This window comes from Triticum urartu, chromosome 7A (genome assembly GCF_056163025.1).
Source record: "Triticum urartu cultivar PI428250 chromosome 7A, HENAU_Tu73, whole genome shotgun sequence".
Classification (NCBI taxonomy): Eukaryota; Viridiplantae; Streptophyta; class Magnoliopsida; order Poales; family Poaceae; genus Triticum; species Triticum urartu.
The window spans coordinates 391,952,799-392,096,977 of NC_141879.1; the positions used below are offsets into that span (position 1 = coordinate 391,952,799).

Sequence of the window (144,179 nt, forward strand, 5' to 3'; positions counted from 1 at the left end):
TTCACCCCTTCACTTGTGCACGGGCAGTCAGAGCCACGCGCCGTGGCCACACTTAACAGGGCAGAGGAGGGAAGCCGGAGAGAAGCCAAGGCACAAGATGACCAAGGCGACGCCAAGACCGGAAGCACAGGAGGGCAAGAGGGCGAGGTGGACTCCCTCGGCAAGATCCTTGCCGGGGCGGGCCCCCGCAGCCCTGGCAAGAGCCTCGCCGGGGAAACTTGCCCGATGCCAGCGGAGTGAACCACCCTGGAGCCCACCGGCTCCAACCTAACCAGCTGCGTTGGAAACAGGGCTCGGGAGGTGCCTCTGTGGTGGCATGCAAATCTTCGTCAAACTCATAAATATATGAGTTCAGATAAGGACTAGAGGACGGCGACCCTCGGCAGGATCATAGCCAAGGAAATCCACAAGACCCACGGTAAGACCCTTGCAGGGGATGACAGCAACGCCATGGCAAGACCCTTGCCGAGGGCGTCAGCAGGGCCACTACCAGGCCCGCACCAGCCAAGACTCCGCCGCCATTCGCATGCAGCTGCCAGCCGACCAGCTGGGCAGGAACCTGCGTGGCAACATGCAGCTTCCAGGCCAACTCGGCAAGCACCTGCGTGGCGGCATGCAGATCTTCCTAAAGGCCCTACCTCCGTGCCACCTCAGCTGCCTGCCTGCCTACATGGCGCTGCATGCATCGCTAGCCTGGGCGCGTGTCGAAGCGAGGCGAAGCGGCGATGGACGGGACGGGCCTCGCTCCCGTCCCTGATAAAGCGAATGGACACCTACGTAGCGCATTTAATGCGCTTTGTCCTGTAATGCCGTGTGATAAGCTCGCGCACTGTAGGCCTTTCCACCTCCTGTGTGCCACTGTGGCAGCCCCTTTTTCCTATAAAAGGAGGCCCAAGGCGACCAGGAGAAGGATTGACGCTTTTTGGAATGGGGCGGCCACCGTAGCTAGTTCAGAAAGCTCAAGAACACTCAATACATCCACCAAAGCAGGACTAGGTTTATACGCATCCTCGCGGCCCGAACCTGGGTCAAAGATCTGTGTGCTTGCTCTTAGACCTCCTCTTCTCACGACCCCGCGCCCGCCGACCGTAGAAGGGATCCCAGGGATCCCATAGGTGTCGTTCCCACTGACAAGTGACATATCCCATATTGCATCATTTCAATGTCAACATAGTGACTATGCATGCCCCATTACAATAAATCCCATTTGCACTTATGGCATAGATGACGAGATGATGGTCATTGGCTTTTGTTTCTCTTGCGATGATATTTCTATGCTTCCTTTGCAAAATTTGCACAATTCGTCTCATATGTCATGCCATGAAAATTATTGTCTATCGCTTGATTACATCCCTTGTGTGCACCATATGCATACCATTCCTCACAAAGCTCTAGATATTGCGAGTGATGCATTACATCCTTTGAGTCTCCATTATGCCATACATAACAACAAACCTATCGTGATGGACGACATGTTTCTATATCACGCATCTCATTTATCTGAGCATTGGATATTCCGTACTAACCAACACAAGCACGTGCGCATCATGATGGATGATGTGTACATATACCATGCACACACAATTTTTCATTTGTCTTTGTTTTGTGTAGGTACTCACGTATACTCGTCAACCTCTCAATCCCTAGAGTTGACGAAACGAGCTCTTGAGAGCAAAGATGACTTGGGATCCCGTGGATTGTCCTTCCCACCATTCCCTTCACGCCACGACTTCGCGCATTCCTTTTACTTGGCTCTCACACGGCTTTGGGCTATATATAACTTGTTACGTTATGCCCATTCTCTCGTGTTCACTTTGCATGCTATGCCTCTTTTTATGTCTTTGCCATGCAATTGTGACCCTTGCTTGCATATACCCATGATTCACCATTTTACTACTCATATGTGTATTTGCATGCTTGGTGGAGATCCTTGTTGCTATTACCATGTTTATCATGTGCCTCATCCTATTGTTGCTTGTTGTGTTGGGAGAGTCATGATGTCCCATTGCTATTTACATATGGCCTCTCTCCAATACATTGATGATACTTTTCCCATATCCTCCTTTCATGCTTGTGCTATGTCATGTGAATTATTCATGCACACTATTTGCACCCATGACATGCTTGCGATGATTCCTCCTAGTATGTTGCATCTTCGCACTACTAGCTTTCTTGACTTGATCGCTATGATTGCTTGCTTTGTCGCATCACCCATGTTCCATTCTTACTTGCTTTCTTGGGTTGATGACGTATATGTTCATGCCTCTCACTTGATTTGTCTTGATCATTATCTCTTGTCTCCATTAGTGCCATATCTCATATACCCTTGTATTGAGTGCCAACTTGCTATGCTTATTGATCGTGGAGACTTGGACATATTACTTGTGATGCATGCTTGTTTGATTGAGTCTATTGTATATGGTTGTTCTCGCATCATATGCCTCCATACTATGAAATCGTCCCTTGTCCTTTCTTATGATGAGCATGATGCACACTCATTGGGTATCTTACCACACGAATGATAGGATTTGCACTTACGCTAACTTCATTTCTTTTTCCGAGTGTTTGTCATGTTCTTTCATTTTGAAGGATTCACAAGGTGGTACCATCACGAGACAACTTGGTCATGTGAAGGCGTACATGATGTGCAACACCAACATTCTCGACATCCTCATAAAGGTGAACTCCTTCCCTTAGCGCCATCTTCACATATGCATATCGGATGGGCCATAATTTCATTGTTGTTTCCTTCTTCTTGTCTACATGATACATATATTGGATGGAGGACCAACATTGGAGATGGACCCTATGCACCTTCAAGTTGAGGAGTGCGACGACATCAAGTTATGCACATCATACTCCGTGAGCGACATCTTCAACATCAAAGATCTCTTGGCCTACCATGGTGATGAAGATTTCGATCCGAGGTCCGATCTTTCCCAAGGGAGGGGAGATGATGCGGATCATCCTATGGTCATCCCTATGGACCTACCACCGTCTCATCAAGTGCCAAGAGGACCCATGACACGAGCCCAAGCTAGAGCTCTCGAGAACGAGGTGACTTCTTTCCTTAGTGATATCCCATTTGATCCTCTCGAGACATGGCTACTACCTAAGTCCAGAATGTTATGCATGATTAGGTATAAGGAGGACCCTCCCGAAGATGCACATGAAGTAGGACAAACCACCAAGTCCATGGATGAAGAGAAACACTGAAAGGAGAAGAAGGCAGCTCCAGGACCCGGACATCCGGCCCCAGGCCCAGACATCCGGCCGCTGGAGACGACCACTACAGTAACAGCCGCCCAGCTGCCAAGTGCTACAGGCCCCGAATATCCAGCGTCAACCCCGGACATCCGGCACCTCGCCAAGTCCCGGACATCCAGCCTCGCCCTTGGAAATTCGGACACCACCAAACAGAGAGCAACAAAGTTAGCTCCTCCAGCCCGGACACCCGGCCTGCCAGCCCGGACATCCGGCTCTCCGTGAAGCCGCCTACGTGCAGTGCTTCTGGGCCGAGGCCCATGTACCCCTTCGCCCCTTAGACTATATATGCTTCCCCACCACCTATGTTTTAGGGTTAGCAAAGGATTAGCTCATATTTTGTGTGAGAGCTTTGCTCATCCACTGGGATACCTTCTCCTCGGAGATTCAAGCCTCCACCGAAGAAGATCCCCCAAGGGTATTCAAGACCCCTTTTAGGGAAGAACTCAAGACCTCCTCATGGAAAAGACAGGCTACCCTTGTATCGTCCTTAGTTGTCCATGGATCGTGTATCTTTCCTTATGTACTCGAGGATCTAGCACATGTGTGACTCATTCATGTTGGTTTAGTGTATCCTCTTGTGTTTCCCCTTGTGTTTTCCCTTGTTTTCCCCCTTGTGTTCCTTGTGTTCTTCGCGGGATCCGCTCCTTTCGTGAAAGATCGGGCGATTAGGGTTCTACCCTACATCATCTTGGTATCTAGAGCCACGTTGATCACGATTTCAGAGCCTCCCCTCTTTGTTTTCTACCCTAAATTTGTTGATTTCGTCCTAAAATTCGAAAATCCCCACCAAAAATAGCCCCCAAATTTTTTGTGTGATTTGTTCGTTTGATGAAGTTTTGTTGGATTTGACCCATGGATTTGCTTGGTTTCAAGTGGATCTAGCATATCCTCACTTTTCCCCACTTTCCATCCATGAAATCTCTTCAATTTTGCCTTTGGAATCATCCATTTCCGCCCCTAATTCGAAAATTTCCACCCCAAACGAGATCTGGATTCGTCAGGCCGGACATCCGGCTCCTGGAGCACCAAATCTTCTCGGTTCTGGATAGTCAGCCCCGCAAATCCGGGCTCCACCCCGGACATCCGGCCCCTCGGATTTCAGCCTTCCCCGTTTCACCATTTTGTCCATAACTAATTCATTCAGAGTCCGATTTTCACGTTCTTTCGCTCATTGAAAAGCTCTTCACATCCCCCTTCCCACAAAAATACTACCATCAACATTTGACTCCATCAATTTTTTGTAACTTTGGCATCTTTTCCTTGGGCTTCCACCACAACCTCCGCATAACCACCACCGACTTCCGCAACCTAACCAATTTTGTTCCCCTTAGCATTAGTGGTTGTTTGAGTTGTGATTTGAGTCTCCTAAAGTGTTTAGGCTACTTAGGGAGAAGAAGGCAACTCCAGGACCTGGACATCCGGCCGCTGGAGACGACCACTACAACAACAGCTGCCCAGCCGCCAAGTGCTACACGCCCCGGACATCCGGCGTCAACCCCGGATATCCGACGCCTCGCCAAGTCCCGGACATCCGGCCTCGCCCACGGAAATCCGGACACCACCAAACAGAGAGCAACAAAGTCAGCTCCTCTAGCCTGGACATCCGGCCTACCAGCCTGGACATCCGGCTCTCCGTGAAGCCCCGGAAATCCGGCTTGTCGCCCGGACGTCCGGCCTCCCCTGCCTGCGTGCAGTGCTTCTGGGCCGAGGACCATGTACCCCTTCGCCCCTTAGACTATATATGCTTCCCCTCCACCTACGTTTTAGGGTTAGCAAAGGATTAGCTCATATTTTGTGTGAGAGCTTTGCTCATCCACTTGGATACCTTCACCTCGAAGATTCGAGCCTCCACCAGAGAAGATCCCCCAAGCGGACTCAAGACCCCTTTTAGGGAAGAACTCAAGACCTCCTCACGGAGAAGACCGGCTACCCTTGTATTGTCCTTAGTCGTCCGTGGATCGTGTAGCTTTCCTTATGTACTCGAGGATCTAGCAGATGTGTGACTTATTCATGTTGTTTTAGTGTTTCCTCTTGTGTTTCCCCTTGTGTTTTCCTTCGTTTTCCCCCTTGTGTTCCTCGTGTTCTTCGCGGGATCCGATCCTTTCATGAAAGATCAGGCGATTAGGGTTCTACCGTACATCACGAGGTGAAACTCCCCCGGCAAGGCCCTTGCCCGGGTGGCCTTCACAGCCCCGGCAAGAGCCTTCCGGGGCGACTTGCCCAACACCAACAAGGTCGCCACCCTTGAGTCTAAGAGTCCCGACGCCATCAACCACATCGGAACCAAGGCTCGGGAGGCGCCTCCATGGTAGCATACAGATCTTTGGGAAGACAAAAGGCCTGTGAGGCCTAGGTAGGAACCAAGAAACAAGAAAACAACAAGGCTCCTTGCCGAGGATGCCCACGAGGCCCCGACAAGCCTCCTACCGAGGATGTCCACGAGGCCCCAGCAAGCCTCCTGCCAAACATACCCATGATTTCCTGGCAAGACTCTTGCTGAGGGCGCCCATAAGGCCCCGGTAAGACCCTTGTCGGGATGATCAGCAAGACCGCGTCAAGGCCTTGCCGCCTCGTCGCCAGCCTAGCTCAACGGCCGACCCACCAACTAAGTAGGTACCCACGTGGCAGTACATGGCTCCTAGGCCAACCAGTCAAGCACCTATGTGGTGGCATGCAGATCTTCGTGAAGACCCTGCCACCGCGCCAGCTCAGCAGCTTGCCAGCCTACATGGTGTTGCATGCCTTGTTGGCTTGGAGCGTGTTGGAGCAAGGCAAAGCGGCGACGGATGGGATGGGCTTCGTTACCATCCCCGATAAAGCATGGGACACCTAAGTAGCGCATTTAATGCATTTTGTCCCGTGATGTTAGGCGATAAGCTCAACCACTGGATAACTTTCCACCTCCTGTGTGCCACTGTGGCAGCCCCTTTGGCTGTAAAAGGAGGCCCGCGGTGTACTGTGAGAGGATTCGGACTTTTTGGACCCTGCACGCTTTGTAGATAGTCCAAGAACACCAGATAAATGCAAACAAGCAGGAGTAGGGTATTACGCATCACTTGCGGCCCAAACCTGGATAAACTCCCCCATGTTGATCTTCTAAACCCGCTCTTTTTACAGCCCTGCGCCCCATCAACCATAGAAGGGTTTCCCCGTGATCCCATAGGTGTCGTTCTTGAACCCTGACATCTTTGGCGTGCCAGGTAGGGGGCGCAAGCTGTGAAAATTCGGTTTTGGGGTCAACTTAACGACTCCATCGTCGTGATGGCTCAAGAGGAGAAGGCGACGTCAATCAGTCGCGCTCTGGTCCTGTATACAGCCACAACGACCGTCCGCGTGGTCCTAAAAAGCTAAGTCACGCACAACCTTAAGCATTTCTTCTTAATATAAGGTTATTCTCCTCGAAAGATCTTGCTCTTTGTATGGAAAACCTGCACGCAATGGGACCCTTCCGCTATTGGCAACGCCCTTGTTCTGTTTTGAGTCTGCTCAATAGTTCGAGCAGCCGCGCTGAGAACAACAAGGTGACCTGCCCGCTATTTGCAACGTCCTTGTTCTGTTTCGAGTCCGCTCAACAGTTTACGCGGCCGCGCCGAGTGTGTCAAGGTGGTTTGTCCGGTAGCAAGCGCGCCCCGGCAGGCTGCTAAGGATCCATCCTCAAAGCGCCATAGCTTGGGTTTACGCGCCGGTGCACCTATCCTACTGAGCGTAGGGTGTATACATACAAAGAAAGATCGATACAGGAAGATAGCATGTTCCATCTTAAAGTACTACAGAGTTATATTACATAAATAATTGTTGCGGTTCTAACTTAAGATAAAAATTGTCTTGGTCATGAACTCGCAGCGGCAACGAGAAACGGGGTGGCTAGTCCTGGCGCTGGCCCTCCACTCTCTGGATTCCGTCGACGCAGCTGATGATGGGCTCGATACGCTCTTTGAGCGCAGTGAGGTCCGTCCCTTCCGGCAAGCTCTCCAACGCGTCAGCGAAGTCGACGCCGGGGTTCCAGACGCCACCTTGGTGAGTACCTTGGTCAGGGTGCCCCGGCAGAGCCTCCGGGGCTCGTTGGCCAGATAGGCTGCTCGATTGGAGCAGAGTCGCTCCAAGGCTTCGAGGATGCCCTCGAAGAATAGGGTCAGCCTAGCGTTGGGGCTCACGTTCAGCTCCTGGGAGTACCTGACATTTGGTATCCCCATGGCAGCCAGCTTCGTGGTGATCCTACTGGCGACGTCGACGAGGCGGCTGATCCAGAGGTTTACGCCCTTCGCGTGCTCCTTGTGCTCGGCGGTGTCATTCCTCCGGAGCTGCCTCTCGTCCTCCAGGGCCTTGTTCAGGATTTTTTCACGAGCCCCGGCCTCCGAAAGCTTTCCCTCCAAGCTGCCCAGCTTCAACTTGAGATCGTTGATGGAGTCGTTGGCCTCGGTGAGCAGCTTGTCCTTGTCAGAGATGGCGACCTCCGCATCCGCTAGAGTGCGGTTGGCCGTGTCCCTCTCCTTCGTCAGCTCCGAGGCCACCTTCTTCAGCTCCTCCTGATCCAGCTCCAGCTCCTTCACCCTGTCGGCATGGACCATGGCTTGAGCATTGAGTGCCTCCGTGTGCCTCTGATCCAGTTCCTGGGTCTGCTGCGCGACGATCTTCTCGACCTCCTTGTCCTTGCCGTGGAGCATGGCGGCGAGCGCCTCCTCACGAGAGGCAAGGTCCTCCTCCTGGGAGTTCAGTAGAGCCTGGTGCTGTTGCCGAGCAGCCTCGTCCTTGGCGGCATGTTCCTTTGCCGCCTCCTGGGCCTTCTCGACATCGGCCTACTTCAGGATGAGCTCCCGCTTGCGCTCCTCTAGCTCACCCTGTGCGGCCCTCAGTTCATCCCTGGCCTCACCGAACCAGACCTACGTCTCAGCGACACGCTCCTCAAAAGTCGCCTCCGCCTTGTCCATCGAAGCCATCCTGGATTTTACCTTGTCTTGGTGGGCCTGGTGGAGCGCCTGGAGCCTCTGGAAGTTGGCACTCATGGCTCGGAGGAGCTGCTCCTCCTGGGAACCGCCTCCGCCCGCGCTCGGTTCATCAACAACCTGGAGCCCGGCGGAGGCGAGCACTTCATCGTCACACACCTCCCCCTTGGTTGGCGCCCTAGTGCTCGCCATCCCTGGGAGGTGGACGAATAGGTCATGGCCCACCTTCAAGTACTTGCCCAGGCCAGGGGCGGCAAAGGAGGAAGGTTGGTCGTCAACCACCCCCTCCCCAGCAGGCCCCTTGCCGGCCTCCTCAGCGGTGGTCTTGGCGGCCTCCTCGGCAGCAATCTTGTTGGCCTCGGCCTCGGCGTCTAGCGACCTCCCCGATGACGGTGTCAATATCCTCCTGGTCCGCTGAGGAAGGGTCTGGATACCAAGAAAGGAAATAAGATGGAGCCAAGATCAAGATTCGAAAAGCAGAAGAAAGAATAGGGACGAGAAGCAAACAACTTACCCGCACTGGGCTGGGAAGAAGTGGCACCCTCCCCGCCAACATTTGTTGTCGAGGCAGAACCACCGGCACACAAGCTCGCCTCCTCCTCCTCCATGCGCGTGGGCTCGGTGGTGGATGCCCTTGCCGGGGACGCCCCTCTGGGCGGCGTAGTTGAGGGGGGGCGGCATGTTGGGAGTGGCCCTCGGCGGCTCCTCCTGCTGCCGTTCCTCTCATGCAAACCCGACAAGGTCAGCATCAAGAATTCGCACCCCAATGCGCATCAGTGATTTAGTGAGTGGTGAACTCACGCTGGGGGCTGAAGCGAGGGCTGCGTCGGGGGCTGCTCTCCACCAACACTAGCGTACATGATGTGCCCGTCGGGGGCTTGTCGCCCGTCGAGGCCTTGGCCCTCTTCGCCACCCTCTGGGCCATCGTCTCCGTGTCCCTGTGAAGATAACAATCAAATCAAAGGAGGATAACACGGGCATGAGGTCATGAGATGATGGGGGCGAAATACTTACTCGTCCTCCACCGCCTCCTCCACTAGCTTCCTCTTCCCCTTCGGGCTAAAAGATCCAAGGTCGAATTCGATCTCCAGGGTGCTATCCGAGATAGGGGGAAGGAGATGGGGTCCGGCGCCGCTTGGATGAGGAGGAGGCAGTCGTCGTCTTCTTCACCACCGCGGCCTTCACCGTCTTCTTTGTTGCCTCGACATTCATCTCCCTCGTCTGGCGCATGAGCAGCTCCTGAGCCGATTGCCACTGTGCGGCCCTGCTAGGCCGGACCGGCTCGCAGGAGCTGGCCCGCCGCAGGACGCGTTTTTTCCCCACGGACGGAGGGTCGCCCGCTTCGGCTTCCTCTTCGGGCGACTTGTCGCCCGCATCTTCAGTAAGGGGGGCCCCTGCACCGGCGCCGCTGGCCTCCCTAGCAGACTCCGCCCACTGGGCGAGCTCCTTCTCCTCCACAGCCGCGTCTGCCCCATCCTCCATGGCGCCGGCGCTGCCGGCCTCCTTGGCAAGCGCCGCTTCTGCCACCCTGGCGGCAACGTATTTCAACTCCTCCTTGGTGGTGTCGCGGATGAGCAGCGGCTCGTCGCAGACATAGCCCTCCGACAAGTTGTCGAAAAAAATCCTGCACTTGCTCTGCTGACGGCTCGGCCCAGACCGGGTCGAGGTCGTGCGTTGAAGTCCGGCATCATGGCGATGATGGCAGACTGGCGAGAGTTGTTGCTCAGCGGGACCACTCCCACTGGCAACCCAAACAGGGGCCCCTTGACGGCCTTGCCGGTCCTCTCAGCCCTGTCGTCGTCGTCCACATTGAGCTGGAAGAGCCTCTCACAAAAATGGGCATGCCCCAGCACCGTGAAGTTATGGTTTAGGCCAGGCCGGAGCCTCATGACATCGGCCGCATTCCTGAAGTCCCAGGCCGGCCTCCCCTTGTTGTGCAGTAGAGCGATTCGGCGACGAATGAAATCGGCCCCAATCATCTCAAGGGTGAGCCCGGCCATGGTGAGGCGATGGATCCTGGTGGTGGCGACCGTGAGCTTCTTGTCGTTGACGTCGAGGTCGCTCTAGTCCTTGCGGCGGGTCGGCGGGCTCTAACGAACTTGGAAGAACTCATGTGGATCCTCCTTGTTGATCCAGAGCCACCGGCCCCACCACTCGTCCCACCTCTCCTTCTGGGCACCCTCTGGGTACATGCCCTTCTCCTGGGTCCCCGAGATCCAGGTGATGCACCTAGAAATGGCGTCCCCTAGCTAGATGCGAGGATAGAAGTAGTGGCAGGAGAGCGCCGCGCTGGGGAGCACTCCGGAAAAGCCCTCGCAGAGATGGGCGAAGATGGACATGCACGCCATGGCATTCAGCTCAAAGTCGAGGAGGTGGAAGCCGTAGGCGTGCATGATGTCGTTGAAGAAATCAAAGAAAGGGGGGCAGAGCCCGCAAGAAAAGTAATCGACGAAGAAGGGGTACCGATTTGGGCCGGCCTTGGCGAAATCGGCAGGGATGATGTGTGTGGCAGGGTGCCCCATCATCTTCCTCCCCCACAAGGGCTTGAAGTAGTCCCTGAGGTGGACCGCATCGACCGCAGAGGGGAGATAGGCATGCTGCGTCCGCAGCACCGCCAACTCGCTCTCTGGCGCCTTTTTCTCTGCGACGTCTTTGGCCACCCCTTTTCCTTTGCCTGTCTTGGGCGCCATGGCGACTAAGAGGGGATGGAGGATTAAGGGCAGTGATGGCGCGGTAGCGGTGAGCAAAGGCAAAAGCTTGAGGAGGAAAAAGGGAGCGGCGGTTCCAAGATTGGAGAAGGCATAGGGGGCAAATGAGCAGCGCGCCTGCGGTTTCTCCTTTTTTATGGGGAAGGCGCGGGCCACCTCTTTACCATTTACCACAATGTGACGCAGACGTGCATCAACCACCCCACGCACAACCCCCACATCACGCATTCAACACGGGTCGTGGGGAATCATAACTAGCGAGGGAGTTACTACGGTAAAACTCTGCCGCTCGCACATCGTTCTGGGCCTGGCCCAATAACGCTCTGCACTTATATGTGGCCCAGGCCCGGGGGCTCCTGTCGGTGTACAAAAGTAGGGGTCCTTTTTTGTACCCCTTTACTTGTGTGTGGGCAGTCACAGCCACACGCCTGCGGCCATGCTTGGCGGAGCGGAGGACGCAAAGACCCAAGACTACCAGAGCCGTGCTCGAGGCCAAAGACATGAAGAGCACAGGGGCGAGGTAAAACTCCCCAGGCAAGGCCCTTGCTGAGGTGGCCTTCACAGCCCCGGCAAGAGCCTTGCTGGGGCGACTTGCCCAACACCAACAAGGCCGCCACCCTTGAGTCTAAGAGTCCTGACACCATCAACCACATCGGAACCAACGCTCAAGAGGCGCCTCCATGGTGGCATACAGATCTTTGTGAAGACAAAAGGCCTGCGAGGCCTAGATAGGAACCAAGAAACAAGACAACAGCAAGCCTCCTTGCCGAGGATGCCCATGAGGCCCCAGGAAGCCTCCTGCCAAGGATGCCCACGAGGCCCCGGCATGCCTCCTGCCAAAGATACCCATGAGGCCCCAGCAAGACTCTTGCCGAGGGCCCCGGCAAGACCCTTGCCGGGAAGATCAGCAAGACCGTGGCAAGGCCTTGCTGCCCCATCGCCAGCCCAGCTCAGCGGCCGACTCACCAACTAAGCAGGTACCCACGTGGCAGTATGTGGCTCCTAGGCCAACCAGTCAAGCACCTACGCGGTGGCATGCTTTCGTGAAGACCCTGCCACCGCGCCAGCTCAGCAACCTCGTTGGCCTGGACATGTGTCGGAGCAAGGCGACGGACGGGACGGGCTTCGTTACCATCCCCGATAAAGCAAGATGACACCTAAGTAGCGCATTTAATGCATTTTGTCTCGGGATGTCAGGCGATAAGCTCGACCACTGCATAATTTTCCACCTCTTGTGTGCCACTATGGCAGCCCCTTTGACTATAAAAGGAGGCCCGCGGCATACTATGAGAGGATTCGGACTTTTTGGACCCTGCATGCTTTGTAGCTAGTCCAAGAACACCAAATAAACACAAACCAGCAGGAGTAAGGTATTACACATCACTTACGGCCCGAACCAGGATAAACTCCCCCGTGTTGATCTTCTAAACCCGCTCTTTTTACAGCCCCGCGCCCCAGCAACCGTAGAAGGGATTCCCTGTGATCCCATAGGTGTCGTTCCTGAACCCCGACAATCATTTTCACAAAAGACATTATAAAGATGAATCATATGATGCAACCTCAATTCCATTTTTTTGTAGTTTTCTTTTACAAACCAAACTAGTGATAAAACAAGAAACTAAAAGATTCAATTGCAGGATCTAATGATATACCTTCAAGCACTCACCTCCCCGGCAACGGCGCCAGAAAAGAGCTTGATGTCTACTACGCAACTTTATTCTTGTAGACACGTGTTGGGCCTCCAAGCACAGAGTTCTGTAGGACAGTAGCAATTTTTCGTCAAGTGGATGACCTAAGGTTTATCAATCCGTGAGAGGTGTAGGATGAAGATGGTCTCTCTCAAACGATCCTGCAACCAAATACAAGAATTCTCTTGTGTCCCCAAAACACCCAATACAATGGCAAATTGTATAGGTGCACTAGTTCGGCGAAGAGATGGTGATAAAAGTGTAATATGAATGGTAGAAACATATTTTTATGATATGAATAAATGAAAACAACAAGGTAGAAAATAGTAAACATGCACAATAACGGTATTTCAATGCTTGAAAACAAGGCCTAGGGTCCGTACTTTCACTAGTGCAATCTCTCAACGATGCTAACATAGTTGGATCATATGATTATCCCTCAAAGCGTGATGAAGAATCACTCCTGAGTTCCTATTAGCGAAGAACAAAAGATAGGAATTGTTTGTAGGGTACTAAACCACCTCAAAGCTATTCTTTCCGTTCGATCTATTCGAGAGTTCGTACTAAAATAACGCAAAGCTATTTTTTCCGTTCGATCTATCCTAGAGTTCATACTGGAATAACACCAAAGCATATTCATATTCATAATACTCAATCCACACAACTCCAAGAGTGCCCCAAGATTTCTACCGGAGAAACAAGGACAAGAACGTGCATCAACCCCTATGCATAGATTACCCCAATGTCACCGCGGGAATCCGCAAGTTCAGTGCCAAAACATATATCAAGTGAATGAATACGATACCCCATTGTCACCACGAGTATTCAATTGCAAGACATATATCAAGTGTTCTCAAATCCATAAAAGTATTCAATCCGATAACCACGAAATCTCAAAGGGAAAAACTCAATTCAAAAAAACAAGATAGAGAGGGGAAAACACAATATGATCTGACTATATTAACAAAGCCCGCGATACATCAAGATCGGGACATCTCAAGATAACGAGAGAGAGAGAGATATTAAACACATAGCTACCGATACAAACCCTCAGCCCCAAGGGTGGACTACTCCCTCCTCATCGTGGTTGTCGCCGGGATGATGAAGATGGCCACCGGAGATGATCCCCCCTTTTTAGGGTGCCGGAACAGGTCTAGATTGGTTTTTGGTGGCTACGGAGCCCTGCGGCGACGGAACTTCTGATCTAGGTTAACCCGGAAGGGTTTCGGAATATTTGGGAATTTATAGTGCAAAGAAGGGATACGGGAGGCCACCGAGGTGGGCACAACCCACCTGGGCGCGCCAGGGGGCCCTGGCATGCCCTAGTGGGTTGTGCCCCCCCCCTCGGGGCACCCCCAGGTGCTAATCTGGCCCATGGGGTTCCTTCTGGTCCAAAAAAATCTCCAAAAAGTTTCGCGGTGTTTGGACTCCGTTTGATATTGATTTTCTGCGATGTAAAAAACAAGCAAAAACAGCAACTGGCACTAGGGACTTGTCAATAGGTTAGTCCCAAAAAATGATATAAAGTTGCTATAAAATGATTGTAAAACACCCAAGAATGATAAAATAACAGCATGAATACTTCATAAATTATAGATACGTTGGAGATGTATCAGCATCCCCAAGCTTAATTCCTACTCGTCCTCGAGTAGGTAAATGATAAAAGAAATAATTTATGAAGTGCAAATGCTAGCAAAGTGCATAAGTTTGATCAATGATAATTTCAATCACTTTTCCTAGCATCATAACAGCAATTCTTTCTTACGAAACTTCTCATGTTATAGTAGCAAGCAATTCACATGTTAAGACTCAAACAATGAATTCTCTTGAAACTCAACAACCTATGTTCTTAGTCACCAAGCAATTGCAATTCAACTTATTCAACGGAGTTTAAGTAAGAGCTCCACATACTCAACCATCATATAGTCTTCTATGCTTGCTAACACTCACCGCATACACATGAGCAAAATGTTTCAACCGGACACATAGAAAGATAGGGGCTTATTGTTTTGCCTCCGTATTCACCTCAATGGTGATGTCAACAATAATAACTCATGCTACCCATATTCAACTGGACATATGTGCCTAGATCTTTCGTCACCACATGGTGCTTACCAAAAGAGAAAATAAAAAGGAATAGAGAGGAATACTTTGACTCTTTGCATAAAAGTAAATACTGAAAAGTAAAAGATAGGCCCTTCGCAGAGAGAAGCAGAGGTTGCCATGCGCTTATTTGTTTGTATGCTCAATCCCTTAGTGCAAAAGAACGTCACATTATATTGCCCCTTATAATAGCAACCTTTATTATGCAGTCCATTGCTTTTAGAACGCTCAATTTTCTCTTACACTAAATGATCTCACACTTTTAGAAGCAATTTTTATTGCCTTATTTCACCGATGACAACTTACTTGAAGGATCTTGCTCAATCCTTAGGTAGGTATGGTGAACCCTTTAAAATAAGATTTGGGTTTAAGGGTTTTTTGATGCACAAGTAGTATCTCTACTTGGTGCGGAATTTTTGGCTAGCAAAGATGGAGGCCAAGCACCACATGTTGAAGGATCTATGACAATATAACTTCTATTAGAATATGAACAAACATAAACCATAACATTGTCTTCCTTGTCCAACGTCAACAATTTTGGCATATAATATTTTGATGAGGGCTCAGAGTCGCAAAAGATTTCCATGATAGTGTATTTATATGTGAAAGTTCTCTTCCTTATACTAATTATTTGTGAATTGCTTGTATGACCAATATTGTGATTGTCAAGCCTCAAAATATTTCACTTTCTAAACCCAATGTGAAGCTACCACTAGGCATGATATGATTTAAACTTCATGACATTCGATTTATTCAATAATTTATTCATAATATATAAGTGAAGCACAAGAGTAAATGACATATAAAAGAGCTTCGTTGACGGGATGTGAATGCCGCTTACTTGGCCTCGCTGGCAATTATTTGAGGACTCTATTTTATTTAAAAACTTTTACATCTAAGTATTTTATTAAAACAGCAAGCAAAACGAAAATAAAATGGCATTCTAAGAATAGCACAACTCATGTGAAGAAGCAAAAACTTAGGCTCAACCGATACTAACCGATAATTGTTGAAGAAGAAAGGTGGGATGCCTACCGGGGCATCCCCAAGCTTAGATGCTTGAGACTTCCTGAAATATTAACTTGGGATGCCTTGGGCATCCCCAAGCTTGAGCTTTTGTGTCTCCTTAATTCCTTTTATATCACGGTTTTCCTAAATCTCAAAAGCTTCATCCACACAAAACTCAACAAGAACTTGTGAGATAAGTTAGTATAAACCAATGCAAAAACCTTATCATTCTCTACTGTAGCAAACCACTAAAATTATTATTCAACATTGCATACTAAATGTGTAATGCCCACGATGCGGCTATAGATCCCACGTGTCGACGCACGACTTAGAGGCATAACCGCATTGTGGTTTTGTCGCAAGAAGGGTCATCTTCACAACATCCCATGTAATGAACAAGAATGGGATAAATAGAGTTGGATTATACTCGCCACATCACACAATATTCAATTAAGTCATACATCATCAAAGTACACCCATAGTCCAACCACGGACAACCAAATGAAAAACAAGATAACCCAACTGGTAGATCCCCGATCGTCCCAACATGGCTCCACTACTGATCATTAGGAAATGAAACGTAGTAACGAACAAGTTCCTCGTCGAACTCCCACTTGAGTTCGATAGCATCACCTACACTAGTATCATCGGCACCTGCAATTGTTTTGGAAGTATCCATGAGTCACGAGGACTCAACAATCTCACACCTGCGAGATTAAGACTATTTAAGCTTATGGGTAGGACATGGTAATGAGGTGGAGTTGCAGCAAGCGCTAAGCAAATATGGTGGCTAAGATACGCAAATAAGAGTAAGATGAGAAGCTACGCAATGGTCGTGAAGCTAGAAGTGATCAAGAAGTGATCCTGAAACTACTTAAGTTCATACATAACCCAAACCGTGTTCACTTCCTGGAGTCCACCAGAAAGAGACCATCACGGCTACACACGCGGTTAATTCATTTTAATTAAGTCAAGTGTCAAGTTCTCTACAACCGGATATTAACAAATTCCCATCTGCCACATAAACGCGGGTACAGATCTTGAAAGTTGATACCCTGCAGGGGTGTCCCAACTTATCCCATCACAAGCTCCCACGATCAATGAAGGATATTCCTTCTCCGGAAAGACCCGATCAGTCTCGGAATCCCGATTACAAGACATTTCGTCAATGGTAAAACAAGACCAACAAGACCGTCTGACTGTGCCGACAAATCCCAATAGGAGCTGCACATATATCATTCTCAGGGCACACCAGATAGGTCAAGCTACGAGTAAAATCAACCCTCAAGTTTCCCCGAGGTGGTCCCGCAAGTTGCCCGACTCAGACCAACACTTATAGGAGCACTGGCCCGGGGGGGTTAAAATAAAGATGACCCTCGGGTCTGGAGAACCCAAGGGAAAGTTATAGGTTGTTAGGCAAATGTAAAACCAAGGTTGGGCCTAGCTGGAGGAGTTTTATTCGAAGTGAACTGTCAAGGGGGTCCCATAACCCCAACCGCATAAGGAACGCAAAATCAAGGAACATAACACCGGTATGACGGAAACTAGGGCGGCAAGAGTGGAACAAAACACTGAGCAAAAGGCCAAGCCTTCCACCCTTTGCCAATATATAGATGCATTAACTAAATAAGAGATAAACTAGCAATACTATAAGAGGGGCTGAGCAAAAGTGGTAACTTAGCCAAACAACGGTTTGCTAGGAAGGTGGGTTAGAGGCTTGACATGGAAATATGGGAGGCATGATAAAAAACTAGTGGGTACCGCGATATAGCGATAGAATGAACAACTAGCAAGCAAAGATAGAAGTGATATCCAGGGTAATGGTCATCTTGCATGTAATGTTCTCAGAGTTGTCGAAAGCTTGCTCCTCGTTAGCGTACTCAATAGGTTCCTCGTTCACGTACTTTTCTCCTGGCTCTACCCAAAGCAAGAACGCAAGCAACAGAACAACCATCAATCACAGTGCAATGCACAAGCAACATGATGCAAGACATGGCATGGAATGCAAGGTATGATGTGCAATGCATATGGGTACACCGGAAGGGAAAGGATGGACAAGGCATCAACTTGTCAAAAAAAGTATGCCGCTGGAAAGATGAGGTGATTTCGGTCAAAATCGATATAAGGATCACCGGAAACGGATGCACTATTTACAAATGGCAAGCAAAACAAGAATGATGCAAATCTGTGATTAACAGCATCATAGCACTTAGAATGCAACAAGAAACTATGCTAGAGCACTCGAACATAGCAAAAAAACACATGACCATAAATTAGACATGAAGCTCTATAAAACATGAACACTAAGCTCTTGCTAGTTCTCAATTGAACAAGCTCAAAATGGCATGGCAAAAATGCAAATGATAACAGCTTCACAGACTTAGAGAAAATACTGAAGATGTCAAAACAGCAGCATATAGCAATGTTTATAGCTAGCAAACAACATGCTACAGGAACATATAATGGCAAACAAAGGCATGAAATGGTAGTACTAAAGATATAGAATACAACTCCCTTACTGAACTTTACCCAAATATGCATAGAAAATGATGTGGCACCCATGCAAACATGGCAAGTTATATGAACAGTTTTAGACTTGGAAGAAAAACAGAGCATGGCAGGAACTGATTCATGATAGCAACTTTACAAGCTCATGCCACTCATCACAAAGAATTTCATGGCATAACAAGATAACCAACATGAAGTAGACATATCCAAGAAGCTAAGAATGGCAAGAGCAAGTTCATAGGGTACATGCATCACTAGCAAAACACATGGCAAAACTGAATCTCATGTTAACAATCTGCCAGGAACAATATTTAGCAAAAGTAGAGCATCGTAATGACAAGCTAGAGTACTCCATAATGGAAACCATAGGGATGCATGGATAGAGAAATACCACATATACAAAACACTCTTACTAAACTATCTCAAAATGTGCATGGATATCATGATAGCAACAGGTTTACATGGCGTCAAAATGTCACAGGAAAAGGACTACTAAGTGTCTGAAATAAGCAACATTATGGATCCTACTTTGCATGGTTGTGCTAGTCACCACATAGATCAAAAAATACAAGACTTGCACCCATGTAAAGATGGCATGATGGTACTCATAAAACATGTAGACATCATGCTCACAGGATGCACACACAAAATGCAACGAAAATGACAAAACACCTTGTTCTGCTAAAATCCAGCAGACAACATCATATAGAACTTTTGCAACGATGATAATGGCATCAATATGGATAGTAACATGCATGAAAATGACACTAACATGAAGAGTATCATGACACAAACATCTTGATATATCATATGCATGAATCAGAGCACCGAGCATGGAGATATAGCATGTTGAACAGGGCATCATAATATTAGGGGAACCGGGGACTTAGACGAATTTTACCACCGGAATTGGATCTAGGATTTTTGCGCGCGCACCGAGGTTCGCTGGGATCTCGCTGGAGGCCAGCCGGAGGAGGACGGGGACGGTCGACCGGAGCTCGAGGAGGGGGTGGCCGGACCCGGATCGGCCGGATCTGGCCGGGAGAGGATGCCAGAGGAGGACGGCGCGGGCGGCATCGCGCGCAGGCATCATGGGCGGCGGCCGGCGACGAGGGGCTCCGGCAACGGCGCGTGCTGCGGTGGTGCCGGACGGCGGCGGCGGAGGTGCGCCACGCGGGGAGGCGCTCGGCGGCGGGGCGCTCGGGCCTGGTCGGCGCGCGGGGGGGGGGGGGGCGCTTGGGCCAGGCGGGCCACGAAGGTGGGGCGCGCAGGGGCGCCGCGTGTCACGCGGGTGAGTGGCTGCGGGGTGGCAGCACGAAGCGTCCGGTGGGATCGGACATGTCCGGCAGCGAGAGGGAGGTTTTCTAGGGTTTCGTCCGTGAATTTGGAGGGTGCGCATATTTATAGGTAGAGGGAGTTAGGAGAGTCCAAATGTGGTGCGGTTTTCGCCCACACAATCGTGATCCAACGACGAAGAGCATGGAGGGGGTTTAGATGGATTATTGGGCTGTTTTGGTGGGCTGTTGGGCTGCAACAAGAGACGGGCTTTTGCGATTACCCGGTTAACCATTGGGGCATCAAACGACCTCCAAATGGAACGAAATTTTATAGGCGGCCTACCGGTGATGTACCAAGGCCACTCGACAAATCTCGACCTATTCTGAGAACACTTTTCTCCCGCTCACGAAACGAGATTAGAGGGGTGTAACGGGGGCACGAGAGAGCGTCGGATTGCGAAACGGACAACGGGGAAAATGACCAGATGCATGAGACGAACACGACCACGGGGAAAACGAAGACAAAAACCCAACCACGAAGGAAATCTCATATCACATAGCCGGAAATGGCAAGAGTTGGAGTTACAAATATGGAAAGTTACATCCGAGGTGTTACAAAATGCCTCTACATATTTACTACTCCTATCCTCAAATAGAATCATTAAACAAGCAAACATATGCAAACAATGCGAACATAACAGCAATCTGCCAAAACAGTACAGTGTGTCAAGAATGCAAGAGTATCAATACTTCCCTAACTCAAAAATTTATGGAAATTTTACACACTGTAGAAAATTTATCATAGCTCATTTTGCAAAAAGTTTCAACATTTTATCACATTCTGACTTTTCTAGGGAATTTTTGCAACAGCGGTAAACTTTCTGTTTTCAAACAGCAACATGTATACTTGCAAAATAAACATTGCAAAGTCTATCATTGCCACTTATATTGAAATAAAAGATGGAAAACATTACTATAAATAACAGCAAGCAAATACTAACAAAATAAATTGACTCTCCAAGCAAAACACATATCATGTGACGAATGAAAACATAGCTCCAAGTGAGGTTACCGATAATGTTGGAGACGAAAGAGGGGATGCCTTCCGGGGCATCCCCAAGCTTAGTTGCTTGGATCTTCCTTGAATATTTCTTTGGGGTGCCTCAGGCATCCCCAATCTTAGGGTCTTGTCACTCCTTATTCTCCTCATATCGATATCTCACCCAAAACTTGAAAAAATCAATCACACAAACTTAACGGAACTTCGTGAGATAGGTTAGTATGATAAAGAGCAAACCATTCCACTTTTTGGTACTGCCAAAGAGAGCATCATGAAGCATATGACTAGCACATTTAGGTCTAACCCACTTCCTATGCATAGGGATTTTGTGAGCAAACAACTTATGGGAACAATAATCAACTAGGATAGGAAGGCAAAACAAGTGCAACTTCAAAACAATCAACACATAGAGAAGAAACTTGATATTATTGAGATATGTAAGAGCATAAGTTCATTCCTCATAATAATTTTCAGAAACATCATGAATGGATTCAACAATATAGCTATCACATATATCACTCTTTTCATGATATATAAGCAAAGAAGATTTATTACTCTTTATGGCATACATGTCATCATAATAATCATCATAGATAGCAACTTCATTGTCATAGTCAATTGAAACCTCTTCCAAAATAGTGGATGTATCACTAAATAAAGTCATGACCTCTCCAAATCCACTTTCATCATTATTTTAACAAGATTCAACACCCTCCAAAATAGTGGGATCACTACTACCTAGAGTTGACACTCTTCTAAACCCACTTTTATCAATGTAATCATCATAAATAGGAGGCATGCTATCATCATAATAACATTTCTTATCGAAAGTAGAAGGAATGAAAGGATCATATTCATTAAGCAAAGCATCCCCAAGCTTAGGACAAGCATTATTTCTAGCAAATAAATCTTCAAACATATCATACTCATTAAACATAGCATCCCCAAGCTTGTGGTTTTGCATATCGTCACAATCATTTTTATCAATAGCATGAATGGCACCAATAGTATAGCAAACATTATTATCATATTCTTCCAAGCAAGTGCTAAAAATATTTTGAAGATCATAAGGGATATCATTGTCTTCCCAATCATAATCATCACAACAAGCAATAGGCATAACAAAATCATACTCAATATCATCATCCTCCATCAACATATTTGATTCAGTTTCATGAGGCACATTGGTGATAGGAGCAACAGTATTTGGGAGAGATACCTTTTTACCTCTACTCTTTCTTATTTTCTCCTTCTTCACCACATCATGTGTGGGTTTAATTGATTCTTTCAAGCTTCTTGTTGAAGAGATTGATTGGATAGGAAGATCCTCCTCGTTACCTGATTCATCATAGTAAACATTAGGAGGGTTTTGGGAAATATTTTCCCTTTCATTAGTACTATCTTCATATTCTATTTGTTCTCTTGACTTTAGATAGTTGGCAATATAAGGATTCTCAGTGCAATTTACCACACAAAACATATAAATTTCTTCTAGACCAAAACCAAGAAATCTCTTGGGATTTGGAAAACCCTTAGTTATACGTTTCATTTCTTGATACCCCAAAAGAAGACCAAGCTCTTTATGATGCTCAAGGGTAATCAAGTTATCACAATTTTTGGACACGATTTGATCATGAAATAAATTGCATTGGAGATTTAAATGACCACGTTCATTGCAAAGTTCACAAGGGTGGCGAAAAAAATTATATCTTTCAGAACAATCATCTAGCCTCTCTTGCAACTTTTTCATTTCTAAATATTTATGCTTCTTACAAAATCTATCTTCCCTTTTTGGTGAGAAAATGCATTCCCAATTCACTTTGCAAAAATTGACATGTTTATAGGAAACATTTTTGTCATGACTTGTGCAATCATCATTAGCATTTTGGATATTCAAAGAATTTATACTAACAACATTGTAATCATGCTCATCATTCAAAGATTTTTTGTCAAACATTTTATAGAATTCTTCCTCTATCAATTGAACACAATTTTCCTTTCCACAATTTTCATGAAAGCCATTATAAAGATGAATGATATGATGCAACCTCAATTCCATTTTTTTGTAGTTTTCTTTTACAAACCAAACTAGTGATAAAACAATAAACTAAAAGATTCAATTGCAGGATCTAAAGATATACCTTCAAGCACTCACCTCCCCGGCAACGGTGCCAGAAAAGAGCTTGATGTCTACTGCGCAACTTTATTCTTGTAGAAACGTGTTGGGCCTCCAAGCGCAGAGTTTTGTAGGACAGTAGCAATTTTTCCTCAAGTGGATGACCTAAGGTTTATCAATCCGTGAGAGGTGTAGGATGAAGATGGTCTCTCTCAAACGATCCTGCAACCAAATACAAGAAATCTCTTGTGTCCCCAACACACCCAATACGATGGCAAATTGTATAGGTACACTAGTTCGGCGAAGAGATGGTGATAAAAGTGTAATACGGATGGTAGAAATATATTTTTATAATATGAATAAAATAAAAATAGCAAGGTAGAAAATAGTAAACGGGCACAAAAATGGTATTTCAATGCTTGAAAACAAGGCCTAGGGTCCGTACTTTCACTAGTGCAATCTCTCAACAATGCTAACATAGTTGGATGATATGATTATCACTCAAAGTGTAACGAAGAATCACTCCCGAGTTCCTATTAGCGAAGAACAAAAGATAGGAATTGTTTGTAGGGTACTAAACCACCTCAAAGCTATTCTTTCCGTTCGATCTATTCAAGAGTTTGTATTAAAATAACGCAGATCTATTTTTTCCGTTCGATCTATTCTAGAGTTCATACTAGAATAACACCAAAGCATACTCATATTCATAATACTCAATCCACACAAAGAACTACAAGAGTGCCCCAAGATTTCTACCGGAGAAATTAGGACAAGATAGGACAAGAACGTGCATCAACCCCTATGCATAGATTACCCCAATGTCACTGCGGGAATCCGCAAGTTGAGTGCCAAAACATATATCAAGTGAATCAATACGATACCCCATTGTCACCACAAGTATTCAATTGCAAGACATATATCAGTGTTCTCGTATCCATAAAAGTATGCAATCCGGTAACCATGAAATCTCAAAGGGAAAAACTAAATTCATCACAACAATATAGAGAGGGGAAAACACCATATCATCTGACTACATTAACAAAGCTCGCGATACATCAAGATCATGACATCTCAAGAACACGAGCAAGAGAGAGATTAAACACATAGCTACTGGTACAAACCCTCAGCCCCGAGGGTGGACTACTCCCTCCTCATCGTGGTTGTCGCCGGGATGATGAAGATGGCCACCGGAGATGATACCCCCCTCCGGCAGGGTGCCGGAACGGGTCTAGAATGGTTTTCGGTGGCTACGGAGCCCTGCGCTGACGGAACTTCTGATCTAGGTTAACACCGAAGGGTTTCAGAGTATTTCGGAATTTATAGTGTAATGAAGGGGTACGGGAGGCCACCAAGGTGGCACAACCCACCTGGGCGTGCCAGGGGACCCTTCTGCTCCAAAAAAATCTAGCCCATTGGGTTCCTTCAGCCCCCGGGTGCAGCTCTAGCCGATTGGGTTCCTTCTGCTCCAAAAAATCTCCAAAAAGTTTCGCGGTGTTTGGACTGCGTTTGATATTGATTTTCTTCGATGTAAAAAACAAGCAAAAAACAGCAACTGGCACTGGGCACTGGGTCAATAGGATAGTCCCAAAAATGATATAAAGTTGCTATAAAATGATTGTAAAACACCCAAGAATGATAAAATAACAGCATGAATACTTCATAAATTATAGGTACGTTGGGGACGTATCAGCGCACGTGCGAAACCCCGTACATGTCTCCTCTGGCAACGAATGACCCGCAGCACCGCGCCGGAGAACCCCCGGAAGCTCCCCGTTGCATCCCCTATTTTCGTCTGTCGTAGACGCGGGAAAATCAATTCAGGTAGCAAACCGTGTTAGTCCAACCTATAAACTACGTCAGTTCAAGTAGGGTAACAGAATAATATTCTGTTACGCGAAACAAAATAGCCCAGATGTATATAGGGTAACAAAATAATATTCTGTTACGCGAAACAGAATAGCCTAGATGTATATATACATCTGGGCTATCCTGTTACCCTACTTGAACTGACGTAGTTTATAGGTTGGACTGACACGGTTTGCTACCTGAACTGATGTATACGAGGAAGAAGTTAGGTTTGTGAATAACTCCTTTTGTATCTTCTCCTTCCACATTTACAAAATCTCGATGCACACGCTCCTTATATTATTACATGTCTCCATCTTTCTCACAAACCAAACTTCTTCCTCCGTATACATATACATGTAATAATATAAGGAGTGAGAAGCGTGTGCATCGAGATTTTGTCTCTTCTCCTTCCACATTTACAAAATCTCGATGCACACGCATCTCACTCCTTATATTATTACATGTCTCCATCTTTCTCACAAAACTAACTTCTTCCTCCGTATATACAGAGGAAGAAGTTAGGTTTGTGAGAAAGATGGGGACATGTATATACGGAGGAAGAAGTTAGGTTTGTGAGAAAGATGGAGACATGTAATAATATAAGGAGTGATATGCGTGTGCATCGAGATATATATGTATACGGAGGAAGAAGTTAGGATTGTGATATACGGAGGAAGAAGTTAGGTTTTTCAGAAACATGGAGACATGTAATAATATAAGGAGTGAGATGCGTGTGCATCGAGATTTTGTAAATGTGGAACGAGAAGAGACAAAAGGTTTGATGAGAGAGCTAAAAAGAACATGGACTACAGGGGAATCTTGTGGGATGAGGGATTGATAATTTTGTGCGGGGGGTGGGAGAGGGAGAGAGGGGAAAGGAGTTACTCAGCCGTTGTCACATCATCCTGCTTCCAAATGCCCCTGCAGTCTCTAGGGCGGTATGGCTGCCGTCTTCGTTCTTCCCGATGCCCTCCTTGAAGATCAAGGTAGTGTGCATGTGGGAGTGCAGGTAAGCACAAGCCACAATGGTCGCTATATAACCTTGGATGGGGATGGATAGTGTGCTCGGCGGGGGGGGGGGGGGGGGGGGCTGTGTGTGTCTCAAGTATTGAGAGAAATCAAACCTATGGGGAGAATGTGTGTGGATAGTGAGCATGCGAGAGAGGCCAATGGTGCAAGATCGATACATCCTGTGCGTCAACGTTTAAGCAATATAGAGAGTTCGTGTGCGGGATACAAAGAGAGGATTGTGGGGAGTGTGTCTGCGAGGCAAAGAGACATAGCGAGATATAAATGTGTGTGCTCGGTACATGGTATGTATGTGACGGAGAGGTACATGCATGCCAAAGGTTTTCATGAAGAGATTGTGTGTGCGAGATAGAGAGTGATGTGGGGGCCTTGAGGCGGGAAGGGGCTGGGTGAGGGTGTCAAAATGTGTGCGTTGATGCATGTGTTACATGCGATTGTGAGAGGGCCGATCGAATTGAGAGAGATGGTTGTTGTGTTATGGATGCTCCTCTCTCTCACACACACGCACACACAAAAACACAAATAGAAGACTGTTCTATTTGTATACACAACATCTCGGCATATCTCTATGTCTCACTCATACATGATCATTTGCACATTTACACCTCTCTATGACTATGACACGCACACCGTCTCCACATTGCCCTTCCGCCACAACACACATATAGACACATACATGCGTTCTCTCTCTATTACACACTTATAATCTCTATTAAAACAAGTTTGTAGGGGGCACCTAAAACGTCCAAATCCAAATAATCACGAACTGAAGCTAAATATGAATTTATGGAAATATTGTAGCTTGAAGAACTTTTCCAGCAAAAAAAGCAGAGTAATATTCAGGGATTGTTTTCACACACACAAAAAGGTTCGGTCGATGTGCTTCCAGCGCGACACCATGGCGCACCTTTCGATCGACCACGCGACTGCGGTGCACGCGCTTGCATAGGATTCCGTATCGATGTTGTGCTAACTAATGTGGTGTATAAGCGCGGCCGCGGTGCACACGCTTGCACATGATTACATGTACTAGTACAGTGTTCTTTTAAGTTTGACCAACCCTATAACAAAGCTCCCATAAGCGCACACATCAATATGCCATCATCGCCGTTGCGCATGCGTACAGTTGCTGATGTACTATACGGTGTGCTACCTCTTGAGCATGCGTTGGTTTTCCCTTGAAGAGGAAAGGGTGATGCAGCAAAGTAGCGTAAGTATTTCCCTTAGTTTTTGAGAACCACGATATCAATCCAGTAGGAGACAACACACAAGTCACCTAGTACCTGCACAAACAATCAAGAACCTTGCAACCAACGATAAAGGGGTTGTCCTTCACGGTCACTTGCGAAAGTGAGATCTGATAGAGATAATAAGATAAATATTTTTGGTATTTTGTTGTATAGATTGGAAAGTAAAGATTGCAAAATAGTAAACGAGATGTGATAATAAAAGAGATGCAATATAATAAGAAAGAGACCCGGGGGCCATAGGTTTCACTAGTGGCTTCTCTCATGATAGCATGTATTACGGTGGGTGAAGAAATTACTGCTGAGAAATTGTTAGAAAAGTGAATAGTTATGAAGATATCTAAGGCAATGATCATGAATATAGGAATCACGTCCATGCCAAGTAGATCAAAACGATTCTACATCTACTACTATTACTCCACACATCGACCGCTATACAACATGCATCTAGAGTATTAAGTTCATAAGAACAAAGTAACGCTTTATGCAAGATGACATGATGTAGAGGGATAAACTCAAGCAATATGAAACAAACCCCATCTTTTTATCCTTGATGGCAACAATACAATACGTGCCTTGCTGCCCCCACTATCACTGGGAAAGGCCACCGCAAGATTGAACCCAAAGCTAAGCACTTCTCCCATTGCAAGAAAGATCAATCTAGTAGGCCAAACTAAACCGATAATTCAAAGAGACTGGCAAAGATATCAAATCATGCATATAAGAATTCAGAGAAGAACCAAATAATATTCATAGATAATCAAGTTCATAACCCACAATTCATCGGATCTCGACAAAACACCGCAAAAGAGTATTACATCAAATAGATCTCCAAGAACATCGAGGAGAACTTTGTATTGAAGATCAAAAAGAGAGAAGAAGCCATCTAGCTAATAACTATGGACCCAAAGGTCTGTGGTAAACTACTCACGCTTCATCAGAGAGGCTATGGTGTTGATGTAGAAGCCCTCCGTGATCGATTCCCCCTCTGGCAGATCGCCGGAAAAGGCCCCCAGATGGGATCTCATGGGTACAGAAGGTTGCGGCAATGGAAAAGTGGTCTCGTGGATCCCCTTGATGTTTCTAGGGTATAGGAGTATATATAGGCAAAAGAAGTATGTCGATGGAGCTCCGTGGGGCCCACGATGGTGGGGGCGCTCCTACCCCCTGGGCACGCCCTCCTATCCCGAGGCCGCCTCACGGAGTTCCAGACTTCCACTCCAAGTCTCCTGGTTTGCTTTCGGTCCAAGAAAGATCATCACGAAGGTTTCATTCCGTTTGGTATTCCTTTTCTGCGAAACACTGAAATAGGCAAAAAACAGAAACTCGCACTAGGCCTCCGGTTCATAGGTTAGGCCCAAAAATAATATAAAAGAGCATATTAAAGCCCATTAAACATCATGTTGGGGATATAACTATTAGGTATGACCCGCCCAGGAGGGGTCGGGTCATCCCCATTAAGGTTTATCGTTATGAAGCCCAAGATCGCACGACGTTTCATAGATAGGCTTAGTAGCGGGCCCAGACCCGAAGGCGGCTTAAGGCCCATAAGCATAAACCACCATGTATGTAAAACTTGTAATGTAAGGCATGTAAGATATGTCACCGAGCCAAACACGTCATATGAGCCGGTCGGGACTCTGTAGGCCGCAGGGCATCAACCCGTGTATATAAGGGGACGACCCAGCGGCGGCTTAGGAGAAGAAAGAACAGATTCGAGAGCCGGTCAAGCGTATTCGCTCCCCGCTCATCGAAACCCTAGCGATTCCACATACAACTGGATTAGGCTTTTACCTTCACCGTAAGGGGCGGAACCAGTATAAACTCCTCGTGTCCTTTGTCCCAATTAACCCCTTTAAGAAAACCTCAACGCGATGGCTCCATGACTAAGTCCTCTCTCTAGGACATCTGACGTGATATTTCCACGACAGTTGGCGCCCATGGTGGGGCTATCGCAAGATGGTTTCGAGTTCTTGAAGGGCACTTCGAAGGGGTCAAGGGATACGCCGTGGGCCGGATGACCAAGAGTCACCGCGGCAGGCTCTACATCGATGATGCAGGCTGGGGCCCCGAGGCCGGCTCAATTGATTACGGGCACCAGGTCCCCTTCGGCAGAATTCACGTCTTCATCGGCAAGATCGGCGAACCGGGCTCTGAGCCGAACATCTGCACTGACATCGTCGAGACGGCTCAACGTGCGAGACCTGCTCGGATTCGGCCAGCCATGAAATGTGCCTTTGCGGGATTTATCCATGGAGAGGGATCTGAGGACAGATCAGCATCTGGTGACGAGACCGTCGTCTATTCTGATGGTGGGTCATCCACTAGTGAGACAGAGTCGTTGTACCAATTGCAAGACGACCGGCTTGGGGGCTGTTCCGATGGCGACAATATTCCGGACCCCTATGAGCCGCCGAACCGGGTTGCGATCTTCATGGCCGGTACACAGCCTATACAGCACTCATCGACGGCGGTGGAGCTGGTTTCCGGGTCAGGAGCGGTGGCGGCTGCCGGGGCAGGAGGCCCTGAGCGCCCGCTGGCTCAGGCTTTAACTGACTTATTGGACAAGCTGACTGCGCTGATTATGATAGCTATTAACCCAGCTGAGGGAGTCCTAGATTAGGGGGTCTCCGGACAGCCGAACTATCTCCATTGGCCGGACTGTTATACTATGAAGATACAAGATTGAAGACTTCATCTCGTGTCCGGATGGGACTCTACTTGGCATGGAAGGCAAGCTAGGTAATACGGATATGGATATCTCCTCCTTTGTAACCGACCTTGTGTAACCCTAACCCTCTCCGGTGTCTATATAAACCGAAGGGTTTTAGTTCGTAAAATAATAACCATAACATACAATCATACCATAGGCTAGCTTCTAGGGTTTAGCCTCTCTGATCTCGTGGTAGATCTACTCTTATACTACCCTTATCATCAATATCAATCAAGCAGGACGTAGGGTTTTACCTCCATCAAGAGGGCCCGAACCTGAGTAAAACATTGTGTCCCCTGCCTCCTGTTACCATCCGGCCTAGACGCATAGTTCGGGATCCCCTACCCGAGATCCGCCGGTTTTGACACCTACATTGGTGCTTTCATTGAGAGTTCCTCTGTGTCGTCGCCGTTAGGCTTGATGGCTCCTACTATCATCGATAGCGATGCGGTCCAGGGTGAGACTTTTCTCCCCGGACAGATCTTCGTATTCGGCGGCTTTGCACTACGGGCTAATTCGCTTGGCCATCTGGAGCAGATTGAAAGCTACGCCCCTGGCCATCAGGTTAGGTTTGGAAGTTTGAACTACACGGCCGACACCTGCGGAGACTTGATCTTCGACGGATTTGAGCCACAGCCAGGCACGCCGCACTATCACGATGGGTATGACCTAGCGCTGCCGCCGAAGAGTACCCCAGAGGCCGCGCCCGCATCAGCTCCAACCCTTAGCTCGGAGCCCACTGCGCCAATCGAGGACGGGTAGTTAGACACCACCTCAGGGGCTATAGTCTCAACGGCGATCGAGCCGAACACCAGCCTAACCCTCTGCGCAACCCGTGACTCCAAGGTGCCGGACCCTTTTCCGGACTCCGAACCATCCGCGCCCCTGCCAATCGAATCCGATTGGGCGCCGATCATGGAATTCACCGCCGCGGATATCTTTCAGCACTCGCCCTTCAGCGACATTCTGAATTCACTAAGGTCTCTCTCTCTTTGTCAGGAGAGCCCTGGCCGGACTATGGCCAACAGGATTGGGATGCGGACGACGAAAATATTCGACGCCCACCCACCACCCACTTCGTAGCCACTGTCGATGATTTAACCGACATGCTCGACTTCGACTCCGAAGACATCGACGGTATGGACGATGGTGTAGGAGACGAACATGAACCAGCGCCTATAGGGCACTGGAAAGCCACCTCGTCATATGACATATACATGGTGGATACACCCAACGAAGGCAATGGCGAAGAGATAGCGGAGGATGACCCCTCCAAGAAGCAACCCAAGCGCCGACATCAGCGGCGGCGCTCTAAGTCCAGCCAAAGCAAAAATGGTGATACCGGCACAGGAGATAATAACACTCCGGATAGTGCCAAAGACAACAACAATCCCCTCCAGCAAGATTTAGAGCAGGAGGATGAAGGAGCGAGCTCTCCTGAGAGAGCGGCAGACGGAGAGGAGGAGGATGACAATTACATCCCCCCTCCGAAGACGAGGCAAGCCTCGGCGACGATGAATTCACCGTACGAGAGGATCCCCTCGAACAAGAGCGCTTCAAGCGCCGGCTTATGGCCACAGCAAATAGCCTGAAGAAAAAGCAGCAGCAGCTTCAAGCTGATCAAGATCTGCTAGCTGACAGATGGACTGAAGTCCTCGCGGCCGAGGAATATAAACTCGAGCGCCCCTCCAAGAATTACCCAAAGTGCAGGTTACTACCCCGACTGGAGGAAGAAACGTATGATACGGCTGATTGGCCACCTCGTGGCCGCGATAGAGAGGCATTCCAGCCAAAAGCTCAGCCTCCACCCCGACGCCATTCAAATAAAAAGGCATGGGGGGATACGCCAGACCTGCGAGACATATCGGAGGACAAAGCAAAGCATGCAAGATCGATCTACGGATCACGACGACGCACCACTCTGCGAGACGATAAACGTCACGACGGATACAGTAAAAGCAAATCCGGCCGGGCCGAACACAGCGGGCAAGACCCATTCGAGCTGCGTCGCGATATAGCCCAATACAGAGGCGCCGCACACCCCTTATGCTTCACATACGAAGTAATGGAACATCAATTCCCAGAAGGTTTCAAACCTGTAAATATTGAATCATACGACGGCACAACAGATCCCGCAGTATGGATTGAGGATTTCCTCCTCCACATCCACATGGTCCGCGGTGATGACTTACACACCATCACATACCTCCCACTAAAGCTCAAAGGACCAGCGCGACATTGGCTTAACAGCTTGCCAGCAGACTCTATTAGCTGTTGGGAAGATCTGGAAGCCGCATTCCTCGACAACTTTCAGGGCACTTATGTGTGACCACCATACACCGACGACTTGAGCCACATAATTCAGCAGCCAGAAGAGTCGGCCAGGCAATTCTGGACTCGGTTTCTTACAAAGAAAAATCAAATCGTCGACTGCCCGGATGCGGAGGCCTTAGCGGCTTTTAGACACAACATCCGAGACGAGTGGCTATCCCGGCACCTTGGTCAGGAAAAGCCGAAATCTATGGCAGCTCTCACGACGCTCATGACCCGCTTTTGTGTGGGAGAAGACAGCTGGCTGGCTCGCAGTAATAACATATCAAAGAACCATGGTACCTCAGATACCAAGGACGGCAATAGCAGGTCACGTCGCAACAAACATAAGCGATTGACAACAAAAATTCTGAGGATACAACAGTCAATGCCAGATTCAAAGGCTCTAAACCCGGTCAGCGGAAAAAGCCATTCAAACAAAGTACGCCGGGTCTGTCCAGCTTGGACCGTATACTCGATCGCTCGTGTCAAATACACGGCACCCCAGACAAGCCAGCCAATCACACCAACAGGGATTGTTGGGTGTTCAAGCAGGCCGGCAAGTTAATTGCCGAAAACAAGGACAAGGGGCCGCATAGAGATGACGAGGAGGAGCCCCGGCAGCCGCACACTGGAGGACAGAAGAGGTTTCCCCCGCAAGTGCGGAAGGTGAACATGATATACGCAACCCACATCCCCAAGAGGGAGCGGAAGCGTGCACTCAAGGACGTATATGCATTGGAGCCAGTCACCCCAAAGTTCAACCCTTGGTCCTCCTGTCCGATCACCTTCGATCGCAGGGACCACCCCACTAGTATCCGTCATGGCGGATTCGCCGCACTAGTCCTAGACCCAATCATTGACGAATTTCACCTCACTCGAGTCCTTATGGATGGCGGCAGCAGCCTGAACCTGCTTTATCAGGACATAGTGCGCAAAATGGGTATAGACCCCTCAAGGTTTAAAACCACAAAAATGACCTTTAAAGGCGTCATTCCAGGTGTAGAGGCCCATTGCACAGGCTCAATTACACTGGAAGTGGTCTTCGGATCCCCGGATAACTTCCGAAGCGAAGAGTTAATCTTTGATATAGTCCCGTTCCGCAGTGGTTACCACGCGCTGGTCGGGCGAACCGCATTTGCTAGATTCAATGCGGTACCGCATTATGCATACCTCAAGCTCAAGATGCCAGGACCTCGCAGAGTTATTACAGGCAATGGAAACACAGAGCGCTCTCTCCGAACAAAGGAGCACACCGCAGCCCTCGCAGCAGAAGCGCAAAGCAGCCTCTCAAGGCAATCAACCAGTTCGGCGCTTCAAAGCCCGGACACCTTCAAGCGCGCTCGGAGCAATCGGCAAATAGACCACCTGGCGTGATCTGAGCTCGCGTAGCAATACGGCAGCCACCCCAACCCCAGCCCAACGGCGAAACTCGTGCCGGGCGTACATAATTACGCATTAAAAATACCATGGGCATAGATGGGGAGGGGGGCACAACTGCGGCACGCCCCAATACGTGGCTTAAACCGCACTAGGGGCTTCCCGTTTGGTTATCTTTTTTTTCAAGGCCTTAATCTCTGGAAACACTGTCCGGCAGCACTATCGCCGAACACATGATGCAGCAACCAAGGAGGCAGACAGCTACGTCATACCACGGAATTCACAGGTGGATTACAGTAACGAGCGAAATATTTGATTTAATATCATTCCTCAGCTTTCCCTTGGAAGGGACATAGTCCTACTCTTTACTTATCGCACTAACTGTATCATTCTCCTTTAACACAATTTTTTGAATAAACAATGCATGACATGACGACTATTATTGCATTCTTGTCATATATATATATCTATCTGTTCATTAATGACGCCTTGCAACCGTACACTCTGGTACGACCAATACACCAGGGGCTTACGTACCCCACAATACGGTGTGAAAAGTCCGAACACTTTCACAAGTGCGGCACCCCGAACTTATAGCATTATATGCATCAGCTCCGAATCATGTCTTTGGTCAAATGTTGGGTTTGCCCGGCTCCTATGTTTTGGTACCTTACGTTCCACTCTATCGGCTAAGGTAGCGCTAGGAGAACTACTGTGATTGTGCCCCGGTTCTGCTGGGTTCAGCACCTCAGTAGAGAAAGCTAAAACTGACTGTCATGATAAGGCGAGAGACTGGTTGCTGTTCGGCGAGGTTTTCGAGTCCCTAAAGACTTATGCCGCTTAGAGCGAGGGGCTGGCCCTGTCCGGCTTAAAGGCGTGTATTGCGCCCCAAATTCGGCCTTATGAATACAAGGGGCTTCGCCGAAATTTAAAATTATAGAATTCTATGGCTAAGTGAGAGTGTTAAAGCATTATTAGTCCGGTTGCCTTGTTCGCTGTGCTGAGCACCTCCCTCGAAGGACCCAAACATGGGAACAAGAGTGCTCAGATTTATCCCGAACACCCCAGCACTCGTGGCATGGGGCAGAAGCCGAGGACTAGCCATCTCTCAGATTGGATAAACAGCCAAACAGAAGGTAATATTTTAAATTCAAACAAGCGTTGCATAGCGCATATGAAACAAGTTTTCATAAATACAGGATAAAACGAGCAAGTCTCAATCAAATATTACATGTTTTGAACACTCATCCGCGATAAGACGAGCACCCCGCAGAACACCCTCGTAGTACATCTCGGGGTGGCGATGCTCCTTGCCCTCCGGCGGCCCTTCCTTGATCAGCTTCACGGCGTCTAGCTTGACCCACTACAATTTCACACAGGCGAAAGCCCGGCGTGCACCTTCAATGCAGACAGATCGCTTGACGACCTCCAGCCGTGGGCAGGCATCCACAAGCCGCCTCACCAGGCCGAAGAAGCTGTTCGGAAGGGCGTCGCCAGGCCACAGCCAGACTATAAAGCTCTTCATGGCCCGATCGGCCGCCTTATGTAGCTCGACCATCTGCTTCAGCTGGTCGCTCATTGGCACCGGGTGTTCGGCCTCAGCATACTGAGACCAGAACAACTTCTCCGTTGAGCTTCCATCCTCGGCCTGGTAAAATTGTGCGGCATCGCACACGCTGCGGGGCAAATCTGCGAATGCTCCTGGAGAGCTCCAGATTCGGGTAAGTAGTCGGTAATTTACTTTTACATGCTTGCTTTGCATATAGAAAGCCTTACCCGCCGCTATCTTCTTCATTGTGTCGATCTCCTGGAGGGCCTTTTGGGCTTCGGCCTTAGCACTTCTTGCGCTCTTGAGGGCCGCGGCAAGCTCAGACTCCCGCGTCTTTGAGTCAAGCTCCAACGCCTCGTGCTTCGCCACGAGAGCCTGGAGCTCTTCCTGCACCTCGCCCACCCGAGCCTCATGCTTCTCTCGCTCGGTGCCCTCCTCGGCCGCTATATCCTCGGCCTTGGTTAGCGCTTGCTTCAGGGTCGCCACCTCGGTCGTGGCCCCTGGCAAATATACGTTGATCCTGTCATTTTGCAATCGTGTCTTCTTTTATATATACATATCTATAGACAGGGTATTACTTACCCTTGTTCTCGTCGAGCTGCCTCTTGGCAAGGCCGAGCTCTTTCCTGGACCCCTCGAGGTCCTGCTTCAGTAGGCGACCTCCGCAGTCAGTGCGGCGGACGCCAACAGCGAAGCCTGCATATGCATATTGACATACTTATATTAGACTCCTGCGATATTATTTGATCCTCTGTTCGGCTTTTCTTTGTGAACACCGAACAAAGAATCAGGGGCTACTGTCTATGCGGTAATATTTCTACTACATTTTAAAACACTTACCTCAAAGCCTGTTAGAAGGCTGGCACAGGCTTCAGTCAATCCGCTCTTGGTGGACTGAACCTTCTGTATCACCGCACTCATGATAGTGCGGTGCTCCTCGTCGATGGAAGCGCTGTGAAGCACTTCCAGCAGATTGTCCGGCGCCTCTGGATGGACAGAGGTTACCGGCACAGGCGTCTTGCCCCTCTTAGAAGTAGGCCGCCTGCCTGAGCCCGGAACCGCTGGAGGGTCCGGCGCGGTGTTCAGCTGAGGGCCGAACTCGCGGCTCTCAGGGGCCTCGTCCCCTCGGCTCCCGGAGTCCGGAAGGTCGCCTTGACGCGCCTCCAGGACTGTCTCCCCTCGCCCCGGTGCCTCTTGTGACAGCACCTCGGCGTCGTCAGCAGGATGAGGGGAGGTGGCGGTCGGGACTGGATTGCTATCCATGTCCGACGAGCCTAGGGAGCCGTCCGATGATACATCGATGCTGGTTCGCGATGGCCTGCATAATCATGTTCGGCGTTAGGGAAAGCAGTGCGACAAAGGAATGCTACGAGTTACTCTGGTATCCGAATACTTACGATCTTCCCAGGGGCTTGGCCCTGGGAAACCACTCGTCTTCGTCTTTGTCGGCGGTGGTGGAGCTGTCCGGAAGGAGAGTCCTTCCCTTCTTGGACCCTTTGGCCCCCCCAATTGGGGCGGCCTTCCTTGTCTAACTCCCCCTACAGGAGGGGGAGCATCTTCTCCTTCTTCCTCGTCTTCGGGCGAGGAGTGCGCTGCAGAGTCATCGGACGGTGAGTCCGACAACGCCTGGTGTCGGGAACTCTTTCGGGTTCCCTTGGCCTTCTTAGTCTTCTCCGGCACCTTGTAAGGAGCCGGAGCCAGCATCTCCGTCAGGAGAGCGCCTGCAGTGTCTTCGGGCAAAGGGGCCGGACAATTAATCTGCCCCGACATCTCCACCCAGTCCTATCAAAGGCATGGAGATTAGACCCCGCGTGTAATTAAGCTAGGGAAAATAAATGTCCTACAGGACGTATTGAACTTACCGAACGCGCTAGGCGCTTTGCGCTTAGTCTGCGTTCCTCGGCGAGAGAAGGGGGGACCTCGGCGCCCTTGAACAGCACCTTCCAGACGTCCTTGTGCGTCGTATTGAAGAGCTCGCTCAGAGTCTGGTGCTGGGCCGGGTCGAACTCCCACAAGGTAAAATCCCGTTGTTGACACGGGAGGATCCGGCGGATGAGCATAACTTGGACTATGTTGACAAGCTTGAGCTTCTTGCTCGCCATGCTCCGGATACATTTCTGGAGTCCGTCCAGCTCCACCGATGAACCCCACGACAAGCCCTTCTCTTTCCAGGAAGTGAGTCGTGTTGGGAATCCGGATCGAAACTCAGGGGCTGCCACCCATTTGGCATCGCGCGGCTCAGTGATGTAGAACCACGCCGATTGCCATCCCTTTATTGTCTCCACAAAGGAGCTTTCGAGCCATATGACGTTGGGCATCTTGCCCACAATGGCTCCGCCGCATTCTGCTTGTTGGCCTCGTACTACCTTTGGCTTGATATTGAAGGTCTTTAACCATAGGCCAAAGTGGGGCCGGATGTGGACGAAAGCCTCACACACGACGATGAACGCCGAAATATTGAGGATGAAGTTCGGGGCCAGATCATGAAAGTCCAGACCGTAGTAGAACATGAGACCACGGACGAATGGATGGAGGGGAAACCTAAGTCCACGGAGGAAGTGGTGAAGGAAAACTACCCTCTCGTGAGGTCCCGGGGTAGGGACGATCTTCCCCGCAGCGGGCAGCCGATGCGCGATGTTCGCGGCTAAGTATCTGGCTCCGTGCAGCTTCTTGATGTCTCCCTCCGTGACGGAGGAGACCATCCACCTGCCTCCCGCTCCAGACATGGTTGGAGAAGGTTGAGGTGGGAAGTGTGGACTTGGGCGCTAGAGCTCGAGTGTGCAAAAACGGATGAGCAAAGGAGGAAGAAGGCATGGATAGGAAGGTGAATCCTTATCCCATTATATGGGCGGACGATACTGAGCGTTCCCACTTGCCTGGTAAAACTTGCTTATCCCCCAAGCGTCGTAATTGGTGGCACGGTTGGGTTATCCACGCCCGTATTGATGAGAATCCCGTAATAAGGGGACACGATATCTTCTTTGACAAGACGTGTCGAAAAACTACCTCACGTTATGTGCGGGGCTGGTTAACGGAAACGGTTCGAATAATCACCGGGCCATGACATAACGTCATGCTGCCAAAACAAGCCAGCAAATTAGATCTGTGAAAATATTATTCTCTCTATGGTGGAATGTGGAACTTATTTTGTAGGGTCGGACACTATCCTTGTGTTCAAATTCTTCTGTGATGTATTCGGAGAAGGAACCCGCCTTGCAATGCCGAAGACAATACTGCGCGCCGGACTCATCGTCATTGAAGCCTGGTTCAGGGGCTACTGAGGGAGTGCTGGATTAGGGGGTCTCCAGACAGCCGGACTATCTCCATTGGCCGGACTGTTAGACTATGAAGATACAAGATTGAAGACTTCGTCTCGTGTCCAGATGGGACTCTACTTGGCGTGGAAGGCAAGCTAGGCAATACGGATATGGATATCTCCTCCTTTGTAACCGACCTTGTGTAACCCTAACCCTCTCCGGTGTCTATATAAACCAAAGGGTTTTAGTCCGTAAAACAACAACCATAACATACAATCATACCATAGGCTAGCTTCTAGGGTTTAGCCTCTCTGATCTCGTGGTAGATCTACTCTTGTACTACCCATATCATCAATATCAATCAAGCAGGACGTAGGGTTTTACCTCCATCAAGAGGGGCCGAACCTGGGTAAAACATTGTGTCCCCTGCCTCCTGTTACCATCCGGCCTAGACGCACAGTTCGGGACCCCCTACCCGAGATCCGCCGGTTTTGACACCGACACCGGCGGATCAAGATCAGCATAATGCGGCGATTGCAAAGGTGTGTGATGATATAGCACAGGCCAGGGAGGCGCTGAACACTGAAAATACCAGGATGGCTGAGGAGCAGGCTGCTTTGGATGCACAGGCACAGTGAGTCCGAGCAGAATCTTACCGGCTCATGCTAGATCAGAATGCCTCAAATGAAGTGATGAGGAGGAGGCATCAGAGTCGTCTGCCGGTGACTTATGAAGCAAGGAATCTTTTTAACACATCCTGACTGGCGGCTATCCCTATGGAAGGTGACTCGCCAGCAGCGGTTGAGACACTGAGGGCTAGAGAGTTTCTTCAGACAACATTGGTGCAGCAGCAGGCATACTCTTACAGCCGTGATAGGATTCATTCCACACCTCGCCCGAGCCGGAGGTACAAAAGACATTTAGATGAGCCGGCAGTGTCAAGAAGTGGACGGAATCATAACCCGCCGCGTGGTAATGACCCGGCGGGCGGTGGTGGTAATGCTCAGAACATGGTGGATCAAGGAAGAGCCCGTCGAGAGGCTGAGCTGGCGGCTCAGTATGCGGCTCGTCAGCCAACTTTGATTCGTCCAACCACCTCGGTGGAGCCGGGTCTGACCTTTAGAAACTTGGGGGTGCCGTGTTTAGCGCCGGATCTGCAAAACGAGTGTCTGCCCAAGGATTTCAAAGGCCCTCGTAAGGTGCCCAATTACACCGCTGATTTAAGTCCTGAAGTGTGGGTTGAGAGTTATGAGATGGCCATGGAGTTGTTGGATGTCAATGAAGCAGCTTGTGCTAAATAATTTCCTTTCATGTTGGAAGGAATGGCCCGTACTTGGTTAGAGGGGCTCCCAGGTAATTCCATCGGGTCATTGGCCGAGTTAAAGGCCCGGTTCATCCAGAACTTTAAGGATACATGTAAACAACCCATGTCCATTGTGGATCTGGCCTCCTGTGTCCAAGAGGAAGGCGAGTCAACATCCCATTGGGTGCGCCGGGTCTCAACAATCTTACATTCATCAGATCGTATTAATGCCGACTCAGCGGTGTTGATGTTGGAGAACAATTGTCGTTTCCTGCCTCTGAAGTAGAAGTTAGGGCGGCTCAAGCGTCACTGCAATGACATGGGGACGCTCATGGCGGCTCTGGTTAAATAAGATGACTCTGATAGTACCAAATATCCCAAGTCTAATGACAATAAAGCAAGGAAGGGAAAGATGAGCGGCAACGTTAAAGGCCAGCAGTATAACCCGGGAGGCAACGGTAAGCGCAAAGCTGATAATAGTTTCGACTTTGTGGCTAACACCAATGCACAGGATAATGGACAGCATCATAAGGGCAGACCGCCGCCAAGAACCGGTAGATCCAGTGTCAATCTTGGGCGAATGTTGAATGAGCCCTACCCACGACATGGTACGAAGGAAAGACCATTTGGGCACCTGTGGAAGGATTGTAACATCATGAGGGAGTTTAAAAATTCAAACTTTTTTCATAACAGTCTCAGGCCTGGTGGCGGTTCTGGGTCTGGCTCTCACGGTCCGGGTCACGGCAGTGGCGGCTCTAATTCCGGGTTTCAGGGAAATCAGAATAATCATGGCAGCGAGGGTTGTTACAACCAGCAAGGTAATCAGGGGGTCAGCAGCAGTAGCAGTCTAGTTATCAGAGTAACCCAAAACAGTTGAATAGTGGGCAATATCATGTATTTACCACAAGCTTATGTAAACATGACAAGAAACTTCATAAGAGGGCAGTCAATGATGTTGAGCCGGAGGTTCCCCGTAACTTGCGTTGGTCTGAACAGCCCATTGTGTGGAGCTGGGAGGATCACCCACCCCGAGTTGATAATCCGGGTCACTTAGCGTTGGTAGTGGAACCTCAGGTTGGAGGGTATAAGTTCACCAAGGTACTCATGGACGGAGGAAGCATCATTAATATTATCTATTAAGAGACCTTCCGTCGCATGGGATTGACAAACAAAAATCTTAAGCCGTCAAACACCGTTTTTCATGGTGTGGTGCCTGGTAAATCGGCATATCCAGTGGGTAAGATAGCTCTGGAGGTTGCTTTTGGAGATGACCATGATTCCAGGTCAGATACATTGAGCTTTGAAGTGGTGAAAATCCAAAGCCCATATCATGCTTTGTTTGGACGTCCGGCTTATGCTAAGTTCATGGCCAGGCCCTACTATGTTTATCTACAGCTCAAGATGCCGGGTCACAAGGGGACCATCACAGTACATGTAAGCCGGAAGATAGCTTTGGAGTGTGAAGAGGGTGATGCAGCTTACGCTGAGTCAGTTTGTGCAACAGAAGAGTTAAAGTTCTACAAGGATAATGTTGACCCAGCAGATATGACGTCCCTGAAGAAGCCCACAACAGCATGACCCGCTTTTGAAGTTTAAATTAGCAGATGATAACAAGATGGTTGATTTTGTTCCTGGTGACTCATCCAGGTAGTTCACAATCAGTGCCAATCTGGATCAAAAATAGGAAAGCGCGCTCATCGAGTACATCCATGAGAAGCGGGACATTTTTGCATGGAAGCCTTCTGACATGCCAGGTGTACCGAGGGAACTCGTTGAGCACACTCTTAATATTGATCCGAAATTTAAACCGGTTAGGCAGTTTCTCCGCCGGTTTAATGAGGAGAGGCGGAAAGCTATTGGAGAGGAGGTAGCCCGGCTTCTGGCGGCTGGGTTTATTGTTGAGGTTTTTCATCCTCAGTGGTTGGCTAACCCGGTGCTGGTGCATAAGAAAAATGGCACTTGGCGTATGTGTGTGGATTACACGGATTTAAACAAAGCTTGTCCAGATGATCCTTTTGCTCTCCCTCGTATTGATCAGATTATTGATGCTACGGCGGGTTGTGAGCGTTTGAGTTTTTTGGATGCTTATTCTGGTTATCATCAGATCAAGATGGAAGTTAAGGACCAGGAGAAGACGGCATTTATAACTCCCTTTGGATCCTTCTACTATGTTTCAATGCCCTTCGGGCTCAAGAGTGCCCAGGCGACTTACCAAAGATGTGTGCAGAATTGTTTACATAGCCATATTGGGTGCAATGTTCATGCTTATGTAGATGACATTGTAGTAAAGTCAAGGAAGAAAGAGACCCTGATTGATGATTTAAACGAGACATTTGACAATCTCCGGGTCTACAAGATGATGCTTAACCCGGCCAAGTGTGTTTTTGGTGTGCCAGCAGGCCAGCTCTTGGTTTTTCTGGTTTTAGACAAAGGCATTGAAGCTAACCCAGAGAAGATCAAAGCCATTACCTCTCTGGCTAAACCGACGTGTATCAATGATGTTCAGCGGCTGGCGGGTCGTATCGCGGCTCTGAGCCGGTTCGTAAGACGGCTAGGTGAGAAGGCTCTGCCTCTTTATCAGATGATGAAGAAGACATATCATTTTGTTTGGAGTGACGCTGCTAACCAAGCCTTTGAGGTTCTGAAAAAACAACTGGCTAAGCCGCCCGTACTTGCTGCCCCTATTGATAAGGAGCCATTGCTCTTATATGTGGTTGCTAATGCTCAGGCCGTCAGCATGGCTATTGTAGTGGAGCGAAAGGAGGCAGGCAAGGAGCATCTGGTTCAAAGGCCGGTTTATTATATCAGTGAGGTTCTTATTGAGTACAAGCAGAGATATCCACACTGGCAGAAGCTCGTATATGGGGTGTTCTTGGCAAGACGGAAGCTTAAGCATTATTTTCTGGGTCATCCCATCAATGTGGTCAGTTTTGCTCCTTTGGGAGACATCATCCAAAACATAGAAGCGACTGGCCGGGTTGCCACGTGGGCTATTGAGCTTGGATCTCATGGGTTGAAGTATGTGCCTCGCACAACTATAAAATCTCAGGCGTTGGTGGATTTCATCAATGATTGGACAGAGATGCAGATGCCTGAGGAAAAGCCGAATAACACATATTGGACGATTCACTTCGATGGGTCCAGGCAATTAGAGGGCTCAGGGGCTAGAGTTATTCTTTCCTCCCCTCGAGGTGATAAACCTTGTTATGTTCTCCGTTTGATGTTTCCTTGTACTAACAATGCAGCTGAGTATGAAGCTTTGCTCCATGGCCTTCGGATGGCTAATGAGATGAATTTAAGCCGGGTTAAATGCTTCGGTGATTTAGACTTGGTGGCTCAGCAAGTCTCTGGTACTTGGGATTCTGAGGATCCACTCATGGCGGCTTATCGGCGAGAGGTGGATATCATCGCTAGTAACTTTAAGGGTTATCAAGTGGATCACATTGATCGAAGGAAAAATGAAGCGGCGGATGCCTTAAGACGGTTAGGTTCTCAACATAAACTGGTGCCGCCTAATGTATTTCTTGACGTCTTGCATAACCCGTTGGTCAAGTTACCTACGGAGGAGGATTTAGCTATTCCTGACCCAGAAGCTCAGTTGGTGATGGCTCTGCACGTGACCCGGATTGGACAGTTCCTTATTTGGCTTACTTGATCCGAGGCGAGTTACCTGAGGATGAAACTTTAGCCAGGCAGATAGCTCGGCGGTCTAAGTCAATGACACTTGTTAATGGAGAATTACATCACCGCAGTGTTACAGGTGCTTTCAACGTTGTGTTTCTCCAGAAGAGGGCTATGAGATCTTACGAGAGATCCATGAAGGGGATTGTGGTCTTCATGCTGGTTCAAAATCCCTTGTGGCTAAAGCTTTCCGTCATGGGTTCTATTGGTTAACAGCTCATGCTGATGCGGAGGACCTTGTCAGTAGGTGTGATGGATGTCAGAAATTTGCAAGACGAGCTCATGTGTTAGCTCAAGAATTAAGGATGATACCAATTACTTGGCCGTTTGCAGTCTGGGGGCTTGATATGGTTGGACGTTTCAAAAGATCCAAGGATAAGAAGACCCACCTATTGGTGGCGGTTGACAAGTTCACTAAATGGGTAGAGGCAGAGCCGGTTAGTAAGTGTGACGCGGCAACAGCGGTTCAATTCATGAAGAAGGTGATCTTCTGTTTTGGCTTTCCACACAACATTATAACAGATAATGGCACTATTCTAAAGGTGCTATGGAGGAATTTTGTCAGCAAGAGCATATCCAGCTCGATGTATCATTAGTGGCTCACCCTCAATCCAATGGTCAAGCTGAGAGAGCAAATCGGGAGATCTTGACGGGTATCAAGCCCTGGCTTATGGCCCCCTTGCAGAGGACGCCGGGTTGTTGGGTAGAGGAGTTACCTTCCGTGTTATGGAGCATCAACACCACCCCAAATAGATCTATGGGCTACACACCTTTTTTCATGGTTTATGGAGCAGAGGTAGTTCTTACTAGTGACATCTGTCATGACTCGCCTCGTGTGGCGGCTTATGTTGAAACTGACAATGAAAAAGCACGTCAAGATGCACTGGATCTGTTGTATGAGGAGCGTGATATAGCAGCAGCTCGTTCGGCGATTTATCAGCAAGACTTACGCCGTTATCACAACCGCCAGGTTAAAACCAGAGCTTTTCAAGAAGGTGACCTGGTGCTCCGGCTTATCCAAGACCAGACATATATGCATAAGTTATCCCCACCTTGGGAAGGACCCTTTGTGGTCAACAAGAATCTAAACAACGGGTCATACTATCTTGTCGATGTTCGAGACCACAAGGACTCAAGCACGTCGGAGGAGGAGACCCGCCGGCCCTGGAATATCGCTCAACTTAGGCCTTACTATACCTGAGCCACCGGCTCTTCCAATGTACATATTTTGACAATGTATATACTATGATCAATATAATAAAGCTGACATCCCTGCTAAATCAGGTCCTCTGTCGTTTTTTCATCTCTGATTAATAAGTCTTCCATGACTTGGGGGCTTTTGCTTTATACATCACAATTGTAATGACCCTCTGATCCGGCTTATAAGCCGTATACATACATGAAGAAAAATTTGGGACCAAAGAGGGTCTGTGGAAAAAGCACGGCTCAAACATGGGTACCCCTTGAGCACAGCTCACAATATCACCAGGGGGCTCTTTTGTTCTAAAGAATAATGCGTTCATAACCTTGCGATAGGCTATAAAAGCCAGGTGTCTTCACCTAAAAACCCGGGTTATCCTGCCTGTATGCCAGCTGCTTCTCCATCAGGTAATCCTGATTGACCCATCGAACTCTTAACAGTCATATTTGAACTTGTTAAGGTTAAAACGATGGATATAATGAGAGAGCATGGTTTTATGGATAGCAAGGAGAAGCTCGGGCTATAAAGTCGCCTTCCTTGAAACATGGATAAATCGGCATGTGATGTCTGATAGCGACTCTGACCCCGCGTACTCCTGACAAGTCTATCTTTCAATAAGAACTGAACTTGTCCGGGTCAATGTCGATTGGGTATTGTGAGTGCCGGCTCACGGAAAGTGCGTACCTTCCAGTGGCTAATGCTAGTTTCATTGAAGAAGATATTTTGGCTTGGCGTCCTATGAAAGCCTTGGATTTTTTCTGTTGTTGTTTGATTTGAATAACTTCTTGAAAATTTTCTCTTTTGAAAAAACCTGGCTGAGAGCCATTAAGGTTTATAAAGCCTTCTGAGTTGTATATGATGATATCCGGTGTTTATTGACCCGGTTTGGTTTTGAGTATAAGTCGCCATTATGAGTTAAAAATCCGGTGTTTATTGACCCGGCCTGCTTTTTTCGACTACAAGTCGCCAGCAAGAACTCAAAGTCAATATCCGGTGTTTATTAACCTGGCCCGGTGTTTGTTCGAAAACCGGCAAAGTATGATAACTACCAGTATCCAAAGTCTTGGGTTATGGCCCTTACTACACTGGTTTGATGAAATCAACCATGTGATCAAATATCACAGGTATGAAATATTTTTCAGATATATATGATTATTATTCTAACCAGCTTTGGTTAAAATTCATGATAAAGTTTATCTTTGGGCATTATGACCCATCCAGCGGTAAACCGCCAGGACACATTTTTTTATATTGTATGCAGGAGCAAATTCGAAATTACCCACAAGGGCCGAATCACATACATTCATATCATCGGATAAGTGAGTAGCACAACTATGCACGATGGCATAACAGAACAAGGAGTTTAAGTATTAGCCTATTACAAGGCATATCGAGCCCAGGGAAAGATAAGTTGTTAATATAAACCGGAGCCGGGTCATGCATCTTGGCTTGGCTGATTCGACGTTTTTGCATCATCCCTTGTCGGTTCATCCACAGCTTGGAAATTGGGTTTTATCTAATCAAAGCCTTGAAGGGCGACGAATTCAGCCTCATCATCAATTAAACCGGCCAGGTTAATCTCAGGGGCGAAGGTGTGCTCCTGAATTGGCGGAATTAAATCCATCACTTTACAACTAGGAGTCACCATCTTTTTATTACCAGAGTCAAAACCCGGTTGGTACTTAGTAACATTGGTTTCTTTGCCAAGGATGGTAGCATGGGGACGAATTTCCTTCACACAGGTAGCAAAACCTTCTTGGTCAAAAGGAGTCTCGTCTTCCTTAAAGCTGGGGCACCCTTTGGCTATGTCCACCGGGTCTAGCTCCCGTACCCAGGCTTTGGAGCGGCTTAGAGCAGTTAAGGCTCCGGCTCTCGCACACGACCGCTTAATCTCTTGAAACCTAGCGGGGAAGACAAACAACTTCTTTAAAACATCGCTCAATAAGCTTGCTCCTGGTTTACTGGGGAGATGGTGGCAACGGTTCACTGAGCTCCAATGTATAATTGTTCCACAAGTGTATAAACCGCCTTCAGCTTCACCAGAGTATCTTGGTTCAGATTACGGCTCTAGGGACCTGTGCAGTTTACACAATGGGTTAAGTGGCGGCTTATGGTATATCGACAAAAATTCACTTTCAAGTAATAAGAAGACTTACCAAAGATGGCAGAAACCATCTGAGACACACGCTTCTTTAAACCGGTGAGCTCAGTGGTAACTTTTTCCAAAGCTGCTTTAGCTTTCTCCGCCCGCCGGGTCAGAACAGTTTTTTCTTGAGCCCAAGCCTCCTTCTCCGCTACAAAGTTTGTCTTCAGTTTTTCTGTTTCAGAAACGCTGAACTGGAATTTAGATTCAGCTTTCCGAGTCTCAGTTTCTTGGGCCGCCAGCCAGGTCTTCACATCAGTCAGTTGCGAATCCAAGTCAATCATGGCGGTCTGCGGACAAGCACGGATGTGTCAAAGTATATTCCTATAAAGGTCATAATGATTAAAGTCCCAAGCACTTTGCAAAGCAACACCACTTGGCACTTGGGGGCTAATGTCTGCCAAAACAATTCTTAAATGCGGAAATGACTCTTCTAAAAAAGTCCCAATTGTTTTACAGGTAACAACGCTTGGCACTTGGGGACTAATGCATGGTATTCAGAAGGTTTTTCCATCTTGAGCCGGATAAAAGTATTAGCACCGTCGACTGGTTCATGAACGTTATGAAGTTAAGTACCGACTCATTCATGATGATTAAGCCGGCCCTTGGGGACTACAGGCATTAAATTATGCTATCGGTTAAATCCTTTAAACCAGACTCGGGGAAAATCTAGGTCAGAACATCAAGCTATATCTCAAGTCTACAGATCATTCAAGTTTCTCATAATCAGAAGACTTGGGGCTGGGAGAGCATACAAACTTACAAAAGCCGGAGAGCATACTCATATTTTAGTTGTAGCTATTTGACCATCTCAATTTCAGAGTCACGGTTGGAATGCACGTGACTAAGATAGCCAGATAGCACGTCACTAATACTCAGGTGAGCATAGTGCGAGATGTCAAACCTCACTTTTTGCCTCTCCAAGACCTCTTTCTTGGTGGAGTGTCTCGCTAACACAGTTGGATTTCCCGGTTCAGCAAATCCAGTCCCAGTGATTAAAATATCATCATTATGAACGTCTGGCGGGTTAGCTGAGCTTGACGGCTCAGTAGTGCATGGATTGAGGACAGTTTCGTCAACAGACAGCTCAGGAAGATCTGAGTGAACATTGGCAGCAGGATTTTCCGGTGCTTCAGGTTGTTTCGAGGCAAGAGTCGACTGCGCCGGTTCAGCGACTTTCGGGTCTTCAGCAGGTCTGGCCACCTTGGCCTTCTTGGGCTTTGCTTGACCGCTAAGGAGAATTTAAAAAGTCAATATAACGATACAAGCATAAAGGTGCGGAAGAAAAGATAATTGTCTTTACCCGGGGGCGGTCTTAAAAGCCGGCAACTGAGTTTGGGAGGAATCACCAGAGGAGGAACGAGCAATCTCCTGTAAATAAAAATGGAATTATGGTTGAGTGATTTATAAAAGAGAGTCGTTCATCAGAGTTAAAAGGTAAAAGAAACTCATTCTGGCGTTTCGGAGGAGTTTTCGGTAAGCCGGAGGGCAGCTCATTATCTCCACTGGTCCGGGTCTGACGGTGGCTCTCATGTTGCTGTTTTTTCAAAAGAAAATGAGGATCTAAATAAGCCAAGGGGTGTGAAAACCTTAATTTCCAGGTTACCCGCCGAGGTTTCTGCCTTGGCAAAGGTTCTGAGTCGGAGGAAATAATAGTTACCTCTTCTTCTACTGCCTGGCTGGCCCCCGTGCCATCCTGGTAATATTCAATGTCAATAAGGTTGTTAAAAAGTAGGCCAAGAGAGTCAAGGGCTACCTCTGACTCAGAGGTGTCATCCATCTTGAGTAACTCAGGGGCAGTTGGTTTCTTTTTAGATTTTCTGGCTATCTTCTTGGCTGCTATTGCGGCGGCTCTAGCTTTTTTGGCAGCCTCATGGTCATATTTGGCCTTCCAAAAGTCAGATTTAGCCTGTAGGAAAATAACAGGTTGAAACTGATGCAAATACTTAACTACTGAAGAAAAAGGAGTCAAGGGGATTTACCTCTGGTGCTGGGTTAAGTTTGCAGAAAGGATTCAATCCTACTTTCCTGCAATCTTCATACTTGCTGTTGACAAGGGTAGTTGACATTTCAACAATGGCTTCTTCGGTCAGACGAAGGGAGCTATGACGTAATGGATCGTCTGTTCCTTCAGTGTAGTTGCACATCAAATCAGATCGGCGGCTTAGAGGGATGATCCGCCATGCGATCAAACAACGGACCAAGTCAACTCCAGTTAAGTCGTTTCCCAGCAAGGCTTGAACCCTTCTGATGGTTGGTTGAAGTTTCTCATGTTCAGCGGCAGAAAGTTTATCGGGGAGCGAATATTTAGCATCAAGACGCTCAGCACAATAACCCGGCATTGGTTTTTCATTAGCCGGTGACGTATCTTTGCAATAGAACCAGGTTTGGTTCCAATCCTTGGGATGGCTTGGCAAGACTACTAGAGGAAAGACAGCATCCCGTCTGTGCTGAATCGAAATCCTGTCAAGTTCTAAACTGGGGTAGTTGGTATACTCATTCTGGCGGTTCAAGTAAAAGTACTCTCTGTAGAGTTCAACAGTAGGTGCTTCTTGATGATCAACCTCGCAGAAAACTTGGAAATTATAGATGTTTGATATGGAATTGGGTCCAAGATCTTGTGGATGAAGCTTGAAAAATGCAGAACATCTCTAAAGAATTTTGAGATGGGCGGTGAAAAACCCCGGTTCATATGATCAGTAAAGACGATGATTTCGCCATCTTTTGGCTGAGGCTTTTCTTTGGCCGGGTCAGGGGCGTGGTAGGACATAACGCTCTTCTCTGGTAAATACCCAATGGTGACAAAATCCTTCAGAGTGTCCTCAGTGACTGTGGAAGGGACCCAGTTGCAAACTGTCATTGTCTTTGGCGGCATGGCGAAAGGACAAGCTAAAAAGGAAGTAATTTGCCAGTTTAGGTTAATTCGTGGAATTATAGGTTAATGATTGCAATACAGATGCGTAATGGCGGCTTAAATAAGGGCTAATAGTATATGAAGGAAAAATAAGCCGGCATGGTAAGCCGCCATGACGAAGGAGATTCAAAAATTGCCAGCGACAAAAAATTGGTTAAGTACTGAGGTAAACAAGTGTCACAGACTGCAGATATTACTTTGGATCAATGGCTGTTCAGAAAAGAAAAATAAATCTAGACCTAAAAGGTAGTACATATGAGTTCATGAGCTTGCATAAGATTCTTCTTCCAAGAAAGGGGATCTACTGGTACTGAAAGCATTGTTGAGGAAATCGTTAACTGGTAACTGCTCGGTTGGCTGGCGAGTAGGGGATTAATAGGCTAATCGGCAAGTTAATCGGCCATTTAATCAATTAATTGGACGATTTATTAGTTTATCGGCTACTCGGTGACCCTATGAGTAGGGATTAATCGGCAAGTTAACTGGTTAATCGGATGAATTCTTGAACAGGGATTGAAAGTGGAAGTAAAACAACTACCGCATTGGTTTTACGCCATTTTCAGATCAAGAAGTTCATAGCACATCATGGAAGATGAACTATGATGAACTACGACAAAATATGAAGAACATAGAGGAGCTTGTGAACCCTAGTGTGGATCAAAGCTATGGAAAGGCCGAAACTTACAGATGCAGATCTACCGCGGAGGGTCGCCGCCGTTCTCCAGATTAACTCAGGTTGATGTAGCAGCCGAGGTTGAGGAAGATGAGGTGCTCTACAACGGCGGCGGAGTTCGAGTGGCAGAAGGGTTGCGAGAGGAAGAAGATGCTGGAAAGGGGGGAATGAGGAAGACCGGTCGTACCTATTTATAAGGAGACAGGCGAACAAGCAGGTGTGAAAACGAGGAGAGCAAATGAAGGTTATCCAGCTAGATGGACGCCTCAATTTTCGAAAATACGTTAAGGCAAAGATCCGTTGAAGAGGACGTCATTGCAATTTCCGGAAATATTGGGAGGTGATGTCATGGTGGGTTATGAGGTTTTCATAGATAAGAGGAGGAAGGGATTTTTCTAAGTCTTGAAGATTGACATGAACAAGTTCAAATCAACCTATGGCCTAATGTTGGGGATATAACTATTAGGTATGACCCGCCCAGGAGGGGCCAGGTCATCCCCATGAAGGTTTACCGTTATGAAGCCCAAGATCGCACGATGGTTCATAGATAGGCTTAGTAGCGGGCCCAGACCCGAAGGCGGCTTAAGGCCCATAAGCATAAACTGTCGTGTATGTAAAACTTGTAATGTAAGGCATGTAAGATACATCACCGAGCCAGACACGTCATATGAGCCGGTCAGGACTCTGTAGGCCGCAGGGCGTCAACCCGTGTATATAAGGGGACGACCCGACGGCGGCTTAGGAGAAGAAACAACAGATTTGAGAGCCGGTCAAGCGTATTCGCTCCCCGCTCATCAAAACCCTAGCAATTCCACATACAATTGGATTAGGCTTTTACCTTCACCATAAGGGGCCGAAACAGTATAAACTCCGCGTGTCCTTTGTCCCGATTAACCCCTTTAAGCTAACCTCAACGCGATGGCTCCACGACTAAGTCCTCTCTCTAGGACATCTGACGTGATATTTCCACGACACATCCAAAACAAATAATATAATAGCATGGAATAATCAAAAGTTATAGATACGTTGGAGACGAATCAAGCATCCCCAAGCTTAATTCCTGCTCGTCCTCGAGTAGGTATGTAACACCCACAATGCGGCTATACCTCCCACGTGTCGGGGCACGACTTAGAGGCATAGCCGCATGGTAGCTATGTCGCAAGAGGGGTAATCTTTACACATCCCATGTATTGAATAAGAAAGGGATAAGGAGTCGGCTTACAATCGCCACTTCAAATAATTCATAAATAGTCATACATCATCCAAAATACAATCAAGGTCCGACTACGAAACCAAAATAAAGAAAGACCACCCCAATTGCTAGATCCCCGATCGTCCCAACTGGGCTCCACTACTGATCAACCGGAAAAGAAAACAACACAACGAACAAGATCTTCATCGAGCTCCCACTTGAGCTGGGTTGCGTCACCTGCACTGGTATCATCGGCACCTGCAACTTTTTGGAAGTATCTATGAGTCACGAGGACTCAGCAATCTCACACCCGCGAGATCAAGACTATTTAAGCTTATGGGTAGGAAAGGGGTAATGAGGTGGAGCTGCAGCAAGCGCTAAGCATATATGGTGGCTAACATACGCAAATAAGAGCGAGAATAGAAGCAACGCACGGTCTTGAAACTAGAAATGATCAAGAAGTGATCCTGAAACTACTTATGTTCAAGCATAACACAAGAACCGTGTTCACTTCCCGGACTCCGCAAAAAAGAGACCATCATGGCTACACACGCAGTTGATGCATTTTAATTAAGTTAAGTTTCAAGTTCTCTACAACCGGATATTAACAAATTCCCATCTGCCCATAACCGCGGGCACGGCTTTCGACAGTTCAAACCCTGCAGGGGTGTCCCAACTTAGCCCATCACAAGCTCTCATGGTCAACGAAGGAAATTCCTTCTCCCGGAAAGACCCGATCAGTCTCGGAATCCTGGTTACAAGACATTTCGACAATGGTAAAACAAGACTAGCAAAGCCGCCCGATGTGCCGACAATCCCGATAGGAGCTGCACATATCTCGTTCTCTGGGCAACACCGGATAGGTCAAGCTACGAGTAAAACTAGCCCTCGAGTTGCCCCGAGGTGGCCTCGCAGGCTCCCCGAGTTCGGACCAACACTTAGACAAGCACTGGCCCGAGGGGGTTAAAATAAAGATGACCCTTGGGTTGGCCAACCCGAGGGAAGGGTAGCTGGTGGTGAGGCAAATGGTAAAACCAAGGTTGGGCCTTGCTGGGGGAGTTTATTCATAGCGAACTTTCAAGGGGTCCCCATAACACCCAACTGTGTAAGGAACGCAAAATCAAGGAACATAACACTGGTATGACGAAAACTTCGGCGGCAAGAGTGGAACAAAACACCAGGCATAAGGCCGAGCCTTCCACCCTTTACCAAGTATATAGATGCATTAATTAACATAATAGATATTGGGATATCCCAACAATAACCATGTTCCAACATGGAACAAACTTAAACTTCACCTGCAACTAGCAACGCTATAAGAGGGGCTGAGCAAAGTGGTGACATAGCCAAACAACGGTTTGCTGGTAAAGGAGGATTAGAGGCTTGACATGGCAATATGGGAGGCATGATATAGCAAGTGGTAGGTAGCGTAGCATGGGAAAAGAGCGAACAACTAGCAAGCAAAGATAGAAGTGATTTTGAGGGTATGGTCATCTTGCCTGAGATCCCGCAAGGAAGAAGAACGAGTCCATGAAGAAGACAAACGGACGTAGTCGAACGGATCCTCACAACTCCGGAACGAAACCGAAGCTAACGGGAGAAGCAACCCGGAAAGAAGCAAACAACATGGTAAACAACCATCACATAATCATGGCATGATGCACAACCAAGTATGATGCATGTACGGTTTAATGAGGCATGGCATGGCAAAGTGCACAAGCAAAGCTACAAGTTAAATGGAGTTCAATATGCAACGAGTTGCATATTGACGGAACACCAAGTTATTTAGTTCGTTCTTGTTTATGTACCCAACAATATTAAATGTTGATTAACATGGCAAGAGGTGAAGCATAATAAAACTACCTACCTAGGCAAGTTTAAATGAGGCTGAAACAACAAGCAAACAAGTCCGGAAAATCCTCATGTGCATATTTTAGATTTGGTACTGTTCTGTCCTAAAGCATAGTTTAGAATTGTTAAACATGCAAGATGAGTGCACCATGTTAAACTAGGCATTTTTCTACCCCATTTACATATAAAGTTTATTAAAATTGGAGCTACGATTATTTAGTTATGAAAGAAATCATTTTAGCATGGCAATATGGGCAAATTTAACCAAACAGCATTTTAGACATTTTAAACATGATTGAAAATGACATATTATGAAACTACACAAAATTCTAAGCAACTTTCATATAAGGTTTGTTTAATTTGGATGCATAGTTTGAGAGTTATTAAATGCATGAACATGAAGGGGTTTTGTGTAAAACTGTTTTCTCAGGATTAATAGGAAAAATCGCAGATCTGAAAAAAATACTACACTGGGCCGAAACTGATTGTCCCAACAGTGCTCAGGGTTAAAAAGTGGATGGGCTGAGGCTCACCAGAGGGCCTTGGGCGGAGGGAGGATGGCGCTCGGCCTTGGCGCGGCTTGGCTGGCGGGCCATGTGGAGGACGGCGGTCAACGGGCACGGAGAATCGAGCAGGAGGACGCGATCGTTCGTCTCGTTCTCGCACAAGAGGAAGCATGCGACAGCAGAACTTGCAGGGGCGCCCAAAGATGGGGACGGCGGGGACGGCGAGGGGCGGCGAGACTCCTGACCTGGCCGGCGCGAGCATGGATGGCTACGCGAAGAGAGGCGCCGCTGGAGCTATAGGTCACGGCAACGGCGGGGCACAGTTCAGACGAAGCAAGGGCAGCAGAGGCGGGGCTTGAGCTCGAGATGAACAGAGTGACGCCAGCCTTGGCGTGATGGCAGCGGTGCAGACGAACGGGACGGGGAGGATGCCGTGGAGGTCGAGGAAGACTGGGGCGACGGCCTGGAGCAGCTACTGGTTCGCTGTGCTCCGGCGAGCGAGCACTGGTCGCCGACACGGCCGGAGATGAGTCTGCAGGGGGGCGGAGGAGCTTGGGCACGGGACGACGGCTGCGGCTTGGGGAATCCATTCCCGGTGACGAGGTGGCCTGGCGCAGCGCGGGCGTGGAGATCCGGGCGGCGGAGATGAGGCCCAAGGCGGCAGGGGTTGGTTCCCTGAACGCAATAGAGAGAGGGAGTCGGGTGAGAGAGAGGAATTCCAAAAGAAGGGAAGGAAGAAGGATAGGGACGCGATGGGGAGTTTGGCCTGGTGGCTGCTGCTGCTGGCGGGGAAGCACCGGAGAGGAGGAGGTGCTCGGGCGGCGGCTTGGGGTCGAGCTCCTCTCGATCTGGATCGAGGAGAGAGCAGGAGGCAGGGAGCCGCGGGAGGCTCGCTCGGTCGTTGGATCTTCGATCCGATGGTTGGGATGGAAGGGTGGCGTTGATCAGATCTGGTTGGCTGGTGGCTGAAAACGAGGACGAGACCAGGTGGGTGGCGGGGTGGATCCCGAGAGAGTGGCGGCGGGGATGGGAGTGATGGTACAAGGCCCTTAGGTTTTAGGGTTAGACTAGATTAGGTATATAAATAGAGGAAGAGAGGGGAATTTTGATCACCCGATCGAGATGGGACGGTCGAGAAAGAATATACTAGGGGAGACCAAAAAATAAAACGGAGATGTTTTGCAGATGTTTGGGGATGATCCGAATCTAACGGTGACGAGTGCCCGGTCGGGTTCGGGTGAGTTTCAGACACGGGCGAGGGGCCGATGCACTGTGCAAAGAGGGGTTAGACGAACGAGGTCAAGTGTGTGGTTGGACTGAGAAGAGAGAGGGAGAATGCAACCCGGCAACCATTTCCGGAGACCGAAAACGTCTGACGTTTGACCGACTATACTGCCGCTATAGTTATCCGTTGGGGCGTAAAACGGACTCCGAATGCGATGAAACTTGGCAGACGGCCTATCTACACTAAAACAACACCGCATGCCAACTTTCAACCCATTCCGAGAACATTTTTCGGCCACTTAAAAAAACTATTTCGGACGTGTCGCGGGCGCATGCAAGTGTGTCTGGGCTCGGAACGGACAACGGACGAAACTGGGGAAACCCAGATGGATGCATGTTTTGAAAACATGATGATGCAAGGCACATGATGACATGATGAAATGCAACACGCAAGCAAAAGAGATGACAACGTCGGCGAATAACTGGAAGACACCTGGCGTATCGGACTCGAGGCGTTACAACACTCCACCACTACAAGAGGATCTCGTCCCGAGATCTAGGATGGCACCGGAGAGAAACTGAAAAGGAAGAGGAGACGTAAAACTAAGTTGCTTCTTGGACAAACGAGTGAAACCATGAACCTTGAGAGGTTGAACACATTTAAAGAAAGAATACAACAAAGATGAACAAAGTTGAAAACACTCCGTTAGAAAAGATGAACAAGGACCATTACTAGAACCTTGTAGGTTGAAAGACATAAGAAAAGGGTTGCAATGGACAAGAAGTACATGCAAGCACGCCGGTAGGAACGAGATGTACAAGGAACGATAAAGATCAATTACGACAACACTCCGGTTGGAAAAGGAAGGTTAAGAATATGAGCTTGACAAGATGAGAGGATACTTGATGAAAACAACAACACACTGCCTCTTAAACTATTGAAAGAATGGCACAAGGGGTAAGAACGATTTCAAACAGCACTCCGGTTGAGAAGGGATGGAAAAAGTGATAAGATGAGAGGACTTGAATAGAGGGCACGACGCTCGGGTTAAAAGGATAAGCACGAAAAGAAGACGATCCTCGCAATTCAAGATGTTGATTGAAAAGAGAAACATCACAATGCCTCCGGAAGGAAGAATAAAAGTTATATTATTGGAATAAAAGAATGGAGAAGAAAAAACCAACTTCTGCCACAACTGATCTTGGAAAGCACCCTTCCAAGAAGGTTATGACAGAGTTGTTGGAAAACCAACAACGAAAAGAACAAGCTTGTAGTTGGCTTATGGAGAACATCTCAAAACTATGAGGTGAAATTCTGCCACTAACGGAAACAATAGATTGGATTGATGTCAACAAGGAGACGATAAGCTTATTTCATCGGGATGATAAATGAAGAACTTGGATCATTTATGAGCACCATAAATAGCAACAATCCTTAGGGAAAGCTTTAGGTGAAATATAACCCAGGATAATTCCAATGAAGAGATTGATAGGTTGAAAGGATCTCTTGAACAAAGAGAAAATGATGGATTTAAATATCTCATTCCTGACAACTTGTGAATAATGAAACATGAAGGGAAAATTGTCAAGAGTGACATAACACCATCTCAAAAGATAAGGTAGAGAGAATTGCACTTCGGAATGCAAGATGAAGAATACTTGAAGTATAGCTTGGCGGATCATAGCTTCGAGAGAAATCCTGACGAACAATTGAAGAATGAAAGGAATCCTTGATGAACCACCATGTAGAGCCTCCATGAAGAACTCCGGTAAAAAAATGATGATAAAAAGAAAGAGAAGTTGAAAACACAAGGTGAAGCCTTGTAATGATTTAGATGGATCTTCGCGACAATATAATTGAGAGAGCTTGGAACTCCGGGAAAAAAAGATGAACAATTGAAACCGAGAATTTCTTCCTCGTGAACAAACTCCGGAAGAAGGAATTAAATCACTTTGAGGAAAACAAGAATAAGATTTATTGTATGTTTATCTTTCATCAAGTTAAATTGATGACAAGCAAAGGATTTGACAAACTACTTATTCTCATAGAAAGGATTAAGATAGATATGGCGTAATCTTGAGAAGGTCTTCAACGATCCGCCGGTAGGATTGAGAAGAACGAATGAATTGATATGAGAACATAGGAAGAGGAGTCTTGAACGAACCACCGTAAGAATTGAAAATGAACGAAGTAAAGGGATGAATCACCGGTAAGAATTTGAAAACGAATTTAGATACTTGGGGAAATTTAGATACAAGAGAATGAAGAGATCACAAGCTGATTTAGAGGAAACTTGAACGATGCACCGGTAAGATTTGGAGAACGGTAGCTGAAAGCTGGAATGAATAATATTTGAAAAGATGGTCTTCGGAGGAAAGAAAAGGAAACAACTCATGACATGTTCCGGATGGGTGAAAAGAAATTCTCACAATCGAAAACAATTATGAGAGGATGGCATAAAGCTACGTCCATGAAACTTCTAGAAAATAGATATGATTGGAGAGAAACTCTTCTTCAGTCTTCAAAATTCAAGAATGACGACGAGAGACACCACATGTATTGTTGAGGCACTTCGGAATAATGAAGAATATAAAGGTTGAATCAACAATGAAAAGAATTTGAAAGATCTTGGAGAAAGACATTTGACTGATGAGAATTCATTCTTATGTCAAACTTTGAAAAGAATTTGAGAGTAACTCCGGGAAAATAAGAAGAGTTAGGTAAGATCCTAGGAAAAGACCCGTGGGTTAGGGCCCACTCAAAAGAAACACCTTAGAATGATTTAAAAGAGAGATTGCGCTGGTTGAATTAAATGGCTTGAATGAGATAACATCCTCAAAAGAACTTGAACGAATTGAGAATGGAAACTTGAATCTTCTGAGATATCTCAGTACTCCGGAACAAATGAATAGCGAGAGGTGAATGATTAGGGGGGTGCACCGACATGAGAAAACATTTGAAATAAGGAAAAGAATATGATCAACACCGAAAGCTTGAATTGAATCCACCATAGAAGAAAAAGAATGAAGAATGATAAACTTGAGGCTCCGTTAGTGTCATCCTGAGAATCACCGGATAAGGACATTGGCGGAAAAGAATGGAGAGACATCATATCAATAAAAAGGATACTTGATTAAGAAGTCTGAGTCCTTGAAGAAAAGGGTGGGAGGGTGGGTAAAACAAATGCAACTTGGGACGGATGAAACAATCACCGTTGAGAAGACTTAGAATTGATCTCGCGAATGTTGGAATGATCGGATCCACTTGAAGAGAAACACGCCGGTTGAAAAGGATTGACATGACAATCTTGAGTATCATGAAGGATTAGTATTCACATAGAAATATGAGAACACCGCTTAGGAAAGGGATGGAATCAACACTTGACACTGAAGCAACTCGAATACCACAAACCAAAAGAAAACAAAGGATTGGCTTGCAAAATAAGCCAGAACAAACATATGATAGACCCCATATCGTATCATGTGTCTATTGGAAATATATCCTATGATATACTTGAATTCCCACTTATAAACTCCCGAAACTTTCTGGTTATGCAATCAGGTGTTGGCGATACAGGGGAAGCATAATATCTCACCCAAAACTAGCAAATCCTACATCTAGCTGTATCCATCCTTCAACACATAACCAAGAAACCTTCGGAAATCATGTACCTCAACCTTCGAAAAGCATCCGTTATACGAGTTATGGCAATACTCCCGAACTCTCGCCCCAGTACTGGGTGGCGTCGAGGTTATCTCACCAACAACTACATAAATGAGATTTTCGATGTCGGCGAACTCAGGTATTCCAGAACTGCAACGATAAAATTGTGACGACAACACCTCAGAGCTCAACTCCCCGGGACACTACCACAACCCCTAAATGTCAGGAGGCACCAAGAACAATGTTCTCGTCACAAGACTATCAGAACGATTCCAAGATACTTGCATGATCCTGAAAAAAATTCGTGAAATTTGAGGAGAGGAAAGTCAAAACTTCTACGTCAAGAGGCCTCACTAGAGCGACGAAGGGACTGAGGAGTAAAAATAATCCTACTCTCCGATATATATAATCCTAAGACTCAAAACAGTTTGTTCTAGACTCAACAACATCAGCAATTCGATCAAGCAGGGGGCTCCTAAGTCGGGGATGGCTCTCATTACCAACTTATAACACCCACAATGCGGCTATATCTCCCACGTGTCGGGGCACGACTTAGAGGCATAGCCACATGGTAGGCATGTCGCAAGAGGGGTAATCTTTACACATCCCATGTACTGAATAAGAAAGGGATAAGGAGTCGGCTTACAATTGCCACTTCACACAATTCTTAAATAATCATACATCATCCAAAATACAATCAAGGTCAGACTACGGAACCAAAATAAAGAAAGACCACCCCAATTGCTAGATACCTGATCGTCCCAACTGGGCTCCACTACTGATCAACCGGAAATGAAAACAACGCAACGAACAAGATCTTCATCGAGCTCCCACTTGAGCTGGGTTGCGTCACCTGCACTGGTATCATCGGCACCTGCAACTGTTTGGAAGTATCTGTGAGTCGGGAGGACTCAGCAATCTCACACCCGCGAGATCAAGACTATTTAAGCTTATGGGTAGGAAAGGGGTAATGAGGTGGAGCTGCAGCAAGCACTAAGCATATATGGTGGCTAACATACGCAAATAAGAGCGAGAAGAAAGCAACTCACGGTCGTGAAACTAGAAATGATCAAGAAGTGATCTTGAAACTACTTGCGTTCAAGCATAACACAAGAACTGTGTTCATTTCCCAGACTCCGCCGAAAAGAGACCATCACGGCTACACACGCGGTTGATGCATTTTAATTAAGTTAAGTTTCAAGTTCTCTACAACCGGACATTAACAAATTCCCATCTGTCAATAACAGTGGACATGGCTTTCGAAAGTTCAAACCCTGCAGGGGTGTCCCAACTTAGCCCATCACAAGCTCTCATGGTCAACGAAGGATATTCCTTCTCCCGGAAAGACCCGATCAGTCTCAGAATCCTGGTTACAAGACATTTCGACAATGGTAAAATAAGACCAGCAAAGCCGCCCGATGTGCCGACAATCCTGATAGGAGCTGCACATATCTCGTTCTCAGGGCAACACCGGATAGGTCAAGCTACAAGTAAAACCAGCCCTCGAGTTGCCCCGAGGTGGCCCCGCAGGCTGCCCGGGTTCGGACCAACACTTAGACAAGCACTGGCCCGGGGGGTTAAAATAAAGAAGACCCTCGGGTTGGCCGACCCGAGTGAAGGGTAGGTGGTGGTGAGGCAAATGGTAAAACCAAGGTTGGGCCTTGCTGGGGGAGTTTATTCATAGCGAACTTTCAAGGGGTCCCCATAACACCCAACCGTGTAAGAATGCAAAATCAAGGAACATAACACCGGTATGACGGAAATTAGGGCGGCAAGAGTGGAACAAAACACCAGGCATAAGGCCGAGCCTTCCACCCTTTACCAAGTATATAGATGCATTAATTAACATAATAGATATTGTAATATACCAACAATAACCATGTTCCAACATGGAACAAACTTAAACTTCACCTGCAACTAGCAACGCTATAAGAGGGGCTGAGCAAAGCGGTAACATAGCCAAACAACGGTTTGCTAGGAAAGGAGGGTTAGAGGCTTGACATGGCAATATGGGAGGCATGATATAGCAAGTGGTAGGTAGCGTAGCATGGGAAAAGAGCGAACAACTAGCAAGAAAAGATAGAAGTGATTTCGAGGGTATGGTCATCTTGCCTGAGATCCCGCAAGGAAGAAGAACAAGTCCATGAAGAAGACAAACGGACGTAGTCGAACGGATCCTCACAACTCCGGAACGAAACCGAAGCTAACGGGAGAAGCAACCCGGAAAGAAGCAAACAACATGGTAAACAACCATCACATAATCACGGCATGTTGCACAACCAAGTATGAGGCATGTCCAATTTAATGAGGCATGGCATGGCAAAGTGCACTAGCAAAGCTACAAGTTAAATGGAGTTCAATATGCAACGAGTTGCATATTGACGGAACACCACATTCAAGTTATTTAGTTCGATCTTGTTTATGTACCCAACAATATTAAATGTTGATTAACATGGCAAGAGGTGAAGCATAATAAAACTACCTATCTAGGCAAGTTTAAATGAGGCCGGAACAACAAGCAAACAAGTCCGGAAAATCCTCATGTGCATCTTTTAGATTTGGTAATGTTCTGTCCTAAAGCATATTTTAGAGTTGTTAAACATGCAAGATGAGTGCACCATGTTAAACTAGGCATTTCTACCCCATTTACATATAAATATTATTAAAATTGGAGTTACGGTTATTTAGTTATGAGAGAAATCATTTTAGCATGGTAATATGGCAAATTTAACCAAACAGCATTCCAGACATTTTAAATATGATTGAAAATGACATATTATGAAACTACACAAAATTCTAAGAAACTTTCATATAAGGTTTGCTTAATTTGGATGCACGGTTTGAGAGTTATTAAATGCATGAACATGAAGGGGTTTTGTGTAAAACTGTTGTCTCAGGATTAATAGGCAAAATCGCAGATCTAAAAAAAATACTACACTGGGCCAAAACTGATTGGCCCAACAGTGCTCAGAGTTAAACAGTGGATGGGCTGAGGCTCACCAGAGGGCCTTGGGCCGGTGGTGGAGCTGGGCTAGACGCGGAGTGGAGGGAGGATGGCGTTAGGCCTTGGTGCGGCTTGGCTGGCGGGCCACGTGGAGGACGGCGGTCAACGGGCACGGAAAATCGAGCAGCAGGACGCGCTCGTTCATGTCATTCTCGCACAAGAGGAAGCAGGAGGCAGCAGAATTTGCAGGGGCGCCCGAAGATGGGGACGGCGGGGACGGCGAGGGGTGGCGAAACTCCGGTCCTGGCCAGCGCGAGCATGGACAGCTACGTGAAGAGAGGCGCCGCTGGAGCTGTAGGTCACGGCAACGGCGGGGCACAGTTCAGATGAAACAAGGGCAACAAAGGCGAGGCTTGAGCTCGAGACGAACAGAGGGACGCCGGCCTTGGTGTGACGGCAGCGGTGCAGACGAACGGGGCGGGGAGGAGGCCGTGGAGGTCGAGGAAGACTGGGGCGACGGCCTGGAGCAGCTACTGGTTCGGTGTGCTCCGGCGAGCGGCCACTGGTCACCGGCACGGCCAGAGATGAGTCTGCAGGGGGGTGGAGGAGCTTGGGCACGGGACGACGACTGCGGCTTGGGGAATCCATTCCCAGTGACGAGGTCGCCTGGCGCAGCGCGGGCGTGGAGATCCGGGCGGCGTGATCCAAATCACCGATGACCAAGCGCCGAACGGACGGCACCTCCGCGTTCAACACACATACGGGACGGGAGACGTCTCCTCCTTCTTGATCCAGCAAGGGAGAAGGAGAGGTTGATGAAGATCCAGCAGCACGACGGCGTGGTGGTGGATGCAGGGCGTCACAGTAGCAGGGCTTCGCCTATACTACGCGAGAGAGACGTAACGGGGAGAGAGGGAGGCGCCAGGGGCTGTTGTATGAAGTCCCTCCTCTCCCCCACTATATATAGGAGGGCCAAGGGGGGGTGGTGCGCAGCCTAGGAGATCTGATCTCCTAGGTGTGGCGGCCAGGGGGAGGATTCCCTCCCCCCAAGGCACCCAGAGGTGCCTTCCACCACTTGGACTCCTCCCCCTTGGAAACCCTAGGCGCATGGGCCTAGTGGGGCTGGTGCCCTTGGCCCATGAAGGCCAAGGCGCACCCCCTACAGCCCATGTGGCCCCCCGGGACAGGTGGCCCCACCCGGTGGGCCCCCGGGACCCCTCCGGTGGTCCCGGTACAATACCGATAACCCCGAAACTTGTCCCGATGGCCGAAACAACATTTCCTATATATAATTCTTTACCTCCGGACCATTCCGGAACTCCTCGTGACGTCCGGGATCTCATCCGGGACTCCAAACAACATTCGGGTTTCTGCATATACATATCTTCACAACCCTAGCGTCACCGAACCTTAAGTGTGTAGACCCTACGGGTTCGGGAGACAAGCAGACATGACCGAGACGACTCTCCGGTCAATAACCAACAGCGGGATCTGGATACCCATGTTGGCTCCCACATGCTCCACGATGATCTCATCGGATGAACCACGATGTCGAGGATTCAATCAACCCCGTATGCAATTCCCTTTGTCAATTGATATGTTACTTGCCCGAGATTCGATCGTCGGTATCCCAATACCTCGTTCAATCTCGTTACCGGCAAGTCACTTTACTCGTACCGTAATGCATGATCCCGTGACCAGACACTTGGTCACTTTGAGCTCATTATGATGATGCACTACCGAGTGGGCCCAGTGATACCTCTCCGTCATACGGAGTGACAAATCCCAGTCTTGATCCATGTCACCCAACAGACACTTTCGGAGATACCCGTAGTCTACCTTTATAGTCACCCAGTTACGTTGTGACGTTTGGTATACCCAAAGCACTCATACGGTATCCGGGAGTTACATGATCTCATGGTCTAAGGAAAAGATACTTTGACATTGGAAAACTCTAGCAAACGAACTATACGATCTTGTGCTATGTTTAGGATTGGGTCTTGTCCATCACATCATTCTCCTAATGATGTGATCCCGTTATCAATGACATCCAATGTCCATAGCCAGGAAACCATGACTATCTGTTGATCAACGAGCTAGTCAACTAGAGGCTTACTAGGGACATATTATGGTCTATGTATTCACACGTGTATTACGATTTCCGGATAATACAGTTATAGCATGAATAAAGACAATTATCATGATCAAAGAAATATAATAATAATAATACTTTTATTATTGCCTCTAGGGCATATTTCCAACAGTCTCCCACTTGCACTAGAGTCAATAATCTAGTTACATTGTGACGAATCGAACACCCATGGAATTCTGGTGTTGATCATGTTTTGCCCTAGGGAGAGGTTTAGTCAACGGATCTGCTATATTTAGGTCCGTATGTACTTTACAAATCTCTATGTCTCCATCTTGAACATTTTCACGAATGGAGTTGAAGCGACGCTTGATGTGCCTTGTCTTCTTGTGAAACCTGGGCTCCTTGGCAAGTGCAATAGCTCCAGTGTTATCACAAAAGAGTTTGATTGGCCCCGACGCATTGGGTATGACTCCTAGGTCAGTGATGAACTCCTTCACCCATATTGCTTCATGTGCTGCCTCCGAGGCTGCCATGTACTCCGCTTCACATGTAGATCCCGCCACGACGCTCTGTTTGCAGCTGCACCAGCTCACTGCTCCACCATTCAACATATACACGTATCCGGTTTGTGACATAGAGTCATCCAGATCTGTGTCGAAGCTAGCGTCGACGTAACCCTTTACAACGAGCTCTTCGTCACCTCCATAAACGAGAAACATTTCCTTAGTCCTTTTCAGGTACTTCAGGATATTCTTGACCGCTGTCCAGTGTTCCTTGCCGGGATTACTTTGGTACCTTCCTACCAAACTTACGGCAAGGTATACATCAGGTCTGGTACACAGCATGGCATACATAATAGAACCTATGGCTGAGGCATAGGGGATGACACTCATCTCTTCTATATCTTCTGCCGTGGTCGGACATTGAGCTGAGCTCAATTTCACACCTTGTAACACAGGTAAGAACCCCTTCTTAGAATGATCCATATTGAACTTCTTCAATATCTTATCAAGGTATGTGCTTTGTGAAAGACCTATGAGGCGTCTCGATCTATCTCTATAGATCTTGATGCCTAATATATAAGCATCTTCTCCAAGGTCCTTCATTGAAAAACTCTTATTCAAGTAGGCCTTGATGCTGTCCAAGAGTTCTATATCATTTCCCATCAAAAGTATGTCATCTACATATAATATGAGAAATGCTACAGAGCTCCCACTCACTTTCTTGTAAACGCATGCTTCTCCATAAGTCTGCGTAAACCCAAATGCTTTGATCATCTCATTAAAGCGAATGTTCCAACTCCGAGATGCTTGCACCAGCCCATAAATTGAGCGTTGGAGCTTGCACACCTTGTCAGCATTCTTAGGATCGAAAAAACCTTCCGGCTGCATCATATACAATTCTTCCTTAAGGAAACCATTAAGGAATGCCGTTTTGACGTCCATTTGCCATATTTCATAATCGTAGAATGCGGCAATTGCTAACATGATTCGGACAGACTTTAGCTTCGCTACCGGTGAGAAAGTCTCATCGTAGTCAACCCCTTGAACTTGTCGATAACCCTTAGCGACAAGCCGAGCTTTATAGATGGTCACATTACCATCCGTGTCTGTCTTCTTCTTAAAGATCCATTTATTTTCTATGGCTCGCCGTTCAACGGGCAAGTCAGTCAAAGTCCATACTTCATTTTCATACATGGATCCTATCTCGGATTTCATGGCTTCTAGCCATTTGTTGGAATCCGGTCCCGCCATCGCTTCTTCATAGTTCGAAGGTTCACCGTTGTCTAACAACATGATTTCCAAGACAGGGTTGCCGTACCACTCTGGTGCGGAACGTGTCCTTGTGGACTTTCGAATTTCAGTAGGAGCTTGATCAGAAGTATCTTGATCATCATGAATAACTTCCTCTCTAGTCGGTGCAGGCACCTCAGGAACATTTTCTTGAGTTGCGCCATTTACCGGTTCAAGAGGCAATACTTCATCAAGTTCTACTTTCCTCCCACTTACTTCTTTCGAGAGAAACTCTTTCTCTAGAAAGGACCCATTCTTGGCAACAAAGATCTTGCCTTCGGATCTGAGGTAGAAGGTGTACCCAATAGTTTCTTTTGGGTATCCTATGAAGATGCATTTTTCTGACTTGGGTTCGAGCTTTTCAGGTTGAAGTTTCTTGACATAAGCATCGCATCCCCAAACTTTTAGAAACGACAGCTTAGGTTTCTTCCCAAACCATAATTCATACGGTGTCGTCTCAACAGATTTCGACGGAGCCCTATTTAAAGTGAATGCGGCAGTCTCTAAAGCATAGCCCCAAAAAGATAGCGGTAAATCGATAAGAGACATCATAGACCGCACCATATCCAATAGAGTGCGATTACGACGTTCGGACACACCGTTACGCTGAGGTGTTCCAGGCGGCGTGAGTTGTGAAACTATTCCACATTTTCTTAAGTGTGTGCCAAATTCGTGACTCAAGTATTCTCCTCCATGATCTGATCGTAGAAACTTGATTTTCCTGTCACGTTGATTCTCAACCTCACTCTGAAATTCCTTGAACTTTTCAAAGGTTTCAGACTTGTGTTTCATTAAGTAGACATATCCATATCTACTCAAGTCATCAGTGAGGGTGAGAACATAACGATAGCCACAACGAGCCTCAACACTCATTGGACCGCACACATCAGTATGTATGATTTCCAATAAGTTGGTTGCTCGCTCCATTGTTCCTGAGAACGGAGTCTTGGTCATTTTACCCATGAGGCATGGTTCGCACGTGTCAAATGATTCATAATCAAGAGACTCTAAAAGTCCATCTGCATGGAGCTTCTTCATGCGTTTGACACCTATGTGACCAAGGCGGCAGTGCCACAAGTATGTGGGACTATCATTATCAACCTTACATCTTTTGGTACTCACATTATGAACATGAGTAGTAATACGCCCGAGATTCATTAAGAATAAACCATTCACCATAGGAGCATGACCATAAAACATATCTCTCATATAAATGGAACAACCATTATTCTCAGATTTAAATGAGTAGCCATCTCGAATTAAACGAGATCCCGATACAATGTTCATGCTCAAAGCTGGCACTAAATAACAGTTATTGAGGTTTAAAACTAATCCCGTAGGTAAATGCAGAGGCAGCGTGCCGACGGCGATCACATCGACCTTGGAACCATTCCTGACGCGCATCGTCACCTCGTCCTTCACCAGTCTCCGTTTATTCCGCAGCTCCTGCTGTGAGTTACAAATATGAGCAACGGCACCGGTATCAAATACCCAGGAGTCACTACGAGTACTGGTAAGGTACACATCAATTACATGTATATCAAATATACCTTTGGCGTTGCTGGCCTTCTTGTCCGCTAAGTATTTGGGGCAGTTCCGTTTCCAGTGACCTTTCCCTTTGCAATAAAAGCACTCCGTCTCAGGCTTGGGTCCATTCTTTGGCTTCTTCCCGGCAGCTTGCTTGCCGGGCGCGGCAACTTCCTTGCCGTCCTTCTTGAAGTTCTTTTTACCCTTGCCTTTCTTGAACTTAGTGGTTTTATTGACCATCAACACTTGATGCTCCTTCTTGACTTCTACCTCCGCTGATTTCAGCATTGAGAACAACTCAGGAATGGTCTTTTGCATCCCCTGCATGTTGAAGTTCATCACAAAGCTCTTGTAGCTTGGTGGAAGCGACTGGAGGATTCTGTCAATGACCGCATCATCCGGGAGATTAACTCCCAGCTGAGACAAGCGGTTATGCAACCCAGACATAGTGAGTATGTGCTCACTGACAGAACTATTTTCCTCCATCTTACAGCTGAAGAACTTATCGGAGACTTCATATCTCTCGATCCGGGCATGAGCTTGAAAAACCATTTTCAGCTCTTCGAACATCTCGTATGCTCCATGTCTCTCAAAACGCTTTTGGAGCCCCGGCTCTAAGCTGTAAAGCATGCCGCACTGAACGAGGGAGTAGTCGTCAACACGTGTCTGCCAAGCATTCATAACGTCTTGGTTCTGTGGGACGGGTGGATCACCTAGCGGTGCTTGTAGGACATAATCTTTCTTGGCAGCTATGAGGATGATCCTCAGGTTCCGGACCCAGTCCGTATAGTTGCTGCCATCGTCTTTCAGCTTGGTTTTCTCTAGGAACGCGTTGAAGTTGAGGACTACGTGGGCCATTTGATCTACAAGACATAGTGTAAAATATTTTAGACTAAGTTCATGATAATTAAGTTCATCTAATCAAATTATTAATGAACTCCCACTTAGATTAGACATCCCTCTAGTCATCTAAGTATTACATGATCTGAGTTAACTAGGCCGTGTCCGATCATCACGTGAGACGGACTAGTCAACGTCGGTGAACATCTTCATGTTGATCGTATCTTCTATACGACTCATGCTCGACCTTTCGGTCTTCTGTGTTCCGAGGCCATGTCTGTACATGCTAGGCTCCTCAAGTTAACCCTAAGTGTTTTGCATGTGTTCCGAGGCCATGTCTGTACATGCTAGGCTCGTCAACACCCGTTGTATGTGAACGTAAGGATCCATCACACCCGATCATCACGGCGTGCTTAGAAACGACGAACTTTAGGAACGGTGCACAGTTAGGGGAGAACACTTCTTGAAATTGTTATGAGGGATCATTTTATTTACTACCGTCATTCTAAGTAAACAAGATGCAAAAACATGATAAACATCACATGCAATCAAATAATAAACGTGACATGATATGGCCAATATCACATAGCTCCTTTGATCTCCATCTTGGGGCTCCATGATCATCTTGTCACCAGCTTGACACCATGATCTCCATCATCATGATCTCCATCATCGTGTCTCCATGAAGTTGCTCGCCAACTATTACTTCTACTACTATGGCTAACGCGTTTAGCAATAAAGTAAAGTAATTTACATGGCGTTTCTCAATGACACGCAGGTCATATAAAAGAATAAAGACAACTCCTATGGCTCCTGCCGGTTGTCATACTCATCGACATGCAAGTCGTGATTCCTATTACAATAGCATGAACATCTCATACATCTCATATAGATCATTCATCATTCATCACAACTTTGGCCATATCATATCACAAACCACTTGCTGCAAAAACAAGTTAGACGTCCTCTAATTGTTGTTGCAAGTTTTACGTGGCTGAATTAGGGTTCTAGCAAGAACGTCTTCTTACCTACGTTAAAGCCACAACGTGATTTGTCAACTTCTATTTACCCTTCATAAGGACCCTGTTCATCGAATCTGCTCCAACTAAAGTGGGAGAGACAGACACCCGCCAGCCACCTTATGCAACTAGTGCATATTAGTCGGTGGAACCGGTCTCACGTAAGCGTACGTGTAAGGTTGGTTCGGGCCGCTTCATCCCACAATACCGCTGAAGCAAGAAAAGACTAGTAACGGCAAGAAAGTTGACAAATCTACGCCCACAACTAATTGTGTTCTACTCGCGCAAGAAGAACTACGCATAGACCTAGCTCATGATGCCACTGTTGGGGAACGTTGCAGAAATCAAAAATTTTCCTACTCGTTTCACCAAGATCATCTAGGAGTTCATCTAGCAACGAGTCATTGGATGCATCTACATACCTTTGTAGATCGCGCACGGAAGCGTTCAAAGAACGGTGATGATGTAGTCGAACACGACGTGATCCAAATCACCGATGACCAAGCGCCGAACGGACGGCACCTCCGCGTTCAACACACGTACAGGACGGGAGACGTCTCCTCCTTCTTGATCCAGCAAGGGAGAAGGAGAGGTTGATGAAGATCTAGCAGCACGACGGCGTGGTGGTGGATGCAGGGCGTCACAGTAGCAGGGCTTCGCCTATACTACGCGAGAGAGACGTAACGGGGAGAGAGGGAGGCGCCAGGGGCTGTTGTATGAAGTCCCTCCTCTCCCCCACTATATATAGGAGGGCCAAGGGGGAGTGGTGCGCAGCCTAGGAGATCTGATCTCCTAGGTGCGGCGGCCAGGGGGAGGATTCCCTCCCCCCCCCCCAAGGCACCCAGAGGTGCCTTCCACCACTTGGACTCCTCCCCCTTGGAAACCCTAGGCGCATGGGCCTAGTGGGGCTGGTGCCCTTGGCCCATGAAGGCCAAGGCGCACCCCCTACAGCCCATGTGGCCCCCCGGGACAGGTGGCCCCACACGGTGGGCCCCCGGGACCCCTCCGGTGGTCCCGGTACAATACCGATAACCCCGAAACTTGTCCCGATGGCCGAAACAGCATTTCCTATATATAATTCTTTACCTCCGGACCATTCCGGAACTCCTCGTGACGTCCGGGATCTCATCCGGGACTCCGAACAACATTCGGGTTTCTGCATATACATATCTTCACAACCCTAGCGTCACCGAACCTTAAGTGTGTAGACCCTATGGGTTCGGGACACAAGCAGACATGACCGAGACGACTCTCCGGTCAATAACCAACAGCGGGATCTGGATACCCATGTTGGCTCCCACATGCTCCACGATGATCTCATCGGATGAACCACGATGTCGAGGATTCAATCAACCCCGTATGCAATTCCCTTTGTCAATCGATATGTTACTTGCCCGAGATTCGATCGTCGGTATCCCAATACCTCGTTCAATCTCGTTACCGGCAAGTCACTTTACTCGTACCGTAATGCATGATCCCGTGACCAGACACTTGGTCACTTTGAGCTCATTATGATGATGCACTACCGAGTGGGCCCAGTGATACCTCTCTGTCATACGGAGTGACAAATCCCAGTCTTGATCCATGTCACCCAACAGACACTTTCGGAGATACTCGTAGTCTACCTTTATAGTCACCCAGTTACGTTGTGATGTTTGGTATACCCAAAGCACTCCTACGGTATCCGGGAGTTACATGATCTCATGGTCTAAGGAAAAGATACTTTGACATTGGAAAACTCTAGCAAACGAACTATACGATCTTGTGCTATGTTTAGGATTGGGTCTTGTCCATCACATCATTCTCCTAATGATGTGATCCCGTTATCAATGACATCCAATGTCCATAGCCAGGAAACCATGACTATCTGTTGATCAACGAGCTAGTCAACTAGAGGCTTACTAGGGACATATTATGGTCTATGTATTCACACGTGTATTACGATTTCCGGATAATACAGTTATAGCATGAATAAAGACAATTATCATGATCAAATAAATATAATAATAATAATACTTTTATTATTGCCTCTAGGGCATATTTCCAACAGCACGCCCTAGGGGGGCGCCCTCCACCCTCGTGACCACCTCGTGGCTTTCTTGACGGAGGGTCCAAGTCTCCTGGATCTTATCTGATGAGAAAATCACGTTTCAGAAGGTTTCATTCCGTTTGGACTCCGTTTGATATTCCTTTTCTTCGAAACCCTAAAACAAGCAAAATACATCAATTCTGTGCTGGGCCTCCTGTTAATAGGTTAGTCCTAAAAATAATATAAAAGTGGAAAATAAAGCCCAATAATGTTTAAAACAGTAGATAATATAACATGGAGCAATCAAAAATTGTAGATACGTTGGAGACGTATCAAGCATCCCCAAGCTTAATTCCTGCTCGTCCTCGAGTATGTAAATTATAAAAACAGAATTTTTGATGCAGAGTGCTACTTGGCTTAATTTTAATGTAATTCTTCTTAATTGTGGTATGAATATTCAGATCCGAAAGATTCATGACAAAAGTTCATATTGACATAAAAATGATAATACTTCAAGCATACTAACTAAGCAATTATGTCTTCTCAAAATAACATGGCCAAAGAAAGTTCATCCCTACAAAATCATATAGTTTAGTCATGTTTCATTTTCGTCACACAAGAATGCTATCATCATGCACAACCCCGATGACAAGCCAAGCAATTGTTTCATACTTTAGTAATCTCAAACCTATAAACTTTCACGCAATATATGAGCGCGAGCCATGGACATAGCACTATGGGTGGAATAGAATATAATGGAGGGGGGTTATGTGGAGAAGACAAAAAAGGAGAAAGTCTCACATCAACGAGGCTAATCAATGGGCTATGGAGATGCCCACCGATTGATGTTAATGCAAGGAGTAGGGATTGCCATGCAACGGATGCACTAGAGCTATAAATGTATGAAAGCTCAACAAAAGAAACTAGTGGGTGTGCATCCAACTTGCTTGCTCATGAAGACCTAGGGCACTTGAGGAGGCCCATTGTTGGAATATAGAAGCCAAGTTCTATAATGAAAAATTCCCACTAGTATATGAAAGTGATAATATGAGAGACTCTCTACTATGAAGATCATGGTGCTACTTTGAAGCACAAGTGTGGTAAAAGGATAGTAACATTGTCCCTTCTCTCTTTTTCTCTCAAATTTTTTTTGGCCTTCTCTTTTTTTATGGCCTTTCTTTTTTGGGGCCTTCTCTTTTTTATGGCCTTTCTGTTCTTTTTTTATATCTCACTTGGGATAATGCTCTAATAATGATGATCATCACACCTATTTATTTACAACTCAATGATTACAACTCGATACTAGAACAAAGATGACTCTATATGAATGCCTCCGGCGGTGTACCGGGATATGCAATGAACCAAGAGTGACATGTATGAAAGAATTATGAACGGTGGCTTTGCCACAAATACTATGTCAACTACATGATCATGCTAAGCAATATGACAATGATGAATGTGTCATGATAAACGGAATGATGGAAAGTCGCATGGCAATATATCTCGGAATGGCTATGGAAATGCCATAATAGGTAGGTATGGTGGCTGTTTTGAGGAAGATATAAGGAGGTTTATGTGTGAAAGAGCGTATCATATCACGGGGTTTGGATGCACCGGCGAAGTTTGCGCCAACTCTCAGTGTGAGAAAGGGTAATGCACGGTACCGAAGAGGCTAGCAAGGATGGAAGGGTGAGAGTGCGTATAATCCATGGACTCAACATTAGTCATAAAGAACTCACATACTTATTGCAAAAATCTACAAGTCATCAAAAACCTCGGCACTACGCGCATGCTCCTAGGGGGATAGATTGGTAGGAAAGGACCATCGCTCGTGCTCGACCTCCACTCATAAGGAAGACAATCACATAACACATCATGCTTCAAATTTGTTGCATAACGTTTACCATACGTGCATGCTACGAGACTTGCAAACTTCAGCACAAGTATTTCTCAATTTCACAACTACTCAACTAGCATGACTTTGATATTATTACCTCCATATCTCAAAACAATCATCAAGCATCAAACTTTTCTTAGTATTCAACACACTCATACGAAATTTTTATTATTAATCTTGCATACCAAGCATATTAGGATTTTAAGCAAATTACCATGCTATTAATACTCTCAAAATAATCTAAGTGAAGCATGAGAGATCAATAGTTTCTATAAGACAAATCCACCACCGTGCTCTTAAAATATATAAGTGAAGCACTAGAGCAAAACTATAAAGCTCAAAAGATATAAGTGAAGCACATAGAGTATTCTATCAAATTCCAAATCATGTATGGCTCTCTCAAAAGGTGTGTACAGCAAGGATTATTGTCTTAAACTAATAAGCAAATACTCAAATCATAAAAGACGCTCCAAGCAAAACACTTATCATGTGGTGAATAAAAATATAGCTCCAGGTAAAGTTACCGATAGAAGTAGATGAAAGAGGGGATGCCTTCCGGGGCATCCCCAAACTTTGGCTTTTAGGTGTCCTTAGATTATCCTGGGGGTGCCATGGGAATCCCCAATCTTAGGCTCTTGCCACTCCTTGTTCCATAATCCATCAAATCTTTACCCAAAACTTGAAAACTTCACAACACAAAACTTAAAGTAGAAAACTCGTGAGCTCCGTTAGCGAAAGAAAACAAAAGAACACTTCAAGGTACTGTAATGAACTCATTATTTATTTATATGGGTGTTAAACATACTGTATTCCAACTTCTCTATGGATTATAAACTATTTTACTAGTCATAGATTCATCAAAATAAGCAAACAACACACGAAAAACAGAATCTGTCAAAAAACAAAACAGTCTGTAGTAATCTGTAGCTAGATCAAGATCTGGAACCCCAAAAATTCTAAAATAAATTTCTGGACGTGAGAAATTTATCTACTAATAGTCTTAAAAAAGAATTAACTAAATAGCACTTTCCAAATAAAAATGACAGCAGTTCTCGTGAGCGCTAAAGTTTTTGTTTTTTACAGCAAGTTCAACAAGACTTTCCCCAAGTCTTCCCAACGGTTCTACTTGGCACAAACACTAATTAAACACAAAAAAACACAACAAAAATAGAGGCTAGATAATTTATTTATTACTAAACAGGATAAAAAATCAAGGAATAAAAATAAAATTGGGTTGCCTCCCAACAAGCGCTATCGTTTAACGCCCCTAGCTAGGCATAACAAGCAAGAATAGATCTAGGTATTGCCATCTTTGGTAGGAAATTCTTCAATGAGGCATCTACCTCCCTTGGGAATTTCTTTCTTTCTAGTGATTATCAAATTCTTAGGCACAAGATCTAAAAATTCATTTTTAGCAATTGGTTCCTTAATGATAGCAAAAAGATTGGGATGAATACTTATAGATTTAAGATCCGCAGTTTCCTTACTAGATGATTCACCCTTATTTTTAGGAACATACATAAGCTTGGAAATTTTAGTAGGAGGACTTGGACTATTCTTTACTGAAGAAAAAGCGGTTCCCAAGTTTGTAATGATACCCTCAAGTTTATCAATTCTAGTAGAATCTAAGTTTATCTTCTCATTAACTATGGGTTCCTTTTCCTTAATATTTTTCAAAGTCATTCCTACCTTAGATACATATTGAGTAATTTGATTGTGGATCTTTTTATCTATATTTTCAATTAATTCAATAGTAGCAACTTTATTTTCAATAATTTCAAGTCTTTGCATAACATGCTCCAAAGTTAACATAGTTCCATTAACCAAAAGAGGTGGTGAGCCAAATAAATCTAACATAGCATTATAAGTATCAAAAGTATGGCTACCCAAGAAATTCCCTCCGGTAATGGTATCAAGGATATATCTATACCAAGGATTAACACCTACATAAAAATTGCGGAGAAGAACTGAAGTAGATTGCTTCCTGGTAGATCTATTTTGAGCATTGCAGATTCTATACCAAGCATCTTTTAGAGTTTCTCCCTCCCTTTGTTTAAAATTTAGGACTTCATTCTCAGGAGACAACGGAGAAGATATGAGACTATCCATGACGACAAGCAAATAAACTAACACACGAGCAAACAAAGAGCAAACAGGAAAAAGAGGCAAATAGATAGAGAGAGAGGGCGAATAAAAACGGCAAGGGTGAAGTGGGGGAGAGGAAAACGAGAGGCAAATGGCAAATAATGTAATGCGGGAGATAGGGATTGTGATGGGTACTTGGTATGTTGACTTTTGCGCAGACTCCCCAGCAACGGCGCCAGAAATTCTTCTTGCTACCTCTTGAGCACTGCGTTGGATTTCCCCGAAGAGGAAGGGATGATGCAGAAAAGTAGCATAAGTATTTCCCTCAGTTTTTGAGAACCAAGGTATCAATCCAGTAGGAGGCTACGCTCGAGTCCCTCGTACCTACACAAAAACAATAGCTCAACGCAACCAACGCGCTTAGGGGTTGTCAATCCCTTCACGATAACTTACGAAAGTGAGATCTGATAGAGATGATAAATAATATTTTTGGTATTTTTGGTATAGAGATGCAAAGTAAATAAAGTAAAAGCAAAGTAAAAGCAAAGCAATAATTAAAGTGATGGAGATTGATATGATGAGAAAGAGACCCGGGGGCCTTAGGTTTCACTAGTGGCTTCTCTCAAGAGCATAAGTATTCTATGGTGGGTGAACAAATTACTGTTGAGCAATTGACAGAATTGAGCATAGTTATGAGAATATCTAGGTATGATCATGTATATAGGCATCACGTCCGAGAGAATAGACCGAAATGATTCTGCATCTACTACTATTACTCCACTCATCGATCGCTATCCAGCATGCATCTAGTGCATTAAGTTAAAAATAGAGTAATGCCTTAAGCAAGATGACATGATGTCGAGGGGTAGTTTCATGCAATATGATAAAAACACCATCTTGTTATCCTCGATGGCAACAATACAATACGTGCCTTGCTGCCCCTTCTGTCACTGGGAAAGCACACCACAAGATTGGACCCAAAGCTAAGCACTTCTCCCATGGCAAGAAAAACCAATCTAGTAGGCCAAACCAAACTGATAATTCAAAGAGACTTGCAAAGATAACCAATCATACATAAAATAATTCAGAGAAGATTCCAATATTATTCATAGATAGACATGATCATAAACCCACAATTCATCGGTCTCAACAAACACCGCAAAAAAGAAGATTGCATCGAATAGATCTCCGCGAGAGAGGGGCAGAACATTGTATTGAGATCCAAAAAGAGAGAAGAAGCCATCTAGCTACTAGCTATGGACCCGTAGGTCTGAAGTAAACTACTCACACTTCATCGGAGGGGCTCGGATGATGATGTAGAAACCCTCCGTGATCGATGCCCCCTCCGGCGGAGCTCCGGAACAAGCCCCAAGATGGGATCTCGTGGATACAGAAAGTTGCGGTGGTGGAATTAGGTTTTTGGCTCTGTCCCCGGTCGTTTGGGGGTACGTGGATATATATAGGAGGAAGAAGTACGTCGGTGGAGCTTCGAGGGGCCCACGAGGCAGGGGGGCGCGCCCTCCACCCTCGTGACCACCTCGTGGCTTTCATGATGGAGGGTCCAAGTCTCCTGGATCTTATCTGATGACAAAATCAGGTTTCCTAAGGTTTCATTTCGTTTGGACTCCGTTTGATATTCCTTTTCTTCGAAACCCTAAAATAGGCAAAAAAACAGCAATTCTGTGCTGGGCCTCCGATTAATAGGTTAGTCCCAAAAATAATATAAAAGTGGAAAATAAAGCCCAATAATGTTTAAAACAGTAGATAATATAGCATGGAGCAATCAAAAATTATAGATACGTTGGAGACGTATCAGTGCCTCCGGTGGTGTACCAGGATGTGCAATGAATCAACAGTGACATGTATGAAAAATTATGAATGGTGGCTTTGCCACAAATACGATGTCAACTACATGATCATGCAAGGCAATATGACAATGATGGAGCATGTCATAATAAACAGAACGGTGGAAGGTTGCATGGCAATACATCTCAGAATGGCTACGGAAATGCCATAATAGGTAGGTATGGTGGCTGTTTTGAGGAAGGTAAATGGTGGGTTTATGGTACCGCCGAAAGTTGCGCGGTACTAGAGAGGCTAGTAATGGTGGAAGGGCGAGAGTGTGTATAATCCATGGAATCAACATTAGTCATAAAGAACTCACATATTTATTGCAAAAATCTGCAAGTCATCAAAAACCAAGCACTACACGCATGCTCCTAGGGGGATACATTGTTAGGAAAAGACCATCGCTCGTCCCCGACCGCCACTCATAAGGAAGACAATCAAAGAAATACCTCATGCTTCAAATTTGTTACACAACGATTACCATACGTGCATGCTACGGGACTTACAAACCTAAACACAAGTATTTCTCAAATTCACAACTACTCAACTAGCATGACTCTAATATCACCATCCTAATGTCTCTAAACAATCATCAAGTATCAAACTTCTCCTACTATTCAACGCACTTTATATGAAAGTTTTTGGTATACCCATCTCGGATGCCCATCATATTAGGACTAATTTTATAGCCAAATAAAATTACCATGTTGTTCTAAAAGACTCTCAAAATAATATAAGTGAAGCATGAGAGATCAATAATTTCTATAAAATAAAACCACCACCGTTCTCTAAAATGAGATAAGTGAAGCACTAGAGCAAAATTGTATAGCTCAAAAGATATAAGTGAAGCACATAGAGTATTCTAATAAATTCCGATTCATGCGTGTCTCTCCCAAAAGGTGTGTACAGCAAGGCTGATTGTGGTAAGCTAACAAGCAAAGATACAAATCATACAAGATGCTCCAAGAAAAACACCTATCATCTGGTGACTAAAAATATAGCCTCAAGTAAAGTTATTGGTAGACGAAGACGAAAGAGGGGATGCCTTCCGGGGCATCCCCAAGCTTAGGATTTTGGTTGTCCTTGAATTTTACCTTGGGGTGCCTTGGGCATCCCCAAGCTTAGGCTCTTTGAGGGAGTCCTGGATTAGGGGGTATCCGGACAGCCGGATTATATCCTTTGGCCGGACTGTTGGACTATGAAGGTACAAGATTGAAGACTTTGTCTCGTGTCCGGATGGGACTCTACTTGGCGCGGAAGGCAAGCTAGGCAATACAGATGTGTATATCTCCTCCTTTGTAACCGACCTTGTTTAACCCTAGCCCCCTCTGGTGTCTATATAAACCGGAGGGTTTTAGTCCGTAGGACAACATACAATCATACCATAGGCTAGCTTCTAGGGTTTAGCCTCTCCGATCTCATGGTAGATCAACTCTTGTAATACCCATATCATCAAGAATAAATCAAGCAGGACGTAGGGTTTTACCTCCATCAAGAGGGCCCGAACCTGGGTAAAACATCGTGTCCCCTGCCTCATGTTACCATCCGCCTTAGACGCGCAGTTCGGGACCCCCTACCCGAGATCCGCTGGTTTTGACACTGACATTGGTGCTTTCATTGTGAGTTCCACTGTGCCGTCGCCAGAAGGAAGGGTGTCCCATCTCGTCTTTAAAGATGGTACTACTATTGGGGGAGCTTTGGCTGTAGGCCAAACTCTCCGGCTAGGCGGTTTCATCGTGACCGCCTGTTCGGCCTCCGCGCCGACGATGACTTCTCGGGTCATCGAAAACAGCCTCCACGTCAAATCGGCACTCGCCGGACAGATGGATCCAATGGAGCTCGCCTCCCTAAACGAGCTCTTGGATCGCATCGCCACCCTTGGAGTCGCTACGAACTATGATCGGATTGGGCTTAAACCTGATCAAAGGGTGATTAGCTCTCTGCCGGTCACCCATCATATTGCGGTGGTGGAGGAACAATGCGGCGACCTCTCCTCCATATTGAGGACCAACTATTCCGGATTCCTAAGATCTCTGAGCCAGATACCCGTTCGCGGGAGGACAGCATCCAATCCCTGAACTTAGAGTCAGGCAGCGGGCCAGGATTATCGGGCAACACCCCGGAACCAGAATTTCCAAAATTGGAAATTTCTCGACCCCTGGATCCCAGATCGGGTAAGGGTTCGGATTCAATTCCACCCACCCACCCAAACATAAGCGATCTTTCCCACATCAGGCAAGAGCCCCAGGAAACAGTACATCACTATTGGGCCAGATTCCTCCTTGCGATGAACAAGGTTAAGGACTGTCGCGAGGAAGACGCAATCTTATTTTTCTGCAATAGTTGCACGGACAAGGGAATCCTTAACGCCATAAATCGCCGTGAGATATCACGCTTCGCTGACTTGGCGTCCATAGTACGAAAGTACTGTGCGATGGAAAGTGCCTGGAAAACCGAAACAAACTTTTGGGATAATCCGGCCCTAAATACGAACCCAGTCCGAAATAAAAGGGTGCACTATCAAAAGACACCTGGGTCAACTACCAAAAAGAAAAAAGCATCTATAGGGCATGGAACCGTACTGGAGGGATGGGTCAATGGACCCTGTAAAATTCACAGTACAGAGGGAGCCATACCAACACATAGCCTTAGAGCATGTTGGATACTCCGGCAGGTAGCCAAAAGTGGCGAGGATCTCCTAATTCCAGAAGCCACAGAGCACCATCCCAGAAATACTAGGACGGTATTAACGGTCTTCGAGACCTTCGCATCAAATAATAGGCGAAAGCGAACACTCCGCAGCCTTGCCAAAATCTGCCATGTGACAGCAACAAATCCATGGAGTGACACGGCTATCACCTTCAATGCCAGTGATGAACCTAAATTCCGAACAGCCTGAGCACCAGCCGCACTGGTCCTCAGCCCAATCGTGGACGGCTTTCGACTCACCAAAGTACTCATGGACGGTGGCAGTGGATTAAACCTCATCTATGAGGAAACTCTTCAAAAGATGGAAATAGACCGGAACCGCATTGAGCAAAGTAGCACAACCTTTAGAGGAATCATCCCCAGTCAGGAAGCACGTTGTGCTGGGAAAATCACACTAGATGTGGTATTCGGCACGCCGGATAATTACAGGTCCGAAGAAATTACATTCCAAGTGGCCCCGTTCAGCAGTGGTTATCACGCTCTTTTAGGACGGGAGGCGTTCACAATCTTCCAAGCCGTACCCCATTACGGGTACATGAAGCTCAAAATTCTCAGGCCCAACAGAATCATCACTCTCACCAGTGATCCGGACACAGCACTCCGCGCCGAAAACAAAACAGCCGCACTAGCCCTCGAGGCATTATCCGAAGCCCTCTCGGCTGAGGAATTAACCACGCTATGCTCCACAGTGGACAGGGATGACGTGATACTCGACAAGAGATCCGAGTCCACCTCTTTTAAACCAGCGGATGAAATAGTCAAATTCCAAGCCCACCCAACGGACCCTGCAAAAACATCCTCCATCAGGGCACAGTTAAACCCCGCCGTGGACGCCGCACTACGAGAGTTCCTGCATGAGAATTGGGACATATTCGCCTGGCATCCCTGAGACATGCCAGGAATCCCACGCATGCTGGCCGAGCATAGCCTCAATATCCTAAAGGGATTCAAGCCGGTCAAGCAAGCTCTTCGGCGTTTCTCCGAACCTAAGAGACAGGCCATGGGAGAGGAACTAGCCAAGTTATTGGAGGCCGGATTCATCAGAGAAATAAAACACCCGGACTGGCTGGCAAACCTGGTGATGGTACCAAAGAAGGATAAATCCTGGCGCCTTTGTGTCGATTTCAAGGACCTCAATAAAGCCTGCCCAGAGGATCCCTTCCCCCTCCCCCGCATCGATCAAATTATTGATGCTACCACAGGACACGAGTCATTGTGTTTCCTCGACGCATACTCCGGTTACCACCAAATCAAGATGGCGGAGTCCGACCAAGCCGCAATGGCATTCATCACACCATACGGTCCCTTCTATTTCAACACAATGCCTTTTGGGCTCAAAAACGCCGACGCAACATATCAGCGCATGATTCAGACATGTCTGGAGAAACAAATCGGCAAAACAGTAGAGGCATACGTAGATGATGTGGTCGTCAAAACCAAACACGTCGACTCTTTGATAGACGACTTGAGGCTCACATTCGACAACCTCCGAACATATGACATTAAGCTCAATCCGGAAAAATTCATTTTCGGCGTACCAGTCGGAAAACTCCTGGGTTTCATTGTCTCCGGTAGAGGTATTGAAGCTAACCCGGCCAAAATCCGAGCTTTGTCACAGTTGGCTACCCCAACAGACCTCAAACAAATCCAGAAGTTAACTGGATGTGTGGCGGCTCTAAGCCACTTTATCTCCCGCTTAGGAGAAAAGGCTTTACCCCTTTATCGCCTCCTTCGGCGCACCGAACACTTCGAGTGGACGGACGCGGCCACAGCCGGATTGGAAGAAATAAAGGCCATTTTGGCAACCAACCCAATCCTGGCCGCGCCAAACATCGGCGAACCAATGCTGTTGTACATTGCGGCAACTCATCAAGTTGTCAGCGTAGTGCTCGTTGTCGAACGGGAAGCGGACGGACATAAATTCCCTCTTCAAAAGCCGGTATACTATGTATCCACTGTCCTCATTCCATGCAAATCACGGTACCCACATTATCAAAATATAGCCTACGCAGTATTCATGGCATCCCGGAAGCTGTGACACTACTTTCAAGAGTGTTCGATTACAGTAGCCTCGGAAGTGCCACTTAATGATATTATAAACAACCGCGATGCTACGGGCCGGATTGCCAAATGGGCTATTGAGCTCCTCCCGTTGGACATAACATACAAACCTCGACGAGCCATTAAGTCGCAAGTATTGGCCGACTTTGTCGCCGAATGGACGGAGGCCGAACTCCCTAAAGATTACGGCGCATACTCCAATTGGATCATGCACTTCGACGGTTCTAAAATGCTGGCTGGTCTAGGGGCTGGCATCGTCCTGACGTCCCCAACCGGAGATACCGTTCAGTACGTACTGCAAATATTGTACACATACTCCAACAACGCAGCCGAATACGAAGCCCTGTTGCATGGTCTTCGGATGGCAGTCTCCATGGGCATTCAACGCCTGGAGGTGCGTGGGGATTCAAACCTTGCAATATCCCAAATAAATGGAGACTTTGACGCCAAGGATCCGAAAATGGCAGCCTACCGAAACACCGTCCTAAAAATGTCTGCTTGGTTCGAGGGGCTCGAATTTCACCATGTGGCCCGGGAAAACAATCAGGCGGCGGATATCCATTACGGCGCAAAACGCGATGCGGTCCCCCCCAACATCTTTCCAGAAAGATTGTTCAAGCCATCCATAGTAGGGGAAGGGGACACCAGTAACCATAGTCCGGACCCGGCCAAAATGCCCGATACCGAATACTCTGACACAATCGGAGGCCCCACCACCGAAATCACACCTTCAACCCACGTAATAATGGCCATTATAGCCCCGTGGACAGAACCATTCCTGGCCTACCTAACTAGGTAGGAACTTCCGGAGGACCAAAATGAGGCACGCTGCATAGTGCGGCGATCTAAGGCCTACAGGGTCCATGAGGGAGAATTGTATAAAAAAGATACATCTCCGAAGAGGAAGGGAGAAACCTTTAGCAGAAATCCACGCCAAACTCGGGGTCACCACGCCGCAGCCCGGGCTCTTGTAAGCAAGGCCTTCCATACAGGATTCTATTGGCCAACGACCCGGGCAGATGCACAAGACTTGGTCCAACGTTGCGCCGGTTGCCAGCTCTTTGCAAATCAAAGCCACATGCCACCCACCGCCCTTCAAAAAATCCCCATTACGTGGCCCTTCACGGTCTGGGGGCTTGACATGGTTGGACCCCTTAAAGGGGGAACCCACAAGAAAAAATACTTACTGGTCATGGTGGATAAATTCACCAAATGGATATAGGCCAAGCCTGTTAAAACAGCCGAATCCGGACCAGTGATAGACTTCATATCTGGGGTCGTACACCATTATGGCATCCCCCACAACATCATCACTGACAACAGCACAAACTTCACAGCCGATGAGGTAAAACTCTAGTGCAGCAAAATGGGCATCAAGCTCGATTATGCTTCAGTCTATCACCCACAAACCAACGGCCAAGTCGAGCGAGCAAACGGTCTTATAATGAGCGGCATTAAACCCAGATTAGTGCATTCCTTAATGGAGTCTAACATGCACTGGGTAGAGGAGCTCGACTCCGTACTCTGGGGGCTGCGGACCACGCCAAATCGTAGTACCGGATACACACCCTTCCTTATGGTGTACGGCGCAGAGGCAGTCTTGCCCTGTGACATAATTCATGACTCACCTCGAGTGCGCATGTACGAAGAAAGAGAAGCCGAGCTCGATCAGCAGGACAGTCTGGACACCCTGGAGGAGGAGCGCGACGTAGCCAAAGCCCGTTCCGCATTTTATCAGCAACAGGCTCGTAGATACCAAAGCAGAGAAGTGCGGGGCAAAACTTATAACGTTGACGAACTAGTTCTACACCTACCGGATAAGAAAAAGAACAAGCTCGAGCCCAAAGGGAAGGTCCCATCATTATTGACCAAGTTTTGACTGGTGGAGCGTACCGACTGTGGGATGCATCGACTAGTCGACTTGAGCCGAACCCATGGAACGCGGCCAGGCTCCGAATATTCTATGCCTAGCGCCAGACCCTATGTTCGTCCCCTCCCTTTGTCCATTTTTTGCATGTATATTATCTGTCTTGTTTTCCTTTCTTCCTTTTTGTTATTATTTCTCTAGGCCTTTAAGGGCCAACTTGTGCCTCGCTTGCACATTATAGATGCGCTAGCCGCGCTCATAATACCTGGGGGCTTCTTTCACAGAAGCTTAATTATTTATCTGGGCCTCAGGCCCCGAACATGTGTCATGCTTCCGCATGTACCTTTTTTTCCATTATATGCATCGATATGACTTGAGTTTTGGCCAAGCTGGGTTGCCTGGCTCTTGTATTTATGCCCTATGTTCCCGTTAATTCGGCTAGGGCATAAGGGGAGCACCTCTGCGATTGTTACTGCCGGGTCAGCCGGACGTGTACCTCAGACTGGGTGAAGCTGAAAGCTAGCATTCTTAAGTTAATATTTGGTCGGTGAACAAAAGATGATTTTTATTTATTTTCCATATCTGCCCCCAGATGTTTTTCCTGCGTTTCCTATCACAGTCCGGACATGCACTTTAGGGCATGCTTACCCAGGGAAAGGAACCCTTAACGGAACTATTCTCCCTGGAAGATGTTTCTTACTACCCATGTAATATAACATAACTAGCTGGGCACTTGTATGTTCAAGCACTTATGACCCCTACGCCTGGTCTCCACGCATGCCCCGGTTCTTATATAACTGCGCGGGTATTCGGATACACTCCGGACTATCGGGTCCCGAGGTTGAAGCGAAAAGGTCCGCCAAGACAAATGATCTACAATCTGGCTAGAAGGCATTATACATGTCACTTTCATTACATAGTCATGCAGACTGACTAAATTCCTCTTCTATACCATCCAACAGGCGGTCTAGCTTACAATCCTGTTGTGAATACTTTGCGGCTAATTCTACTTGCCCATAAACTAAGCTAACGGGGATCTCTTTTCCGTCAGGCCCCACAGGTCCGACCTCGGCCATGTGATTTGGGTCTGCCTTGGTATAGCGCGTCTTCACCATGGCCCAGGCTTCTCTGGCACCCTGTCGGCAGGCTGATATCTTCCATAATCGGAAGCGCCGCCGTGCTCCCTTGAGCTTCTCCGCAAGCTCTACAACGCCCCCTGGCAGGGAGACGGACGGCCACAAGGCCTGGGCAACACCCTGCATCACCTGCCGAACTTGTTCGTGCAGATGTGACAGCTCGGATAGAAGATCACCCGCAGACCCGGGCATTTCCTCCGCGGGACGACCCGTCAGCATACCTACAGACATAACGCTGTTAGTCGGCTTCTTCGCCGAACTCCTTTAAAAGGATTCGTTCAAGCACTTACTAAAAATGCCGCGCTGAAGCCGCTTATTCTCCTTCTCGGAGTCTGCAAGCTGGCCCCGAACATCTTTTAGTTCCATGTTCAGCTTAATATTGGCGTCTTGGAGATTGTTTTTCTCCCGCCTAACCTTAGTCAGCACGCGTTTGCCAACCTCTAGCTGTCGCATAACATGCTGGTCCTCCGGATTTTCTCCGGATTCATCTGCAACATATGTTGTTAGATCTGCAGTCATGCCGCACATTATATGGTAACCATTATTCTTTAAAGTAAATGTTACCAACAGGTGACTTTTTTGGTTCCTGCAATGCGGCCACAGCAGCCCGCAGTTGGGTCTTGCATTCCTCTAGCTCCTGTGATAGCAAGGTATTTGCTCTGTAAGAACCTGCACAATAAAGATGATCCTTAAATCAGTTATGCTAACTGTTTCAAGTCTCAGGGGCTACTGATACATATAAATCGTCAGATTTACTTACCCGTACATCCTTTACATACTGATCCGTGGCTCTGGCTAGACCATCTTGAGCAGCTCGGAGGTACGCCTCTCCAGAATTGAAGGCATAAAATGCCTCTCGTGAGAAACAAGCGTCATGGAGTACGGCCCGGCGGCGCCTATGATTCATGGCGCTTTCCACCTCTGAGTTTGTAGCGGATAATCTATCTGCATCCTCTATAGGGGGATTATCCGGCACCCGCCCATTATCGGCTTCCACCTCTGTGTTCGGTCTTGGCGCCCGACTGGTGGAAGCGTGATTAGTAACATCGCCGGACATATTCCGGCGAGCGTTTTTTCTGTTAAAGAAACACGGGCGTCATTATATTTCGAGAAAGACGACAACCACAGAGCGGGGTTTGTTATACCTTTGCGCCGGCGTCTCAGTCCTGACCGCCTTCCTTTTTGGCCTACCCGGCCTCGATGCCTCGTGTTGGCGCATTGTTGCGGGTTCGGCAGTGCGTCCCAAATGCCTTCCCCGTAAAAATGCCATGTGTATATGGTGGGTGAAGTGTCTAAAAGGGGATCCTAGTTTTGGAGTTGGGATTTTTGGTTTTTCTCACGTACGATGCAGGGAGCAGTCCGGGATAGTCGGCCGTAATGGCCACCATGGCATCGTCGCAGCTTAACTGATAGAACTGTCGGTCTATCTGCTCCACGAATATAACCGAATCTTCTTCAAGTCCGGAGTCGAGGGCCCGGTGAGGGTCCTCTGGTTGTGGAGAAGGGTTGCTGACCTCCTTTATGGATTTTCGCAGTTCCTGCCGCAAAGTGGCAAGGTTAATACTTACGACAAAGAATGCGGGAAAAATGGGAGTAGGGAGATATAACTTACCCAGCTTGGAGGATTGTACATGGAGAATCCATCCCGTGGCTTGATGCAGGTGAACTCCTCTTCCTCACCCTTGAACAATTCGGATAGAATTTTCGCTAAAGCGGCAGCATTGTCCGGACCCTTACGCCCGCAGCGGGTGGCGTCATCCGACCCGTTATAACACCACAAGGGGTGCCCACGATATTGAAGTGGTTGCACTCCCCTCATTATGCAAATCGACATAACTTCGATTACTGTATATCCTGATCGAGCCAGTGCTTTAATTCGGTTCATCAGATAGAGGACTTCTCCATTGTCTTCCACTTGGGGGCTCCGTGGGCGCCAACTTCGGCGTTTCTTCAGAGGAGCATTGTTGAAGTCAGGAAGACCCCGCCGAACAGGGTCCGGAAGGGGAACGTCCTCCATATAAAACCATTTTGAAGGCCAGTCTTCAGGTGACTTCCTCGGAGTACCGGATAGGTATCCGGTATCGGCGATGCGCCATATTTTGGCTCCGCCCACTTGATAAGGTGACCCCCTCTGTGTGCAAGGGACGAGGCAAAATAGCCTTTTCCATAGCTTGAAGTGAGCCTCGCAGCCCAGGAACAACTCGCAGAGAGCCACATAGCCAGTGATATGTAGGATGGAGGCGGGGGGTGAAATTGTGTAATTGGAGGCCGTAGAACTCCAGGAGCCCGCGGAGGAACAGATGAATTGGAAATCCGAGTCCCCTTAATAGATAGGGAACAAAGCAGACCCGTTCCCTCATAGAGGGACAGGGAAAGCTCTCCACTTGCTCCCCACCATTATAGGTCGCAAGCCCGGCTCGAAAGGGCACCATGTACGCCGGAGGGAGAAATCCCTTAGTCTGCAGTTCGACTAAACGACTGTGTGGGACTGAACACCTTTCCCAATCACCGGGCTTAGGGCTTCAGGGGCGGGAGGAGGAGCTGCGGAGGTCGGCCATGCTGGAATGGATCTTTCCGGAACGCGCTTTGATGGACTCTCGCTAGGGGAGGATGGTATGGATCGGATCTTAGGATCCCCATCCCTTTAAAAGACAATTTATTTATCTGGCTAGGGGGGCGAATGTAAAAACGCCCTGGCGCCTCATATTCATTTGACGCGTGGGAGAAAGCCCTTATTGGGCACAGAAGCCAAGAGGTCCAAACATTTATGGGACCGGACACTGCTTTACAAAAGTTCGAAAAATGGAGAAGAACCCGCCTTGCAATGCCGAAGACAATACTGCGCGTCGGACTCATCGTCATTGAAGCCTGGTTCGGGGGCTACTGAGGGAGTCCTGGATTAGGGGGTATTCGAACAGCCAGATTATATCCTTTGGCCGGACTGTTGGACTATGAAGGTACAAGATTGAAGACATTGTCTCGTGTCCGGATGGGACTCTACTTGGCGTGGAAGGCAAGCTAGGCAATACGGATGTGTATATCTCCTCCTTTGTAACCGACCTTGTGTAACCCTAGCCCCCTCTGGTGTCTATATAAACCGGAGGGTTTTAGTCCGTAGGACAACATACAATCATACCATAGGCTAGGTTCTAGGGTTTAGCCTCTCCGATCTCGTGGTAGATCAACTCTTGTAATACCCATATCGTTAAGAATAAATCAAGCAGGACGTAGGGTTTTACCTCCATCAAGAGGGCCCGAACTTGGTAAAACATCATGTCCCCTGCCTCCTGTTACCATCCGCCTTAGACGCGCAGTTCGGGACCCCCTACCCGAGATCTGCCGGTTTTGACACTGACACTCTTTCCACTCCTTGTTCCAAAATCCATCAAATCTTTACCCAAAAACTTGAAAACTTCACAACACAAAACTCAACAGAAAATCTCGTGAGCTTCGTTAGTATAAGAAAATAAACCACCACCTTAAGGTACTGTAATTAACTCATTATTTATTTATATTGGTGTTAAACCTACTGTATTCCAACTTCTATATGGTTCATACCTCCCGGTACTATCCATAGATTCATCAAAATAAGCAAACAACACGTGAAAAACAGAATCTGTGAAAAAAAGAACAGTCTGTAGCAATCTGGATGTTTCGAATACTTCTGTAACACCAAATTTTTTTAAAAATTAGGATGACCAGGAAAAAAAGTATATTGATCTACTGCAGTTGGAATTCTTATTTTATCGCCCTCTAGTAATAATTGATAATTATTTTCGTGAGTACATACTATCTGTTTTTATCAGCAAGATCAAACAGCAATCACCCAAGAAGATCCTAAAGGCTTTACTTGGCACAAACACTAATTAAAACATAAAAAACACAATCATAACATAAGCTAGATGAATTATTTACTACTAAACAGGAGCAAAAGGCAAAGAACAAAAATAAAATTGGGTTGCCTCCCAACAAGCGCTATCGTTTAACGCCCCTAGCTAGGCATTGAGATTTCGATGATGCTCACTTGAAAGACAAGAATTGAAGCGCAAAGAGAGCATCATGAAACACATGACAAACACATCTACGTCTAACATACTTCCTATGCATAGGCATCTTATAGGCAAACAAATTATCATAGCAAGCAAAAACTAGCATATGCAAGGAAGTGGAAAGAAACAATAGCAATCTCAACATAATGAGAGGTAATTTGGTAACATGAAAATTTCTACAACCATATTTTCCTCTCTCATAATAATTACATGTGGGATCAAAAGAAAATTCAACAAAATAGCTATCACATAAAATGTTTTTAACACGATCCACATGCATGCGAAGTTGACACTCTTCTAAAATAGTGGGATTAACATTAACTAAAGTCATGACCTCTCCAAACCCACTTTTCTCAAAAAATTCATAGGATTGAACATTCTCCAAATATGTGGGATCTAAAGTTGACACTCTTGCAAACCCACTTTCAATAATATTGCAAACACTATTATCAATCTCATATTCATCATGGGGCTTAAATAAATTTTCAAGATCGTAAGAAGCACTATCACCCCAATCATGATCATTGCAATAAGTAGATGACATAGAAAAACTAGCATCCCCAAGCTTAGGGTTTTGCATATTATTAGCACAATTTACATCAATAGAATTTATAATAAAATCATTGTAATCATGCTTTTTATTCAAAGACGTATCATGAATCGCTTCATAAAGTAATTCATCACACTTTTCATATTCACGAATTTCAAGCAAAACCTCATAAAGATAATCTAGTGCACTCAAGTCACTAGCAATAGGTTCATCATAATTGGATCTCTTAAAGAGATTAGCAAGTGGATGAGGATCCATAAACTTTTAGCAAGCGAAGATGCAAGCAAAAAGAAGGTACATAGTAACACAAGCAAACAAAAGATCGAACGGAAGAAGGGTGAAGAAAAGGCAAAGGTTTTTGGAAATCGTTTTAGAAGTGGGCGAGAGGAAAATGAGAGGCGAGTAGCAAATAATGTAATGCGAGGGAGAAGAGTTTATGATGGGTACTTGGTATGTCTTGACTTGGCGTAGATCTCCCCGGCAACGGCGCCAGAAATCCTTCTTGCTACCTCTTGAGCATGCGTTGGTTTAGCCTTGAAGAGGAAAGGGTCATGCAGCAAAAGTAGCGTAAGTATTTTCCTTAGTTTTTGAGAACCAAGGTATCAATCCACAAGTATAGGGGATCGCAACGGTTTTCGAGGGTAGAATATTCAACCCAAATTTATTGATTCGACACAAGGGGAGCCAAAGCATATTCTCAAGTATTGACAGTTGAGTTGTCAATTCAACTGCACCAGAAAGACTTAATATCTGCAACAAAGTATTTAGTAGCAAAGTAATATGGAAGTAACGGTAATGGTGGCAAAAGTAACAATATTGGTTTTGTAGTGATTGTAACAGTGGCAACGGAAAAGTAACTAAGCAAAGATCAATATGTGAAAAGCTCGTAGGCAATGGATCAGTGATGGATAATTATGTTAGATGCGATTCCTCATGCAACAGTTATAACATAGGGTGACACAGAACTAGCTCCAGTTCATCGATGTAATGTAGGCATGTATTCTGAATATAGTCATGCGTGCTTATGGAAAAGAACTTGCATGACATCTTTTTTCCTACCCTCCCGTGGCAGCGGGGTCCTATTGGAAACTAAGTCATATTAAAGCCTCCTTTTAATAGAGTACTGGAACAAAGCATTAACACTTAGTGAATACATGAACTCCTGAAACTATAGTCATCACTGGGAGTGGTCCCGATTATTGTCACTTCGGGGTTACCGGATCATAACACATAGTAGGTGACTATTAACTTGCAAAATAGGATCAAGATCTCACATATATTCATGAAAACATAATAGGTTCAGATCTGAAATCATGGCACGCGGGCCCTAGTGACAAGCATTAAGCATAGCAAAGTCATAGCAACATCAATCTCAGAACATAATGGATACTAAGGATCAAACCCTAACAAAACTAACTCGATTACATGATAAATTTCATCCAACCCATCACCGTCCAGCAAGCCTACGATGGAATTACTCACGCACGGCGGTGAGCATCATGAAATTTGTGATGGAGGAAGGTTAATGATGACGATGGCGACGGACTCCCCTCTCCGGAGCCCCGAAAGGACTCCAGATCAGCCCTCCCGAGAGAGATTAGGGCTTGGCGGCGGCTCCATGTTGTACGCGATGAATCCTTGTCCTTGATTTTTTTCTCCCCGAACATGAATATATAGAGTTGGAGTTAAGGTCGGTGGAGCCTCAGGGGGCCCACGAGACATGGGGGCACGCCCCCCACCCTCATGGACTGGGTGTGGGCCCCCTGGTGTTGATTCTTTCGCCAGTATTTTTTACAAATTCCAAAAATATTCTCCGTGAAGTTTCAGGTCATTCTGAGAACTTTTATTTCTGCACAAAAATAACACCACGGCAATTCTGCTGAAAACAGCGTCAGTCCGGGTTAGTTCCATTCAAATCATGCAAGTTAGAGTCCAAAACGAGGTCAAAAGTGTTTAAAGTAGATACGATGGAGACGTATCAACTCCCCCAAGCTTAAACCTTTACTTGTCCTCAAGCCATTCAGTTGACAAACTGAAAGTGATAAAGAAAAACTTTTACAAACTCTGTTTGACCTTGTTGTTGTAAATATGTAAAGCCAGCATTCAAGTTTTCAGCAAAGATTATGAACTAGCCATATTCACAATAACATTTAGGTCTCATGTTTACTCATAACAATGGCATAATCAACTAGCAATCAATAATAGTAAATCTCAGATGATAACACTTTCTCAAAACAATCATAATATGATATAACAAGATGGTATCACACTAGCTCTTTCTAAGACCGCAAAACATAAATGAAGAGCACCTTTGAAGATCAAGGACTGACTAAACATTGTAATTCATAGTAAAAGAGATCCAGACACATTCATACTCAATGTAAACTAATAGTAATGCATGCAAATGACAGCAGTACTCTCCAACTGGTGCTTTTTAATAAGAGGATGATGACTCAACATAAAAGTAAATAGATAGGCCCTTCTCAGAGGGAAGCAGGGATTTGTAGAGGTGCCAGAGCTCTATTTTTGAAATAGAGATAAATAATATTTTGAGTGGCATACTTTCATTGTCAACATAACAACCGAGAGATCTCGATATCTTCCATGCTACACACATTATAGGCGGTTCCCAAACAGAATGGTAAATTTTATACTCCCCCACCACCAACAAACATCAATCCATGGCTTATCCGAAACAACGGGTGCCTCCAACTAACAACAATCCTGGGGGAGTTTTGTTTGCAATTATTTTAATTTAAGCATGGGACTGGGCATCCCGGTTACCAGCCATTTTCTCGTGAATGAGGAGTGGAGTCCACTCCTCGTGAGAATAACCCACCTAGCATGGAAGATATAGACAGACCTAGTTGATATATGAGCTATTCGAGCATACAAAATAGAATTTCATTTGAAGGTTTAGAGTTTGGCACATACAAATTTACTTGGAGCGGCAGGTAGATACCGCATATAGTAAGGTATGGTGGACTCATATCGGAAGTGGATGCACAAACAGTATTCCCGCTTAGTACAAGTGAAGGCTAGAAAGAGACTGGGAAGCGACCAGCTAGAGAGCGACGACAGTCATGAACATGCATTAAAATTAATCAACACTGAGTGCAAGCATGAGTAGGATATAATCCACCATGAACATAAATATCGTGGAGGCTATGTTGATTTTGTTTCAACTTCATGCGTGAACATGTGCCAAGTCAAGCCACTTGAATCGTTCAAAGGAGTATACCACCCTATCATACCACATCACAACCATTTTAATAGCATGTTGGCACGCAAGGTAAACCATTATAAACTCCTAGCTAATTAAGCATGGCATGAGCAACTATAATCATTAATTGTCATTGCAAACATGTTTCATTCATAATAGGCTGAATCAGGAACGATGAACTAATCATATTTACAAAACAAGATAGGTCGAGTTCATACCAGCTTCTCTCATCTCAATCAGTTCATCATATATTGTCATTATTTCCTTTCACTTGCACGACCGAATGGTCTAGATAATAATAAAAGTGCACGTGCATTGGACTAAGATGGAATCTGTAAGCATTCAATACAAGAGAGAAGATAAGGTAATATGGGCTCTTTGTTAAATCAACAATAATGCATATAAGAGTCACTTCAATATTTTCATCATGGTCTTCTCCTCTCGACCCCCAAAGAGAAGAAAAGAAATAAAACTATTTACACGGGAAAGCTCCCAACAAGCAAAAAAGAAGAACGAGAAATCTTCATGGGTTTTCTTTTTAATTACTACTACAAGCATGGAAAGTAAACTAGCTAAAAGCTACAACTAATTTTTTCAGTTTTTCTTAAGGTTTTTCAAACACACAAGAAGGCTTAAAAATAAACTAGCATGGATAGTACAATGAAAAAGTATGAGCACCGACAACTGGCATGATTGTGTGAACATGAATGTAATGTTGGTGAGAAATACGTACTCCCCCAAGCTTAGGCTTTTGGCCTAAGTTGGTCTAGGGCCATGGCTGGCATGGTGGATATCCAAAGTTGTAGTTGGGGTCGTACTGAGATGCAGCAGCTACTGCCTGACGAGCTGCAGCTTGGAGGCGAGCTGCCTCCGTCCTCCTCCCGTACGCGTTCGCCTCCTCCCTGGTTATAACATGTCTCCTTTTTGCCTGAAAATCAAAGAAAGTAGGAGCAGGGAGAGCAACATGGATGGTGCGTCGTCTGTCAAAGATTAGTCGGTACTGGAGGAACATATCGTTCCTCTCAACAAACTGATGGCAAACCATGGCATTATAATCTAGGTAAGTAGGAGGTAATTCTATATCATTTCCATGTATGGGTATATCAAGATAGTTAGCTACACGAGTTGCATAAATTCCACCAAACAAATCTCCACTTATACTGTTGTGATGCAACCTTCATGCAACAATAGCTCCCAAGTTATATTGTTTATCACCTAATACCGCACTCTTGAGGACACTAAGATCTGGAATGCACATGTGAGAAGCCTCATCTTTACCATTAATGCATCTACCAACGAAGAGAGAAAAATAATGTATGGAAGGGAAATGAATGCTTCCTATGGTAGCTTGTGTGATTTCCCTAGATTCCCCCACAGTAATACTAGCAAGAAAGTCTTTATATTCAGATTTGTGAGGTTCACTAACATTTCCCCAGTGCGGGAGTTTACAAGCAGTATTAAAATCTTCTAGGTCCATGGTATATGACTTATCATAAAGATCAAATAAAACAGTGTGAGAATTGCGCGATGATGTAAATTTAAACCTTCTCACAAAGAAATCAGTTAGATAGTGATATTGTCGGCACTTATCTGATACGAAGCCCTCAAGATCAGCGTTACACACATACGCCTCAAATTCATCCTTTATGCCTGCCTGGACCATGAACTCCTCTGACGTCCATTCACAAGGCCGCACTTGAGCTTCCCTTGGCAGTTCATTGTCCTGCTCACGTATCACGAGCATTGGGCCTTGCTTCCTTGAGGAACCACCTTGATACATTTTCCTAAACATATTTCTTCCTCTGAAAAATTTCTGAAATTTTTAGTGACTAAAAATAAAAGTGAATCGAACTTAAGAAGATTGATGGCAACTACTCCTACAAGTGCCTAGAGGCCATGTCATGCATTAAAACTACTTTTGACCACATAAATTTAACATGCAAGCTCAAGAACAGGGTCACCTAAGCAGCAAAAAATTACAATAAATAAAGCACTAGAACAAAAACTAATTGGACCATTGGAGGAGTCACATACCTAAGAACAATCCCCCAAAGCAGTTTTGTGAATGGAGCTTTGAGCAAGGAGATCGAAAATGGCAGCAAGATTAGCTAGGACTTGGGTTTGAGCTGTGGGAGGATTTTTTCTAGAGGAAGACGAAGTGTGTGGGTGCTAGAATAAGTGGAGGGGGCCCACGTGGGGTCCACGAGGCAGGGGTGCGCCCTGGACACTCGTGGCCACGTGGTGTGGCCCCCTAGTGTGTTTCGAGTGCCAATAATTCTTAAATATTCAACAAAAAAACGTCTAAAATTTTCAGGACATTTGGAGAACTTTTATTTTAGAGGTATTTTTTATTGCAAGGATAATTCAGAAAACATACAGAAAATACTATTTTTTTCTTTATTTAATCTAAATAATAGAAAGTAAAAGGAGGGTACAGAGAGTTGTGCTTTCTAACTTCATCCATTTCATGCTCATCAAAAGGAATCCACTAACAAGGTTGATCAAGTCTTGTTAACAAACTCTTTTCGAATAACATGAAACCAGAGAATTTTCAAAATACACTAGGTTACATCAACGGGGATATGCACGTCCCCAACAATAAGAATATCATATTTCTTCTTGACAGTAGGAAGAGGAAATTCAAAACCTCCAGTAGTAATCGTTGAAGTTTTTCCAATAGAATTAATACTATGGACTTGAGGTTGTTTCCTCGGAAAGTGTACCGTATGCTCATTACCATTAACATGAAAAGTGACATTGCCTTTGTTGCAATCAATAACAGCCCCTGCAGTATTCAAAAATTGTCTACCAAGGATAATCGACATACTATCGTCCTCGGGAATATGAAGAATAACAAAGTTCGTTAAAATAGGAATGTTTGCAACCACAACAGGCACATCCTCACAAATACTGATAGGTATAGCAGTTGATTTATCAGCCATTTGCAAAGATATTTCAGTAGGTGTCAACTTATTCAAATCAAGTCTATGATATAAAGAGAGAGGCATAACACTAACACCGGCTCCAAGATCACATAAAGCAGTTTTAACATAGTTTTTTTAATGGAGCATGGTATAGTTGGTACTCCTGGATTTCCAAGTTTCTTTGGTATTCCACCCTTAAAAGTATAATTAGCAAGCATGGTGGAAATTTTAGCTTCCGGTATCTTTCTTTTATTTGTGACAATATCTTTCATATACTTAGCATAAGGATTCATTTTAAGCATACCAGTCAAACGCATACGCAAAAAGATAGGTCTAATCATTTCAGCAAAGCGCTCAAAATCCTCATCATCCTTTTTCTTGGATGGTTTAGGAGGAAAAGGCATGGGTTTCTGAACCCATGGTTCTCTTTCTTTACCGTGCTTCCTGGCAACGAAGTCTCTCTTATCATAATGTTGATTCTTTGATTGTGGGTTATCAAGATCAACAGCAGGTTCAATTTCTACATCATTGTTATTGCTAGGTTGAGCATCATCATGAACATCATCATTAATGTTATCACTATGTTCATGTTCATTACCAGATTGTGTTTCAGCATCAGAAATAGAAATATCATTAGGATTCTCAGGTGTGTCAACAACAGGTTCACTAGAAGCATGCAAAGTCCTATCATTTTTCCTTTTCTTCTTCTTAGAAGAACTAGGTGCATCAACATTAATTCTCTGAGAATCTTTCTCAATTCTCTTAGGGTGGCCCTCGGGATACAAAGGTTCCTGAGTCATTTTACTCCCTCTAGTCATGACTCTAACAGCATTTTCATTTTTCTTATTATATAATTCACTGAGCAAATCATTTTGAGCTTTAAGCACTTGTTCTACTTGAGTGGTAACCATAGAAGCATGTTTACTAATAAGTTTAAGTTCACCTTTAACTCTAGACATATAATCACTCAAGTATTCAATCATATAAGCATTACGTTTCAATTGTCTACTAACATAAGCATTGAAGTTTTCTTGCTTAACAATAAAATTATCAAACTCATCCAAGCATTGGCTAGCAGACTTATTACGAGGAATATCACCTTCATTAAATCTATAGAGAGAATTTACCTTTACTACCTGTGTCGGGTTATCAAGACCATGTATTTCTTCAATAGGTGGTGAATTCTTAACATCTTCAGCTTTAATACCCTTTTCTTTCATAGATTTCTTTGCCTCTTGCATATCTTCAGGACTGAGAAATAGAATACCCCTTTTCTTTGGAGTTGGCTTAGGAGTTGGTTCAGGAAGTGTCCAATCATTTTCATTAATCAACATATTATTAAATAGGAATTCAGCTTGATCAATAGTTCTTTCCCTGAAAACACAACCAACACAACTATCCAGGTGGTCTCTGGAAGCATCGGTTAGTCCATTATAAAAGATATCAAGTATTTCATTTTTCTTGAGAGGATGATCAGGCAAAGCATTAAGTAATCGGAGAAGCCTGCCCCAAGCTTGTGGGAGACTCTCTTCTTCAATTTGCACAAAATTATATATTTCCCTTAAGGCAACTTGTTTCTTATGAACGGGGAAATATTTAGCAGAGAAGTAATAAATCATATCCTGGGTACTACGCACACAACCAGGATCAAGATAATTAAACCATGTTTTAGCATCACCCTTTAATGAGAACAAAAATAACTTAAGGATATAGTAGTAACAAATTTGTTCCTCATTAGTGAACAGGTTGGCTATATCATTTAATTTAGTAAGATGTGCCACAACAGTTTCAGATTCATAGCCATAAAAAGGATCAGATTCAACCAAAGTAATTAACTCATGATCGACAAAGAAATCATAATCCTTATCAGAAATACAGATATGTGAAGTAGCGAAAGTAGGGTCATATTTCATTCTAGCATTCAAAGATTTTTCTTTCAGCTTCGCTAACAGTTTCTTAAGAACATATCTATCATTGCAAGCTAAAAGATCTCTAGCAATTTCTTCATCCATAACATAACCCTCAGGCACAACAGGAAATTTATATCTAGGGGGAATCTTCACCATAACTTTCATCAATATTATCAGTTTCAATAATTTCATTCTCTCTAACCCTAGCAAGTTGTTTATCAAGAAATTCACCTAATGGCACAGTATTATCAAGCATAGAAGTAGTTTCATCATAAGCATCATGCATAGCAGAAGTGGCATCATCAATAACATGCGACATATCAGAATGAATAGCAGGTGTAGGTGTTGCAAATTTACTCATAACAGAAGGTGAATCAAGTGCATAGCTAGATGGCAGTTCCTTACCTCCCCTCACAGTTGAGGGAAAAATATTGTTTTTTCATCTTTCAAGTTCTTCATAGTGATCAACAGATATAAATCCCAAGTGACTCAAAGAATAGAGCTATGCTCCCCAGCAACGGCACCAGAAAATAGTCTTGATAACCCACAAGTATAGGGGATCGCAACAATTTTCGACGGTAGAGTATTCAACCCAAATTTATTGATTCGACTGAAGGGGAGCCAAAGAATATTCTCAAGTATTGACAGTTGAGTTGTCAATTCAACCGCACCTGAAAGACTTAATATCTGCAGCAAAGTATTTAGTAGCAAAGTAATATGGAAGTAACGGTAATGGTGGCAAAAGTAACAATATTGGTTTTGTAGTGACTGTAACAGCGGCAACGGAAAAGTAACTAAGCAAAGATCAATATGTGAAAAGCTCATAGGCAGTGGATCAGTGATGGATAATTATGTCAGATGTGATTCCTCATGCACCGGGAGTGGTCCCGATTATTGTCGCTTCAGGGTTACCGGATCATAACACACAGTAGGTGAGTATTGACTTGCAAAATAGGATCAAGATCTCACATATATTCATGAAAACATGATAGGTTCAGAACTGAAATCATGGCACGCGGGCCCTAGTGACAAGCATTAAGCATAGCAAAGTCATAGCAACATCAATCTCAGAACATAATGGATACTAGGGATCAAACCCTAACAAAACTAACTTGATTACATGATAAATCTCATCCAACCCATCACCGTCCAGCAAGCCTACGATGGAATTACTCACGCATGGCGGTGAGCATCATGAAATTGGTGATGGAGGATGGTTGATGATGACGATGGTGACGGATTCCCCTCTCCGGAGCCCTGAACGTACACCAGATCAGCCCTCCCGAGAGAGATTAGAGCTCGGTGGCGGCTCCGTATCGTAAAACAGGATGAATCCTTCTCATTGATTTTTCTCTCCCCAAACGTGAATATATAGAATTGGAGTTGATGTCGGTGGAGCCTTAGGGGGCCCACGAGACAGGGGGCGCGCCCCAGGGGGTGGGCGCTCCCCCCACCCTCGTGGACTGGGTGTGGGCCCCATGGAGTTGATTCTTTTGCCAGTATTTTTTATAAATTCCAAAAATATTCTCCGTGAAGTTTCAGGTTATTCCGAGAACTTTTATTTCTGCACAAAAATAACACCATGGCAATTCTTCTAAAAACAGCATCAGTCTGGGTTAGTTCCATTCAAATCATGCAAGTTAGAGTCCAAAACAAGGTTAAAAGTGTTTGGAAAAGTAGATACGATGGAGACGTATCAGTCACCTAGTACCTGCACAAACAATCAAGAACCTCGCAACCAATGCGATAAAGGGGTTGTCAATCCCTTCACGAACACTTGCCAAAGTGAGATCTGATAGAGATAATAAGATAATTTTTTTGGTATTTGTTGCATAGATTGGAAAGTAAAGATTGCAAAATAGTAAACGAGATGTGATAATAAAATAGATGCAATATAATAAGAAAGAGACCCGAGGGCCATAGGTTTCACTAGTGGCTTCTCTCACGATAGCATGTATTACGATGGGTGAACAAATTACTATCGAGCAATTGGTAGAAAAGTGCATAGTTACGAAGATATCTAAGGCAATGATCATGAATATAGGCATCACGTCCGTGTCAAGTAGATCGAAATGATTTTGCATCTACTACTATTACTGCACACATCGACTGCTATCCAGCATGCATCTAGAGTATTAAGTTCATAAGAATAGAGTAACGCTTTAAGCAATATGACATGATGTAGAGGGATAAACTCAAGCAATATGACATAAACCCCATCTTTTTATCCTCGATGGCAACAATATAATACGTGCCTTGCTGCCCCTACTTTCACTGGGAAAGGACACCGCAAGATTGAACCCAAAGCTAAGCACTTCTCCCATTGCAAGAAAGATCAATCTAGTAGGCCAAACTAAACCGATAATTCGAAGAGACTTGCAAAGATATCAAATCATGCATATAAGAATTCAGAGAAGAACCAGATAATATTCATAGATAATCAAGTTCATAAACCCACAATTCCTGGGATCTCGGCAAACACACCGCAAAAGAGTATTACATCGAATAGATCTCCAAGAACTTTGTATTGAAGATCAAAGAGAGAGCAGAAGTCATCTAGCTAATAACTATGGACCCGAAGGTCTGTTGTAAACTACTCACGCTTCATCTAGCTAATAACTATGGACCCGAAGCCCTCCGTGATCGATTCCCTCTCCGACAGATCACTGGAAAAGTCCCCCAGATGAGACCTCACGGGAACTAAAGGTTGCGGCGGTGGAAAAGTGGTTTCGTGGCTCCCCTTGATGTATCTAGGGTATAAGAGTATATATAGGCAAAAGAAGTACGTCAGTGGAGCTCTGTGGGGCCCACGAGGGTGGGGGCGCACCCTCCTATCTCGTGGCCGCCTCACGGAGTTCCAGACTTCCACTCCAAGTCTCCTGGTTTGCTTTCGGTCCAAGAAAGATCATCGCGAAGGTTTCATTCCGTTTGGATTCCATTTGGTATTCCTTTTCTGCGAAACACTAAAATAGGCAAAAAAAAAATAGAAACTGGCACTGGGCCTCCGGTTGATAGGTTAGTCCCAAAAATAATATAAAAGAGCATATTAAAGCCCATTAAACATCCAAAACAGATAATATAATAGCATGGAACAATAAAAAATTATAGATATGTTGGAGATGTATCACGGTGTAGTACTATCGCTGCCATGTGGGACCCAACCCCACATGTCATCCGCACTACACCACCGTACGGTACTGCAGAGGATCTCAACCCCTTGCTCGCTCACGTCGTCAGCAGTCTCTCCTTGCGATGACGCCGCGCTGCCAAGTACGTGAGCAGGTCAAGCCGTGTCTATGCCCGCGGCGTACAAAGAGGAGGAGGACGAGCGCGTGCTCCAGCACACCGGTGAGGAGGAGCTAGCGTGTCATTGTCGTCTCTACCCATGCATAGGAGGCTCGCATGGTGGTTGTAGCGGCGGAAGTCGGTCGCGCCCGCGTCGAGCCTGCAAACCGAGTGCGGACATTGATCTACCTTTGATACCTTCAATGCCTCGTGGATCATACATCTGAAGGAACAATTTGGGCTAGTCGACTCAAGCATCGAGTCGTTAGAAGCAGCATGGATGGCCAGAAGGGCTTCTTCATCCTCCGAAAATGATGCAATGTTCATCTTGTCTCTCAACCATCGAGCCACCAGCCCGCCACAGGCCTAACCGCCTGCCGCCGCTGCCCGGCCCTCCCTGATCGGCTTGCCACCGCCATGCCCCCCCTACCATCCGTTTAACCCCGGGAACGATCCATTTTTTCTGACAAATTGCATTCCACACCCAACACTCATAAGATAGATCATCGGCACCCTGCCACCCTAATATAGATATTGGGGTAGCTTCTGTGTCGTCTTCTTCCTTCGCTCTGGTGAACTTCTTATTTCACAAATCGACTGACCCAAATTATACTACTAGTACGTATTAAGTACGATAGGAATGCGAAGAAATGAGTAGTAGTACCAACTACAAGAAGAACAGTAGTAAGACATACTAGTATGTACTACTAAAGAATTCAAGAGAAAGAACATAACATAGTTCTGCTGGGGGCTCAGCACAACACACCCTTGAAATAAAACTAAGCAACTAGTTCGCTTGACACTACAGTAGAACCAACACGAGCAATGGCACTGCCACCTTACTCGAAGTCCTCGTCCACGTCCTCGACTTCGTCCTCGTCCCTCTTCCTCTTCCTCTTCGCCAACACTTCTTTGCTTGAACCCGACACTGGGCTATGCTTCTTCATCCAACCCGATATTTAAACAAAGGTAGGCATCCGTTGTTGCGTACACGATGTGATCTTCATCTAGTGTCTTTGACTCCCACGAATGATGAAACTTGGGGTGAGGTTTATTAGTTCATCGCACGAAGGATCAATCATGCCTGCTGCCAGGGTCAACATTGAAGGCTGAGAGGAGGACACCGGGCTTTCCTTCTAGAGATCGAAGGGCTGGCCTACAACGAGGCCTATCCAACCCAGGACTCTCCTGTCATTCGAAAAGTCTACAGTAACAAATTTCACTCTTTTTCCTTGAGGAAGACCTCAAAATCCTGGCACCTAACATCGGCATGGCATATGTGGTAGATTAAGCACACATTATGTACGCAAACCTGGAGCACGACGGGCTTCTTCATCTCTGCCTCCTTTAGAAGCTTCTCATTTTCTAGGAATAAGGTGTACTCAACATCTAGCCCAGTGACCCACTCATCCTTTGAACTTTCGAACATGTCTAGGAAGCGACCAAGGCATGCTTCCACCATCGCGGTTCTACAGGTGTAGATGACGATGAACTCATCCCCGGTGATGGTTATAACCTAGTACTCACCGCCGATCATTGACATTTGGGAGGCCATGGATTTTGGAGGCGGGTTAGGAGAAGTGGAACTGGTGTATTATGAATGGACGGGACGACCGGGAGCGAACTGTTGTAAGGTAGAAGATGTGGACGAGTAGGGCATGCGAACGGCGTGGGGTGGGGGCTTGCCCGGTGGATAAACTTCTGCATGCCCCCAAAGAGTTCTCGAGTACTATGCGGGACCCACTAGATGTCATGTCTACTAGACCCACATCGTAGGCCTGACGGTATAGCCTCTGCGTGTTCGCACGCCATGCCGGCGCCATGCCATCAACCATTGTGCCTCCCTCGCACGGTCGCGCCCTCGGGACTTCGGACGGCTATAAATGAGTAATGTTTTTGCCTACTCTGCATGCATGATACTCCCTCTGGTCCTTTTACGCCGCGCAATATTTGTTTCAAGTCAAAGTTTGCAAAGTTTGACCAAATTTATATTAAAAATATCAATATCTACAATACCAAATATATATTTTATGAAACTACATTTCATAATGAATATAAAAATATTGATTTGACATTGCGAATGTAGATAGATTTTTCTATAAATTAGGTCAAAGTAGAGGTACTTTGACTTCAGACAAAACATATATGCACTATACAGACTAGTTCCTCCGTCCAGATGCGTTATGATATTGCCATGTCATATATAGTCATCACAAAAGGTTCGCTATAAGAGTACTACTACCTCCCTTCTAGTTTAAAGGGCTCGATTGAAAAATCTCACCTACTCTTACCAAGATAGAGGCGATGGAATAGTTTTTGTAGTCTGCAAAAGTACTGAATTAATGCTCTCGTTCTTCCCAAAAAATTGTGTTTACCAATGCATTTTGCATTGCATGCATGCATGAACACAAAATGACAAAGAATTTTTACATGCATTAGTCAATATTCTCTTAATCCTTGCATGAAATAATTTAGTGCACCTTGAAATTTGAGCATGTGTGGTGCGTGTTTGTTTTTAATGACTTGAGACTACCTAGCCCGGCATGCAATGGTCAGTTCATTGCATGTAAGGTGACTTATGCACCGTTCCCCATACCTGCAGGAAGCCCGTTCGTCTCCAAATCTTTTCCTCTCCATGTGTGAAAACAATCTGCATCCTTGACTCTCCTCCCTCCGGCAGTCCCACCACTCTTTCCCGTTTGAAAACAATCTGCATGCATGACTCTCCTCCCCCACGCTCGTCCAATCCGTTCTGACCAGCAATATTTCCACCACTCCCGTCCCCCGTAATTTACTCCAACAAAAATATGCCCACCTAGTTGTTACATTAATCACGCAACATATCTTACGTAGGTGTGGCATTGCTCGCTATAAATAATGTGCTTTCCACGGCATTCGGAAGAACGCTCACATTCATCACCTTTATCTCCTCCCCCTCCCTCTCAATTAAGGACCCTTCGACCACCATAGTGTCGCCCCTCCCAAGCCCTAGGCGTCCCTCGCTACCCCGCGCGGAGGGTCACGTGTCGTCGTTCCGTTCCTCGCCGCCACTAGTCGGGGAATACATGTTAGTGTTCCATTCCACGCTACCACCAATGGAGGATGACGTGTCGGCGTTTCGCTCCTCACCGCGACGCGTCGAGGCGGACGCGTCGGTGTTCCCAGTCTTGCCACCACACGCATCAGAGGACGCGTCGGCTCCCTGCTATGAGGAGAATGTCGTGCCGCCCGCCGAGCCCCCCCCAGCTTGGAGGAGCTTTGGAAAGAAATGGAGGTCGCCTTGTGGGAGGCTTTGCCTATGCCAGAGCGCGCCAAAAGAGAGGCAGAGAAGAAGGTCGAGGAAGAGAAGCACGCCATGAGGCATGCTGCCTGGCAGGCCTATGTCGCATTCGAGAGAGTCAGGCAATTGGCTCTTTGGCAGAAGGCTCGTGCGAGGGCCGTGTGGGTGGCGGAGGACGCCCGTGCGAAAGCCCTGAGTGCAATCGGGCCCAAGCGCCTCATCTACACTTGGCAGTATGTGGACTAGGTGCATGCTTCTAGCAAGGAGGAGTACCTATTGGTGCCGGAGCACCAGACCGGTGAGATCGCGCTCGCCTGCCGACAAGATGCCAATCAGCACCTCGTGAGTTGCGAGGCCGAGGAAGAGGTATTGTGTCGTCGCGCTAGGAAATGGCCGCGCACCAGGGCACTCATGGTGTGCCGCAAGCGCTCCTGCAAGCGTCGTGGCTTTTATTAGGAATAATTTAGTGTCGTAAGGTGATCTCATTAGTTTTGGGACAGAAATGATAAATCTCGAACGTTCGGGAATTATTAGCGTCCTCAATTAAGCATGTAAAAGGAAAAGTTCGGGAACCTTTTTTTGGTGTTCTGGGACCGGGGGTGCCCAGACTTGCCTGCCTACGGGCCTGTGCATGGCTCCACCAACGGCCTGGTATGACCCATCTTCAGTAGCAACCACTCAAGACCCTCACGAGGCGCCAAATCTCGCGAGGCGGACGACACCAAGACCTCCCCGGGAGCAGCGTCATTAGGTTGGCTCCCGAGGAGCGGAGATCTCTATGCAAGGGGCACCTCGCGAGGTTCACGTGATGTGAGCCATGACGACCAAGGCCAGGCGGGCACCAGCGGGTGCAATGTACCAGTTTCCTCTGTCGTGCTAAAGAGGCAGGTGCAGGAGAGGAGTCCCGAGGCATCAAGCAAAGGTTTCCATATCGGTGCAACAAGACCAAGACCAACAGGACGACAGGACGGAGGTCACCACGGAGCCAAAGTGGCGTCACCACCAGAGCCTTTGGCAAGCGAAGACCACCTTTTCTCAGGACAGCTTGTACTACTTGTCTCCCTTCAAACTTGGCTGTTGTGGGATCCCTTCCCGCCTAACATTTGAGAAGAGGACCAGGGCCTCTATAAATAGGACTAGCCACCACCATAGGGAGGGATCGACTCATCTTGGATTGGATCCATTCCATCCTCACATCCACCAGCTCGCCGAGCTCAGGAACACCTCTCCTCCTGAGGCTGTTCACCCATTGTACTAGTTCATCCTTAGCCAGTGAGGCAATCCACCAACACCACACTGGAGTAGGGTATTACACCGCAAGGTGGCCCGAACCAGTATAAACCCTTGTGTCTCTTATTCCTTGGGTTCGTCGATCTAGGCCGTGAGATCATTGAGCGAGCGAGCTAGGGAGAGAGTGTTCTTCATGCGCACCCAGAGTTCGAACCTCAAGGGTTAGTCGGAACCTGCAATCCGCCATTTGGCACGCCAGATGGGGGTGCGCTAAAGCATTTCTCCCGTCGATCGACGTACCACTGCTCCGCCGCATCCATGGCCGATGCTCGCCGAGCCCGTGTTGAGTGCCAGGACGCCCTCGCCGCTCGTGTCACTCAGATGGTGCCTGTTGGTGGACCTCCCCCGCCGTTCTCCATCACCCGCTGCCAACGCCGCCACCGGCCCGACGGGAAACGAGCAGCAATCTTTGTCGCTGAACTCCTCTGTGCCGCGGGACGGACGCACCACCACCCCGTCGCTAACTCTGGCTGGCTGGTCGTCCCACGCTCGTCCCGCACCCACAGACGCGCAGGCCACGCTGCTCATGGCATGCGAGCTCCTGCGTTATCGCCCGGTTGATGACCTCTATGAAGACTGGCTGGACCGCATTGTCGAGCTCGTCAGCGCCGCTGGAGGCTCCCCCGCACCTCTCTCTCGCTGCCTCGCCCACCTCCAACTGCGGGCGATGTAGCCCATGGAGCGCCTTCACCACCTCCGCATCAAGACGCCGCCCTCGCCCCGAGACACGTGGCCATGCGGCATGACCCGCCGCACAGGGCGCCCGCGCATGAAGAAGGAAGCTGCCGAGAGATCCCCCGACTGCAAGAAGACGCTCCTGCACTCCCTGCGCCACCACATCAGGATTGCGCACCGCTTGCGGCGGCGACGCATGGGTACCAAGACCGGGCTCCGCCTCCATGGCGGGCTCCAGTGACCATGGAGGGTTGTCGTGCCTTCAGCCCCGAGCAAGTTCAAGCACAACCTGCCTTCGTGCTACGACGGTGCCCCCGACCCTGCTGAGTTCTTGCAGCTCTACGAGTTGATCATCGAGGCAGCCAACGGCGATGATAAGATCATGGTGAACTGGTTTCCCATGGCCCTCAAGGATGGTGCGCGCTCGTGGCTCTTGAACCTGCCTGCAATTCATCGGATCTCGGAAAACACCCTACAAAAAGAATTACATCGAATAGATCTCCAAGAACATCGAGGAAAACTTTGTATTGAGATCCAAAGAGAGAGAGAGAAGAAGCCATCTAGCTAATAACTATGGACCCAAAGGTCTGTGGTAAACTACTCACACATCATCGGAGAGGCTATGGTGTTGATGTAGAAGCCCTCCGTGATCGAATCCCCCACCGGCATATCGCCGGAAAAGGCCCCCAGATGGGATCTCATGGATACAGAAGGTTGCGGCGGTGGAGAAGTGGTTTTGTGTCTCCCATCGATGTTTTCAGGGTATAAGAGTATATATAGGCGAAAGAAGTAGGTCGGTGGAGCTGCGAGGGGCCCATGAGGGTGGGGGCGCGCCGCCCTACCTCGTGGCCACCTCGTTGCTTCCTTGACGTCCACTCCAAGTCTCCTAGATTGTGTTTGTTCCAAAAAAGATCGACGCGAAGGTTTCATTCCGTTTCGATTCTGTTTGATATTCCTTTTGTGTGAAACACTGAAATAGGCAAAAAACAGCAATATGAACTGGGCTTTCAGTTAATACATTAGTCCCAAAAATAATATAAAAGTGCATAATAAAGCCCATAAACATACAAAACAGATAATATAATAGCATGGAACAATCAAAAATTATAGATACGTTGGAGACGTATCACGAGACCCGCCGCGCAGTGTGCCCGTGCACGAAGAAGAAAGTTGCCGAGAGATCCCCCGGCCGTAAGAAGACGCTCCCGCACTCCCTGCACCACCATGTCAGGATCGTGCGCTGCCTGTGGCGGCGGCGCATGGGTACCAAGACCGGGCTCCGCCTCCACGGAGGGCTCCAGTGACCACGGCAGGTTGTCGCGCCTTCACCCCTGAGTTGCGCTGCGTCGTCTGGCCCAGCAAGTTCAAGCCCGACCTGCCTCTGCGCTATGACGGCACCCCCGACCCTGCTGAGTTCTTGCAGATCTACGAGTTGAGCATCGAGGTGGCCAACGGCGACGAGAAGGTCATGGCAAACTTGTTTCCCATGGCCCTCAAGCACGGCGCGTGCTCGTGGCTCCTAAACCCGCCTGTGGGATCAATCTCCTCCTGGGGTGAGATGCGCGAGCGCTTCGTCGCCAACTTCCAAGGCACTCGCAACCTCCCGCCTGCCGCTGGTGACCTGCGGCACATCAAGCAACAGCCAGGGGAGACCCTGCAGAAGTATATCCAGCGTTTCAACAACGTTCACCTCAAGATTCCCAAGGTGACGGACGAAGCCATCATCTCGGCGTTCTCCGACGGCATCCATGATGTCAAGATGAAGGAGGAGCTCGCCATACACGAAGACCTGTGCATACCTCTGGAGATGTTCAACATGGCGACCAAGTGCGCAAGGGCTGAGGAGGGACACCTCTCCCTCCTAGAGCTTCTAGCAGCTGACCCAGAAGACAAGAATGCCAAGACCAAGGATGTGAAGCGCAAAGGGCTGTTGTGCTTGCGGCGGAGCCAGAGATGAAGCACGGCTGTGACCATCCCAAGTCATCCAAGGCCAACCGCCTGTTCTGTGCCTTCCACAACGTGCACAACCACAACACCAACGATTGTCAAGAGCTCAGGGCCATCCGTGATGGGCGCTTCGGCCGACACCCCGAGCGCAACGACCGAGGCTACGGCCGAGGAGGAGGACGAAGTGGAGGACGCTGGGACGACTGCGGCCCCTGCTAGGAGTATCACGGCCGGCCTCGTGAGGACCGCTGGCAGGACCAGCCTTGCGAGGGTGCTTGGAGACACCAGCCTCGTGAGGACCGCCCTCAGGGAAACGCTGGCCTCCCTCCATTGTTGCCACCACCAAGAAGGAACGACAACCATCATTAGGACGAGGGGGCTGGGGGCTTCCAGGAGCCTCGCGCCATCGCCTGCATCTTGGGTGCCGCTCAGGCCCAGCCTCTTAGTGTATTTTCAAATAGTTTGCTCACGAGGTGAGCGCTGCCCTCCCCAGGCTCGAAGCCGCACGCCCGCTTAGGTGGTCCAAGTGCACCATTACCTTCAGCTCCTTTGACCAACTCAAGTGTGCGGCAAATGTCGGCGCCCTCCCGATGCTCTGCTCACCCATCGTCGGCAATGTCCAAGTCACCAAGACCCTCATTGACGGTAGCACGGGGCTCAATGTCCTGTCCGTCGAAATGTTCGACCGCCTCCAGGTGCCATACGACCAGCTGCAGCCTACCAAGCCCTTCTCAGGAATGACCGACAGCTCCGCCACCCCGATCGGGCAGGTCCGCCTTCCTGTCACTTTCAGCAGGCGCGACAACTACCGCACCGAGCTCATCGACTTCGACATCGCCCACACTTGCCTACCGTACAACGTCATCCTTGGGTACCCAGCCCTGGCCATGTTTATGGCAATGACCCATCATGGCTACAACGTCCTCAAGATGCTCGGGAGCTGCGGCATCATCACGGTCGCTTGCGAGGAGAAGGGCGCGGTGTGCTCCCTCAAGCGTGCTTACCAAGATGCAGCGGCTGAAGACTCAGATAACAAAGGTGCCGTCTACCCTCCTGAGACCATCCCCAAGAAGAAGAAGCGGTTGCTCCATCGAGGGCTTCAGGAGAGCAGCGTCTCCAGCAGCACCACCTTAGGACCTGCACCCATAGATGGGGCACCTCCCTCCCTCGCATAGGAAGGCGTGCCTGGCGCCCTCCTCAGGCTTGGCTTGGAGGCTCTCTTCTGGAGGACCTCAGACTTAGCCAATGTCATGAGGGTGGCACTCGGGCACCACATGGAGGCATGCTTCATCACACGCTTCCCACATCAGGGCATAAGGCACGAGGTGCCCGGTGCTTAGGAGTTCATCACCAAGACCACCAAGGAGCTTCAAGAGGCAAGAGCCTTGTGCGACGACCGCTGCCCACCACCTGGCGCAGCTTCTTGTCCTGGTGCGGACGACGAGCTGCGCGCCTGCATCGACATTCCTGGGCTCAACAGGGCCGCATCTCAGGGGCGCTTCTGGCCATCGAGCATTGGTCGGTACGGAGGCCCCCCACACAGCTATGTTCGCATGCCCTTTGGCTTGTCGAACGCAGCTGTCGCCTTCAACTGGCTCACGCAGGGCGCCCTGGCGGCTCGCGAGGCCAGGCGCAAGGCCGTCTTGGGGGAGGAGGAGCCGGAACCTCCAGGGTCCCCTGGGAACCAGCCGCCGGACGACTCGTGAGGAGTGACTTCTTTAGCGTGCATCTTCAGTTGCTCCAACGCCTCTTCAACAACGGTGCCAGGTGACATTTCCTAGTTTATTCAGCTGGGGGCGCCCCTTGGGTTGCATCATCTCTAGGTTGCATGGGCATGTCCCTGCAACATGCATCCTTTTCCATCCTTAGCTTACTCTGTTGGGGGCGCCCATCGGGCTGCATCATCCCTAGGCCGCATGGGTCCGTTCCTGTGGCATGTATCGTTCTTGCATCTATTCGAACTAGCTCACCTCCTTGCATGAGTTACCTTATGATCACCACCTGCTTGCCTGTTGCCCTTCGCGGCCACCTGTGTTTGCTGACTGGCCTCCTGCTCATCCCGCAACGATGGCTACACATGCTGGCACGCCGCTTGTGCTCGGGTCCGTCCCTATAGCGCTGACAAACTTGAGTGGTCGAGCTCTGGCCCGCGGCACTAGACCCTCAGTGCCTTCATCTTCTTGCTGAAAGATCAGCGGCAGGACAGTAAATGCGATTACGAGCTATATCACCCTCTTGGACTAACCCGCAGGAATATCTAGAGCTTAGCTACGAGTAGCCCTGTCAGTTGCTCTTTTTCATGTGATTCGCTTGTGCGTTAAAGGGAGGGCTCCTGAGCACCGCACCTCAGGAGCCCTTACTGACTCTCCAGCCCTCACCCCTGGCCTTGACGATGGCATCGCGGCCTGGCATACCAGCGGCGGCTGAGCCTCGCTCGAGGGTCAGGACCTGAGGATGCAGAGCACTTAGAAGAACGTGAAAAGAAGAAGGTGTCGCGGATCTAACCTAGCAGTACCACCATCGTTGATGCATAAATTGGGCACTGCGCAAGGAATCGCTCTAGGCTTGCTAAGATAAGTCACGCATTCAAGTTGGCCCGGCACTGCGACTCGGGATTTTCGGCTCTTAGAGCCTTACTCCGGCAATGCCACCTTCCTTTTTTGCCTTTAGGAAGCTGCTTGCATGCTAAGGGGGACCTCTTGAGCATCGTGCCTCAGGAGCTCTTACCGGGCCTTGAGCCACTCACCTCCTAGCCTTGACCACGGCATCGCGGCCTGGCATACCAACGACGACTGAAGCCTGCTTGGAGACTAGGACCTGTCGGCGTAGAGCACTGAGGGAGTCCTGGATTAGGGGGTGTCTGGATGGCCGGACTATACCTTCAGCCGGACTCCTGGACTATGAAGATACAAGATTGAAGACTTCGTCCCGTGTCCGGGAGGGACTTTCCTTGGCGTGGAAGGCAAGCTTGGCGATACGGATATGTAGATCTCCTACCATTCTAACCGACTCTATGTAACCCTAACCCTATCCGGTGTCTATATAAACCGGAGGGTTTTAGTCCGTAGGATAACACATTCATACACAACAATCATACCATAGGCTAGCTTCTAGGGTTTAGCCTCTCTGATCTTGCGGTAGATCTACTCTTGTACTACCCATATCATCAATATTAATCAAGCTGGACGTAGGGTTTTACCTCCATCAAGAGGGACCAAACCTGGGTAAAACTTCGTGTCCCTTGCCTCCTGTTACCATCTGGCCTAGACGCACAGTTTGGGACCCCCTACCCGAGATCCGCCGGTTTTGACACTGACATTGGTGCTTTCATTGAGAGTTCTCTGTGTCGTCGCCGTCAGGCTTGATGGCTCCTACTATCATCAATAGCGATGCAGTCCAGGGTAAGACCTTCCTCCCTGGATAGATCTTCGTCTTCGGCGGCTTCGCACTGCGGGCCAATTCACTTGGCCATCTGGAGCAGATCGAAAGCTATACCCCTGGCCGTCAGGTCAGATTTGGAAGTTTAAACTACACGGCTGACATTCGCGGGGACTTGATCTTCGACGGATTCGAGCCACTGCCGAGCGCGCCGCACTGTCACGACGAGCATGATCTAGCTCTGCCGCCGAACAGTGCCCTGGAGGCCGCACCCACATCGGCTTCGACCCTTAATTCGAAGCCTACTGCGCCGATCGAGGATGGGTGGTTGGACGCCGCCTCGGGGGCTGCGATCCCAACGGCGATTGAGCCAAACACCAGCCCCGCACTCCGCGAGACTCGTGACTCCAGGGAGCCGGACTCCTCTCCGGACTCCGAACCCTCCGCGCCCCTGCCGATCGAATCCGATTTGGCGCCGATCATGGAGTTTACTGCCACGGATATCTTTCAGCACTCGCCTTTCGGCGATATTCTAAAGACACTAAAGTCTCTCTCTCTATCAGGAGAGCCCTGGCCGAACTACGGTCAGCAAGGTTGGGATACGGACGATGAAGAAATTCAAAGCCCACCCTCCACCCACTTTGTAGCCACTGTCAACGATTTAACCGACATGCTCGACTTCGACTCCGAAGACATCGACGGTATGGACGCCGATGAAGGAGACGATGAAGAACCAGCGCCTATTAGGCCTTGGAAAGCCACCTTGTCATATGACATATACATGGTGGACACCCCAAAAGAAGGAGATGGCGATGGAACAACGGAGGATGACCCCTCCAAGAAACAGCCTAAGCGTCGGCGTCAGCGGCACCGCTCAAAATCCCACCAAAACAAATACGTTGATTCCAGCACGGGAGATAATAATACTCCGGAAAGTGCCGAAGAAAACCCCCTCCAGCAAGATTTAGCACAGGAGGATGGAGAAACTAGCCCTCATGAGAGAGCGGCAGACAGAGAGGTCGAGGACGATAATTATATGCCTCCCTCCGAAGACGAGGCAAGCCTCGACGATGACGAATTTGTCGTGCCAGAGGATCCTGTCGAGCAAGAGCGTTTTCAACGCAGGCTTATGGCCACGGCAAGAAGCCTCAAGAAAAAACAGCAACATCTTAGAGCTGATAAAGACTTGCTAGTCGACAGATGGACTGAAGTCCTTGCGGCCGAAGAGCATAAACTCGAACGCCCCTCCAAGAGCTACCCAAAGCGCAGGTTGCTACCCCGACTAGAGGAGGAAGCACTTAAACCTGCATCACCTGCACTCGATACGGCCGATCGGCCACCTCGTGGCCACGACAGAGAGGCCTCTCAGCCCTCCACTCAAGCCGCACCCCGTACCAAGGCACGGGAAAATGCGCCGGACCTGCGAGATATGTTGGAGGACAAGGCAAGGCAAACAAGATCGATCTACGGATCACATGGGCGCCCCACGACTCGAGACGGTAACCGTCACGCCGGCCACAAATTCGGCAGGGCCGAACACAGTAGACAAAGCTCATTGGAGCTACGTCGTGATATAGCCCAGTACAGAGGTGCTGCATACCCACTATGCTTCACAGACGAAATAATGGAACATCAAATCCCCAGGAGTTTCAAACCCGTAAACATCGAATCATATGATGGCACAACAGATCCTGCAGTATGGATCGAGGATTATCTCCTTCATATCCACATGGCACGCGGCGATGATTTCCACGCCATCAAATACCTCCCACTCAAGCTTAAAGGACCAGCTCGGCATTGGCTTAACAGCTTGCCAACAGGATCAATCAGTTGTTGGGAGGACCTGGAAGCCGCATTCCTCGACAATTTCCAGGGCACTTATGTGCGACCACCAGATGCCGATGACCTAAGCCACGTAATTCAGCAGCCAGAGGAATCGGCCAGGCAATTCTGGACACGGTTCCTAACAAAGAAAAATCAAATAGTCGACTGTCCGGACGCAGAGGCCCTAGCAGCCTTCAAGCACAATATCCGCGACGAGTGGCTTGCCTGGCACCTAGGATAGGAAAAGCCGAAGTCTATGGCAGCCCTCACGACACTTATGACCCGCTTTTGCGCGAGAGAAGACAGCTGGCTTGCTCATAGCAACAATATGACCAAGAACCCTAGTAATTCGGATACCAGGGACAGCAGTGGGAGGTCATGTCGCAACAAGCAGAAGCGCCGCATTAACGGCGACAATGATGAGAATACGGCAGTTAATGCCGGATTCAGAGGCTCTAAATCCGGTCAGCGGAAAAAGCCATTCAAAAGGAATCCTAGGGGCTCGTCCAGTTTGGACCGAATACTCGACCGCTTGTGCTAGATACATGGCACCCCCGAAAAGCCGGCCAATCACACCAACAGGGATTGTTGGGTGTTCAAGCAGGCAGGCAAGTTAAATGCCAAAAATACAGACAAGGGGCCGCATAGCGATGACGACGAAGAGCCCCATCCGCCGAACAACAGTGGACAGAAGGGTTTTCCCCCACAAGTGCGGGCGGTGAACATGATATACGCAACCCACATCCCCAAGAGGGAGCGGAAGCGCGCGTTAAGGGATGTATACGCGATAGAGCCAGTCGCCCCAAAGTTCAACCCATGGTCCTCCTGCCCGATCACCTTTGATCGAAGGGACCATCCCACTAGCACCCGTCATGGCGGATTCGCCGCATTGGTTCTAGACCCAATTATTGACGGATTTCATCTCACTAGAGTCCTTATGGACGGCTGCAATAGCCTGAACCTGCTTTACCAGGATATAGTGCGGAAAATGGGCATAGATCCCTCGAGGATTAGGCCCACCAAAACGACCTTTAAAGGCGTAATACCAGGTGTAGAGGCCAACTGTACAGGCTCAGTCACACTTGAAGTGGTCTTCGGATCTCCGGATAATTTCCGAAGCGAGGAGTTAATCTTCGACATAGTCCCATTCCGCAATGGCTATCACACACTGCTCGGGCGAACCGCATTCGCCAAGTTCAATGCAGTACCGCACTACGCATACCTTAAGCTCAAGATGCCAGGCCCTCGAGGAGTAATTACGTTCAATGGAAACACCAGACGCTCCCTCCAAATGGAGGAGCACACGGCGGCCCTTGCAGCGGAAGTACAAAGCAGCCTTTCCAGGCAGTTCTCCAGTCCGGCCATCAAACGTCCGGACACCGTCAAGTGTGCCCGGAGTAACCTACAACAAGACCGCCTGGCACGTTCCGAGCAGGCGTAGCAATGCGGCCCCAACCCCAGCTGTAACACCCTCCATGCGACTATGACCCCCACATGTCGAGGCACGACTTAGAGACATAATCGCATTGAAGGCATATGTCGCTAGTTAGGCAATCTTCACAACATCCCATGTGATATAAATAATAAAGGGGAGATAACATAGTTGGCTTACACTCGCCACGTCAATCAAGTACATAAATAACATTGCATCATCCAAACACTCATGGCCCGACTACGGCGCCAAAATAAAAGATAACCCAACAAGCGACACGGTCCCGATCACCCCCAACTGGGCACCACTACTGATCATCAGGAAAGGAAACATAGTAACGTTGAGAGTCTTCGTCGAACTCCCACTTGAGCTCAAGCGCGTCTCCTGGAGCGGAATCATCAGGCCCTGCATCTGGTGTAATAGTAATCTATGAGCCACAGGGACTCAGCAATCTCGCACCCTCGCGATCAAGACTATTTAAGCTTATAGTTAAGGCAAGGTAAATATATGTGGAGCTGCAGCAAGCGACTAGAAAAATATGGTGGCTAACCTTTTCGCAAAAGAGAGCGAGAAGAGGAGGCAAAGCGCGAGCGAGAAACTAGAGAACAACCTGCGCAAACATTACTCCAACACCATGTCCACTTCCCGGACTCCGCCGAGAAGAGGCCATCACGGTAACACACTCAGTTGATTCATTTTAATCAAGTTAAGGTTCAAGTTATCTACAACCGGACATTAACAAATTCCCATCTGCCCATAACCGCGGGCACGGCTTCCGAAAGTTCGAATCCCTGCAGGGGAGTCCCAACTTAGCCCATGACAAGCTCTCACGGTCAACGAAGGAATAGACCTCCTCCCAAGACGTTCCAATCAGACTCGGTATTTCGGTTATTCAAGACACTTTGACAGGTTAAAACAAGACCAGCAACACCGCCCGAATGTGCCGACAAATCCCGATAGGAGCTGCACATATCTCTTTCTCAGGGCACACTCAGATTGTCTTAGGTACGGGTAGGCCAGCCCAGAGTTACCCCTGGTGGCCACCGGCAGCTGACAGGTAGACCAACACTCAGAGGAGCACTGGCCCGGGGGGGTTTAAATAAGATGACCCTCGGGCTCAGGAAACCCAAGGGAAAAGAAGGGCTAGGTGGAAAATGGTAAAACCAAGGTTGGGCATTGCTAGAAAAGCTTTAATCAAGGCGAACTATCAAGGGGTTCCCATTATAACCCAACCGCATAAGGAACGCAAAATCCGGGAACATAACACCGATATGACGGAAACTAGGGCGGCAAGAGTGGAACAAAACACTAGGCGAGAGGCCAAGCCTTCCACCCTTTACCAAGTATATAGATGCATTAAGATAACATAGCAATATAATGATATCCCAACAAGTAAATAAATGTTCCAACAAGGAACGACCTTCGATCTTCACCTGCAACTAGCAACGCTATAAGAGGGGCTGAGCAAAGCGGTAACATAGCCAATCAACGGTTTGCTAGGACATGGTGGGTTAGAGGTTTGACATGGCAATTTGGGAGGCTTGAAAGCAAAAGGTAGGCATCGTAGCATTGGCATAGCAAAAGAGCGAGCAATCTAGCATAGCAAAGATAGTAGTGATTTCGAGGGTATGATCATCTTGCATGCACAGTTGTCAGAGTTGACTGGATCCTCGAAAGCAAACTAAACGGGCTCCTCGTTAGCGAACTCGTCTCCCGGCTCTACCCAAACAAGACAAACAAGCAACAAGGACACAATCAACCACGTGCAAGACTCAAACAATATGATGCGATGATGATATGCTATGCGGAATGCGATGCGGGATGCATATGCGAGATGTGGCAAGGAATGCATGAACCTTGCCTCAACTTGGAAATCCAAGTGTGCCAATGGAAAGATGAGATTAAATCGCTTGAAAACAATATAAAGTACATCGGAAACAGAGTTACGGTTTGGAAATGGCAAGCGATTCAAAAATGACACCGGTCTGCGATTTACAGCAAGTAGCCATCTAAATGCAATGAGATGAACATGCTACAGCACCCAAACATGACAACAAAATACATGGCAGGGAGGCATTCAAGATGCTTAACAAAAGTCTAGCACTGATCTACGGCCAATTCATCCATTAACAGGTTCAAACAAGCATGGCAAAAATGCATATGGCAAACAGATCTCAGACTTAGTGAAATGAACACTTGTCTGGAATTTCAGATCAGGTAGCACTCTTCGGAGCAACAAAACTACATGCTACAGGACCTGAACATGGCAAAGTAAAGCATGGAATGGAACTACTCAAAGAGCTTAACAAAAGTCCCTTAGTGACCTTGAGCCAAAAGGGATCATAAAATACAATTGCAAGCATGTGAACATAGCAAAAACATAATTAGTTCTCAGACTTGGTGAAAACTGGAGCATGCTGAAAACATAACTCAAGTAGGCATGTTTACGAGCTCGATGCACTCACCACAGAGCAAGTCATGATAAGCTAAGCATACACCCATCAAGAATACACAAAATGCAAGCTAGACATAGCAAGAACAATAGCATAGCATGCACGGATCAACTACAACATCATCGGCAAAATTGCAAACAAGTTGACAATCTGCCCAGATTCACAAAGTAGCAAAAATAGAGCTCGATTGACTCAAGCTAGGATGCTCCATAATTGCAAACAAAGACATGGATGGATATATAACTACAATATTAACAAAACATCCTTACTGATCATCCTCAAAAGAGGCACGGATCACTAGGAAACAACATGAACATATGGCCATATGAAATAAACAGCTCAATGACTTAGTGGAAATGCTAAGTCCCTGAAAACAGAAATAACACGTGCACCACTTTGCAAGCTTGTACTAGTCACCACACACATCAAAAAAATACATGGGTTGCACCTCTGGAAAGATGGCAAAACCCTTAACAAAACATATGTAGAACTCATGGGCATATCATGCACACAATAATCATGGAAAAAATGACAAAAAGCTAAATGGAGCAGCAGATCTGACAATTATCTCAAGTAGCCCTCTTCTAACAGCATTTCGGGCATCAAGATGAACTCAAATGAAAATGATGCAATGGAACGAAATGATGTACTCTCTGAGATGAACATTTTGATATGCTATATGCATGAATCGGAGCTACGGATGCAAAGTTACGAGGCTATGAACATGGGCACTTGGATCTTAGAATTTCGGGACTTCGAAGAAAAACAACCTCCGGATCTAGGGTTTACTGTTCACGGCATGCAAACCGAGGCAGCGGCGCACTGTTCACCGGCGGCTCCGGCGAGCGAAGAAGCGGCGGGGAGGCGAGGGAGAGGCGGATCCGGCCTCTCCCCGTCCGGATCCGGCGGCGGGTGGTGGTCTCCGGCCACCGGGGACGGTGAGGGGGCGCGGGACGGCGATGCTCGCGGCTCCGGCGAGATCCTGGTCGGCGGCGAGGCAAAGGCGGCGGGGAACGGCGATGGTGCGGCGGCGGAGGCGGCGGGCGAGGCGGCGCGGCCGTGCGGGCGAGGCGGCTCGGCTTCGGGCCGCGGGGGCCTCGGCTGGGCCTGCGGGCCGGTGCGGCGGGGGACGCGGCCGGGCCAGTGGGGTTGCGCCACGTGGCGGCGGTGGGACAGGTCGGACACGTCCGGCCCAAATCGGACGTGTCCGGCGGCGAGAGGTGGAAGACGACTAGGGTTTCGGGGGGCATCCGAGATTTTCGAGGAGGACCTATTTATAGGCATAGAGCGAGCTAGGAGAGTCCAAATGAGGTGCGGTTTTTGGCCACGCGATTGTGATCGAACGATCTAGATGATGGAGCAGGTTTAGGTGGGCTTTGGGCCAAATTGGAGGGGTGTTGGGCTGCAACACACACGAGGCCTTTTCGGTCCCTCGGTTAACCGTTGGAGTATCAAACGAAGTCCAAATGATACGAAACTTGACAGGCGGTCTACCGGTAGTAAACCAAGGCCGCTTGGCAAGTCTCGGTCCAATCCGGAAATGTTTAATCCCCACACACGAAAGAAAGCTGGAATTGACCATCGGAGGAGAACGAAGCGCCGGAATGCAAAACGGACAACGGGGTAAATGCTCGAATGCATGAGATGAACACGTATGCAAATGCAATGCACATGATGACATGATATGAGATGCATGACAACGATAACAACACATGGAGACAAAGATCCGAACCCGAGAAAATAAAATAACTTAACGCCGGAAATGGCAAGAGTTGGAGTACAAATTGGGAAAGTTACATCCGGGGTGTTACACCAGCCCTCACAAAAATGCAACACCAGTGCTTCGCGTACATAACTACGCTCTAGAAATACCATGGGTACAGGGGGAGGGGCACCACCACGGCACGCCCGAAACACGGCTTAAACCGCACTAGGGGCTACCGATTTTTTAATTTTATCTTACTTTCAGGTCTCCATTCTTCGGAAGGCCTGTTCGGCAGTTCAATTGCCGCACAAACGATGCAAAAACCAGGGAAGCAGACAATCCATGCTGCATTACGGAACTCCCAGGTGGTCTCTATCACGAGCAGTATACCTGTCTCACATACCATTCCGCAGCTTGCCCATGGAACGGACATGTTAAATAGTCCAACCTTTTGCTCATCGCATTATTTGTATCGTTCTGCTTTGATCGCAACCCTCTTTAATAAAAAATGCATAGCTTTTGTCTATTTTTGCATTACTCTTTTTTTAAATATATTTTCCTTACCGACATGTTGCACCCGTACACTTTGGTACGGCCAAAATACGCCAGGGGCTTTAGTACCCCTCAATGTGGTGTGAGAAGTCCGAACACTTTAACAAGTGCGGCACCTCGAACTTATAGCATTATATGCATCAGCTCTGAATCATGTCTTGGGTCAATAGTTGGGTTTGCCCTGCTCCTATGTTTTGATGCCTTATGTTCCGCTATATCGGCTAAGGTAGCGCTAGGAGAACCACTGCGATTGTGCCCCAGTTGAGCTGGGTCGAGCACCTTAGTGGAGAAAGCTAAAACTGACTGTCATGATGAAGCGAGAGCTGGTCACTGTTCGAGAGGTTTTTCGAGTCCCTAAAGACTTATGCCGCTTAGAGCGAGGAGCCGGCTCTGTCCGGCCAAGGCATGGATAGCGCCCCAAACTCGGTCTTCCAAATACCAGGGGCTTCGCCGAAATTTAAAATTATAGAATTCTATGGCCAAGTGAGAGTGTTCACGCATTATAGTCCGATTGCCTTGTTCGTTGGGCTGAGCGCCTCCCTCGAAGGACCCAAGCATGGGAAAAAGAGTGCTCCGGTTTATCCCCAAACACCCCAGCACTAGCGGCACGGGGGCAGAAGCCGATGACTCGCCATCTCTTAGAATTGATAAACAGCTGCACAAAAGGTAATATTTTAAATTCCAATAGCATTGCTTAGCGCATATGAACAAGTTTTCAGCACACAGGACAAAACGAGCGAGTTTTACTCAAAAATTACATCTCTGGAACATTCATCCGCCACAAGGCAGGCACCCTTCAGAACATCCTTATAATAATTGTCAGGCTTGCGATGCTCTTTCCCCGGCGATGGCCCGTCCTTCACAAGCTTCTCAGCATCCAGCTTGCCCTAGTGCACCTTAGCACGGGCAAGGGCCCTATGCGCACCTTCAATGCAGACGGAGCGCTTGATGACTCCGAGCCTTGGACAGGCCTCCACCAGCCGCCGCACCAGCCCGAAATAGCTCCCAGGCTGAGCCTCTCCAGGCCACAGCCGAACTATTAGGCCCTTCATGGCCTGTTCGGCCGCCTTGTGGAGCTCGACCAGTTGCTTCAGCTGGTCGCTCAAGGGCACGGGGTGTCGGGCCTCAGCATACTGAGACCAGAACACCTTCTCTGTCGAGTGGCCCTCCTCGGCCCGATAGAATGTGGCAGCATCGGACATGCTACGGGGAAGATCTGCGAACGCTCCTGGAGAGCTCTGGATTCGGGTAAGTAACAAGTAACTTATGTTTATGTGTTTGCTTTGCATAAAGAATGCCTTACCCGCCGCTATATTCTTCACCTCATCCAACTCCTGGAGGGCCCTCTAGGATTCGGCCTTGGCAGACTTGGCATTTTCAATAGCCACCGCGAGCTCGGACGCTCGCGTCTTTGAGTCAAGCTCCAAACTCTCATGTTTTTTCATGAGAGCCTGGAGCTCTTGCCGCACCTTGCCAACCTCGGCCTCATACTTCTCCCGCTCGGTGCGCTCCGTGGCCGCCGTCTTCTCGGCCTCGAGCAGCGCTTGCTTAAGGGTCGCCACCTCAGACGTGGCCCCTACAATAGCCACGATAATCCTATCATTTTTTGCAATTGCACATTTTTATATATATTTAAACAAGGTATTTCTTACCTTCCTTGTCCTCGAGCTGCTTCTTGACACGCCCGAGCTCTTGCTCGGACTGCTCGAGGTTCTGCTTTAGCATGTCCACTTCCGCAGTCTGTGCGGCGGACGCCAGCAGAGAAGCCTGCATACGCATATTGACTCTTTTTTGTTAGACTCCTGCGAATTTCATTTGATCCTCTATTCGGCTTTTCTTCCCGAACGCCAAACAGAGCATTAGGGGCTACTGTCTATGTGGTAATATTATTTACACATTCTTTACTTACCTCAAAGCCTGTTAAAAGGCTAGCACAAGCTTCAGTCAGTCCGCTCTTGGCGGACTGAACCTTCTGGACCACCGCACTCATAATGGTGCGGTGCTCCTCGTCGATGGAGGCGCCTTGGAGCGCCTCCAAGAGATTGTCCGGCGCCTCCGGTTGGACGGGGGTCACTGGCACGGAGGGCTCGCTCCTCTTGGAAGGAGGTCGCCCGCCGGACTCTGGAACCTTTGAAGGTTCCGGAGCGGTGTCCGGCCTGGAGCCGGACTTGGAGCCCTGGGAGATTTTATCCCCTTCACCCCTGGAGTCCGGGAGGTTGCCTTGCGGCGCCTCTAGGACCACCTCCTCCTGGCTTGGAACCTGTTGGGACAGCACTTCGGCGTCGTCCGTAGGGCGGGGGAGGAAGCCGTCGGAAGCGAATTCACGTCCGACGAGTCCAGTGAACCGCTCAACGACGCGTCGAGCCGGTATTTTGGTGGGCTGCATATTCGTATTCGACATAAGGGAAAGCTGTGCAATAAAGGAATACTATGAATCACTCTGGTATCCGAATACTTACGATTTTGCCAGGGGCTTGGCCCTGTGCGGCCACTCCTCTTCGCCGTCGTCGGCGTCGGTGGAGTAGTCTGGAGGAAGGGTTTTCCCCTTCTTGGACCCTTCGGCTTCCCCAGTTGGGGCGGCCTTCCTTTTCTTCCCTTCCCCCATTGGGGGGGAGAGGTCTCTTCTTCCTCCTCCTCGTCTTCGTGGGAGGAGTGCGTCTTGGAGCCGTCGGATGATGGATCCGACACCTACTGGCACCGGGCACTCTTTCGAGTCCCCGCGGCCTTCTTCTTGGCCTTCTTCTCTGGCACCACATAGGGTGCCGAAACTAGCAGCTTCGCCAAACGAGCGTCCGCTGGCCCTTCGGGCAAAGGAGCCGAACAGTTGATTTGTCCGGATGTCTCCTGCCAATCCTGTCAAAGGTAAGGGAGCTTAGATCCCGCATGGAGTCAAACTATGAAAAACTGATACCCTGTAGAAGGTAAAAATAGCTTACCGCACGAGCGTGACGCTGCGTGCCGAATCCGCGATCCTCGGTAGCGGATGCGGGGGCCTCGGCGCCTTTTAAAAGCACCTTCTAGGCATCTTCGTACGTCGTGTCGAAGAGCCTGCTAAGAGTTCGGTGCCGTGCCGGGTCGAACTCCCATAGGTTGAAAGCCCGTTGTTGACACGTGAGGATCCGGCGGATGAGCATAACCTGGACTACGTTGACAAGCTTGAGCTGCTTGTCCACCATGGTTTGGACGCATGTTTGGAGTCCGGACAGCTCTCCTTTTTTACCCCATGACAGGCCCGTCTCTTTCCAGGACGTGAGCCTCGTTGGGGGTCCGGATCGGAACTCGGGGGCTGCGACCCACTTAGGGTCACGCGGCTCGGTGATGTAAAACCACCCTGATTGCCACCCCTTCAGGGTCTCCACAAAGGAGCCCTCGAGCCATAAGATGTTGGGTGTCTTGCCCACCATGGCGCCTCCGCACTCCGCCTGGTTGCCGCGCACCACCTTCGGCTTGACATTAAAAGTCTTGAGCCATAGGCCGAAATGGGGGCGGATGCGGAGGAAGGCCTCGCACATGATGATAAACGCCGAGATGTTGAGGACAAAGTTCGGGGCCAGATCGTGGAAATCCAGGCCATAGTAGAACATGAGCCCCCGGACAAATGGGTGGAGAGGGAAACCCAGTCCGCGGAGGAAATGGGGGAGGAACACCACCCTCTCATGGGGCCTAGGGGTAGGGATGAGCTGCCCCTCTTCGGGAAGCCGGTGCGCAATGTCGTTGGACAAGTATCCGGCCTTCCTTAGTCTTTTGATGTGTCCCTCCGTAACGGAGGAGACCATCCACTTGCCTCCCGCTCCGGACATGGCTGGAGAAGGTTGAGGTGGGGAGTGCGGACTTGGGCGTTGGAGCTCGAGTGCGCGAAAATGGATAGGCAAAGGAGGAAGAAGGCGTAGGTGAAAAGGTGGATCCTTATCCCCTTATATGGGTGGACGCGACTATGCGTCCCCACCAGCCTGGTAAAACTCGCTTATCTCCCAAGCGCCGTAATCAATGGCACGGTTGGGTTACCCACGCCCGTATTGATGAGAATCACGGAATAAGGAGACACGATCTCTGCTTTAACAAGACGTGCCAAGGAAACCGCCTCGCATAGCACGCTGAGAAGGGACAGTAAAACGATTCGAATAAAGGCTTGGCCGTGGTGTGATGTCACACTACGGAATACGTCAGAAGATTAGATTTGTGTAAATATTATTCTCTCTATGGCAATATCTGGAAACTTATTTTGCAAAGCTGGACACTATCTTTGTGTTCAAAATCTTCTATGAAGTACTTGGAGGAGGAACCCGCCTTGCAATGCCGAAGACAATCTGCGCGCCGGACTCGTCGTCATTGAAGCCTGGTTCAGGGGCTACTGAGGGAGTCCTGGATTAGGGGGTGTCCGGATGGCCGGACTATACCTTCGGCCGGACTCCTGGACTATGAAGATACAAGATTGAAGACTTCGTCCCGTGTCCGGGAGGGACTTTCCTTGGCGTGGAAGGCAAGCTTGGCGATACGGATATGTAGATCTCCTACCATTGTAACCGACTCTATGTAACCCTAACCATATCCGGTGTCTATATAAACTGGAGGGTTTTAGTCCGTAGGACAACACATTCATACACAACAATCATACCATAGGCTAGCTTCTAGGGTTTAGCCTCTCTGATCTCGCTGTAGATCTACTCTTGTACTACCCATATCATCAATATTAATCAAGCAGGACGTAGGGTTTTACCTCCATCAAGAGGGCCCAAACCTGGGTAAAACTTCGTGTCCCTTGCCTCCTATTACCATCCGGCCTAGACGCACAGTTCAGGACCCCCTACCCTAGATCCGCCAGTTTTGACACCGACAAGCACTAAGCTACCACGAGGACAAAAAGGGGAGACAATGCCATAGCAAGACACGCAATCACAAATTTCATAATAAGAATAACATTGATGCAAAAGCACTACAGATTCTTTACACACACCCACGGGGTTCATCTCGATTCCTTGCAGGGAACCCAAAAGGAGGTTTCCAAGAGTCATCTCTACAGATGTCACCGCCGACGCCATCATCAATAGTGGGCCACAAGGGGCCGACGCCAACCCCATCCAGATCAACGCCGACGACGAGCGGATGCCGCTGCTGCACTCCGGGTACGCGCGAGAGCTCGGGGCACGTAGCTGTCGTCGCTCGTCTCCAAAGTCTCGTCGGGCTCAGGAGATTCGCCGGACTCGCAGGCACCGTCACTGCTGCTGGAGGAGCTATCGGCAGGGCCAAGGGCGGGCCAGGCACCTGCCGCTGCGCAGTCCTGGCGACCCCCTCCAGGGCAGCACTCCAAGCGGCTGCCTTCCTCGTCGAAGACCTTGAAGAATAGCATGGAGGCGCCGTCGTACTCGAAATGGATGGCGAGGGCCCCCACCGCGCGGCAGGCGCGGGCGAACTCTCCTCATCCACGAGTCATGAAGATCTTGCCCACGGAGACGACCTCGACCTCCGCTCCCTTAGCCAGGGTGCTGCATTCGGTGTGCTGCAACCACAGCTCGAGTGGCCCCTCGATGGCATCTCTTCTGCGAAGAACCACACGGGAATCTGATCCACGTGTGTGGTGGCATCGCCGCCCACATAACGAACTCGCGGGAGGAGCCCTCAGCATGAGTTCATGGGACGGTGACTCATGCCACCACGACCTGGCCACCGTGGCCATGACGCGAGCGGCGCGGGGTGCCGCCTCCTCCTCCAGGGCCTTGCGCTTGGGCATGCACGGGCAACGTGTAGCCTGGGGGAGGCCGCTCGTACCAGGGCCTCGTCACCTCCTACCTCACAGAGACGCCGATGGGCGGGCCAACCACTTCTTCGACGGAAGTGGCCCCTGCTCTTCACGAGGGGTCCGTCCTTTCTCAGTGGTGGAGAAGCTCCTTATCGGCGCCATGGGTGTCACAGTGAGACGGCGGAGCAAAAAGGAAGGAGAATAAACAAACGGAGTGGAGGAGAAGATGTGCCATAGGGGCTCCACCCCTCTCCTCATTTATAGTCAGAGGGAGGCCAACCGTCAGTCTCTGTGATCATAGGTCATGATGGTATTTCTTCTGCATGCAGCAGGGTCTGGTCAGGTTGAACGGTTGCCGAGGTAGCATGGGGAAGTGGAGGCGCCCGCGTCCCACCAATCGCCAAGCGTTAATCAAGGCCATGGGCGGTTGGGGCCCGCGGCACTCCACACTTGCCCTTTGGCTTCACCTCGAAGCCAAGCTCGAGTGCGCCTTGGGCCTCGGGGCTACTGTCGTTGTTTTGGGACCGGGGGTGCCCAGAGTTGCCTGCCTGCAGGCCTGTGCATGGCTCCACCAACGGCCTGGTATGGCCCATCATCAGCAGCAACCACTCTAGCCCTCGCAAGGGGCCAAGCCTCGCGAGGTGGACGACACCAAGACCTCCCCGCAAGCAACCTCACTAGGCTGGCTCCTGAGGAGCGGAGGTCTCTATGCAAGGGGCACCAAGCGAGGTTCATGTGATGTGAGCCATGACGACCAAGGCCAGGCAGGCGCCAGCAGGTGCAGTGTACCAGTTTCCTCTTTCGTGCTAAAGAGGCAAGCGCAGGCTAGGAGTCCCGAGGCATCAGGAAAAGGTTTCCATATTGGTGCAACAAGACCAAGACCAGTAGGACGGCAGGACGGAGGTCACCACGAAGCCCACAGTGGCATCACCACCAGAGCCTTTGGCAGGCGAAGACCATGTTTTGTCAGGACAGCTTGTACTAGTTGTCTCCCTTCAAACTTGGTCATTGTGGGATCCCTTCCCGCCTAACATTTGGGAAGAGGACTAGGGCCTCTATAAATAGGACTAGCCACCACCATCGGGAGGGATCGACTCATCTTGGATCGGATCCATTCCATTCTCACATCCACCAGCTCGCCGAGCTCAGGAACACCTCTCCTCCTAAGGTTGTTCACCCATTGTACTAGTTCATCCTTAGCCCGTGAGGCAATCCTCCAACACCACACTGGAGTAGGGTATTACACCGCAAGGTGGCCCGAACCAGTATAAACCCTTGTGTCTCTTATTCCTTGGGTTCGTCGAGCTAGGCTGTGAGATCGTTCAGCGAGCGAGCTAGGGAGAGAGTGTTCTTCATGCGCACCCGAGAGTTCGAACCTCAAGGGTTAGTCGGAACCCGCAATCCGACACTTTTGTATCTGTATGCATTTGTAAGTATGTGCATATATCACAAACTTAACTATATACCACAGTATACGTATATATATATATGCATGTAGACTGTGTCGGATTTCGGGTTCCGGCAAAACCCTTGAGGTTCGAACACTGGGGTGCGCACGGAGATCTCTCCCCCTCTAGCTCTCACCCTCACCACAATCTCAAGTCTTAGCGCGTCAAACTCGCAGAACAAAGGGACACAAGATTTATACTGGTTTAGGCCACCGTTGTGGTGTAATACCCTATTCCAGTGTGGTGTGGTGGATTGCCTCATGGGCTGAGGATGAACAGTTACAAGGGGAAGAACGGCCTCCTAAGGAGAGGTGTTCTTGTGCTTGGCAAGCTTGTGTGGTGTCTGGTGGTCTGAATGATCCTCTCTCTTGCTAAGGTGGTGGCTAGTCCTATTTATAAAGGCCCTGGTCCTCTTCCCAAATATTGAGCGGGAAGGGATCCCACAACGACCAAGTTTGAAGGGGGATAGCTAGTACAAGTTATCCTGACAAAAGTAGTCTTCGCCTGCCAAAGGCTCTGGTGGTGACGCCGTCTTAGGCTCCACGGTGACCTTCGTCCTATCGTCCTGCTGGTCTTGGTATTGTTGCACCGACATGGAAACCTTTGCTTGATGCCTCGGGACTCCGCGCCCGAGCTTGCCTCTTCAGCACCAAAGAGGAAATGAGGACACTGCGCGCTGGTGCCTGCTTGGCCTTGGTCGTCATGGCTTACGTCACAGGGACCTCGCGAGTTCTCCCTTGCCTTGATCTCTTTGTCCCTCGCGAGCCATCCTGGTGAGGCTGCCCCCAAGGAGGTCTTGCATCGTCCGCCTCGCGAGGCTTGGCCCCTTGCGAGGGTCTTGAGTGCTTGCTGGTGAAGATGGGCCGCACAGGGCCGCTGGTGGAGCCACGTCATGGCCCGCAGGCAGGCAAGTTTGGGGACCCCCGTTCCCAGCACGCCAACAGTAGCCTCCGGGCCCAAGGCGCACTCAGACTTGGCTTCGAGGCGAAGCCAAGGGGCAAGTGCGGAGCACCGCGGGCCCTAACAACCTGCGGCTTTGGCTACCGCATGGCGATCGATGGGATGTGGGCGGCCCCGCTTCCCCATGAAGCCTTGATATCCGCCTAGCTAGGCGGCCATCGTGATTTACACTGTTATCCCTCATTGCTTGGTGACGCGCCCTTCCTAGTCTCCTGCCCTTCCGAACCAGTAACCTCCTCTTCCAATCTGTCTTGAGCTCGGCCATCCTTGCCGCCATGGCGCCCCGGCGAATGGAGAAGGGAAAGGAGAAGGCTCAGTCTTCAGCTAGGCCACCCCTGGCCATTCAACCCGCTGTGGGCCGATCATTGGTGCTCAACCAGGAGGCCATGGACAAGGTCCGCCCAGTGCTCGCCACCGCCTTCAACAAATGGGGGGAGACGGCTCCTTGGCCCGCATCCCACGCCTCTGTCGATAGGACAACCACTGAGGTCCAATTCTTCATTGACGCCCTGTGGGCTGGCCTGATTCCTCCCTTCTCCGCCTTCTTCAACGCCATGCTCTCCCACTATAAGATCCATATGTTGCACCTGGATCCCCAATCAGTCGCCCTTCTTGTTGTCTTCGCATTCGTTTGCGAGGCCATGGTTGGCATTGCTCCTTCCGTGGCCCTACTACGCCATTTCTTCTAGCTGCACCTGACTGATCCCCGGCAAAGCTCGGGATGCCTTAGCTTCCAGGTCGTGGCTGTGACGGCCGGCTCAGGAATCGACTTTGAGCTCCCACCGTCCGCGAGCGGGTTTCGGACACGATGGGCGTACATGGATGTTGGCATGCTCAGTCCCCTGATCTCGCTGCCATCGGCACCCGCCGTTCCCAGCTCCGGCTGGGGCCGCGAGAAGCTTGCGGACTCCCGCCTCGTCTTCGTCTGGCTCCGGTTGAAGAGCCTGAAGAATCTCGGCGTGATTGCGCCCATGGTGGTGAAGGAGTTCCTCTGATGCCGCGTCGCCCCACTCCAGCACCATTCCCAGCCGATGTGGGCCTTGTCCAGCTACCAGGATCGCATGAGGCTTCAGGAAGCGGAGCTTCCATTCGAAGCACGAAGAACGGTGCTCGAGGTCTTGACGGGCGACCCCACACCAGCCGACATGTTGCGGGAGGACTGTCTCTTGTACTGCTGCTCAAACAGGGTGGATTTCGCAGGGCAGATGCCCCCGTTCGATGAATGGGGGCCGCGCCCAGCTGGCCTTGAAGGGCCCCGCGAGAACCCTGTCTCCATGGCTCCCCTCCCTGCCACTAGCGCCGAGCTTGCCCCAAGAGTGGATGTAGTGGGACGAGCTCCGCTGGAGGCCGGAGGCATGGGTGCTGAGGCTTCGGCACCACTCGAGGCTCCCGAGGTGCCATCCTCAGGAGCCCGTGTGTAACACCCTCGATGCGGCTATATCTCCCACGTGTCGAGGCACGACTTAGAGTCATAATTGCATTGAAGGCATATGTCACAAGTTAGGCAATCTTCACAACATCCCATGTAATATAGATAATAAAAAGGGAGATAACATAGTTGGCTTACACTCTCCACGTCAATCAAGTACATAAATAACATTACATCAACCAAACACTCATGGCCCGACTACGGCGCCAAAATAAAAGATAACCCAACAAGCGACACGGTCCCGATCACCCCCAACTGGGCACCACTACTGATCATCAGGAAAGGAAACATAGTAACGTTGAGAGTCTTCGTCGAACTCCCACTTGAGCTCAAGCGCGTCTCCTGGAGCGGAATCATCAGGCCCTGCATCTGGTGTAATAGTAATCTATGAGCCACAGGGACTCAGCAATCTCGCACCCTCGCGATCAAGACTATTTAAGCTTATAGTTAAGGCAAGGTAAATATATGTGGAGCTGCAGCAAGCGACTAGAAAAATATGGTGGCTAACCTTTTCGCAAAAGAGAGCGAGAAGAGGAGGCAAAGCGCGAGCGAGAAACTAGAGAACAACCTGCGCAAACATTACTCCAACACCATGTCCACTTCCCGGACTCCGCCGAGAAGAGGCCATCATGGTAACACACTCAGTTGATTCATTTTAATCAAGTTAAGGTTCAAGTTATCTACAACCGGACATTAACAAATTCCCATCTGCCCATAACCGCGGGCACGGCTTCCGAAAGTTCGAATCCCTGCAGGGGAGTCCCAACTTAGCCCATGACAAGCTCTCACGGTCAACGAAGGAATAGACCTCCTCCCAAGACGTTCCGATCAGACTCGGTATTTCGGTTATTCAAGACACTTCGACAGGTTAAAACAAGACCAGCAACACCGCCCGAATGTGCCGACAAATCCCGATAGGAGCTGCACATATCTCTTTCTCAGGGCACACTCAGATTGTCTTAGGTACGGGTAGGCCAGCCCAGAGTTACCCCTGGTGGCCACCGGCAGCTGACAGGTAGACCAACACTCAGAGGAGCACTGGCCCGGGGGGGTTTAAATAAGATGACCCTCGGGCTCAGGAAACCCAAGGGAAAAGAAGGGCTAGGTGGAAAATGGTAAAACCAAGGTTGGGCATTGCTAGAAAAGCTTTAATCAAGGCGAACTATCAAGGGGTTCCCATTATAACCCAACCGCATAAGGAACGCAAAATCCGGGAACATAACACCGATATGACGGAAACTAGGGCGGCAAGAGTGGAACAAAACACTAGGCGAGAGGCCAAGCCTTCCACCCTTTACCAAGTATATAGATGCATTAAGATAACATAGCAATATAATGATATCCCAACAAGTAAATAAATGTTCCAACAAGGAACGACCTTCGATCTTCACCTGCAACTAGCAACGCTATAAGAGGGGCTGAGCAAAGCGGTAACATAGCCAATCAACGGTTTGCTAGGACATGGTGGGTTAGAGGTTTGACATGGCAATTTGGGAGGCTTGAAAGCAAAAGGTAGGCATCGTAGCATTGGCATAGCAAAAGAGCGAGCAATCTAGCATAGCAAAGATAGTAGTGATTTCGAGGGTATGATCATCTTGCATGCACAGTTGTCAGAGTTGACTGGATCCTCGAAAGCAAACTAAACGGGCTCCTCGTTAGCGAACTCGTCTCCCGGCTCTACCCAAACAAGACAAACAAGCAACAAGGACACAATCAACCACGTGCAAGACTCAAACAATATGATGCGATGATGATATGCTATGCGGAATGCGATGCGGGATGCATATGCGAGATGTGGCAAGGAATGCATGAACCTTGCCTCAACTTGGAAATCCAAGTGTGCCAATGGAAAGATGAGATTAAATCGCTTGAAAACAATATAAAGTACATCGGAAACAGAGTTACGGTTTGGAAATGGCAAGCGATTCAAAAATGACACCGGTCTGCGATTTACAGCAAGTAGCCATCTAAATGCAATGAGATGAACATGCTACAGCACCCAAACATGACAACAAAATACATGGCAGGGAGGCATTCAAGATGCTTAACAAAAGTCTAGCACTGATCTACGGCCAATTCATCCATTAACAGGTTCAAACAAGCATGGCAAAAATGCATATGGCAAACAGATCTCAGACTTAGTGAAATGAACACTTGTCTGGAATTTCAGATCAGGTAGCACTCTTCGGAGCAACAAAACTACATGCTACAGGACCTGAACATGGCAAAGTAAAGCATGGAATGGAACTACTCAAAGAGCTTAACAAAAGTCCCTTAGTGACCTTGAGCCAAAAGGGATCATAAAATACAATTGCAAGCATGTGAACATAGCAAAAACATAATTAGTTCTCAGACTTGGTGAAAACTGGAGCATGCTGAAAACATAACTCAAGTAGGCATGTTTACGAGCTCGATGCACTCACCACAGAGCAAGTCATGATAAGCTAAGCATACACCCATCAAGAATACACAAAATGCAAGCTAGACATAGCAAGAACAATAGCATAGCATGCACGGATCAACTACAACATCATCGGCAAAATTGCAAACAAGTTGACAATCTGCCCAGATTCACAAAGTAGCAAAAATAGAGCTCGATTGACTCAAGCTAGGATGCTCCATAATTGCAAACAAAGACATGGATGGATATATAACTACAATATTAACAAAACATCCTTACTGATCATCCTCAAAAGAGGCACGGATCACTAGGAAACAACATGAACATATGGCCATATGAAATAAACAGCTCAATGACTTAGTGGAAATGCTAAGTCCCTGAAAACAGAAATAACACGTGCACCACTTTGCAAGCTTGTACTAGTCACCACACACATCAAAAAAATACATGGGTTGCACCTCTGGAAAGATGGCAAAACCCTTAACAAAACATATGTAGAACTCATGGGCATATCATGCACACAATAATCATGGAAAAAATGACAAAAAGCTAAATGGAGCAGCAGATCTGACAATTATCTCAAGTAGCCCTCTTCTAACAGCATTTCGGGCATCAAGATGAACTCAAATGAAAATGATGCAATGGAACGAAATGATGTACTCTCTGAGATGAACATTTTGATATGCTATATGCATGAATCGGAGCTACGGATGCAAAGTTACGAGGCTATGAACATGGGCACTTGGATCTTAGAATTTCGGGACTTCGAAGAAAAACAACCTCCGGATCTAGGGTTTACTGTTCACGGCATGCAAACCGAGGCAGCGGCGCACTGTTCACCGGCGGCTCCGGCGAGCGAAGAAGCGGCGGGGAGGCGAGGGAGAGGCGGATCCGGCCTCTCCCCGTCCGGATCCGGCGGCGGGTGGTGGTCTCCGGCCACCGGGGACGGTGAGGGGGCGCGGGACGGCGATGCTCGCGGCTCCGGCGAGATCCTGGTCGGCGGCGAGGCAAAGGCGGCGGGGAACGGCGATGGTGCGGCGGCGGAGGCGGCGGGCGAGGCGGCGCGGCCGTGCGGGCGAGGCGGCTCGGCTTCGGGCCGCGGGGGCCTCGGCTGGGCCTGCGGGCCGGTGCGGCGGGGGACGCGGCCGGGCCAGTGGGGTTGCGCCACGTGGCGGCGGTGGGACAGGTCGGACACGTCCGGCCCAAATCGGACGTGTCCGGCGGCGAGAGGTGGAAGACGACTAGGGTTTCGGGGGGCATCCGAGATTTTCGAGGAGGACCTATTTATAGGCATAGAGCGAGCTAGGAGAGTCCAAATGAGGTGCGGTTTTTGGCCACGCGATTGTGATCGAACGATCTAGATGATGGAGCAGGTTTAGGTGGGCTTTGGGCCAAATTGGAGGGGTGTTGGGCTGCAACACACACGAGGCCTTTTCGGTCCCTCGGTTAACCGTTGGAGTATCAAACGAAGTCCAAATGATACGAAACTTGACAGGCGGTCTACCGGTAGTAAACCAAGGCCGCTTGGCAAGTCTCGGTCCAATCCGGAAATGTTTAATCCCCACACACGAAAGAAAGCTGGAATTGACCATCGGAGGAGAACGAAGCGCCGGAATGCAAAACGGACAACGGGGTAAATGCTCGAATGCATGAGATGAACACGTATGCAAATGCAATGCACATGATGACATGATATGAGATGCATGACAACGATAACAACACATGGAGACAAAGATCCGAACCCGAGAAAATAAAATAACTTAACGCCGGAAATGGCAAGAGTTGGAGTACAAATTGGGAAAGTTACATCCGGGGTGTTACACCAGCCCTCACAAAAATGCAACACCAGTGCTTCGCGTACATAACTACGCTCTAGAAATACCATGGGTACAGGGGGAGGGGCACCACCACGGCACGCCCGAAACACGGCTTAAACCGCACTAGGGGCTACCGATTTTTTAATTTTATCTTACTTTCAGGTCTCCATTCTTCGGAAGGCCTGTTCGGCAGTTCAATTGCCGCACAAACGATGCAAAAACCAGGGAAGCAGACAATCCATGCTGCATTACGGAACTCCCAGGTGGTCTCTATCACGAGCAGTATACCTGTCTCACATACCATTCCGCAGCTTGCCCATGGAACGGACATGTTAAATAGTCCAACCTTTTGCTCATCGCATTATTTGTATCGTTTTGCTTTGATCGCAACCCTCTTTAATAAAAAATGCATAGCTTTTGTCTATTTTTGCATTACTCTTTTTTTAAATATATTTTCCTTACCGACATGTTGCACCCGTACACTTTGGTACGGCCAAAATACGCCAGGGGCTTTAGTACCCCTCAATGTGGTGTGAGAAGTCCGAACACTTTAACAAGTGCGGCACCTCGAACTTATAGCATTATATGCATCAGCTCTGAATCATGTCTTGGGTCAATAGTTGGGTTTGCCCTGCTCCTATGTTTTGATGCCTTATGTTCCGCTATATCGGCTAAGGTAGCGCTAGGAGAACCACTGCGATTGTGCCCCAGTTGAGCTGGGTCGAGCACCTTAGTGGAGAAAGCTAAAACTGACTGTCATGATGAAGCGAGAGCTGGTCACTGTTCGAGAGGTTTTTCGAGTCCCTAAAGACTTATGCCGCTTAGAGCGAGGAGCCGGCTCTGTCCGGCCAAGGCATGGATAGCGCCCCAAACTCGGTCTTCCAAATACCAGGGGCTTCGCCGAAATTTAAAATTATAGAATTCTATGGCCAAGTGAGAGTGTTCACGCATTATAGTCCGATTGCCTTGTTCGTTGGGCTGAGCGCCTCCCTCGAAGGACCCAAGCATGGGAAAAAGAGTGCTCCGGTTTATCCCCAAACACCCCAGCACTAGCGGCACGGGGGCAGAAGCCGATGACTCGCCATCTCTTAGAATTGATAAACAGCTGCACAAAAGGTAATATTTTAAATTCCAATAGCATTGCTTAGCGCATATGAACAAGTTTTCAGCACACAGGACAAAACGAGCGAGTTTTACTCAAAAATTACATCTCTGGAACATTCATCCGCCACAAGGCAGGCACCCTTCAGAACATCCTTATAATAATTGTCAGGCTTGCGATGCTCTTTCCCCGGCGATGGCCCGTCCTTCACAAGCTTCTCAGCATCCAGCTTGCCCTAGTGCACCTTAGCACGGGCAAGGGCCCTATGCGCACCTTCAATGCAGACGGAGCGCTTGATGACTCCGAGCCTTGGACAGGCCTCCACCAGCCGCCGCACCAGCCCGAAATAGCTCCCAGGCTGAGCCTCTCCAGGCCACAGCCGAACTATTAGGCCCTTCATGGCCTGTTCGGCCGCCTTGTGGAGCTCGACCAGTTGCTTCAGCTGGTCGCTCAAGGGCACGGGGTGTCGGGCCTCAGCATACTGAGACCAGAACACCTTCTCTGTCGAGTGGCCCTCCTCGGCCCGATAGAATGTGGCAGCATCGGACATGCTACGGGGAAGATCTGCGAACGCTCCTGGAGAGCTCTGGATTCGGGTAAGTAACAAGTAACTTATGTTTATGTGTTTGCTTTGCATAAAGAATGCCTTACCCGCCGCTATATTCTTCACCTCATCCAACTCCTGGAGGGCCCTCTAGGATTCGGCCTTGGCAGACTTGGCATTTTCAATAGCCACCGCGAGCTCGGACGCTCGCGTCTTTGAGTCAAGCTCCAAACTCTCATGTTTTTTCATGAGAGCCTGGAGCTCTTGCCGCACCTTGCCAACCTCGGCCTCATACTTCTCCCGCTCGGTGCGCTCCGTGGCCGCCGTCTTCTCGGCCTCGAGCAGCGCTTGCTTAAGGGTCGCCACCTCAGACGTGGCCCCTACAATAGCCACGATAATCCTATCATTTTTTGCAATTGCACATTTTTATATATATTTAAACAAGGTATTTCTTACCTTCCTTGTCCTCGAGCTGCTTCTTGACACGCCCGAGCTCTTGCTCGGACTGCTCGAGGTTCTGCTTTAGCATGTCCACTTCCGCAGTCTGTGCGGCGGACGCCAGCAGAGAAGCCTGCATACGCATATTGACTCTTTTTTGTTAGACTCCTGCGAATTTCATTTGATCCTCTATTCGGCTTTTCTTCCCGAACGCCAAACAGAGCATTAGGGGCTACTGTCTATGTGGTAATATTATTTACACATTCTTTACTTACCTCAAAGCCTGTTAAAAGGCTAGCACAAGCTTCAGTCAGTCCGCTCTTGGCGGACTGAACCTTCTGGACCACCGCACTCATAATGGTGCGGTGCTCCTCGTCGATGGAGGCGCCTTGGAGCGCCTCCAAGAGATTGTCCGGCGCCTCCGGTTGGACGGGGGTCACTGGCACGGAGGGCTCGCTCCTCTTGGAAGGAGGTCGCCCGCCGGACTCTGGAACCTTTGAAGGTTCCGGAGCGGTGTCCGGCCTGGAGCCGGACTTGGAGCCCTGGGAGATTTTATCCCCTTCACCCCTGGAGTCCGGGAGGTTGCCTTGCGGCGCCTCTAGGACCACCTCCTCCTGGCTTGGAACCTGTTGGGACAGCACTTCGGCGTCGTCCGTAGGGCGGGGGAGGAAGCCGTCGGAAGCGAATTCACGTCCGACGAGTCCAGTGAACCGCTCAACGACGCGTCGAGCCGGTATTTTGGTGGGCTGCATATTCGTATTCGACATAAGGGAAAGCTGTGCAATAAAGGAATACTATGAATCACTCTGGTATCCGAATACTTACGATTTTGCCAGGGGCTTGGCCCTGTGCGGCCACTCCTCTTCGCCGTCGTCGGCGTCGGTGGAGTAGTCTGGAGGAAGGGTTTTCCCCTTCTTGGACCCTTCGGCTTCCCCAGTTGGGGCGGCCTTCCTTTTCTTCCCTTCCCCCATTGGGGGGGAGAGGTCTCTTCTTCCTCCTCCTCGTCTTCGTGGGAGGAGTGCGTCTTGGAGCCGTCGGATGATGGATCCGACACCTACTGGCACCGGGCACTCTTTCGAGTCCCCGCGGCCTTCTTCTTGGCCTTCTTCTCTGGCACCACATAGGGTGCCGAAACTAGCAGCTTCGCCAAACGAGCGTCCGCTGGCCCTTCGGGCAAAGGAGCCGAACAGTTGATTTGTCCGGATGTCTCCTGCCAATCCTGTCAAAGGTAAGGGAGCTTAGATCCCGCATGGAGTCAAACTATGAAAAACTGATACCCTGTAGAAGGTAAAAATAGCTTACCGCACGAGCGTGACGCTGCGTGCCGAATCCGCGATCCTCGGTAGCGGATGCGGGGGCCTCGGCGCCTTTTAAAAGCACCTTCTAGGCATCTTCGTACGTCGTGTCGAAGAGCCTGCTAAGAGTTCGGTGCCGTGCCGGGTCGAACTCCCATAGGTTGAAAGCCCGTTGTTGACACGTGAGGATCCGGCGGATGAGCATAACCTGGACTACGTTGACAAGCTTGAGCTGCTTGTCCACCATGGTTTGGACGCATGTTTGGAGTCCGGACAGCTCTCCTTTTTTACCCCATGACAGGCCCGTCTCTTTCCAGGACGTGAGCCTCGTTGGGGGTCCGGATCGGAACTCGGGGGCTGCGACCCACTTAGGGTCACGCGGCTCGGTGATGTAAAACCACCCTGATTGCCACCCCTTCAGGGTCTCCACAAAGGAGCCCTCGAGCCATAAGATGTTGGGTGTCTTGCCCACCATGGCGCCTCCGCACTCCGCCTGGTTGCCGCGCACCACCTTCGGCTTGACATTAAAAGTCTTGAGCCATAGGCCGAAATGGGGGCGGATGCGGAGGAAGGCCTCGCACATGATGATAAACGCCGAGATGTTGAGGACAAAGTTCGGGGCCAGATCGTGGAAATCCAGGCCATAGTAGAACATGAGCCCCCGGACAAATGGGTGGAGAGGGAAACCCAGTCCGCGGAGGAAATGGGGGAGGAACACCACCCTCTCATGGGGCCTAGGGGTAGGGATGAGCTGCCCCTCTTCGGGAAGCCGGTGCGCAATGTCGTTGGACAAGTATCCGGCCTTCCTTAGTCTTTTGATGTGTCCCTCCGTAACGGAGGAGACCATCCACTTGCCTCCCGCTCCGGACATGGCTGGAGAAGGTTGAGGTGGGGAGTGCGGACTTGGGCGTTGGAGCTCGAGTGCGCGAAAATGGATAGGCAAAGGAGGAAGAAGGCGTAGGTGAAAAGGTGGATCCTTATCCCCTTATATGGGTGGACGCGACTATGCGTCCCCACCAGCCTGGTAAAACTCGCTTATCTCCCAAGCGCCGTAATCAATGGCACGGTTGGGTTACCCACGCCCGTATTGATGAGAATCACGGAATAAGGAGACACGATCTCTGCTTTAACAAGACGTGCCAAGGAAACCGCCTCGCATAGCACGCTGAGAAGGGACAGTAAAACGATTCGAATAAAGGCTTGGCCGTGGTGTGATGTCACACTACGGAATACGTCAGAAGATTAGATTTGTGTAAATATTATTCTCTCTATGGCAATATCTGGAAACTTATTTTGCAAAGCTGGACACTATCTTTGTGTTCAAAATCTTCTATGAAGTACTTGGAGGAGGAACCCGCCTTGCAATGCCGAAGACAATCTGCGCGCCGGACTCGTCGTCATTGAAGCCTGGTTCAGGGGCTACTGAGGGAGTCCTGGATTAGGGGGTGTCCGGATGGCCGGACTATACCTTCGGCCGGACTCCTGGACTATGAAGATACAAGATTGAAGACTTCGTCCCGTGTCCGGGAGGGACTTTCCTTGGCGTGGAAGGCAAGCTTGGCGATACGGATATGTAGATCTCCTACCATTGTAACCGACTCTATGTAACCCTAACCATATCCGGTGTCTATATAAACTGGAGGGTTTTAGTCCGTAGGACAACACATTCATACACAACAATCATACCATAGGCTAGCTTCTAGGGTTTAGCCTCTCTGATCTCGCTGTAGATCTACTCTTGTACTACCCATATCATCAATATTAATCAAGCAGGACGTAGGGTTTTACCTCCATCAAGAGGGCCCAAACCTGGGTAAAACTTCGTGTCCCTTGCCTCCTATTACCATCCGGCCTAGACGCACAGTTCAGGACCCCCTACCCTAGATCCGCCAGTTTTGACACCGACAAGCACTAAGCTACCACGAGGACAAAAAGGGGAGACAATGCCATAGCAAGACACGCAATCACAAATTTCATAATAAGAATAACATTGATGCAAAAGCACTACAGATTCTTTACACACACCCACGGGGTTCATCTCGATTCCTTGCAGGGAACCCAAAAGGAGGTTTCCAAGAGTCATCTCTACAGATGTCACCGCCGACGCCATCATCAATAGTGGGCCACAAGGGGCCGACGCCAACCCCATCCAGATCAACGCCGACGACGAGCGGATGCCGCTGCTGCACTCCGGGTACGCGCGAGAGCTCGGGGCACGTAGCTGTCGTCGCTCGTCTCCAAAGTCTCGTCGGGCTCAGGAGATTCGCCGGACTCGCAGGCACCGTCACTGCTGCTGGAGGAGCTATCGGCAGGGCCAAGGGCGGGCCAGGCACCTGCCGCTGCGCAGTCCTGGCGACCCCCTCCAGGGCAGCACTCCAAGCGGCTGCCTTCCTCGTCGAAGACCTTGAAGAATAGCATGGAGGCGCCGTCGTACTCGAAATGGATGGCGAGGGCCCCCACCGCGCGGCAGGCGCGGGCGAACTCTCCTCATCCACGAGTCATGAAGATCTTGCCCACGGAGACGACCTCGACCTCCGCTCCCTTAGCCAGGGTGCTGCATTCGGTGTGCTGCAACCACAGCTCGAGTGGCCCCTCGATGGCATCTCTTCTGCGAAGAACCACACGGGAATCTGATCCACGTGTGTGGTGGCATCGCCGCCCACATAACGAACTCGCGGGAGGAGCCCTCAGCATGAGTTCATGGGACGGTGACTCATGCCACCACGACCTGGCCACCGTGGCCATGACGCGAGCGGCGCGGGGTGCCGCCTCCTCCTCCAGGGCCTTGCGCTTGGGCATGCACGGGCAACGTGTAGCCTGGGGGAGGCCGCTCGTACCAGGGCCTCGTCACCTCCTACCTCACAGAGACGCCGATGGGCGGGCCAACCACTTCTTCGACGGAAGTGGCCCCTGCTCTTCACGAGGGGTCCATCCTTTCTCAGTGGTGGAGAAGCTCCTTATCGGCGCCATGGGTGTCACAGTGAGACGGCGGAGCAAAAAGGAAGGAGAATAAACAAACGGAGTGGAGGAGAAGATGTGCCATAGGGGCTCCACCCCTCTCCTCATTTATAGTCAGAGGGAGGCCAACCGTCAGTCTCTGTGATCATAGGTCATGATGGTATTTCTTCTGCATGCAGCAGGGTCTGGTCAGGTTGAACGGTTGCCGAGGTAGCATGGGGAAGTGGAGGCGCCCGCGTCCCACCAATCGCCAAGCGTTAATCAAGGCCATGGGCGGTTGGGGCCCGCGGCACTCCACACTTGCCCTTTGGCTTCACCTCGAAGCCAAGCTCGAGTGCGCCTTGGGCCTCGGGGCTACTGTCGTTGTTTTGGGACCGGGGGTGCCCAGAGTTGCCTGCCTGCAGGCCTGTGCATGGCTCCACCAACGGCCTGGTATGGCCCATCATCAGCAGCAACCACTCTAGCCCTCGCAAGGGGCCAAGCCTCGCGAGGTGGACGACACCAAGACCTCCCCGCAAGCAACCTCACTAGGCTGGCTCCTGAGGAGCGGAGGTCTCTATGCAAGGGGCACCAAGCGAGGTTCATGTGATGTGAGCCATGACGACCAAGGCCAGGCAGGCGCCAGCAGGTGCAGTGTACCAGTTTCCTCTTTCGTGCTAAAGAGGCAAGCGCAGGCTAGGAGTCCCGAGGCATCAGGAAAAGGTTTCCATATTGGTGCAACAAGACCAAGACCAGTAGGACGGCAGGACGGAGGTCACCACGAAGCCCACAGTGGCATCACCACCAGAGCCTTTGGCAGGCGAAGACCATGTTTTGTCAGGACAGCTTGTACTAGTTGTCTCCCTTCAAACTTGGTCATTGTGGGATCCCTTCCCGCCTAACATTTGGGAAGAGGACTAGGGCCTCTATAAATAGGACTAGCCACCACCATCGGGAGGGATCGACTCATCTTGGATCGGATCCATTCCATTCTCACATCCACCAGCTCGCCGAGCTCAGGAACACCTCTCCTCCTAAGGTTGTTCACCCATTGTACTAGTTCATCCTTAGCCCGTGAGGCAATCCTCCAACACCACACTGGAGTAGGGTATTACACCGCAAGGTGGCCCGAACCAGTATAAACCCTTGTGTCTCTTATTCCTTGGGTTCGTCGAGCTAGGCTGTGAGATCGTTCAGCGAGCGAGCTAGGGAGAGAGTGTTCTTCATGCGCACCCGAGAGTTCGAACCTCAAGGGTTAGTCGGAACCCGCAATCCGACACTTTTGTATCTGTATGCATTTGTAAGTATGTGCATATATCACAAACTTAACTATATACCACAGTATACGTATATATATATATGCATGTAGACTGTGTCGGATTTCGGGTTCCGGCAAAACCCTTGAGGTTCGAACACTGGGGTGCGCACGGAGATCTCTCCCCCTCTAGCTCTCACCCTCACCACAATCTCAAGTCTTAGCGCGTCAAACTCGCAGAACAAAGGGACACAAGATTTATACTGGTTTAGGCCACCGTTGTGGTGTAATACCCTATTCCAGTGTGGTGTGGTGGATTGCCTCATGGGCTGAGGATGAACAGTTACAAGGGGAAGAACGGCCTCCTAAGGAGAGGTGTTCTTGTGCTTGGCAAGCTTGTGTGGTGTCTGGTGGTCTGAATGATCCTCTCTCTTGCTAAGGTGGTGGCTAGTCCTATTTATAAAGGCCCTGGTCCTCTTCCCAAATATTGAGCGGGAAGGGATCCCACAACGACCAAGTTTGAAGGGGGATAGCTAGTACAAGTTATCCTGACAAAAGTAGTCTTCGCCTGCCAAAGGCTCTGGTGGTGACGCCGTCTTAGGCTCCACGGTGACCTTCGTCCTATCGTCCTGCTGGTCTTGGTATTGTTGCACCGACATGGAAACCTTTGCTTGATGCCTCGGGACTCCGCGCCCGAGCTTGCCTCTTCAGCACCAAAGAGGAAATGAGGACACTGCGCGCTGGTGCCTGCTTGGCCTTGGTCGTCATGGCTTACGTCACAGGGACCTCGCGAGTTCTCCCTTGCCTTGATCTCTTTGTCCCTCGCGAGCCATCCTGGTGAGGCTGCCCCCAAGGAGGTCTTGCATCGTCCGCCTCGCGAGGCTTGGCCCCTTGCGAGGGTCTTGAGTGCTTGCTGGTGAAGATGGGCCGCACAGGGCCGCTGGTGGAGCCACGTCATGGCCCGCAGGCAGGCAAGTTTGGGGACCCCCGTTCCCAGCACGCCAACAGTAGCCTCCGGGCCCAAGGCGCACTCAGACTTGGCTTCGAGGCGAAGCCAAGGGGCAAGTGCGGAGCACCGCGGGCCCTAACAACCTGCGGCTTTGGCTACCGCATGGCGATCGATGGGATGTGGGCGGCCCCGCTTCCCCATGAAGCCTTGATATCCGCCTAGCTAGGCGGCCATCGTGATTTACACTGTTATCCCTCATTGCTTGGTGACGCGCCCTTCCTAGTCTCCTGCCCTTCCGAACCAGTAACCTCCTCTTCCAATCTGTCTTGAGCTCGGCCATCCTTGCCGCCATGGCGCCCCGGCGAATGGAGAAGGGAAAGGAGAAGGCTCAGTCTTCAGCTAGGCCACCCCTGGCCATTCAACCCGCTGTGGGCCGATCATTGGTGCTCAACCAGGAGGCCATGGACAAGGTCCGCCCAGTGCTCGCCACCGCCTTCAACAAATGGGGGGAGACGGCTCCTTGGCCCGCATCCCACGCCTCTGTCGATAGGACAACCACTGAGGTCCAATTCTTCATTGACGCCCTGTGGGCTGGCCTGATTCCTCCCTTCTCCGCCTTCTTCAACGCCATGCTCTCCCACTATAAGATCCATATGTTGCACCTGGATCCCCAATCAGTCGCCCTTCTTGTTGTCTTCGCATTCGTTTGCGAGGCCATGGTTGGCATTGCTCCTTCCGTGGCCCTACTACGCCATTTCTTCTAGCTGCACCTGACTGATCCCCGGCAAAGCTCGGGATGCCTTAGCTTCCAGGTCGTGGCTGTGACGGCCGGCTCAGGAATCGACTTTGAGCTCCCACCGTCCGCGAGCGGGTTTCGGACACGATGGGCGTACATGGATGTTGGCATGCTCAGTCCCCTGATCTCGCTGCCATCGGCACCCGCCGTTCCCAGCTCCGGCTGGGGCCGCGAGAAGCTTGCGGACTCCCGCCTCGTCTTCGTCTGGCTCCGGTTGAAGAGCCTGAAGAATCTCGGCGTGATTGCGCCCATGGTGGTGAAGGAGTTCCTCTGATGCCGCGTCGCCCCACTCCAGCACCATTCCCAGCCGATGTGGGCCTTGTCCAGCTACCAGGATCGCATGAGGCTTCAGGAAGCGGAGCTTCCATTCGAAGCACGAAGAACGGTGCTCGAGGTCTTGACGGGCGACCCCACACCAGCCGACATGTTGCGGGAGGACTGTCTCTTGTACTGCTGCTCAAACAGGGTGGATTTCGCAGGGCAGATGCCCCCGTTCGATGAATGGGGGCCGCGCCCAGCTGGCCTTGAAGGGCCCCGCGAGAACCCTGTCTCCATGGCTCCCCTCCCTGCCACTAGCGCCGAGCTTGCCCCAAGAGTGGATGTAGTGGGACGAGCTCCGCTGGAGGCCGGAGGCATGGGTGCTGAGGCTTCGGCACCACTCGAGGCTCCCGAGGTGCCATCCTCAGGAGCCCGTGTGTAACACCCTCGATGCGGCTATATCTCCCACGTGTCGAGGCACGACTTAGAGTCATAATTGCATTGAAGGCATATGTCACAAGTTAGGCAATCTTCACAACATCCCATGTAATATAGATAATAAAAAGGGAGATAACATAGTTGGCTTACACTCTCCACGTCAATCAAGTACATAAATAACATTACATCAACCAAACACTCATGGCCCGACTACGGCGCCAAAATAAAAGATAACCCAACAAGCGACACGGTCCCGATCACCCCCAACTGGGCACCACTACTGATCATCAGGAAAGGAAACATAGTAACGTTGAGAGTCTTCGTCGAACTCCCACTTGAGCTCAAGCGCGTCTCCTGGAGCGGAATCATCAGGCCCTGCATCTGGTGTAATAGTAATCTATGAGCCACAGGGACTCAGCAATCTCGCACCCTCGCGATCAAGACTATTTAAGCTTATAGTTAAGGCAAGGTAAATATATGTGGAGCTGCAGCAAGCGACTAGAAAAATATGGTGGCTAACCTTTTCGCAAAAGAGAGCGAGAAGAGGAGGCAAAGCGCGAGCGAGAAACTAGAGAACAACCTGCGCAAACATTACTCCAACACCATGTCCACTTCCCGGACTCCGCCGAGAAGAGGCCATCATGGTAACACACTCAGTTGATTCATTTTAATCAAGTTAAGGTTCAAGTTATCTACAACCGGACATTAACAAATTCCCATCTGCCCATAACCGCGGGCACGGCTTCCGAAAGTTCGAATCCCTGCAGGGGAGTCCCAACTTAGCCCATGACAAGCTCTCACGGTCAACGAAGGAATAGACCTCCTCCCAAGACGTTCCGATCAGACTCGGTATTTCGGTTATTCAAGACACTTCGACAGGTTAAAACAAGACCAGCAACACCGCCCGAATGTGCCGACAAATCCCGATAGGAGCTGCACATATCTCTTTCTCAGGGCACACTCAGATTGTCTTAGGTACGGGTAGGCCAGCCCAGAGTTACCCCTGGTGGCCACCGGCAGCTGACAGGTAGACCAACACTCAGAGGAGCACTGGCCCGGGGGGGTTTAAATAAGATGACCCTCGGGCTCAGGAAACCCAAGGGAAAAGAAGGGCTAGGTGGAAAATGGTAAAACCAAGGTTGGGCATTGCTAGAAAAGCTTTAATCAAGGCGAACTATCAAGGGGTTCCCATTATAACCCAACCGCATAAGGAACGCAAAATCCGGGAACATAACACCGATATGACGGAAACTAGGGCGGCAAGAGTGGAACAAAACACTAGGCGAGAGGCCAAGCCTTCCACCCTTTACCAAGTATATAGATGCATTAAGATAACATAGCAATATAATGATATCCCAACAAGTAAATAAATGTTCCAACAAGGAACGACCTTCGATCTTCACCTGCAACTAGCAACGCTATAAGAGGGGCTGAGCAAAGCGGTAACATAGCCAATCAACGGTTTGCTAGGACATGGTGGGTTAGAGGTTTGACATGGCAATTTGGGAGGCTTGAAAGCAAAAGGTAGGCATCGTAGCATTGGCATAGCAAAAGAGCGAGCAATCTAGCATAGCAAAGATAGTAGTGATTTCGAGGGTATGATCATCTTGCATGCACAGTTGTCAGAGTTGACTGGATCCTCGAAAGCAAACTAAACGGGCTCCTCGTTAGCAAACTCGTCTCCCGGC

The 144,179-nt window shown here is 48.4% G+C and overlaps 1 protein-coding gene across 1 annotated transcript; it reads left to right on the top strand.

Annotated features, from left to right (window-relative positions):
• The first annotated feature begins 106,882 nt into the window (after positions 1–106,882).
• Positions 106,883–107,353, top strand: LOC147959707 (uncharacterized). Its single transcript, XM_087532856.1, has one exon. It carries the CDS (start codon positions 106,883–106,885, stop codon positions 107,351–107,353), a length of 471 nt encoding a protein of 156 aa, XP_087388982.1.
• Positions 107,354–144,179: the final 36,826 nt, after the last annotated feature.

What these genes read in the sequence shown, in the direction of transcription:
- LOC147959707 (XM_087532856.1), top strand. Translation starts at nt 106,883, where the DNA reads ATGGCCCTCAAGCACGGCGCGTGCTCGTGGCTCCTAAACCCGCCTGTG.